Here is a 125,582-nt window from a genome sequence, read left to right as displayed (position 1 = left end):
TGTGTTTGGAAACTGACACTTAGGAGCTGATTGGCTGGTGGGTTATCACCTTCCACTTTATCACTTTAGCAGGCTTAATACATCTGGCCAATTGTGACTTAGCAGCACCTAACATACGACCAGAGATTGTTGCACAAAATACAGGGTCTTATTCACATCACTGTTATGACAAAACAGCGATGCACGAGAACCCTGAATTCAGACAATGGCATTCCATGTAGCTTTTTGTCTCTAATCTGGGTAGAATGTCAAAAGATGGCGGCTCATTCAGTGGGGCAGCATCCCTTGGTGGTGGAGCAATACACACCACTGCTCCGGACAGAGCCGGCCCCTAGGCATAGGCAAACTAGTGTAGCTTCTGCTGATTAAAATGATATGCAGCATGCCTATATTCTGTGTGAGTGAGGCTGTATCTGCATATGAAATAGTGTATTCATGGAAATCACTGTAACATAGCATTCCGTATGCAGGTACAGCCACAGTCGTACACAGAATATAGGCATGCCACATAATATTTTAATCATTGGAAACTCCTTGTGTGTCCTGGTCACATAACAATGCAAATAAGACCAATTTTCAGCAAAAAAGGGCAACCAACGTTAGCAGAACTGCCCAGGAGCTGCATGGCTTATTGAGGCAGAACGATGTATGAGAAAGATGTATGAGGAAACATCTGTATCCAAGCAGAGGCAGAGTTCACAGTGTTAGTGGCTGTGTGAGTGCTGTCTGTGGGTGGGTTGGTTGTGCATTAGTGTTCTGCATATGTGTAACAGGCATTATGTGTGTCATGTGTATAGGGGCATTAATAATGTGCAACATATGTGTAAGGGGCATTATGTGTGTCATTATATGTATGAAGGGCATTAATAAAGGTTGGCATAATGTGTAAGGGGCATTATGTTTATATGGACATATATTGTGTGTCATGTGTAAGGGGCATTACTGTGTGGTATTATCAGGGTTGCCGAGAGAAAGGGGTAGGGGGTACAAATTACTCAGGCCAAAGTCTGAAGGAAGGGCCCAGTGGGGGCCCCGGGCCCCCTCCCCTTAAGGGACAGCAGCAGCAGCAGCTCTTCTCCTCTGCCCAGCACACACTGGTTTGTGCTGGGTTGCAGTGGGGCCATGGAGGTGCTTAAAATACAATATTTTCTCAGGATTTTTTTCTAAGGGTATAATGTGAGGAGTAATGTATATAAGGTAAAGTGGTACCAAAATGATGACTGCTATGATGAGGGTTGATGGTGCTGGGAAAGGGGAGCAAGATCAGAGACGGAACTAGTGGCGGTGCTAGGGGGCACCAGCCAAAATCTTGCCTAGGGCATCATTTAGGCTAGGGCTGGCTCTGGCTCCACATTGCAATGAACAGGAGGTGCACAGAGAGCAGCCTAACATGTCAGAGAGTGCTGGGCATTCCCCCACAGTGACACAATCTAAGAAATTTGCAGGCTTGCACAGGGAATTAATGCTGCACAAATTTAGAATGAAACTCAGCAGAAGCCATCAGGATACCTGCTCCTTTTAGGATGTGTATATATATATATATATCTGGAATAGAAGATGGAAGGAAGCGATTCATAGTGCAAGTATTGTTTTTAATCAAAAAGGTATAAATCGCTTTAAAAGATTCAGTTAACCCCTTCCCGACATTTGACGTACATGTACGTCATGGTCGGGAAGTACTTCCCGACATTTGACGTACATGTACGTCATGGCTTCTAACTGTCACTGCGTCTATAGACGCGGTGACAGTTAGGAGATGTCTGCTGTCCCTGACAGCAGACATCCCCCCTCGCCGCCCAGGGGGGGCAGGGGTGCCCCCCCCGGTCGGCGATCGCTGTGATTGGCTGTTCAAATCTGAACAGCCATTCACAGCGTTTCCTGTGTTACCGGCGGCTAAGCCGCTCGGTAACACAGGGATCGGTGATGATCGGTGCTGTTAAGTACAGCACCGATCACCACGATGAGCAGCACCCCCCTCCCACCCACCCGGCACTCACCCGGCCCGGCAGCAGGCTCACCCGGCAGGCAGGAGCGCACGCACCCCCCTCCCCCCTCCCCCCCCCTGCCAGCCGCAGCAGCAGCATGAGCTGCATAAAAAGTAAAAAAAAACAATGATAATGAACTGAATTATATATATATATATATATATATATATATATATATATGTGTGTGTATATATATATATATATATATATATATGTGTGTATATATATATATATACACACATATATATATATATATATATATATATATATGTGTATATATATATATATATATATATATATACATACACACATATATATATATATATATATATATATATATATATACACACACACATACATACATACATATATATATATATATATATATATATATATCCTGCCTTGAGGAGGCACTCTCACTGTCAGCTAAAGCAATAGGATAGATAAGCACATAAAGCTGGTGCCTTCCGTATGTTAGCGTATTGGTATACGCCAGTCATGTAGTCTTCCTGACGGCGGCACTCAAAGAAATCAACACACCATAGGCGATATTGGTAAGAAACCGACGTTTCAAGGCCGTCTGGCCTTTTTATCAAGGTGCAAAGAGATACAGACAACAAACAAAGAACATACTTAAATACCTTACGAGATCAGTTCGTGTCTCCCGCCAGCTCCTCCCCGGGCGTCGAACATGACGTCACCACGTCGGAGCGTCAAAGGAGACGCGAAGTAAACCTGGAACATGTGATAAAATACACCAATAAGAAAAAAAGCATACAGTAACCATAGTGACAAAAAATAAACACCAATACATAGATAATAAACATATAGAAAGCGTCTTGCCGGCGAGCACAATTTATCATGTCTGCACAAGATAGTAATATAGCCCAATTAACTAAAGGCTTTATAATTTACTGCCCGTAGTTACTTTGCTTGTACGGGACAAATATGAAATAACAATATGCACATATTAAAATGAACAGTCGACATGCCAAGTATGTCGATATGATAATACGTCGTGGACAAATATAAGCTGTTTACATAAAGCACGATAAGCCAAGGTATTCGTTTAGACCCCTGGGAGCCAGGGTGTCCAAGCGATATATCCAATGGCTTTCAGCTCTAAGCAACTTTAGTGACCTATCACCCCCACGTTTGAGCGGAGGAATATGGTCTATGATACGATGCCTTAAGGATGACAGCGTGTGGCGAGCCTGGGCAAAATGCCGGGCTACCGGCTGTTCACTCGTACCAGAGAGGATCGCTGCCTTGATAGCCGACCTATGAGCTGCTGCCCTTTCCTTAAAGGCGCAGTCAGTCTTACCGACATAGTGTCGGCCACAAGGACAGCTGATAAGGTACACCACGAAGCGTGTTGAACATGTGACACGATGCTTAATAAAAAACTTTTTTCCGGAATACGGATGATGAAACGTGTCACCTACTGTCATGAAGCTACACGTGGTGCAACCACAGCACCTGTAACACCCAAGCTTAGGGGTACCCAAAAAGGTGGTCGACACGGGAGGGTACGACACGTCATTTTTAACCAAGTGATCACGTAGATTACGACCTCTAGAGTAAGCACACATTACTGATTTGGAACGCAAGGAAGGTAAAGCGGGGTCAGTGTTCACTATAGGCCAATGTTGTCTAACCTTTCTGTTGATGTCAGAACTTTTGTGATGAAATTGATTTACCCAGATAATTTTCTCCTGAGATTTATCATTCGAAGTTGACACACTGAAATCAGGACGGGGCAGAGCCAAGATTTTGTTTTTACATAATTCAAGGTCTTTACAGGGATAACCGCGTTCACTAAATTTTGAGCACATCAAATCCAGAGCCTCATCTAATTTTGCTACATCACTCGTGATCCTGTAAGCACGGAGCATTTGGGAGTACGGCAACCCCTTCTTTAATGCCACGGGATGGTTACTAGTGGCTAGCAGCATGTTGTTGCGATCAGTGGGTTTACTATAAAGGGAAGTTTGGAAACACCCCCCCACGATCTCAATTTGAACATCCAGATACTGTACCCTGTTGGGATGTATGACAAAAGTAAATTTAACCGGTGATGGGGTCATGTTGTGATTCTCTATCAGCTCTTGTAATTTCTCCGCTCCTCCTGACCAACCAATCAGGAGGTCATCTATATATCTTGTATATAGAAAAAGCGACCCAGTGGTGAGTGGATTGGCAAAAAATAATTCTTTTTCAATGGTAAACATGTAGGCGTTGGCCAGCGATGGGGCCACTGAGGACCCCATCGCACAGCCACGCAACTGGAGGTAATATCTACCATTAAACAAAAAGTAGTTGCGTTTCAAAGTGAGTAGTAGCAAACCTAGAAAAAAAGTCACCTCAGGACCTGTGTATAGCGGATTGCCTGAGATGAGCTTCTCAACAGCCCCAATACCTGCAACATGTGGGATGCAGGTATATAAGCTGGTAACGTCTACAGTACTCAAGACTGACTCATTGGGAATAGCTGAAATGGAAGACAACTTGGCGAGCAATGTATTAGTATCTTTCAAATAGGTGGCTTCAGCTTGCACACAAGGCTGCAGGAAATAGTCTAGATAAATAGATATGTTCTGGTATAACGACCCTCGAGCCGATATAATTGGCCGTCCTGGGGGAGGGCACCTACGACGCTGATCCCTAAGCTGCGGATCCTTCTTCCAGGAGATCTTTTAAACCTACATGTTGTTTTGTGCTAACACTGTCACTGGTTTACACGGTGGTGGTGCTTAGTATCAGTCTTGGCCAGTATCACTGCACAAGGATACAATTGCATATTATGCAGAGTGAATTATCGTCGGAGGGTGCACAGACATCCCAAACGAGAGTCGAGCTCACGCTAGGCTCTATTATCAGTTATTCTGATACTGACTATGAACGAGTCCTGTTCAAGGAAGATATTGCTGCAAACCTCACACCTGATAATCTCCAGCTATTCCACGAGTGGAGCAATCTAAAAAGGAAAGAAACCGACCTATATTATCATGGAGTCACCTTGTCTGACTACGTCAGAGAAAAGAAAATCCCTAGAGGTTTTAGGGTAAAAAATGTGCCGACCATAGGCCGTTTCAGCATTCCGTTCTGTAAGACCTGGACGTCGATATTGAATAAGTGCTCCTTTGACCTGATGATAGCTGTCATTGAGGAGGTCACAAGGGAGTTGGTCATTGTCCGCACTAAACTGAGCGAGTTTGAACAAAGGCATAAAACCCCTTTGGCAGCTGATACCTCCACCAACTGGCTTGAAAAACTGTCTATGCAAGTTGACAAATACAAAAAGGAGCTGGTTAATTACAAAAAGAATAAAAAAGATCGGGTGAATCTCGATTATGAGAAACATGCTGTATACCCATGGCTAACGGGGGGTGAACAACTCAATGCCCGTCCGTTTAGACGCCGCCCACGTACCCGGTATAATCGTTTTGGCCCTGAGTCTGAATCCTCAGGAGCGGACTTTTCTTCTGCCAGTGAGAGGGATGGAGAACCGGGTCCCTCAGGTTCTCTCCCTTTAGGGAACACTCCCCGTACCCAACAGGGAAATCGCCCAGGAAATATACGCGGAGAGGCCGTCAAAACCAGAGGTCGTGGGGTAAAGACTCGTTATCAACCATCTCGCCAGCAAAGGAAGTAATCTTCAACTTGTCGACCAGAACCTTGTCCAAATCGGAACTAAATATGTTGTCTAAGGGCCTTAATTTTGTGCCAACTAATAAACCTGACCCTTTCACCATTAAAGTTGAACAACTTAAGCTTATTCGCCAATTGAAGCTAAGGGAATTCTTCCAGGACAAACAAGTTGTACCAACGCCCACAGTGGTCCCTGCTTTTCCTAGTTGTTTAAAACCTAAATCAAAATTCGATCCGGTGTCCCTAAACCCTTCAATAAAGACTTTCGGTCGTCTTTTGGAACGTGACATTAACCTTATTGTGTCCCAACTAGCATCTGGACATTCTAACTTTTCCAGAGCTGATTGGAAAGCCCTCAAATCTCTGAGTGAGGACCTTAGTGTGGTCATACGGCCAGCTGATAAGGGAGGCGGCATAGTCATACAAAATACTGGTGACTATGTCGCTGAACTTGATCGGCAGCTAGGTGACCATGAGACATATGCATTGCTCTCTAAGGACCCTACGGGTCAATATAAGGGTGAATTGGATACTGTTCTTCAAAATGCTTGTACTAACGGTGTTATCAGTACTGCCACTAAGGAAGCATTGACTACAGCTTTCCCGATAACCCCATTGTTATACTCTCTCCCCAAGCTGCATAAGAACCCGGTTAGTCCCCCAGGACGGCCAATTATATCGGCTCGAGGGTCGTTATACCAGAACATATCTATTTATCTAGACTATTTCCTGCAGCCTTGTGTGCAAGCTGAAGCCACCTATTTGAAAGATACTAATACATTGCTCGCCAAGTTGTCTTCCATTTCAGCTATTCCCAATGAGTCAGTCTTGAGTACTGTAGACGTTACCAGCTTATATACCTGCATCCCACATGTTGCAGGTATTGGGGCTGTTGAGAAGCTCATCTCAGGCAATCCGCTATACACAGGTCCTGAGGTGACTTTTTTTCTAGGTTTGCTACTACTCACTTTGAAACGCAACTACTTTTTGTTTAATGGTAGATATTACCTCCAGTTGCGTGGCTGTGCGATGGGGTCCTCAGTGGCCCCATCGCTGGCCAACGCCTACATGTTTACCATTGAAAAAGAATTATTTTTTGCCAATCCACTCACCACTGGGTCGCTTTTTCTATATACAAGATATATAGATGACCTCCTGATTGGTTGGTCAGGAGGAGCGGAGAAATTACAAGAGCTGATAGAGAATCACAACATGACCCCATCACCGGTTAAATTTACTTTTGTCATACATCCCAACAGGGTACAGTATCTGGATGTTCAAATTGAGATCGTGGGGGGGTGTTTCCAAACTTCCCTTTATAGTAAACCCACTGATCGCAACAACATGCTGCTAGCCACTAGTAACCATCCCGTGGCATTAAAGAAGGGGTTGCCGTACTCCCAAATGCTCCGTGCTTACAGGATCACGAGTGATGTAGCAAAATTAGATGAGGCTCTGGATTTGATGTGCTCAAAATTTAGTGAACGCGGTTATCCCTGTAAAGACCTTGAATTATGTAAAAACAAAATCTTGGCTCTGCCCCGTCCTGATTTCAGTGTGTCAACTTCGAATGATAAATCTCAGGAGAAAATTATCTGGGTAAATCAATTTCATCACAAAAGTTCTGACATCAACAGAAAGGTTAGACAACATTGGCCTATAGTGAACACTGACCCCGCTTTACCTTCCTTGCGTTCCAAATCAGTAATGTGTGCTTACTCTAGAGGTCGTAATCTACGTGATCACTTGGTTAAAAATGACGTGTCGTACCCTCCCGTGTCGACCACCTTTTTGGGTACCCCTAAGCTTGGGTGTTACAGGTGCTGTGGTTGCACCACGTGTAGCTTCATGACAGTAGGTGACACGTTTCATCATCCGTATTCCGGAAAAAAGTTTTTTATTAAGCATCGTGTCACATGTTCAACACGCTTCGTGGTGTACCTTATCAGCTGTCCTTGTGGCCGACACTATGTCGGTAAGACTGACTGCGCCTTTAAGGAAAGGGCAGCAGCTCATAGGTCGGCTATCAAGGCAGCGATCCTCTCTGGTACGAGTGAACAGCCGGTAGCCCGGCATTTTGCCCAGGCTCGCCACACGCTGTCATCCTTAAGGCATCGTATCATAGACCATATTCCTCCGCTCAAACGTGGGGGTGATAGGTCACTAAAGTTGCTTAGAGCTGAAAGCCATTGGATATATCGCTTGGACACCCTGGCTCCCAGGGGTCTAAACGAATACCTTGGCTTATCGTGCTTTATGTAAACAGCTTATATTTGTCCACGACGTATTATCATATCGACATACTTGGCATGTCGACTGTTCATTTTAATATGTGCATATTGTTATTTCATATTTGTCCCGTACAAGCAAAGTAACTACGGGCAGTAAATTATAAAGCCTTTAGTTAATTGGGCTATATTACTATCTTGTGCAGACATGATAAATTGTGCTCGCCGGCAAGACGCTTTCTATATGTTTATTATCTATGTATTGGTGTTTATTTTTTGTCACTATGGTTACTGTATGCTTTTTTTCTTATTGGTGTATTTTATCACATGTTCCAGGTTTACTTCGCGTCTCCTTTGACGCTCCGACGTGGTGACGTCATGTTCGACGCCCGGGGAGGAGCTGGCGGGAGACACGAACTGATCTCGTAAGGTATTTAAGTATGTTCTTTGTTTGTTGTCTGTATCTCTTTGCACCTTGATAAAAAGGCCAGACGGCCTTGAAACGTCGGTTTCTTACCAATATCGCCTATGGTGTGTTGATTTCTTTGAGTGCCGCCGTCAGGAAGACTATATATATATATATATAAAGATATTCCCGACATATGACGTATATATACGTCATGGTCGGGAGGTACTTCCCGACCGAAGACGTATATATATGTCATGGTTTTAAACTGTCACCGCGTCTATAGACGCGGTGACAGTTTGGAGATGTCTGCTGTCCCTGACAGCAGACATCCCCCCTCGCGGCGATCGCTGCGATTGGCTGTTCAAATGTGAACAGCCAATTGCAGCGTTTTCTGTGTTACCGGCGGCTAAGCCGCTCGGTAACACAGTGATCGGTGGTGATCGGTGCTGGTAAGTACAGCACCGATCACCACCGATCGCCAGCCCCCCCCCTCCCACCCGGCAGCCCCCCTCCCTCCCACCCACCCGGCTGCCGCAGCGCCAGCACCCCTCCCACCCCCCCGCCAGCCGCAGCGCCAGCCCCCCTCCCAAAGCTGGTGACCAAAATGGGGTCACTTGTGGGGGGTTCCACTGTATTGGTGCTTCGGGGGTCTTGCTAATGCGACATAGCACCCACCATTCATTCCACCACCAAATATCACTCCTTCCCTTCTGAGTCCTGCCATGCACCCAACTGGTATTTTTTGGTCACATGTGAGGCATTGCCGTACTCGGGAGAAATTGGGGCACAGATTTTGGGGTGCTTTGTCTCCTTCATTCCTTGTGAAAATGAAAAATTTTGAGCCAGAACTGCATTTTTCTGTAAAAAATTACATTTTTTTACACAAAAATGCAGATCTGGCTCAAAATTTTTCATTTTCACAAGGAATGAAGGAGACAAAGCACTCCAAAATCTGTGCCCCAATTTCTCCCGAGTACGGCAATGCCTCACATGTGACCAAAAAATACCAGTTGGGTGCATGGCAGGACTCAGAAGGGAAGGAGTGATATTTGGATTTTGCAGCACAGATTCTGGTTGAATGACCCCCGAAACACCCATACAGTGGAACCCCCCCACAAGTGACCCCATTTTGCAAACTACACCCTTCAGGGAATTCATCAAGGGGTATAGTGTACATTTCAAACCCCCAGGGGTTTCACCAATTTTGATACAACTGAGCTGTGAAAATGAAAAATTTATTTTTTTCATTTTCACTGCCCAGTTGTACCACGATTGGTGAAACCCCTGGGGGTTTGAAATGTACACTATACCCCTTGATGAATTCCCTGAAGGGTGTAGTTTGCAAAATGGGGTCACTTGTGGGGGGGTTCCTAACTTTTAGCATCTTATGGTGCCTAGAAACCTACATGGTGCCTAAAAAATAATCTCATAAAAAGGAGGCTCCAAAATCAAGTAGGTGCTCCTTCTATTATGAAGCCTGTGGTTTGGTCAACGTGCACACTAGGGCCACATATAGGATATTTATGAAAACCAAAGAATTGGGGGAATCAATTTTTAGTCACATTTCTCTAGTAAAATGTACTGTGTTCCTTAGAAAAATGTATTAAAATTGAAAATCTGCAAAAAAAATGAAATTTTGAAATTTCACCTACACTTTGTTTTAATTCCTGTGAAACACCTAAAGGGTTAACAAACTTCCAAAATGCTGTTTTGAATACTGTGAGGGGTGCAGTTTTTGAAATGGCATCATTTATGGGGGTGTCTCACATACAAGTCCCTCAAAGTCACATCAGAACTGAACTGGTCCCTAAAAAAATCAGTGTTTGAAATTTTCTTGAAAATTTGAGAATTTGCTATTCATATTTTAAGCCTCCTAGTGTCCAAAAAAATGAAAATGAGGTTGAAATAATGATGGCATTATAAAGTATACATATGGTCTATGTTAGTTATTAACTATTTTGAGTGGTAAGATTATTTGTCTCACAAGCAGAAAATTTAACATTTTGCTAACATTTTGGTATTTTTCACAAAAAAACACAGACTGTATCGACCAAAATTTACCACTAACTTGAAGTACAATGTGTCACGAGAAAACAATCTCAAAATCACTGGGATAAGTAAAAGCAAAAAAAAGTTATCCCCACTTAAGTGAGACATGTCAGATTTGAAAAAAAGGGCTCTGTCAGGAACGCAAAAACTGGCTCTGTCAGGAAGGGGTTAAAATGTACAACTCGTACCCTGTTATACATCAGCGTGGGCTAAAACTACCACGTGGTTTTGTTAATATCAATTATCACGTCCACCGCCAGTCTCTCCTCAGTACGATCGGGTTATGGCTGCCGCATCCTGTGTCAGTCTGACACACTGGGATTGATGGCGCACTTTTCCCCTCTCCGCTCTCCTAGCTGGTGGCTGGCAAAACAATTGCATCTGATAGGACACGCCCAGATCAGCTTTTCTTCAGCAGCAATAGGTAAACTTATTTCCATTCAATTTGAATACAAAGTCTCTGCTCTTCCAGCTTCAGAACAGGTAGGCATAGATCATGGCACTCACCCTGTCTCTGTATGAGCAGGTCCCAGACCCTAGCAGCTCCAGCTCTCCCTCTCTGGCTTGCTTTCTTCCACACACACAGTCCCAACACTGCCCACAGGCAGCTTCCCCTATTAATCAACTCCAGAACTGCACCAGAACGCCCAGCTCAGGAGTTGATTTACCTGGTGTGTAGTATGGGAATGGCAAGTAGCAAACCAACACAAGCATATCAAAACCCCAGACCGTACCATCCATTTCAACCCTGTCTGGAATTTATAGCACTGACATCAGCAGTAATTCAATCGTTCACAGGAATTGGATGTCAAGATCAACATATGGATGCATGCATCCCAACGCATTTCATCACATTCGTGACTTCATCAGGGGCAATATAAACACCTTCTTAGTGGGAAATGTTGCTTATTCACAAATGTTCCCAAACTGGGGTTTATTGAAATTCAAAGAACTGTTGTACACCACTAATATAGGGTCCACTTTATAAGGGCACAGATATTCCTAAACTGGGAATTTTCAGAGAAAGAACTGTTGTGCACCTAAAAAAGGATCACTAATATAGGGTCCCCTTTATAAGGGCTGGATACGTTCAAATGTACTAAGAGTTAATCTTAGCCAGCAATCGGAGTTAATCCATAGCAAAGTTATGTGCACTGTGTGAAATCAACACGACTTCATCAGGGGCAATACAATGAGAGGTAGTAGAAACATAATCCCTGAAGTGAATCAGTATCCCATTAATTGAACAAATGGTATTACCGGATATTTGGAATAAGATGAACCACGCAAGTGGGTAATCACATAGAATTTGTAGTTCTTAGCCAAGGGGAGGTAACCCAGAATAGGGACATAATAGGGACAAGTAGTTATCACCACAGCTGTCTTTCAGCCAGCTGTGGTGATAACTACTTGTCCCAATTGTGGGTTACCTCCCCTTGGCTGGGAACTACAAATCCTAAGTGATTACCCACTTGCGTGGTTCATCTTATTCCCCATATCCGGTGATACCATTTGTTCAATTAAAGGGATACTGATCCACTTCAGGGATTATGTTTCTAGTACCACTCATTGTATTGCTCCTGATGAAGTCGTGTTGACGAAACGCGTTGGTCTCTTTTCAATAAAAGATTACTATTGTTGAAACATCGGAACTCCACTTCATATATTGAATGATTGTAATATCATGTTGATTGTATGTACGGGCTAGGTGGTACTACTAGAGCGCACTCCTGACAAACCCCCCTTCCATCCATATCACTTCGTCTCTTACGAACAGGAGAGACGTCTTGGCATTGCGGCTCGTTATTTCTATTTGATAAGCGCAATACCTAGACCATATTGCCTGTTATATATATATATAGTAATCATCCAGTCATTTTTAATATCTATCTTTGTATTTTATGCAGATATAGTATGCGCATTTATTTGTGTATATATATATTGATATATTTTTAATTATAAAAATTTTTTAATTGTATGTATTTTGTATATATATATGTATTTTTGTATATTTCTCTTTTTTCATATTGTATATGTATTATTAAATTATATTATTGTCTAATGAAATGTATGTAACTCCTACTGGGGCGTATATTTGTTTTTGCTGCCATTTTGGATACTGTTAATTTTATGTGCTTTCAATTCTGTCTCTCCTTTGTGCATGAAAGTTATGTGCAATTAGTATCAGCTGTTTGCTTTTTATTGATTGAGCCGGCGTAGATAAAAACCCCTACCATACGTACCTGAGACACGCCTCCTGACGAAGTCATCAGTGACGAAACGCGTTGGGGCGTGGTCACCCGACGTATCAGATCCTTACCTTGTGGTACCTGTCCGTCTTGAGTCCTTGTGCTGAGAACGCCGCCGCCGCCGCTGTGTCCATCTTGCCGGTCTTCTGGATGTCCTCCTGGGTCCGCGCTATCCGACGGTGTATTGACGGTGATTCCCGCATATGCTGACTATTGTTTTCTATTATGTATGTGAGCCTACACTTTTTCCCAGTAAACGCTGATTCAAATTCTGCTCACCTGTGCGCTCCTCTTTTCTCTTCTGTTGCATATATATATATATATATATATATATACACACACACTAACATACATGTTACCACTGCACTTGCCAATCCCTATGGGGTACAATCAGCATTCGCCATTCCCAAGCCATGACCAGTGGTGTAGCTAGGTGCCCGGAGCAAGGGCATGTTTTGCGTCCCCCCCACGATTTGTAGTAGGCGGGGCTCTTGCATGGCACCTTGCACATTTTAGCAAACTTTGTAATACCCATTACACATAGGCGAATCTAGGGGTGGTCCGGGGGTGCACCGGACCACCCATTTTGTAGCTGAGGGATGGGGCTTTCCAACGAGCCCAGCCACGTGTCTCTAGCCCCCTGGGAACCGGAGATACTGCCAGGCAAAGCTGGAACGTTTTCCCTATAGGATAACATGGGACCCGTTAATTTCGACCCCCACCCAGTTCAACGGCTGCCAGTTCCCCCTTCGGCATCACTGAAGCTCGAGGTTGATCTCAGTCGAACCCAAATCACTGGGCCTTCAATCTGATACCAGGCTGGATCCATATGGGTTAATTTTTTCATTTCTTAAATGTAATTTCATGACTGTTTATGTTCTTTGAGGGCAGATTTCTCTGGAACCAAACAGCCCAGTTTCACGGGACCAAAATCATTCAAAGCCAACTCAAAGGTTCTTCAATATGATACTGGTCTCATTTAAATGGGTCAGTTGGTTCCGAAGATATAGCTGGTTGGTTAAAGGGAGGTAGGGAGAGGGGAGTGGTTGTCTCTCCCCCTCACACCAGAAAATGCAGGGCCTAGGCTGGTGTGTAAGGGGTCAGCCTGGGAATGTCCCTGCATGATCCTGGGACCATATTCCCAGGTAAATCCCTGCATTTTCTGTTGTGAAAGGGGTATTATTTCAAACAGCCGTGACCTGCAGTGCTCTGAATACAGCCGGGCAGCCCCCTGCTCTCTGCCTAGCTGTCAATGACTGTCACCCCTGCAGCTTCCGCTCCAATTCTTCTCCCCGTTTTCACCTCAGCCCACCCCCCTTTAATCATGTGGTGCCGGTGCCCGGCGTGCTCCCCCGATGTCACGCACAACAACAGCGCGCACAATATTTCAAATGTCCACTCGGCAAGAGGGGACACCAGGAGGGGAGTGGGAGCGTGCTCTGCGCTCTGCTCCTCTCCCCATAGAAGCAGCTGCACGGCTCTCCATCTCTCCCTGCAGCAGCAGCGAAAGCTCATATAAAAATTTACAGTAAGTGGCACTTTTGGGGGCATTGCTTAAGGGACGCTACAAGTGGCGGTATGTGGGGGCATTACGCATAATGTGTGGCTTATTGTGTAAGGGGCATTACGGTGTGCAGCATCATGTGTAAGGGGCATTATGTGTGCAGCATCATGTGTAAGGGACATTATGTGTGCAGCATCATGTGTAATGGGTACTATGGTGCGCGGCATCATGTGTAATGGGTACTATGGTGTGCGGCATCATGTGTAATGGGTACTATGGTGTGCGGCATCATGTGTAATGGGTACTATGGTGTGCAGCATCATGTGTAATGGGTACTATGGTGCTATCAAGAAAGAACCCCCTAGCAATGAGCACGTAGGTAAGCAGCACTTATGTGTCAAATATGTAATGGGCATTATGGTTTGTTATATAGTATGTAATGGGCATCATGATGTGTGGCACAATGTGTAATGGGCATTATGGTGTGTGGCCTTATGTGTAATGGGCATTACGGCGTGTGGCTTTATGTGTAATGGGTATTACGGAGTTTGCTAAAATGTGTAATGGGCATTACTGTGTATGGTCTAAAGTGTAATACCACACCCCTTTTTGTGATACCACGCCTCCTTCCCATGAGGCCACGCCCCCTTTGACGCGCGGCCACGCCGCGCAAAAGTCCTTCTACTATTATTTCTAGATCTGGGACCACCCATTACCATAATTCTAGATTCGCCTATGCCATTACACATAAAGCCACATGCCATAATGCCAATTACACATAAAACGACACATGATGCCCATTACATACTATATAACAAACCGTATTGCCCATTACATACTATATAACAAACTGTAATGCCCATTAAACATCTGACACATAAGTGCCACTTACCTACTGTATATGCTCATTGCTAGGAACTTCATGATCAATGCCAAGGGGGACTGAAATTGCTCGTTGCCAAGGGGGACTAAAATAGCTTTTTGCCAAGGGGGACTAAAATAGCTCATTGCCAAGGGGGACTAAAATAGCTTGTTGCCAAGGGGGACTAAAATAGCTTGTTGCCAAGAGGGACTAAAATTGCTCGTTGTCAAGAGGGACTAAAATAGCTCATTGCCAAGGGAGACTAAATAGCTTGTTGCCAAGGGGGACTGCAGCCCGTACCCCCCCCCCCCCCCCGCCGCCTCCCTGCTCTGCCCGGCTGAGCTGCCCTGTCTGCCACTATTTTCAATTAAGTCTCCCGCTGGACTCCTAGTCAATAGGCGCTTGCGGTCCAGAAGCCATCGATGCTGCTTTTGATTGGCTGCTGGATTGTAAACCCCTATTGGCTAGCGGTTTTTTGTGGGAACCTGGCAACTGCTAACACATCATACTGTAGCTAAAGTGAACATGTGTTTTTTTTCCTGGGTTAAAGCTCAACTGCCAAGTACCTTATGACTTTTAAAGGTGAGACAATCACCAACACAACTCAAGAATTAGCACTAAGGGTGGTTTCACATGCTCCGGGTGAAGCCGGGAAGCCGTGCACAGGAGTTTACAATGGTCGGGATGGCCACAACCCGTCAGCCGCCCTTTCCAGTGGTGACATCTGGCTGCAACCAGGCGGCCTGGCCGTGACCGTCCCGTGTGAATGGACACAATCCTGTCCATTAATAAACAACTGTGTACGGCACGGCTCTTGGCCGTGCGGGATTTCGCTGTCTGTGTCAGCCGGAGTGTGTGAAACAGTCCTGAGGGGGAAGCTGTCAGGTTTCAAATAAATGAGCTTATCTGGGGTACATGAGAAAGCTATGATCACGGAATGGTTAATTACAAATGAACCCAAATATATACACACAGGTTACCACTGCACTCGCCATTCCTACAAATGGGTAACAAACTGCACTTGCCATTGGTACCTGGTGCATCGTACTCTAATTCATCTGCTACAGACTGGGAGGATTTATCTTCAATACCTTCAATTGGAGTGGTAACTATTACTGAGATTATTTACATCCATTCCCCCGATAAAAAAGACGGCAAATCTGAGGGCAATATAGGCCAGAGCCGGCCTTAGGCATAGGCCAACTAGGCAATTGCCTAGGGCATTTGGAATGCCTAGGGGCATCAGCAGCTTCTGCTGATTAAAATGATATGCAGCATGCCTATATTCTGTGTGTGAGTGAGGCTGTATCTGCATATGAAATAGTGTATTCATGGGAATCACTGTAACATAGCATTCCGTATGCAGGTACAGCCACAGTCGCTCACAGAATATAGGCATGCCGCATATTATTTTAATCATTGGAAACTCCTTGTGTGTGCTGGTCATAACAATGCAAATAAGACGAATTTTCAGCAAAAAAGGCACCCAACGTTAGCAGAACTTTGCCAGGAGCTGCATGGCCTACTGAGACAAGATGTATGAGGAAACATCTGTATCCAAGCAGAGGCAGAGGTCACAGTGTTAGCGGCTGTGCGAGTGCTGTCTGTGGGTGGGTTGGTTGTGCAATAGTGTTCGGCATATGTGTAAGGGGCATTATTTGTGTCAAGTATAAACGCATTATTAATGTGCGACATATGTGTAACAGGCATTATGTGTGTCATGTGTATAAGGGCATTAATAATGTGCAACATATGTGTAAGGGGCATTATGTGTGTCATTATGTGTATGAAGGGCATTAATAAAGGTTGGCATAATGTGTAAGGGGCATTATGGTTATAAGGACATTAATAATGTGTGTCATGTGTAAGCGGCATTACTGTGTGGTATTATCAGGGGTGCTGAGAGAAAGGGGTAGGGGGTACAAATTACCCAGGCCAAAGTCTGATGGAAGGGCCCAGTGGGGGCCCCGGGCCCCCTCCCCTTAAGTCAGCAGCAGCTGCAGCTCTTCTCCTCTGCCCAGCACACACTGCTTTGTGCTGGGTTGCAGTGTGGCCATGGAGGTGCTTAAAATACAATATTTTCTCAGGATTTTTTTCTAAGGGTATAATGTGAATAATATGAGGAAAAATGTATATAAGGTAAAGTGGTACTACTGTGTGATGTAACGTGAATAAGGGACACCATCGCATGATATAATGTGAATAAAGTTGCACTACTGTGTGACATAATGTGAATTGGGGGTACTATTGTGTGGCCATGCCCCTTCCCAGCAAAAACACACCCCTGTTTGGGCTGCGCACCAAATGTGTGCACTGTTTCTATTTAAAATATTGCGGGTAGGAGCACCAAAATGATGACTGCTATGATGACTGTTGATGGTACTGGGAAAGGGGAGCAGGGTCAGAGGCAGAACTAGTGGCGGTGGTAGGGGGCACCAACCAAAATCTTGCCTAGGGTGTCATTTAGGCTAGGGCCGGCTCTGAATATAGGAACAGACCCACGCTTATGCCATTCATGTGCAAGTACTTAAAAATGTCCTATTCATGCTTTTGTATGCGTTTCAATGTATATTGATAAGTCTTTTTTCATTTAATTAAAGTGTCTTTAATGTTGGGCTAAGTCCTGAAGAACAGTAAGGTAGCCTGCAAATATCAAATGTGGTAATAAAATGATTTCTTATAGGATATTAGCAATCCATAGTGTTTAGAGCTAATCTCCACTAGGTGGCAATGAAGTACTACTTGTTATAGGAAATCTACTTCTAAAAGTGAGGCGATGCACTGGAAAAAAAAGTACTACACGAATGCAGCTCTGAGGAATGGTAATACAAGTTAAAAAGTAAAAATATATTATAAATGATTGGATTATTTTTATATATATCATAAATGTTTAATTATACATATAAGTTTGCATAAATAAAGCATATGGATACAACACTGTAATGAATATTTGATAGCACTACTCAATGCTCTCTTTAAATTATGTTTTTATTTTTGTGTTTTTGAACATTCAGGAGTAAAGCCCCGTACACACGGGGGGGATATATCGCTGACCGATATATTGCTCGCGATGAGCGATATATCGCTCAGTGTCCCATTTGCATCAGCGACCAGAGACGGTCGCGGATGCAAAAGAAACTCCCGGGGGGAGCCTGGCAGTGGAAATCAGCTGGTCGCAGGAGCATGTTCCTGCGACCAGCGATCACTACGGGGGAGAAAACGGGAGCGCACACCCGGCGATCATAGGCGTGCGCAGCCCATTTTGTTAGGGGGTGCACAATTGGAGGGGCGTGTCCATCACCGCCTACTGGGCGTGTCCTTCACCACCTACTAGGCGTGTCCATCACCGCCTACAGGGCATCAATGTAAACTAAATAGAAGGTGACTTATTTATGTATATGCACTTCGGAATTAATCATTCCCCCCCTCCCCCCAACACATACTAGAAACAGGGACAGTGCCCGCCGAAGGCGAGCTGCAAAAATTGACACTGTAATGCCACACATTGTAATGCTCATTACACATAATGCCACGCACAGTAATGCCAATTACACATAATGCCACACACCATAATGTCCATCACAAATAAAGCCCATTCCACATAAAGCCACACACTGTAATACGCATTACACATTATGCCAAATTTACACCGTAATGCCTATTACACGTCACACACCCATTACATAGTATACCAAATGCCACATCTTAATGCCCATTACACGTTGCTCCTCACACCGTGATGCCCATAACACATTGCACCTCACAACGTAATGCCCATTACACCTCACACCGTGATGCGCATTACACATTATGCCACACACCGTGATGCCCATTACAGATTAAGTGACACACTGTGATGCCAATAACACAGTATGTCACACACCGTAATGACTATTACACATTACACCTGTCCCCATTTCTTTGTCAGACATGTCCCCCCTCCCTGTTTCAGCCCTGTCCCCCTCCCCCTGTGTCAGCCCTGTCCCCATCCCCCTGTGTCAGCCCTGTCCCCCTCCCCCTGTGTCAGCCCTGACCCCCTTCAGCTGTGTAGTGAGTGATATCTTTTTTGGACTGCCAGTGCCCACTGCTGTGCTGGCGGCTAGCCACTCGGCGACCAACTCAGTGACAGGAGGGGGGACAGGGAGAGAGAAGCTATCATTAAGAGAAAGAAGGAGAGACAGCGGCAGGTAGAGAAAGATGGGTGGATAGTGAGAGGGAAAGAGAGAAGGGGAAAGAGGTGGGGAGGAGAGAGAGAGATTCCCATTCAGCACAATTACCTTCAGTAGTGGCGCATCTCCTGCACATAGCTCCGTCTCTGCCACGGACACAGCGTCTCCATCAGGCGCAGGGCTGGGTCTCCACTGTCTCAGGGCCAGGTCTCCGGGTACACAATGCCGGAACTTTAAAGGTCACTGCGCCGGATCTCCCCTGGTCACAGCGCTGGCAGCAGGTAGATTTGTTTTTCGCGCCGGGGGCTGTCACTAGATTGTGACGTCAAGCCCCAGCAACGGCGCTATCAGGGGGAAGAGGGGAGGGGACTCAGTGACAGTATGGATTAGCTCCTCCCCCTTCACTGTGCTGCTGACGAGGGACATTATTTTAAACCATAAAACAAATGGTTTGGTTGCAGCTTGCAGGGGATTGTCTGCTGTTACGTCGGGTCCCCTCAAGCTGTATTTTACGCCACTGCTGCTGCCAGTAGTGGGAGCTGCAATCGTGCGGGGGGGTATTCCGGTCATTAGGAGGTGCCTGTGCACCCCCGGCACCCCCCGTGCGCACGCCTATGCCGGCAATATATCGCCGGTGCACACTCCCATCGCAGGCAATATGGTCGCTCAGTGACCATATTGCCCGCAATATTAGACAAAATTGTCCCCGTGTGTACACAGCCTGACTCTTAAATATTGCAGCTGCTTGGTAATAGCATCTCACGCCTAGCGCCCTCATCGGTCACCCGTCTGGATGTCCATCCACTGAATCTTTCTGGTCAGAGAGGAGCTGAAGCATACACATCAACCAATTCACTAACCCTTATTACAAGTAGCTCAAAGTGGGTTATTACTATTGTTAGAACAATTTATTTATAATGCTTCACAAGTGGTTGGCAGCATTGCACAAATGGCACACATTAGAACAATACAGGGTACACAGAACTTCTGTAACTGATAACCTAAAACAGAACAATTAGTAGCACAATACTGCTCAGATGTAGGAAGTCAAAGGAGATGTCCGTGTACTATTAGGAGTGGGCTGCCGTTGGTAGGAGTGCCAGATGATGGCCCGACAATCGGCATTCCGACGGTCAGTATACCGACATCAGATTCCCAAATTCTCAAATGCCCTACAGTCCCTTGTGGGGATTCTTTGCGCTGGACCACCTGTCTGAGTACCAGCGGTTAGGATTCTAATATTGGTATACTGACCGCTGGAATCCCGACTGTCGGGCCGTCATACCACACCCATTGGTAGAGATGAACAGTTATGAGTAAGAAGAGATGCGGGTAAAGGCGGTCGCTGAGTAGGAGAAAGTGGTCATTGAAGTGTGAGAGAAGAGAGCTGTGAGAACAGGAGGGAAGAGGGCCCTGCTCCAAGTAGCTTAAAATCTACAGGGAGAATGAGACAGAAGAGTGACAAGAGGTACAAGCAAGGTGGCCTGATGGCAGGAAGTGGGAAGGGCAGGGATTACCATAGCATGATGGAGGAGGCAGGGAGAGAGCTACCTCAGGACCAGGTTATGCGGAAGCTTAGGCTTTGTTCAACAGATGGGTTTTTAGTGGCTGTTTGAAACTTTTCAAGGTCAGGTAGAGTCTCATAAAGCAATGGAACTTGTTCAAGTGAAGGGGGTAGCACAGACAAAATATTGGATTCGTGAATGGGATACATTGACCAGGGTAGAACAGAGGCAACAGTCAACTGAATAGGGAAGGAGGGAGTATGTAGGGAAACAAGCTTAGAGGTCTAAGGAGCAGTGTAAATAGAGAGGACCTTGTATTAAGGAGGATAATAAGGGGGGGGGGGGGGGTTGTTGAATCAAAGAGGTTGGGGGGGGGACTAGATAAGGGAGAAGGCACTAGTGATTGGAGAAAGGATTGATTGGTGGTTTATGCAGATCTGCAGAATTGGAGTTATTTCATACACCCTAGAAAGGTACAGTTAAAGTATAAGTGTCTTCCCGCCATTCTGAATCCCCATCCGGTTACTCCAAACTGACTGGGTTCCCTCAAAAATTTTCATGCACTACGGAGCGCCTCTAGAGGAAATCTTATTTCCTCAATTTAAAGTTTATATCCTCTTACTACAGCTTGGCCCTAAAAGACCATTGGAGAACATCCCACTCCCACAAAATTCTGCGTTGCTGCCCCCTGGAGCGGTCCGTCGCCACCCTGTCACCGCTCCATGCTGGCTCTGAAACTGCAACAGCTTGTGATCACAGTTTTCAGGCTCACGCATGCAGACTCTGGCACAAGTGCATGCGTAGAAGTGTAGAATTCACCGAATAGCGATCTCCGCACTTCTGTCTGTGGACCGGTCTGAGGGCCAGATGCACTAAGTTTCAAAAGTGATAAAATGGAGAGTGATAAACAGTCAGCCAATTACAGTAGCTCCTACCTGTCATGTCACAGGATGAGTTTGAAAAATGTCAGGTAGGAGCTGATTGGCTGGCTGTTTATCACTCTCCATTTTATCACTTTTGAAGCTTAGTGCATCTAGACCTGAACCTGGCTCAAAGTGGGATAATTTTATATATATATATATATATATATACTCTGTCAATAATAGGCGTCACTCCGGGGCTTACGTGAAAAAAACTTAGTGGAAGTTTATTATTCCTTACGGTCTACGCCGTTTCGGGATAAACCCTTCGTCAGGACCAAAAGTATGGAACAAAGTTTGCACTTTTGTTCCATACTTTTGGTCCTGACGAAGGGTTTATCCCGAAACGGCGTAGACCGTAAGGAATAATAAACTTCCACTAAGTTTTTTTCACGTAAGCCCCGGAGTGACGCCTATTATTGACAGAGTGTATTGGTGGAGTGAGACATCGCCACAGGGGAAGGCACCCGGGCACAAGAAGCTCTAGTAAGCGGGGAGTGCCGGACACTACTACGTTCTATATATATATATATATATATATATATATATATAAAAGATACAATGAGGCCTACGTATTGCGCTAAAGGATCGATTATTAGCTGCTACTCCGATAATTTTTATCGGAGAGCGCTGGACTTAGTACCACCTAGTCAATTATTCACTGGTTACTAAATAAAACACCAATCACATTTCATTTGACAGTTCTTTGTCCCCTTCCAGAATGATACATGAGATTCGTTCAAGATTGAAGTTCTTTATTAAAAACCCAACGCGTTTCGTCAGAACGACTTCATCGGGGGTGTGACAAAAAGATTTAATTATTAGGCCTGCACGGCAATTAATATTTCATTCACGACAACGTAAAATCAGTAATGTGGTAGATTAGAGAGAAGCCAATCCGGCTTAAGATAATAAATAATTCCTGTGGGGATACGGTCCTTAAATGGTGGGCTCACAGGAACAATCCGGTGATAGATTGGGGGAACCCAGTCTGGTTCAGTTTGACCGACAATTACTGTAGTATTGAGGTCCTCAGATATCGGGCTCACAGGGCCAATAAAGAGATAGATTTTAGGGGAAGCCAATCCGGCCTATTTTGTCTGTAAGCGTGAAACCATTGGATATTAGGCTCGCTGGGCCGTATTCATACGGATGGACTTTTTAGATCCAATAGAAAAAAGGGGAGGGGTCCAGATGTGAATGACACCTCTCAAAATCACCATAGTGTAGTATAAGTCCCAAGCTCCTTCACAGCCAGTATCACTATTGACCCTACAGACTCGTATAAACTGCGAGTAGGGTAAACTGGCAGTTGTGGCCCGGGGATGGAAACTTTTGTATTGCAACATCATGTTGCGGTCAGTGGGCTTGGTGTAAAGCTGGGTACTGATCTTATTGCCACTTTTGATGATTCGGACATCAAGGAAGTCCAGTTGGGTGGGACTAATGGTGTAGGTCAGCTTGACCGGACTACTGGTACAATTGTGTTGCTCTAGCAACTCAACCAGGTCCTCTCGTGGCCCCGTCCAGAGCAGTATCAGGTCGTCTATATACCTGTAATAAAATATTGCATGTTGTACAAAAAGGTATTTTTGTAAGAACTTACCGTTCGAATCCCTTTCTCTGATATGGTCCTGGTGACACAGCTCAACATTGGGATGTAGGAGGGTCCGTAGGAGCCAGGCACCTATCCTAAAGCTTTTGGAGGGTAGGCTCCTCCCTTCTGCATCCCAGACTCAAATAACATTTTACAAAAGTATTACAAAAAAATGTGTAAACATGTGTACGCACATGTCGATTATACAGGGTTGCTAACATGAAAATGCATACATACTGTTAATACAGAATGGATTAATAAAGTTTATACCAAATAAGTGTTTTCAACCAATCAGAGAACAGCATAGTTATATATGGAGCTGCAATTATTAGCTGCACCATTGCCAATATGACTTCTGCGAGGGCAGAGCCATTTTCCCTGAGGGAGCTGGTGGCACTGGTCAGGGTCATGGACCAGCGTCTGGGGCCAATGGGCCCTTACATATCCAACATGGATAAGCGCCAGGCGTATAATGCTGCCCGGCGCAGAATACGCCAAAATACCGGAGTCCGGTGAACGGTCGGCCAGTTGGAGCAGAGGTGGTCGGACCTCCGGAGGAGACAGACAGAATTGCTGGCAAGAATCTGCCGTTATGTGAGCAGATGTAAGTATTGTGCTAATCTTTGGACATAAATTGAAGATGTATATGTGTATGTGTATAGGTGTATGTGTATAGGTGTATGTGTAGGTGTATAGGTGTATATGTGTACGTATAGGTGTATGTGCATAGGTGTATGTGTATAGGTGTATGTGTGTGGCTTATTATATGAATTTTTTTGTGATGCAAAATGGGCACTTCATAATAGCCTTGATTTAATAGTTCAGTCATCATTTAACAATTGTTTGTGGCATATTTTTATAATTGCATATAAATCTGGTATCAACATTCTTATTGCAGCACGCACAAGGGCACGGCAGAGAGCCCAAGAGGCTCAGGAGGCCGAGCAGGAGGAGGAAGAGGAGGATGAAGAGGCCGATCAGGAGGAGGAAGAGGAGGATGAAGAGGCCGAGCAGGAGGAGGAAGAGGAGGATGAAGAGGCCGAGCAGGAGGAGGAAGACGAGGATGAAGATGGCCAGCAGGAGGAGGCAGCAGCAGCTGCTTATGGCCACAACATTTCCCCCTCCACTACCAGCACTCCTTAAACCCTGTTCACTCCCCAGCCTCTGTCCACTCCCCAGCCTCTGTAGACTCCCCAACCTCTATCCACTCCCCAGCCTCCTCCCACTCCCCAGCCTCTGTCCACTCCTATACCTCCACCCACTCCCTAGCCTCCTCCCACTCCTCTGTGTACACCCTCTCCTCTACCTCCACCAACTTCCCTGCCTCCTCCCACTTCTCTGTGTACACCCTCTCCTCTACCACCACCCACTACCCTGCCTCCACCCACTCCTCGCCCAACACCCTGTTTTTGAAGAAAATAACTTGTTCACTTGCCACATTTGGACCCTAAGCTGGACTATTCACCATTGTGTACCATCTATTTCGGTATACCACCACCTGCACACTGAGGATCACAGGGATGCATTTTGCTGGGGATACCCACAATTCCATCAGGTTTGACATCTTTCCTCTAGTGTCACTAATCCGGCAAGGTTTATGGACCCAAAGTTGACCAGCTTTAGGACATATACAAGTAATACAATTGCAAGTGTCTCCAATAAGCACAACCCAACAGGAACCCGCACCCATAAGTATAAAACCCATATTCATTTATATATTTCCTATTCTTATTAATTCTAAACTTTTTGTATTTTGTTCTATTATGTATATTTGTAACTAAAATATTTTTGTGTATATGCTTTTTATACTATAGATCCACTACATATTGCGCAATAGCAAATAAAACGATATATTGTTTTTAAATCATATTGATCCAATATTCTAGCGCTCCACATTTTTTTTCTATATATTGTTCAGGGACTTGATGCCCCCTAGTAGGAGCTGCTTGACCAACCACCCTATTAGGCGCCTGTTCACTTCTAGCCGCTAGGCTATTAGTTTACCCTTTGCACACCCACTCCTCTGCCTCCATCCATTCCCCACCACCCCCACCCCCAACCACCATACTACTCCCCACCACCCACCTCCAACCCCTACCAATCCCCACCACACCCAACTACCTTGGCCTATACTCCCATCCCTGCATCATCCCTCATGACACCCCCATCCCCAACCCAGCAAGAGGAATTGGACCACACAGTGGCCCAGCTGACGTGGACAATTATATTTTTGGCCATACTACTTGGCCTAATACATGGAAAAATTAAAAAAAATATTTTTTGTTTATTTTTTAATTAAAATAAAAGCTTGTTAAAAGTTAGAAGTTTTATGTGGTTTTTATAGTTACATGTTAGAGTGTTTCATAGTGCAGGTGTGTCACACCAGGGGGCTTAGTCGACGAGACTGAGACCTCTGGTGGGGACCTGGACCGGTACCTGAACCGGGAAGGTTGGAGAGGACCCTTGCGCATGGAGTGCGCGACAGTGCACCCAGAGCCAATAAGCAGTCAGAGGTAAAATACAACCGGAGTTTATTTGCAGATGGTTGTAATATTAACAGACAGTAAAGTATGCAGGAGAAATGACAGTTTATGCAGATTGCAATACTTTACAGATGTGATGATATGTGGGATCGATGGTGGAACATCGGATGTGGAGACTGTGGGTCCGGAGTGACGGACGGAAGACTTGAGCTTGACTGTGGGTCCGGAATGACGGACGGAAGCTTGGCTTGGAGATCCGGAATATCGGACTATCGATGATGATGTGGGAACATCGGATTCAGGTATCGGATATGGAAGATGACTGTGGGTCCGGAATGACGGACGGGAGATGACTGTGGGTCCGGAATGACGGACGGAAGCAGGAGATCCGGAATATCGGACTAGCGATGAAACATCGATGGTGGATGATGCTGGAGCATCGGAAGGACCAGAGTCCCGGAGCTAGGCTTGGTCGCTGGGCTGAGAGGCAGGATCACAGGCGGTGGAATAACCTGGACTTCACAGGAGATGGAACAACCTGGAACACACTGCAGCATGGAAAACAACACCAGCAGAGAAATACACTTGCACGGAGACAAGGACAGCTGACCATACACTGGAGACAACTGAAGCACTAGCAATGGTTCTGAGAGCTCCCAGCATACTTATCCCCACTGGGTGGCCAGGATTGGCCGAGGAAGTATGACAGGGAGATCAGAACCAACAGGATTGGACAGCACAGACATGTGACTGGGAAGAACATGGCAGCCCCCATGTCTGCTATGGAGGGAAAGTGTGTTTGTGCACACCATGCTGGATACTGGGAGCAATGGCGGCGGACAGGTGGATTGCCGTGCACTGGGGACTGTCACTGGGAGACAGGACGCCGGCAGAGATGACGTCCGGACCGCAAGCTGAACCTGCGGAGGCACTTAGCCGGTAAGAAAGTCTGTCTGACAGCTCGGATCGTGACAAGGTGGACATAGGTACATGTAAGATATATGTGTAATTTAAAGTGAAGGGTAAGGAATGAATGTTGTGGGCATGTGTGGGTTGAAGGGGTAAATTGCACATGATTGTTATTTGTGGGTCCAGTAAAACATCACACATATCATTAGTGTAGCAAGACATGTAAATAAATAGCAACATATTAAGTATGCTCATTATTTATACAATGCAAAAAAAAACTAACATTTTACTAATACACATTGGGGTAAACATAGATGGTGTAAAAATGTATACATTAGTACACATTAAATAGACATGTAATGAGGCTTAAATTGTAGTAAAATTAAGGGAGACAAATGAGATAATCATAAGCAAATCAAACATGACACTTATTTGAATAATTGGAAAAGTGATAGAAGACAACTTCAAATCGATTTCCCATTGAAGTTGGCTTCTAGCAATTTTCTTATTAGCAGATCAATTGCTGGTCCATCTGTTCCCAAAGCTGCCATGTGACCATGGACTCCCGCTGGAGTCTGAAAACCGCGGACTCCCGCAGACTTCACATTGGCCGTTATTTGTGTGACCTAAGTTTTAAAGAGCCAATCTCATTGGTGCTATAGAAGAGCTGCATATTTCTTTTCATTTTTCATGTAGAACATTTTTCAACCACTGTGCCATGGTAAACCAGTGTGCCTTGAGCTGTACTTAAGTGTGCCCCCAGAGCTAGAGATGTCCACAGCAGTTTACAGCCACCACCAGTTCAAGTGTTCACTGGTCCCTTAATTTCATATGAGGGTCTCAGTATTTTATTGTTGCTACCTGTATGGACCAGTGTGATTGTTTTCTTTATATTGGAGCCAATGGTTTTTTTCCCATGGGAGGCCAATTGGTTTTTTTCTGTTGGGGTCTGATGGTGTGCATTGGCAATTTTAAAATCTTGTTTGGTATGCCGCATTAAAACAGTTATAAAATCACTGACGTTGACTGATATTACACTCTAGGCAGTGTAATTATTTCCACAGCATAGAGACAATAAGATATTATACAACACAAAAAACTATACAGTACATGATAGAGATATGAGTGGTTCATTTAGATGTACTCTATATATTGTCACTGATTAAACTCATACAGATGATCAGGATGCTGGCAGTCAGAAGACATCCTGATAGAGGTCCGGTATATATATACTTACCATCTTTCTTCCCCCAACAACCCTAATCCTCCATTCCTGCAGCCTAACCATAATCTACAAATCTATAGCCTAGGCCTAATGCCCCTTTCTTATTGCCTAACCATAAACCCACCCTCTTAGCAGCTTAACCTTAATGGTCCCCCCACGCCCTATTCATAACCCACCCTCTAGTGCCTAAACCTAACCTCCCCCCACGCAACCATGCCCAAAGCCTAACCTGGCCTGCCATACTTACAATCATGATACTGGCAGTCAGGATTCTGGTGGTGGCATCTCCGGTGATGTCAGTGGCGTAACTATATATTTTGCGCCCCCCCGCCAAACTTTTTCGGCGCCCCCCCTGTGCAGAGGCAGGAGAAAATGGTTCCAATAGCTTTCAGAACTTTATTATATGCAGTAAATAATCGCTCGAATGTGCGAACATCGGCACGGCGTGCTCCTCCCCTGTATCAAGAGTATGCAGTTACACACGTGTCACCATGGCGATGCCGCTGCCATTGTATGACCGGTCTCCTGGGGTCTTCGTAATGTTTTATATACGTTTGCCGTGACTTTACAATCTATCCATTACACTGCCCGGTCATAACAGCAAGATAGCCGTAGCCGCACCGCTGCGGTCACTGACACACCCCGCTACTGGCTCCCACCCCACACAGTCACACACGGTGCTGTATGACTAGCCCCCCCCCCCATACCTGTCAGAGCCGGGCACTGTCCCGTCCAGTCTCCCTCAGTCTCCGCTGCTCCAGTCTCCGCTGCGCTGCTGCCCGGCCGCATCTGCGGTCACTGTCCCGTCACTCGCTCCCGGCGCCGGCTCCTGCTGATAATGAAAAGTGACTCTTAGAAAATGGCTGCCAAAACTGTCTGCAATACGGGGGCAGCCATTTTCTAAGTGTCACTTTTCATTATCAGCAGAAGCCGGCGCCGGGAGCGAGTGACGGGACAGTGACCGAAGATGAGGCCGGGCAGCAGCGCAGCGGGTAACTATAGCACCGCAGCCCCCCCCCCGGTGCCCATAGTTACTCTGCGCCTCCCCGCCACGGCGGGGGCTGCGGAGGCTTAGTTACGCCACTGGGTGATGTTGGTATTCCGCCGCTGGTCTTCTGGCCGCAGCATCGGTATTTTGAATGATGGTATATACTGCAACATTTTTATTCACAATATAACTTCCCTCAGGACCTGATTCATATCTGCTCACTAGGCAACTTATATATGCTGCCACTTGAGCAGGTAAATGCCGCCCCCGCAGAGCGAATCCCCGCACTAGTATGCGAGTGGTAGTACACACTTACACATCCACTTACATGGGGTTGTAAGGAGGAGAATACATTCAATGGTTGCTCGCTATCCAATGATTTCTCTAGCCTTCACTCTAAAAAGTAAGCAGGCATCAACGTGCCTGAGTTTGCAGGGGTACACGCAGCATTTCTATGTGCGTGACTATAAAATGCTGGGCAGTCCCCTGCCCGTCCACCCTGGAATGAACTGGGCTTGCATATGACCCCAACAATCACTCGGGGTTAGCTAATTTGAGTGGGTCTGATTTGCTCCTTAACCCCTTCAGTGGCAATCCCTAGAATTTTTCCGGGCTGTGCCTCAGTGCCCAGTCTGGCAAAATTCTCGGGATTGCCACTGTGTAGAGCTGGGCAGTGCTGCGGAGTTCAATCGCTGATCTCAGGCAGGTTCAGTGCTGCCCGGCTCCCTTCCCTCTGCCGCGTCTCCTCCTCCCTCCCCTCCGGCTTTTGTATTGAAGTCTCCCGCGCCGGCTTATGACAAGCCGGCTGCCGGGGGCAGGGACGGGGCACCGGGGCCCAGGGCCGGGCAGTGGCTGATTGACAGTTCAGGGGTCCTGCCCGGACCCGAGGAGACAGTGGTGGTTTTTTTTTAGGGAGCGCTCCCCATAAAAAACTCGCCCAGTGGGGAGCGCTCCCTAAAAAAAACCCACGACTGAAGGGGTTAAGTTTAGCTTTTGCATAACACAAGATACACCTGTGGCACAAAAGGGAGCAAAGAACAAAGTAACCTTGTGGCACAGTAGGTAGCATATACAGGTTGAGTATCCCTTATCCGAAATGCTCGGGACCACAAGCATTTTGGATAAGGGATTTTTGCGGATTTTGAATATATATTTTTTCCATACCTACATGGTCCCCATGTTTCTGTTATTCCATTGGTGCTCTCACTGATGAAAAAAAGGTATTTATCACAGTTTGACCAAAATATATTTCAGTTATTATATGAGTGTTGCCACAATATAAGATGTGTGATAGCTTATCAGAGTATGGCCAAAGGTCATTGCTGATATTATATAACTGTTGTCACTGATTAATCTGCGTGATACACTGTCACAGAATATGACTGTTTCATGGGCCGCTTAAATTTGTATTCAAAATTCTACAATTTCTATTCCATATACACCCGGCAAGGTTAACGACCTGTTGTTTTCCCCACAATGTCAAAGTGTTCATTAAGTATAAAATGCAGTAGACCATAATGAATATGTGTATATCTGTATACAAGGCTGCCACTAGGAATTTTGGGGCAAATAACTGATTTCCAGACTTCTTCAATGCAGGACGCCTGCGGCCACTTAAAATGCAGAACCGGTTGGTCATTTTTGCCCACCGCAACCCATACCCCCCCCCCCACCCCCTACCCCACAGTGTAACCAATAACTGAAAATTTTTGGTTACACTGTGAAAAATGATTACACCGCTTAATCTATGTAATACTCTGTCTATTTGTGATGTCATAAGCTCTTATTCAGATCTGATCGCAGTACAAATTTGTTCTTAAAATGGGCAAGACCATGTCCACTGCAGGTGGGGCAGATGTACCATGTGCAGAGAGAGGTACATTTGGGTGGGGTGTGTTGAAACTGAAATCTAAATTGCAGGGTAAAAATAATGCAGCCAGTATTTACCCTGCATAGAAACTCACACAAATCTAACTCTCTCTATACATGTTACATCTGCCCCACTTGCAGTGCACATGGTTTTGCCCATTTTGAGAACAAATTTGTACTGCGATCAGATCTGAATAAGGGCCATTATCTAAATTCAGGTCTACCCATATAGTAAAGACTAAGAGTAAGATACATATTGGAGTTTCTTTTCCACTTTGACTGTTCTTTATAAATGTAAATATCTCCGGACAGGGAGGTGAGGTTCCTTCACTGCTCAGATGACTGCAAATATTCACACAAAAAATATTCAATACCCAAATGTATAATTCAGATGTAATTCATTTTATAAGAAACCATATTCTATATTGCCTGTAAGCAAAAATCAGCCATCATGTCCTGAAACACTGCAGATGATGCTAGTCTAGAGAAATAATTGCAGATCTTCCCAACAAATCAAGCTGATGTACCGTACCTTGGACAATGGTGGAAACCAGTACCTTAACTGAAAGTATTAAGATGCCACCATGGAGTCCATGAAGTTTTACCTGTGTATCCTTTAACCAGAAGGCCATAAGATATTAGTCGGGCAATCCCTATTGATCCACAATCAGTTTAAACACCTTCCAGTTGAGTTTCTATTCCCCAGGGTGGACAGTGTGGCAACTGATGAAGTCCACCTTACAGTTGTCCAACCTAGTAATGTAAACGGCCTAAATGCAGGAACACAATGTCCAACCCAAAGAAGACTGCAAAACATCTACATCTTTGCCTGATAGTTAGTGTGCCATCCTGCTTGTTGAGCAGCAGTGGCATTATCTGACTGTGTCTGAAGTGGTCTTCCCATAAAGACCTGCTAAGCTTGGATCAGAGCATGCTACTGATCAACCTCAACTCAAAGATGTTGATGGAGTGGGTTGAACCCAAGACCCTGACGATGTAGGCCTAGAGTAACAGCTTTCCATCCCACGAGGTTGGCATCGGTTGTGATCAGCACCAAGTCCCAAACAGAGAGCAGGGACCTCTTGGACAGAGTCAGGGTGTGGAGCCACCACAGAAGTGGCTGCCATGTCGGATGGGGCAATCTTAACAGTTGCCTGCTGTTCGGGCAGGCAGCATTAAGCCGCTCACTAAACAGCAAATTAATGCAGCTTAATGAACAGTCCTGAATCGCCCCCTTAGTACACTTGAAGGTTGGAACTTCTTCAATTTGAAATAGCAGCCTGCCCTCCTTTTCTGAATGGGTTTAACTAGTTTGGTCTCTAGTATTTATAGACTGCATACTGAAACTAAAGGCACAATACAGGTAAGACCTAAAATGTTGCCCATTGGTTGGTGCGGCTGGGTTACCCCCGAGGTGGCAGACCATACTATTTATTTATCACTGTTTACCATTATTACATTTTTTACTAATATTACACTTTCTAGCATTTTTTCACCTGTGGAACACCTTGTAACCCCTAGCTTTTGCTTATTGTTTTATTAAGTCACTAACACTCTAGTTTGTCACTAAAGTGCTGCCCTGGGGTGATGCTTTTGGTAGCTTTTTTAGGGTCCTGCACTCCAAATGTAGCATTAGGGACCCACCAGGCAGACAAGGTCACCTAGATGCTGGTTGGGGTACTAGTATTTCTTGGTGAAAGTATACAAGTATACAGGGAACCTCAATAGTGCTCATTATTAGATAGCAGTACTTACTATACTTTTTGTGGAGTGTGCATCAACCCTGTATCGTTCTTTCTTTAAAGCTGCAACCTGCAGAATATTTCGTTGTTTTTTTGATTATTAGCACAGAGTCTGTAATTTTCTTTTCATTTGTGGTCAATTTTACATACATATGGCCTATGACATTAATGATGTCAGCCCTGTCTGTCAAAGTCATCGATTCCAGATTTGCATGGTGTGGAGGCTTGCTCTCTGCACTCTCTCATTTCAGCCCGCTGTTGTTAGATGTACAGGATTTAACACATCCTGTATATGCTGGCAAGCGGTTGGCTGTTTACTTTGATGTACGTGAGCAGATTTTATTATGTAAACTTTACTTTATTTGTTATTTGTGCGCTTCATTTTTTTTTTTTTTTGCAAGTACTTGTTTGAATCGTAGTAGGATCTTTTGGAGGAAGCAGCATATAACCAAGAAGACTGAACCCTCTCAGGAGTCTTCCAGGTTGCCGTGGCCACTGGACATGTACCCAGATCAGTGAACAACATTACTGCATAAGGAAAAAAGAAAGAAGAGAAGAACTTGCTGATAATATGATCATAAAAGAAACCAAATTTAAAAGAAAAGGGCCAACTAGGGGAATGCAAAGGCAGGTGCCCATGCATAGGGCATGGCCAAGTGTGGTACCCGCAAGGATTTAGGTATTTTTATCCAGGGAATTAGATAGCAATAGTGGACACAGAATAGAAAAGGAGCAACTGCAATTAAATAGGTTAGTTTATTACTCGCCACTCAACACAGGCAAATACGACTACAGCTTCCCCAAGGACAGCCGTACGAATCACTGCAATAAAAAGTTAAACAATGTGATCTTACAACAATAAATGTATCAGCCTTGCAAATATTGAATCAAACTGACAAAGAACCTATACTGGGTTAATCAACATCATTCCTTTTAACGTACTAAAGCGAACGATTTACTCCTTCTAAGAACCCCTATATTTTCACTTATACTACTAACTAAGGTATACTATACCTAACCCTATATGGACTAATGGTACCGGTACCCAACTAATGTCCTGCACCCGTGTCTAGGGCTCAGCCTGTATACAGGAATTAATGTACATTTTCCCACCGGGGTGTCTCTACCGGAGACCGGCCTTCCTACGGATCATTAGCCGGAACAATACTCCTATCGGCCTTCCTACGGATCAATAGCCGGAACAATACTCCTATCGGCCTTCCTACGGATAAGTAACCGGCGCAGTATGAGATGGGACTCGATCTGGCTTGAGATTCCCCTTCAAGAGATTAGGGTGGTGCGTCCTGGCCTGCTTCTGAACTGATAGCATTTACTCCTGATTGTAGATTTGTATTGCAGAACATAAGGAGCACTTAAGGCACAGCAAGACACAGGGGTGCACATCCAATCAATATGATAATGTATTGGTACCCAGCTGCACTGTTCACAAACTGACTAGTGTGTATCCTGCGCAAGGAATATCCTCTCTTTTATCAGTTGCAGTCACTTTTCTGACTATGGAGCCTCACTGTCCCTGTGGCCCCTACAGCTCCTCTAAGACGCAGGGACTACTGTCTAAGTACCCTGCAGCTTCCCGGCTAAACCCCTCGCTCTCTTGCCACCAACTGTGGCTTTTCTCTGTTGGGGTATCAAACCCCCTGCTGCCGCAGTTATCTCCCTTCTGGTCACTAGGACCTAACTCACAGTTTTTGTGGGTGCTTCTGTAGTCGAGACCTCTCTCCTCCAAGCTGGGGCACGCGGGGTGTGCGGTACCGCCATCACAAGCCGCCGCCTGGTCTGTCAGACTGGCCAGGAAGGCGTCGGAGACACATGCTGGCTCCCAGGCTGTAGTGTGGGGCAGTCTTCTCCTCTCACACCCGGGACCCCTTTTCCGCCTGCCTTCACGTGCCGCCCGTCTCCACGCGCCGACCCCTGACCCCTCACACTCCTCTTCGTGGTCGGGTGCTGGGAGACTATTCCTCTGTGCCCTGGCACTCGGCAGCATGCCCTCAGGCTCCCGTGCTGGGTCTGCGCAGTCCAAAGCCGCAGACGCTGGAATCACCACCGGCTGCTCCTCTGACGCCCGGCAGCTCTGTCCCCGCGCTGCTCTAACTTCCGGCCTCACCTCTCTCCAATCCCCGCTGACCTGCTCACTGCTGGCGATGACCCGGGTGAGTCCCGCCTCCCGGCGCCGACGGGGTCAAATGTACGTGACTGCCTGAGTGGGACCCGTTTCAGGGTGCCACATTCACCCCCACTTTTCATGGCCGTGTCCTCACGCGACATCGTCAATCTTAAGATCTCCCGGTTCCTTGTTCTGCCTCTCCTACCAGAACGGCGTCGATAGAAGGATGGAGGTGGATGTTTGCAGAACAAACGTCGGTCTGGAGCAAACCGGCTTCCTGTAACTGGCACACCGCCGGGACCAGTCACGTTTGCTGCCTCCTCACTCTTCTGTCCTTTCACCACATCAAATTCCACCATCTTGCCATCTTCGACACCACGCAGGAACTTCCGGGAATTGTTTCTCTTTATGGCTGTCCAATGGACAAAGACATCACCTTCCGTGTCATTCCTGTTAATGAAACCATATCCACTTCGGACATTAAACCACTTGACGGTTCCTTGTACCTGTGTAGCTAGCACTTTCTTCCCCGCCTGGCTCCTCTGGATGCAGATGGCGTGTTGCCGGGCTCGTTTCTCAGTCTGATCTGTCAGTCGCCCGTCTGATTGCTTTGGGTGGTTCCATTGGCTTCCCGCTTCTCTACGCCATTCGGTTCTCCACCCCGACTCTCTATCATCGCCGGTCGGTGATCTGTTCTTCTGATACATCTCCCTTTTCATGTCTGCCATTCCTGCTGTCAGCTGTTCTATCTGTCTGCTCAGCATCTGGAGTTTGTCTTCTTGGAGATTCTGTCCGCCTTGTACAGCCGTGCCTTTGCATGTCCTGGCTCCTTCCTGGCTGGTGGGTCCATGCAGGTCCCGCTGTTCCTTTGAACCCAATAACTCGGGGTATTCCTCTTCTCGCTTGGCCTCGGTGCCAACTACTGCGATGGCGGCTTCTTTGAAGTCCCTGAACGATTTCCCAGGCATCTGTCGACGGAGTAATCTCAGTTGCGCACGCATACTTTCCTTCACCACCCCTTCCGTAAGTTGGATGGTCAGTGTCTCGTCCATGTTTTTAGCTTCTTCTGGGTCGATGGCTTGTATTGCCCTCAAAGCCTCCTGCAGGCTGAGGGCGTAGTCCCGTAGTGTTTCTCCAGGTTGCTGTTTCCTCCCATATTGTTTCACTTTCAGTTCCGGGAGATTCCTTGTTTTGAACATGGTAGATAATCTCTTTAGGATCTGTTCCACTGTCTGTTTATGTTCTGGGGGCCATGACATCACCTCTCGTAGGGCGGACCCAGTCAGCTGCCCTATCAATATTTCTATAGTCTGTTGCTCTTGAAGGATGTAGAGCCGGGACGTCGATCCTATTTTGTCTTTAAACTGTGCAAACGTCGCCCCTGACGATTTGTTTGCATCCCCGCTGTAGGTCGGCATCCACGGGGCCCCGAAGTGGTATGGGAGTGTGATGGATGTGACCCCCGGTGGTGCGGGCTGTTCTTGTTGGGGTTCCCCTCCTGGCATTGCATTTGCGCTCGGTGGCGCTGGTTCCACTGGTGCAGCTGGTTCTTCCATCCCTCTGTTTTTTTTTTTTGTACCCTGGATCCTGTTCGTATGACGCCGTGTGGTACCCGCAAGGATTTAGGTCTTTTTATCCAGGGAATTAGATGGCAATAGTGGACACAGAATAGAAAAGGAGCAACTGCAATTAAATAGGTTAGTTTATTACTCGCCACTCAACACAGGCAAATACGACTACAGCTTCCCCAAGGACAGCCGTACGAATCACTGCAATAAAAAGTTAAACAATGTGATCTTACAACAATAAATGTATCAGCCTTGCAAATATTGAATCAAACTGACAAAGAACCTATACTGGGTTAATCAACATCATTCCTTTTAACGTACTAAAGCGAACGATTTACTCCTTCTAAGAACCCCTATATTTTCACTTATACTACTAACTAAGGTATACTATACTGGTATCCGGACTATTGTTAGACAGCACTTACATCGACAGCCATTACATCGACACCATTAGTTCGACAGCTCAATAGGTCGACATGGTTTTAGGTCGACATACCATTAGGTCGACATGTCATTAGGTTGACAGCTCATTAGGTCGACAGCTCATTAGGTCGACATGTTTTAGGTCGACACTACCATTAGGTCGACAGTGTCTATGTCGACAGTCAAAAGGTCGACATGGGTTTTTTCACTGTTTTTTGAGCCGACATGTGCCGACAGGCGGTATTTCATGCCCTACTATCCACTAGGGCGTGGTGGGAGAATAAAATAGTGTGCCGAGCGCAGCAAGGCACCGTACCCGAAGCATCGCGAGCGAAGCGAGCGATGCGAGGGGCTGCGGTACACTTCAAACTGTGTCCATGTCGATTGTGTCGACATTTCGGCCAAAAAACAGTGAAAAAACCCATGTCGACCTTTTGACTGTCGACATAGACACTGTCGACCTAATGGTAGTGTCGACCTAAAAACATGTCGACCTAATGAGCTGTCGATCTAATGAGCTGTCGACCTAATGAGCTGTCGACCTAATGACATGTCGACCTAATGGTATGTCGACCTAAAACCATGTCGACCTATTGAGCTGTCAAACTAATGGTATCGATGTAATGGCTGTCGATGTAAGTGCTGTCTAATATCCGTCCCAGACCCAATACCTAACCCTATATGGACTGATGGTACCGGTACCCAACTAATGTCCTGCACCCGTGTCTAGTGCTCAGCCTGTATACAGGAATTAATGTACATTTTCTCACCGGGGTGTCTCTACCGGAGACCGGCCTTCCTACGGATCAATAGCCGGAACAATACTCCTATCGGCCTTCCTACGGATCAATAGCCGGAACAATACTCCTATCGGCCTTCCTACGGATAAGTAGCCGGCGCAGTATGAGATGGGACTCGATCTGGCTTGAGATTCCCCTTCAAGAGATTAGGGTGGTGCGTCCTGGCCTGCTTCTGAACTGATAGCATTTACTCCTGATTGTAGATTTGTATTGCAGAACATAAGGAGCACTTAAGGCACAGCAAGACACAGGGGTGCACATCCAATCAATATGATAATGTATTGGTACCCAGCTGCACTGTTCACAAACTGACTAGTGTGTATCCTGCGCAAGGAATATCCTTTCTTTTATCAGTTGCAGTCACATTTCTGACTATGGAGACTCACTGTCCCTGTGGCCCCTACAGCTCCTCTAATGGTGCCCATACACTAGTGTAATACCCTGCTCCTGTGATGTATTACTGTATGTCTGACAGGGTGCATTGTGCTACACACAGGTCTGTAATTTTACAGGCAGACAATTCCCAGCAGCCTCTGCAACTGTTTCAGAGGTCAGGAGTTGGTCACATGACCAGTGTCAGGAGATGACAGTTGAGAGTGAGGAACCATTGGGGAAGGCAGTCAGAGGTACTGATGAGAGAGGTGAGAAATGCTGTGGTGTTACAGCCAATGGAGGCTGTGTGGGGCCACATACCAAGGAGACAGTGATCTGAGACCCCAGTGCTGAGAGACATGCAGTGACAGCGAGGCAGTCTACAACCTCAGCATGCACCAGAGAGGGCCAGAGCAAAGGAGCGGCCTAAGTGACTGACAGTGGGCTGAATCTGCAGCATTGCAGCTGCGTTGGCACAGGTACCTTAGCGACAGGCCTTGAAATCAAATCCAGAGCTTCTATATACAATATAGGGAGGCAGACCAAACTGTATAAATATCCCAGCCGTGGTATGTGACAAGGAGGCGAGACACAGTAGAAATCCCGGAAGGATTTTAGTGACCAAGCTACTACCTTTTAAGTAATCTGTGTGAGGGGCTCCAATAGACTGGTGTTTAGCTACACTACTCACAAAATCAGACAATCTGCGGAGCACTGCAAAGAGTGGAGAAAGAACAGAGCGAGAGATTACACAGGATCTAATAGGAAACATGAAATGGAATACAGTTTGTTACTAAAAGTACCCTTCAGTAGCTATTAACAATTTACTTGTCAGCTGACTAGGAGACAAAATATATAAATAGCTATTTATATCTTCGGACAATTGGCTTTAGCGAAAAACATCAAAGGTTACAGTGACTATATTTATCAATTAAAGAAGTGTTACCTTGTTAACGTTCCGTGAAACAAAGTTATGGTTCAGTGGAGTGATCATACTCTCATTCTGCAGAAATAAATCTAAGAGCCTTTCCATAGAGACTTTCAACAGCAATTTAGAGAAGGAACTTGAACTTTGCGTATTGTTGTGTTAAGGTATATGATACTGTAAGGTATTTGTATAATTTCTTATGTCATGCGATGTCTTATTAAAATGTATACAATATTTGTGGTAAATTAACCATTATATATAGCTTGGAGAGTGAATAGCTTGGAAGTTGGGAGATGCATTAGGTGGCTGTAAAATAAATATTGTGTTGATATTTATTAATTGTAAATTATATTGTGTATAAATAAAGTTTTGTTAAACTTTTATCCAAGCTGGTACAAGATACTTTAAGGGTCATTACAACTTGGCGTCCACGAACAGGATCCAACCAGAAGACAGCAATTAAGGAAAGACAAAATGTCGGGAACAGAGCCCCAAACACCTGCCGTAACAAAAAGGAGAATCCTACCATCACCAGATGGAGTATCCACCAGAAGAAGGGGGAACACCATGGAAAACTCACTTATCACGATTCCTTATTACTTTGGGGCCCCGTGGTTACCCATATACTCAGGATGTAACCGTGTTGCAGGTGCAACCACGTTTAGAGACTTTAAGGACAGAATGCAGTCCATGTTTAAGCTGTGTCCCTTGAGCGATGCTCAACAAGTTGAAATCCTTATAGGACAGTTAAAAGGGCCTGCAAGGAGGGAGGTAAAATCATGGACAGAAGAACAGAGAGCGACAGTAGAAGGAATGCTTAAGAAATTAGCCGGAATTTTTGATGCACGGACAATAGCTGACCTAAAGGGACAACTTTATGCCAGGAAGCAGAAACCTCAAGAGTCTCTTTGGGATTATGCATTGGCACTGCAGGAGGCCATGCAGGCCATACGGGCAAGAGAACCTGGAGAGAGAACACAGGATGACAAGACCCTGGTGAATTTATTCATCGAAGGAGCAAAGGGGGAATCCACATGCGCACAGTTGCGAATGTGGAGAAAGCAGAATGTAAAGAGTACCTTTCCGGAGTTCAAAGAATCGATTTTTCAGATCTTAGGCTTAAACCAGAGTGATGAGAATGAAAACAACTTGGCTTTGGGGGCCGAAGAAGAGGATGATGCAGGGGAAGAAGAACAGGCAGCCCAGATTTTGACACATGCTGTAAGAGGAACTGGCACACAACAAGCCCAGACCGGTCGAGATACGTCCAGGGCTCTCACGGACAAACTTGACAAAATCATGCAGAGTCTTGCTGAAATGGGAAGGGAGTTAAAAGATCTACGTGAAGAACAAGCAGTACTCAAGCGCAGAGGGTGGTACCAGGAGCAGGATAGCCGAGGCCAGACCCAATGGGCGACCACAAGAGGCCAAGGACGAAGATCGTCAGATCGGTTTGATGAACAAGGCAAGCCAATATGCAGATTTTGTCAGAGAAGCGGGCATATTGAATGGAACTGTAGACAGCCCAGAGATGTGGATCTTAATGCTGTAGTCCAGAACCAAATTAGAACAGTTGTCACATTAGCTACAGACCCAGAGCCTGAAGGTAGCACAAGAAAAGTTATGGGGAGAGTTGTTTGGTTTAGTTTGAGATATGGCTATGGCTTTATAAAACGGAATGACACCAAGAAAGATGTTTTTGTACATTACACTGCCATTAAGACCAACCCTGAAGAGTGCTTCCGGAGTCTGGGAAGTGGAGAAGTAGTTGAGTTCAATTTGGCAAATGGAAAGAAGGGCATCAAAGCCATAAATGTAACTGGTCCAAACGGTGCTCTGGTGCAAGGGAACAGACCAATCACAGAACACAGCCAGTACTGGCGCTCTCCATGCTATAGAGATCCTCCTTGCAATTGTCAGCAGATTTACCAGAATAGCGGTAGAGAAGAACCAAGAAAAGTTCAATGCACTGAGGAAAGAGTTGAAAGCGTTACACCTAATAGATGGAATGCAGATCCTCCGCAGCCCGACCAGAAATATCAGGACCTGCCAAATGACCAGCTGAGACCAAGTAGACACGGACAACAAGAACACAATGTCATAAAGCAGAATGAAGCATTAGTTAAAGTGGACGAACCAGACATTGTGGAACAGAGTGAGATGACACAACAGATCCCACAGGATGTAGTCTGGTGGCGACTTCTTCCAGAAGCAGGAGGTGAGAACAAACTGAGAGTTAAAGACACCGATGCTAATTTGGCCAACTCTGGTCAGACAGATTCAAGTACCGATGATCGTGAAATAGACACAAAAAAGGTGATCCAAACATCCCAGGTTGAGAGATCAGGCCCAGTTAAGCCTCATAGTTCAGATTCAGTTTTGTCACAGTCTAAATCTAATGTCCTTGAAGAGATCCCTAGAGTGGCTAAGGAGGCCAAGACATGTTCTTATGAAGATAAGTTTGGCCGGAATAATGGTTACACTACAATAAGTGGAGAGAAGTTTGCCTTCATGATACAACAGGCTATATGGAGGTCTAAGCAAAATAATAAAGGTGCACCACATGTTCAGTGTAGACCTTTTCTGTAATATAGAGTGATCTGTTATATAATGTATGTATTTCTCTTTTTGATGTTAAAATGTTTAATTGTCATGTGAAATTATAGTAGGTGCTGCTCAACCTTCCATTGTAAATAATGCCTGTTGCATGAGGACATGCAAGATTCTAGTGGGGTAGTATGTAATACCCTGCTCCTGTGATGTATTACTGTATGTCTGACAGGGTGCATTGTGCTACACACAGGTCTGTAATTTTACAGGCAGACAATTCCCAGCAGCCTCTGCAACTGTTTCAGAGGTCAGGAGTTGGTCACATGACCAGTGTCAGGAGATGACAGTTGAGAGTGAGGAACCATTGGGGAAGGCAGTCAGAGGTACTGATGAGAGAGGTGAGAAATGCTGTGGTGTTACAGCCAATGGAGGCTGTGTGGGGCCACATACCAAGGAGACAGTGATCTGAGACCCCAGTGCTGAGAGACATGCAGTGACAGCGAGGCAGTCTACAACCTCAGCATGCACCAGAGAGGGCCAGAGCAAAGGAGCGGCCTAAGTGACTGACAGTGGGCTGAATCTGCAGCATTGCAGCTGCGTTGGCACAGGTACCTTAGCGACAGGCCTTGAAATCAAATCCAGAGCTTCTATATACAATATAGGGAGGCAGACCAAACTGTATAAATATCCCAGCCGTGGTATGTGACAAGGAGGCGAGACACAGTAGAAATCCCGGAAGGATTTTAGTGACCAAGCTACTACCTTTTAAGTAATCTGTGTGAGGGGCTCCAATAGACTGGTGTTTAGCTACACTACTCACAAAATCAGACAATCTGCGGAGCACTGCAAAGAGTGGAGAAAGAACAGAGCGAGAGATTACACAGGATCTAATAGGAAACATGAAATGGAATACAGTTTGTTACTAAAAGTACCCTTCAGTAGCTATTAACAATTTACTTGTCAGCTGACTAGGAGACAAAATATATAAATAGCTATTTATATCTTCGGACAATTGGCTTTAGCGAAAAACATCAAAGGTTACAGTGACTATATTTATCAATTAAAGAAGTGTTACCTTGTTAACGTTCCGTGAAACAAAGTTATGGTTCAGTGGAGTGATCATACTCTCATTCTGCAGAAATAAATCTAAGAGCCTTTCCATAGAGACTTTCAACAGCAATTTAGAGAAGGAACTTGAACTTTGCGTATTGTTGTGTTAAGGTATATGATACTGTAAGGTATTTGTATAATTTCTTATGTCATGCGATGTCTTATTAAAATGTATACAATATTTGTGGTAAATTAACCATTATATATAGCTTGGAGAGTGAATAGCTTGGAAGTTGGGAGATGCATTAGGTGGCTGTAAAATAAATATTGTGTTGATATTTATTAATTGTAAATTATATTGTGTATAAATAAAGTTTTGTTAAACTTTTATCCAAGCTGGTACAAGATACTTTAAGGGTCATTACACTAGTAAGATTTATCTTCAGATCTGGCTGGTTGGAACAAAAACATGGTTATGGATGAGTGACAGTTTTACAGCATTTCCAAGCAAATGGTCAACTGTCATTTGCTCTCATCCATAACCATGTTTTTGTTCCAACCAGCCAGATCTGAAGATAAATCTGCGTGTGTATGGCCACCTTAAGACGCAGGGACTACTGTCTAAGTACCCTGCAGCTTCCAGGCTAAACCCCTCGCTCTCTTGCCACCAACTGTGGCTTTTCTCTGTTGGGGTATCAAACCCCCTGCTGCCGCAGTTATCTCCCTTCTGGTCACTAGGACCTAACTCACAGTTTTTGTGGGTGCTTCTGTAGTCGAGACCTCTCTCCTCCAAGCTGGGGCACGCGGGGTGTGCGGTACCGCCATCACAAGCCTCCGCCTGGTCTGTCAGACTGGCCAGGAAGGCGTCGGAGACACATGCTGGCTCCCAGGCTGTAGTGTGGGGCAGTCTTCTCCTCTCACACCCGGGACCCCTTTTCCGCCTGCCTTCACGTGCCGCCCGTCTCCACGCGCCGACCCCTGACCCCTCACACTCCTCTTCGTGGTCGGGTGCTGGGAGACTATTCCTCTGTGCCCCGGCACTCGGCAGCATGCCCTCAGGCTCCCATGCTGGGTCTGCGCAGTCCAAAGCCGCAGACGCTGGGATCACCGCCGGCTGCTCCTCTGACGCCCGGCAGCTCTGTCCCCTCGCTGCTCTAACTTCTGGCCTCACCTCTCTCCAATCCCCACTGACCTGCTCACTGCTGGCGATGACCCGGGTGAGTCCCGCCTCCCGGCTCTTGGCGCCGACGGGATCAAATGTACGTGACTGCCTGAGTGGGACCCGTTTCAGGGTGCCACACAAGCTTATTATCATCATCATTATTTAAGGCCAACTGCCACCAAAATGTTTTCCTCTCGTATAATCTGAAACTGGAATCTTCTTGGGAAAAAAAAAACATTGCCTATTATACAGAGAGGTGTTCTTATTGTATAATGGTTAGCATTACTGCCTCACAGCACTGAGGTCATGGGTTCAATTCCCACAATGGCTCTAACTGTGCAGAGTTTGTATAATCTCCCCATACTTGCGTGGGTTTCCTCTGGGTACTCCTACAATCCAAAAATATACTGGTAGGGTAATTGGCTCCCAACAAATTAACCCGAGAATGTCTGTGTGTGTGTGTGTGTACATGTGGTAGGAAATATAGATTGCAAGCTCAACTGGGGCAGGAACTGATGTGAATGTTCAACTATACTCTGTACAGCGCTGCGGAATATGTGTGCGATATATAAGAAACTGTTAATAAATAAATAAATATTGTCTTTTATACATGAGATACCTAAACCTAGTTTTATACGGCCTACATGCGGAGTGATCTCACTAGATCGCTTAGAAAATACCCTTACATCGCTCCATGTGTAGGGCCATAGCTATGCTTGGCCCCGCGCATTGCTATCACCCGACGATTAACCCCTTCACGACATTTGACGTATATATACGTCATGGCCGGGAAGTACTTCCCGACCGTTGACGTATATATACGTCATGGCTTAAAACTGTCACTGCGTCTAGAGACGCAGTGACAGAGGGACGATGTCTGCTGTCCCTGACAGCAGACATGTCCGTGCATGCCCAGGGGGGGCGGCGATGCCGCCCCCCCGTCGGCGATCGCTGTGATTGGCTGTTCATTGTGAACAGCCATTCACAGCGTTTTCTGTGTCACCGGCGAATAACGTTCGCCGGTGACACGGGATCGGAGGTGATTGGTGCTGTAAAGTACAGCACCAATCACCGCGGGGTGTAAGGGTGACACTGGTGTCACCCCACCTCACCCCGCCCGCCCCCAAAGGCCGTGATTGGTTCGTCGGACCGACGGACCAATCACAGCCAAGGAGGGGGGTTTAAACTAACGGTGACTGCACTGCAGACGCCATTCCGGTCTGGAATAGCGTGCAGTGCGGTCACCGTGCCCAGCTGCCGCCTATACTGACCAGAACCCATCCAAAATACTTACCTGATCATTGATATTGCTTATGCTTGTGACATCTTGTGACATCCTGTGACATCTTGTGCTGCTGCGATTTATTAGATAGAGAGAGAGTTAGAGAGAGAGAGATAGAGAGAGATAGAGAGAGATAGAGAGGCCTAGTGCTATATTTTGTGCTGCTGCAGTGTGATAGAGCTATAGATAGAGAGATAGAGAGAGATAGAGAGAGATAGAGAGAGAGAGATAGAGAGAGAGATAGTGACAGATTGTGCTATATATTTTTTATATAACTGAAAGAGATAGAGAGAGATAGAGAGAGATAGAGAGGCCTAGTGCTATATTTTGTGCTGCTGCAGTGTGATAGAGCTATAGATAGATAGAGAGAGATAGAGAGAGAGAGATAGAGAGATAGTGACAGATTGTGCTATATATTTTTTATATAACTGACTGCTGCCCCCCCTTTTGTGCTGATCAGTATAAATTAACTGATCAGCAACTTTTTGGGGGCGCAGGTTTTTTTTTATATATAGATATACCTGTCAGTGCTGCTGCTGCAGTGTCATAGAGTGATAGATAGTGAGAGATAGAGAGATAGAGAGAGATAGTGACAGAGAGTGATAGAGAGTGCTAAATTTTGTGTCTGCTGCCCCCGCCTTTTGTGCTGATCACTATATCTGAGGTGATCAGCAACTTTTTGGGGGTACAGAGGTTTTTTTTTTTATATATACCTGTCAGTACCACCAAAGGTTGTGCACCTGCTGCCCCTCACTGGTAATCAGTGTCGCATCACTGATCACCTTTTTTTATTTTTTGTGAGTGCTGTGGGGTCTTTTTTACATTTTTTTTTTACACACACTGTGATTTTGTGTGTGTCCTGTGGCCACTGTGCGCTGATCAGTGACGTACATCACTGATCAGCTTTTTCGGCACAGGGTTAATCTATTTTTTTTTTTTTTTGGATCAAATTCCTGTTGCCTTTGAGCGCTGTTCAGTGACGGACGTTACTGACCAACATCTGTGCTCAATTTTTGGCGCAGGACCTTTTTTTTTTTTTAACCCCTTCCATTTTTTTTTTTTTTAACCCCTTCCATTTTTTTTTTTTAACCCCTTCCATTTTTTTTTTAACCCCTTCCATTTTTTTTTTTGAACCCTTCAATTTTTTTTTTTTTGTATTTTTTTTTTTCTGCACTACATACACACTACACACTACATACCCCCCGGGTTGAAATAAAGTTTGTACCCCCCCCTACACTATACACGTGTTGAAACATTTCACTACCAGTAACACAAAAATATAAATGGCATCCCAAATGTCATCCCAAATGTCGTCCCAGTCATCCAGGAGAATGTATTCGGTGGAGGAGGCATATGCCATGCTTGCCTCTGACTCTGACACAGCCAGTGAGGCAAGCGGGGAATTTGAAGGATTTGTCTTAAGCTCCTCTTCCTCCTCTGATGATGAGGGACCCCCTCAAAGACGCCCCCGTAGAGCAGCTGAGACCCCCCCCCCAATAATTGATCTCGTATGGACCCCACCACCAGACAATTTTGAGCCCCAGGTTCCTGAGTTTTTGGCCATCCCAGGAATCCAATTTGATTCAACAGGTCTCAGAGAAATTGACTTTTTCAAATTATTTTTCTCTGATGATTTTATAAATTTAATGGTGGACCAAACTAATTTATATGCCCAGCAGTTTATTGCTCAAAACCCCACGTCATCATTTGCTAGGTGGACCCCTGTAGATGCAGTAGAGATGATGACGTTTTGGGGTCTGGTGTTACATATGGGCATAGTAAAAAAGCCACAAATTAGGCAATATTGGAGTACAGATGTTCTGTACAGCACCCCATTTCACCGTATGGCCATGCCCCGGGCTCGTTTTGAGGCAATCCATAAATTTATACATTACACCGATAATGCACAGTGCCCACCCAGAGATGATCCCACCTTTGACAGGCTATTCAAAGTCAGGCCGGTCATTGATCATTTCAGTGCCAAATTTGCAGAGCTATACATCCCTGATAAATGTATTAGTATCGACGAGTCCCTTATACATTTTAAAGGAAGGGTTAAATTCCGCCAGTACCTTCCCAGTAAGAGGGCAAGGTATGGCCTAAAAATGTATAAGCTGTGTGAAAGCACCACAGGGTACACCCACAAGTTTAGGGTATATGAAGGGAAGGATTCAAGAATTGAACCACCAGAATGCCCCCCCTCCCTCGTAGGTGTTAGTGGAAAAATTGTCTGGGATTTAATGCACCCCTTCCTGGATAAGGGTTATCACCTCTATGTGGATAACTTTTACACCAGCATCCCCCTGTTTAAGGCCCTTGGTTCAAGAGGTACAGCAGCTTGCGGTACTGTGCGCAAGAACCAAAGAGGCCTCCCCAAAACGCACATTGCCCAAGTAATGAGAAGGGGTGAAAGCAGGGGAATATGCACCGAAAATATGTTGTTGGTCAAATATAAGGACAAGAGGGATGTCCTTATACTGACAACAATTCATGGAGACAGTACCACCTCCATCCCTGTACGAGGTACCAGTACCCACACCTCAAAACCAAATTGTATCCTAGATTACAATAAGTACATGGGCGGAGTGGATCTTTCAGATCAGGTACTGAAGCCGTACAGTGCCCTGCGGAAAACAAATATCTGGTACAAGAAGCTGGCCGTGTATATCATCCAGATGGCACTGTATAACGCTTACGTGCTATTCCGTTCTACCGGCCAGAGGGGGACATTTATGCACTTTCAAGAGGAAGTCATAAAGAGCCTAACATTTGGGAATCAGCAGGCAGAGGGCCCCAGTACTTCTAGTACTGGCCCCCGTATTGTACCAGGGCAGCATTTTCCCAACGAAATCCCCTCCACTGCAAGAAAGGGCAGGACACAAAAAAGGTGCAAAGTTTGCTATAAAAAGGGAATAAGAAAGGAAACTATTTTCCACTGTGAAACTTGCCCCGACAAACCCGGCCTATGTATAAAGGAGTGTTTCAAAATATACCACACATCTATGGATTATTAGGTTCATCATTTCACCGTGCTTCGGGGGTCTTGCTAATGCCACATAGCACCCACCATTCATTCCACCAGAATCTGAGCTGCAAAAACCAAAAATCACTCCTTCCCTTCTGAGTCCTGCCATGCACCCAACTGGTATTTTTTGGTCACATGTGAGGCATTGCCGTACTCTGGAGAAATTGGGGCACAGATTTTGGGGTGCTTTGTCTCCTTCATTCCTTGTGAAAATGAAAAATTTTGAGCCAGAAGTACATTTTTGTGTAAAAAAATGTATTTTTTTCATTTTCACTGCCCAGTTGTACCAAAATTGATGAAACCCCTGGGGGTTTGAAATGTACACTATACCCCTAGATGAATTCCCTGAGGGGTGTAGTTTGCAAAATGGGGTCACTTGTGGGGGGGTTCCACTGTATTGGTAATGCAACATAGCACCCACCATTCATTCCACCAAAATCTGTGCTGCAAAATCCAAAAATCACTCCTTCCCTTCTGAGTCCTGCCATGCATCCAACTGGTATTTTTTGGTCACATGTGAGGCATTGCCGTACTCTGGAGAAATGGGGGCACAGATTTTGGGGTGCTTTGTCTCCTTCATTCCTTGTGAAAATGAAAAATTTTGAGCCAGAAGTACATTTTTGTATAAAAAAATGTATTTTTTTCATTTTCACATCCCAGTTATACCAAAATTGGTGAAACCCCTGGGGGTTTGAAATGTACACTATACCCCTAGATGAATTCCCTGAGGGGTGTAGTTTGCAAAATGGGGTCACTTGTGGGGGGGTTCCACTGTATTGGTGCTTGGGGGGTCTTGCTAATGCGACATAGCACCCACCAAAATTCCACCAGAATCTGAGCTGCAAAATCCAAAAATCACTCCTTCCCTTCTAAGTCCTGCCATGCACCCAACTGGTATTTTTTGGTCACATGTGAGGCATTGCCGTACTCGGGAGAAATTGGGGCACAGATTTTGGGGTGCTTTGTCTCCTTCATTCCTTGTGAAAATGAAAAATTTTGAGCCAGAACTGCATGTTTGTGTAAAAAAATGTAATTTTCCATTTTCACATCCCAGTTATACCAAAATTGGTGAAACCCCTGGGGGTTTGAAATGTACACTATACCCCTAGATGAATTCCCTGAGGGGTGTAGTTTGCAAAATGGGGTCACTTGTGGGGGGTTCCACTGTATTGGTGCTTGGGGGGTCTTGCTAATGCGACATAGCACCCACCAAAATTCCACCAGAATCTGAGCTGCAAAATCCAAAAATCACTCCTTCCCTTCTAAGTCCTGCCATGCACCCAACTGGTATTTTTTGGTCACATGTGAGGCATTGCCGTACTCGGGAGAAATTGGGGCACAGATTTTGGGGTGCTTTGTCTCCTTCATTCCTTGTGAAAATGAAAAATTTTGAGCCAGAACTGCATGTTTGTGTAAAAAAATGTAATTTTCCATTTTCACATCCCAGTTATACCAAAATTGGTGAAACCCCTGGGGGTTTGAAATGTACACTATACCCCTAGATGAATTCCCTGAGGGGTGTAGTTTGCAAAATGGGGTCACTTGTGGGGGGGTTCCACTGTATTGGTGCTTGGGGGGTCTTGCTAATGCGACATAGCACCCACCAAAATTCCACCAGAATCTGAGCTGCAAAATCCAAAAATCACTCCTTCCCTTCTAAGTCCTGCCATGCACCCAACTGGTATTTTTTGGTCACATGTGAGGCATTGCCGTACTCGGGAGAAATTGGGGCACAGATTTTGGGGTGCTTTGTCTCCTTCATTCCTTGTGAAAATGAAAAATTTTGAGCCAGAACTGCATGTTTGTGTAAAAAAATGTAATTTTCCATTTTCACATCCCAGTTATACCAAAATTGGTGAAACCCCTGGGGGTTTGAAATGTACACTATACCCCTAGATGAATTCCCTGAGGGGTGTAGTTTGCAAAATGGGGTCACTTGTGGGGGGTTCCACTGTATTGGTGCTTGGGGGGTCTTGCTAATGCGACATAGCACCCACCAAAATTCCACCAGAATCTGAGCTGCAAAATCCAAAAATCACTCCTTCCCTTCTAAGTCCTGCCATGCACCCAACTGGTATTTTTTGGTCACATGTGAGGCATTGCCGTACTCGGGAGAAATTGGGGCACAGATTTTGGGGTGCTTTGTCTCCTTCATTCCTTGTGAAAATGAAAAATTTTGAGCCAGAACTGCATGTTTGTGTAAAAAAATGTAATTTTCCATTTTCACATCCCAGTTGTACCAAAATTGGTGAAACCCCTGGGGGTTTGAAATGTACACTATACCCCTAGATGAATTCCCTGAGGGGTGTACTTTGCAAAATGGGGTGACTTGTGGGGGGGTTCCACTGTATTGGTGCTTTGGGAGTCTTGCTAATGCAACATAGCACCCACCATTCATTCCACCAAAATCTTTGCTGCAAAATCCAAAAATCACTCCTTCCCTTCTGAGTCCTGCCATGCACCCAACTGGTATTTTTTGGTCACATGTGAGGCATTGCCGTACTCGGGAGAAATTGGGGCACAGATTTTGGGGTGCTTTGTCTCCTTCATTCCTTGTGAAAATGAAAAATTTTGAGCCAGAACTGCATGTTTGTGTAAAAAAATGTAATTTTCCATTTTCACATCCCAGTTGTACCAAAATTGGTGAAACCCCTGGGGGTTTGAAATGTACACTATACCCCTAGATGAATTCCCTGAGGGGTGTACTTTGCAAAATGGGGTGACTTGTGGGGGGGTTCCACTGTATTGGTGCTTTGGGAGTCTTGCTAATGCAACATAGCACCCACCATTCATTCCACCAAAATCTTTGCTGCAAAATCCAAAAATCACTCCTTCCCTTCTGAGTCCTGCCATGCACCCAACTGGTATTTTTTGGTCACATGTGAGGCATTGCCGTACTCGGGAGAAATTGGGGCACAGATTTTGGGGTGCTTTGTCTCCTTCATTCCTTGTGAAAATGAAAAATTTTGAGCCAGAACTGCATGTTTGTGTAAAAAAATGTAATTTTCCATTTTCACATCCCAGTTATACCAAAATTGGTGAAACCCCTGGGGGTTTGAAATGTACACTATACCCCTAGATGAATTCCCTGAGGGGTGTAGTTTGCAAAATGGGGTCACTTGTGGGGGGGTTCCACTGTATTGGTGCTTGGGGGGTCTTGCTAATGCGACATAGCACCCACCAAAATTCCACCAGAATCTGAGCTGCAAAATCCAAAAATCACTCCTTCCCTTCTAAGTCCTGCCATGCACCCAACTGGTATTTTTTGGTCACATGTGAGGCATTGCCGTACTCGGGAGAAATTGGGGCACAGATTTTGGGGTGCTTTGTCTCCTTCATTCCTTGTGAAAATGAAAAATTTTGAGCCAGAACTGCATGTTTGTGTAAAAAAATGTAATTTTCCATTTTCACATCCCAGTTGTACCAAAATTGGTGAAACCCCTGGGGGTTTGAAATGTACACTATACCCCTAGATGAATTCCCTGAGGGGTGTAGATTGCAAAATGGGGTGACTTGTGGGGGAGGTTCCTAACTTTTAGCACTTATGGTGCCTAGAAACCTACATGGTGCCTAAAAAAAAATCTCATAAAAAGGAGGCTCCAAAATCAAGTAGGTGCTCCTTCTATTATGAAGCCTGTGGTTTGGTCAACGTGCACACTAGGGCCACATATAGGATATTTTTGAAAACAAAAGAATTGGGGGAATCAATTTTTAGTCACATTTCTCTAGTAAAATCTACTGTATTCGTTAGAAAAATGTATTAAAATTGAAACTCTGCAAAAAAAAAAAGAAATTTTGAAATTTCACCTACACTTTGTTTTAATTCCTGTGAAACACCTAAAGGGTTAACAAACTTCCAAAATGCTGTTTTGAATACTGTGAGGGGTGCAGTTTTTGAAATGGCATCATTTATGGGGGTGTCTCACATACAAGTCCCTCAAAGTCACATCAGAACTGAACTGGTCCCTAAAAAAATCAGTGTTTGAAATTTTCATGAAAATTTGAGAATTTGCTATTCATATTGTAAGCCTCCTAGTGTCCAAAAAAATTAAAAGGAAGTTGAAATAATGATGGAAACATAAAGTAGACATATGGTCTATGTTAGTTATTAACTATTTTGAGTGGTATGATTATTTGTCTCACAAGCAGAAAATTTAACATTTTGCAAATTGCTAAATTTTCCATTTTTTCACGATATTTTGGTATTTTTCACAAAAAAACACAGACTGTATCGACGAAAATTTACCACTAACTTGAAGTACAATGTGTCACGAGAAAACAATCTCAAAATCACTGGGATAAGTAAAAGCAAAAAAAAGTTATCCCCACTTAAGTGAGACATGTCAGATTTAAAAAAGGGCTCTGTCATGAAGGCAAAAACTGGCTCTGTCATGAAGGGGTTAATATCCAGCATGCTGGATAAATCTACTAAATTGCCAGTCAGGGCCAGTGTTCTCACTGGAGAACGCTGGCTCTGACAGATCGCTCAGCACACAGCGCTGTGCAGTGCTGTGTGCTGAGCGATCTTCCTGAGTGATCAACCATCGCTCAGACCATTCAGCAAAATTTCCCTGCATGTAGGCCCCTTTAGTGCTCTTTTCCGTATAGATAGGTGCAAGTGAGCTTGTTACATCATTTATCTACTGTGGGACTAACAGCAAACCCCATGGTATCTGAAACATTATCTTATCTCAGCCAGTGTATTGGTTTTCCATACAGATAAACCTACACGGAATACTTACATAAGAAGGCGATGCTCATGAGAGTATTAACCACTATGCAAAGTACAAATTCCAGTGGCAATTATCTTTCCATAAAGATAAGAGATCTATGGCAGTAATAATAATGTGGCAGAGCCCTTAGATTACAGTTGCATCGCAGCAGTAGACATACAATATAGAGGTCCCTGGCATACTGGCCAATAATATAAAGGACAGCTAAAGTATATGATAGCGGTACTGAATGATGGCAATACCTTCACAGGTATCCGCGTCCCCTTGCGTGCTTCACAGGTATCCGCGTCCCCTCGCGGGGCTCGCTGCTCTTGCCACGCTGTTTTTCACATTTAAACTATTAAAGAGACTCAAAAAAAAATAGATCAGAAAATAATATTTTGCCTTTTGACACTTTATAGTTCAGGATTTATGTCAATCTTTACTCTAGTTTACTGCAATTATCACGACTTCTCCCCGAATAAACGTTGCCGATGCCAAGTAGGATTTTTTGCAAACTATGTTAATGCTTTTTTCTTTAGTCACTGTAGAGCAAAACAAATGTTTATACATAGGCCTCTGCTTGTGCCCTTGCACCATATGTACTGTCAGTGAAGTAACAAAAAACTGTCCTCCCTCCGCTGCCCAAAAATGTAGGTGCCCCCTTTTACCTGATCATTGCCTCCCACTCTGAGGAGGCCGCCGTCTGCTCTAGATTCCTCAATAACTGTCTGCTGTAAGGTGGTGGCCATTTTGTGAAGGGGATTTGAAACGGAAGCAGGAGCACTAGGACCACAGACAAGTTGAACTGCATGTCCCAGCAGCCCCACCCAGGTTTCATCCAGTGCCTCCAAGGCAACATGGGGTGTGCACGGGCTATTGCTCTGCCACTGTGTGGAAAAGATACTTATGTTTCAGGTCAGCTCTGTATAGCCTGCCATTCCAGTTACATCCTCTCTCTGACCTCTTATCCACTAGACAATTCAGACTCTAGTGTGTATATCTCCAGAAAAATGTTGCGACCATTTTCCTGGTGATTTCCACAGGGCTGATGTTGCTATTGCAGGAGTCTGGAGCAATAAGACAAACAAATGGGTGCAGCATGTGGGGTGTGGGCTCTCTGGACTCAGGGGCCTACATTATGTGCACCAAGCACAATGCACCCTCTATAAATACACCACTGGCTAGGTGGCAGCATGCAAATGGAGGTTAGCCCAATGTGAGGTGGCAGAACAGTGAAAATGTTAGGTCATAATAGGACCTCCAAAATACTGGGACCTTCAGGGACACATCCATTATACCAGATGGCAAAAGGGAGTCGATGCAACGGGAAACCCTGTAAGAGCAGGAGAGGTTTTCGAATCTGGCGAGGAAGCCTCTCCTGGTCCAAGGGACTTCTTCTAGTTCACTCTTTCTGACAAAATCCTTCTTAGATGGACAAAACCTCGTGCACTGCAGGGGGGCAGATGTAAAATGTGCAGAGAGAAATAGATTTGGGTGAGTTCTTTTGTTTCTGTGCAGGGTAAATACTGACTGTTTTTTTTTTACACTGCAATATACAGTAGATCTCACTTTGAAGTAAAACCCCACCCAAATCTAATTATCTCTGCACAAGTTACAGATTGGGCCGGGCTCCCTCTTGCTGGCGAATCGCCAGATTGTCTCCGCTGGCGATCTGCCTGGAGCGAGGCGCTCCATCTGGCTCCATCTGACTGAGATGCGCGTGCGTCTCACGAGGACCTGGGGGAAGTGCCGTCGGAAGGGGACGCGTGCGCATCTCGTGTGCACGCCTCCCCTTTCGCAGAGCAGATGGCGGCTGGCGGGGGATGGCGACTGGCGATTCTGACACCATCCGCTGCAAAGACAAGGCCAGCTCCATCTGCCCTACCTGCAGTGCACATGACTTTGTCCATCTAAGAAGGAATTTGTCAGAAAGAGTGAACTAGAATAACCCCCATAGTGCCCTCCGGCTGTAGTAGGTAACAGAGGAACCACAGAGAGCATGAATCAACAATTGCATCAGATCTACACTTGCTATTTTATGTAGCTTGCCGTTTGAAAACATTATTGCTATACAGGGAAAAAAAGGAGTGCACAAACACCAAATATAAAACCTGTATAAGCCACAAAAGGCAACCACTCACCTTCTGAACTGACTATTCTCTGACCCCTTGCCTGTTTACATCCTGCTATCTAGCCACCACCCACTTGCTTGCACCTCTTGTAATCTGTCTGTTTCCCCTTCCTACTAGATTGTAAGCTCCTCCGAGTAGGGCTCTCTTCCCTCCTGTTGTCAAAGCCCACTTCTCTTCACATGTCACTCACAGCTCTCCTATACTCCAACACTCGGTGACCAGCTTTGTCCGCATACTCATCTCCATCATTGGCCTAAAGCCTCTAGTTGTATGTTCATTGAGTCCTCACTACTTCTATTTAAGCTGTAATGTGTATTGATCTGTGGCGCTCTTTATTATGCTCTATTTTTATTATTTATTCAATGTTATGCCAAGTTTTGTCTCCCTGTATTGTTCCTTTGTACGGCGCTGCGAAACACTTGTGGCGCTTTATAAATAAAATTATAATAATAATTTGGGTGATGATACTGACCCCTCCTCCCCTGTTGGAGTGGTACAGCCTATTACAAGTCAACAAAGGGAGCGCACCTCAACAAAAACAAATACACCTGTACTGGTGATCCGCTGTTCTTTCCTGCCTTTAATAGCCAATGTCAAAAGCACAAACTTATTAAAAAGGAGTGCGGCTTGGAACCACCCCCTTAAATAAACAACTACATGCCTTACATTATCATAGGCTACTAAAAATGGTGTGATCACCACTCACACTAGCCCCCATCCTCAGGGCAGCCGAGAGAAATGCCAGGCCCCGGTAAAATGTTGGGGGCGTGACCTAAGTGTGGGAGGTGTGGGCACCTCCCTCACTTAGGCCACGCCCCCAAAATGTTTAGAGGAGGGTGAAAGAAAACTCTAAAAACTGTAATCTCAGCAGCAGCACACACCTACAGCATGTGCTGTGCTGAGAGCAGGCTCAGCATGACCTCTCATGCTGTCAGTGAGACACTCATGCTGAGCCTGCTGTCAGCACAGCACATGCTGTAGAAGTGTGTGCTGCTGTTGCTACCTGGGAGGGATGGAGGGTAAAGAAAGGGGTCGGACCAGGGCCCCTGCGGGGCCCCTCCAGCAAGCCTGGGCCCGGTAATTAGTACCCGCCCCCCCTCTCGGCTGCCCTGCCCATCCTAGAGGTTTTAACCACCTCTTTCCAATCTAATCATTTAGTTTCTCTTGTCTCTAAGGTCCTGATTCTGAGTCACACAGTAGCAGCTGCTTTATCATCCTTTGCGTCCATTGCCTCTGTGGCTTCCTGTTATTGTCACTACAAAACCTCTCCATGAGAAGGGGCATGCTATTTGTAATCATGTGCTTAAAGCACATTAATATATATTTAATTTTATTTTATTTATTTTTTTACATTTTTTATACACTTTGACCAGCAGGGGGCCGGGAGCCGAGAGCAGCTCATTAATATTCATTTATTCACTGCACTCTGGTCCCGATCATTACATATGCACGATCGGGACCAGGGAGTGCAGCGGTTGATGATCCCAGCCCCCTGCCAGCCCTGGGGGGGCTCTGCCAGTCTCCTGGCAGCCCTCCTCAGTGTCAGGCGCAGGCAGGGAGACTTCCATCTTCCTGCCTACCGCCTTCCCGCAGGGGTTAAAATTCACCGCCAGGGGCTCCCTGCCCCTGACGAGTTGAATAGGGTGACACAGAGGGCTGGCAGCGAATGCTCCAGCCCTCCGGAACCCTGCGAATGTGCAGCGAATCCTAAACAGGATTCGCTGCACATTTTGTAAATTGAATACTGCACAAAGGCCCTTATTCTGATCGGTGCGGATATTCCCGAATTCTTACGGTGCGGTCCGCCCGCCACGCTGTTCAGCGGCGTGCGGCCGTCGTCCGTAGAAACGCCCACGTGTCCTCCGCATTCGGACGGACTCACTCTTTAAGAACAGGGCGTGTGTACGGACGACATACAAACCGTGCGTGTGCGGTGGAAACGTACAGATTCTTGCACGGTCTTCCCGCACAAGCACGGTCTTACCGCGTCAGAACGTACGGGAAGCTGTCCGTACGCCCCGATGCGGAGTATTTACGCTCAATCCAACACTTTTGTACTGAGTACACACAGCGATCACATGACGCACTTAGGCAATTAGGCAACCTCCTGAAAAAGGGATTGTTATCAATTTCAATCAATTAAATGCTCATCTATACTGACCCACATTCCTACTACATTCATGACACACATTAACCCTTACAGCATGTGACCCTAACATACATCTATATACACTATGTACATTTTGCTTATTTTAAAGATTTTAAACAAGTTACACATATACTTTAGCATGTTAGAAAAAAACACTGACAACTTTGAACTTTAAATAACGATTTATTATAACAGAACTGTCCACAACCAAAAAAATCACATTTCCCCATCAATGATTTGGTCCATTAACTCCAACATTTGCCTCATCAGGCCTCTCAGTCTAAGGAGGGCCCCACGGCGACCCTCCTCTGCTTGGGCAGGCTCATCTGTGGAGGAAATTCAAAATGAAAAATGACTAATGATATTCATGCATACATTTAACATAGTCAAACCTACATTTTAAACATGCATTCTGAGAGGTGTGTGTGTATATATATATATATATATATATATATATATATATATATATATATATATATAAACAATAGTTTGGAGGTGCGGCACTCCCCGCAAATTAACAGGACATGAAGTGGTTTAAAGGCAACGTTTCAATGTCTTTATTGCGACATTTTCATCAGGCTAACATAATACATGACAGGAACATACCTTTATTCACCTCTGTGCAGTTAGGACAGCGTGACTCCCCTCCTCCCACACAGTGGGCGCTTAGGGATGACGTCATCCTGCTGGTGGATCGTGCTACCATCACCATGGGAACACTAGACAACAAAACAATTACAAACAAAACAATGATATGCAGGCTCATGCTGGGTACTTGCTCTAATCGCTATTATAAACCATGTCACTTGTGCATCGTTTCACATGATAAGCAAATAGGGAAAACAATTACTCTAATTTTTTGTAAGTAATAAAGCGCATGAACAATAGCAAAATTGGACCAGCAGCATTAATGAATAGTATAGCGCTAAGTATATTAACATTGTGCGCATTGGACAAATATGTCTTAAAGTAAAAAGGGAGGAATTTCTTAATGTTAAGAAAATCATTATTATAGCTTCCTGGCAAGACAGCTGATGCCCAGGTGCTCATTTAACCCCTTTGGGGCCAGAGTATCAAGGCGGTGGATCCACCTGGTTTCACATTTCAATAGTAACAAACCACGGTTTCCACCTCTCAGGTTCAAAGGAACATGATCAATCATTCGGTACCTTAAAGAAGGCAACGAATGTTTGAACGCCACAAAATGTTTAGGGACAGGTTGATCACATTTGCCTCCTGCGAGAGCTTGTCTAATAGTGGATCTATGAGTTGTTATGCGCTCTAACAACTCATAGATCCACTATTAGACAAGCTCTCGCAGGAGGCAAATGTGATCAACCTGTCCCTAAACATTTTGTGGCGTTCAAACATTCGTTGCCTTCTTTAAGGTACCGAATGATTGATCATGTTCCTTTGAACCTGAGAGGTGGAAACCGTGGTTTGTTACTATTGAAATGTGAAACCAGGTGGATCCACCGCCTTGATACTCTGGCCCCAAAGGGGTTAAATGAGCACCTGGGCATCAGCTGTCTTGCCAGGAAGCTATAATAATGATTTTCTTAACATTAAGAAATTCCTCCCTTTTTACTTTAAGACATATTTGTCCAATGCGCACAATGTTAATATACTTAGCGCTATACTATTCATTAATGCTGCTGGTCCAATTTTGCTATTGTTCATGCGCTTTATTACTTACAAAAAATTAGAGTAATTGTTTTCCCTATTTGCTTATCATGTGAAACGATGCACAAGTGACATGGTTTATAATAGCGATTAGAGCAAGTACCCAGCATGAGCCTGCATATCATTGTTTTGTTTGTAATTGTTTTGTTGTCTAGTGTTCCCATGGTGATGGTAGCACGATCCACCAGCAGGATGACGTCATCCCTAAGCGCCCACTGTGTGGGAGGAGGGGAGTCACGCTGTCCTAACTGCACAGAGGTGAATAAAGGTATGTTCCTGTCATGTATTATGTTAGCCTGATGAAAATGTCGCAATAAAGACATTGAAACGTTGCCTTTAAACCACTTCATGTCCTGTTAATTTGCGGGGAGTGCCGCACCTCCAAACTATTGTTTATTCCATGATTCCAGTGGGGGCACCCAGCAAAGCAGAAATCTTGCATCTGAGCCAGTGAGTGTGCCGGTCTGCTGCTCTTTCTATATATATATATATATATATATATATATATATATGCGAAGAAATAGGAGATGCGCACAATGAGCAATAAATTCAATTCCTTTATGTAATAAAACAATAGCTCACGTACAGATAGGTTTTTAGTGATCAGCTTGCCAGCATAGATAGTAGCATAGGTGCAGTCTCTCCCACGTTGAGTCAAAGCCGCAAGGCTCTTGATCCACCGTCGATCTCTATATATAACTATATATATATATATATATATATATATATACACACATATCTACCTATATATATGAGACATACACCTATACATACATGCATACATACTACATGGAAAGGCTGATTTTGGCCCTCTACCCTTTACTCTGTAGAACACCTCGCAGTCATAATGCTCCTTCTCATTCCAAACCCACCCATGACTAAGCTCTGAGAAGCATGCCACGCGCTGCACCAATCACAATTCTGCAAACAAAGTTCAGTGTCTGTTATATGATGGAGCCTGGCAGGGGAGTTACACAACTCTCAGGAATGCTCAGTACATTTGTGCAATCAAGCATGGCTTGCCTGCTGATGGTCTGCTCCAGAAATCATTGTCAGAATGCCAGTTAGGGGAAGCTGCAGCACTAACCCACTCCCATGCTCAAAAGCATTACTAAGACCAAATCAACACACAATTATGGTGAAAAACATACATGCAGACCGCAGGGGGTGGTTAGCTAGAGGAGGGCCCAGGGGCACTGACCACTTGTTACTCCAGTCTAAGCCACGCCTGGCCATACTCCATTTATGCCATACTGAATCTAGTTTACACAGATCAATCACCAGTAAACTCTACTCACCTATATGAGGCTACAGATTGTATGCAAGCAGCAGGGACATGTAACCCTTACATGAGCAAGTCATCACTTTCTTCCAGGATACAGATTAACTACACAGGTTCAGTGGCACTTAAAATCGACCTGACAGCCATCCGCACAACCTGTGTCATTAATATGTGTCCAGGATGAAAGGGATGGTTTGCCCACCCTATCTAACCCCAAAGTGTGTCTGTTGCTATCCAGTTTTTTTTATCACTTTATAGTATTGCAAAAAACAATTTAATCACCAGTGCTACAAAGCAAATCGAAGATGACTAAAGGAATAATTAAACTTTATGTATACATACCACTTTCCTCCACCTGCGCCACCTCACAGGCCTCCTCATCCTCCTCTTCAGCTGGTGCCACCTCTTTCACCACCAGCTCCTCCTCCTGCGCCACCATCTCTTCCTCCACAATCTCCACCTCCTCTGCCACCACCTCCTCCTCCACAATCTCCTCCTCCTCTGCCACCACCTCCTCCTCCACAATCTCCTCCTCCTCTGCCACCACCTCCTCCTCCACAATCTCCTCCTCCTCTGGCACCACCTCCTCGGCCATCTCGGCAGTGCCCTCCTCCTGGGCCTGGGACGCCTCTGCCTGCTCCCGTGCCTGTCTTGCTCGATCACGGGCTGTGTTTGGGAAAAGTAAAAAAAGTGGCAATTAGTGGTAATTTGTATTAAGCCTTATCAACCTATAAATGCAAAGGTTATAAGTACAGATAATTGTACAGGCAAACAGCTCCTCAGTGGCCTTTACAAAACACAGCCTGTAACATGGCAGGTATGCTGTGACATTTGGGCCATTGTAAGCATCACAAGCATTAATCCTCCCCAATAACATATTTTATGACCATTACAGGGTGTCAAACAGGAAGTAGCACTCATATATTGTATGCCATGTTTAACTCATGATCAGGCTGGTGACCTTAGTGGATTAAATAATGTAAGGTAAGCAATCATGTCCAAATCCACATTTACTGTTGAAATACTCACATCTAGCAATGCTGGCCCTTATTGATTGAAGCCTCTCTGGCTCCCTGCGCCGGAGGTCGGACCACCGCCGCTCCAGCTGTGCGATGGTCCGCCGCACCTGGGTGCGGGCGTATATCCGGCGGCGGGCCACCGCATAGGCAGAGCGTTTCTGCCTATTAGTTATAAAGGGGCCCGCACGCCCCAGCCTGGTCTCCATAACGGAGACCAGTGTCCTCAGCTCTGCTGGTGTAAAAGGTGCTGCTCTGCCATAAGCCGCCATCTTAGCAATGGCACAAATCAAACAATCATGTGCTGTCATTGGTTGATCAGAGTGATATTTGGTATTAACTTTATTATTCATTTTAAAACTAACAGCGTGTATGCGCCCGAACAGACGGCTAACCCTTTGCATCGCACACCCATCCTGAACAGTGTAAAATAAGATGGAAACACATTATATGTAATCTATAACATTCACCAAACATGGGTATAAGCAACAGGTGAAATAGTGTGCATCACTAGACACTTACACCTAACTCAACAAGGTAGTAAACAGCTAATTTATAATGAAAGCTATGCAGCAGAAACATAGCAAATAGTGGCAGACCTTTTCCCAAAATTAGGCCATACTGCCATGTGTACACTTACCTTCTACTGGCCCCTACTACAGAGGTGGAATGAAAAGTAGCTAGCATCTAACCTGAATTTGGAGTGCTTTCACATGTGATTTGGATGCTAGCACTGATTACTTGTGGCGGACTGGATTGACATATGGAATGGGTAGTGTCCGTTGTACTACATAGCAAACAAGTGCACAGTACAGAAGTACATTCAAATATACATTTCATGTCTGACCTCAGTTGTATTTGGTCATTGGTGTTGGAATCTGCATTTAGCTAATAAATCAGACTTACTAATTTTGCCAGGTTTTTTGGAAATATTTTTCAACACCAAGGGGCGGGCCGTATGCGCCGCACGGTTGACGCTGGCGTACGGGACGCGGCCGTACGGAACGCAGGTTGCAGCTGATAAACGCCAATTACAGAAATAGTATTTAAAGTTGATCTAGAAAGGCAAACACTTGTTGCAAACATGGCAGGCTCAAACTCAGAGGAAGACCAGGTGGTGCAGAATCTGTTGTCCCGCATGGAGGCCAACACCACCTATGTCCCCCTCAACCCAGAGCACCCAGATGGCCCATCAACATCAGGCCAATCAGCAGCTGGGCCATCCTCAGCATCAGCAGAATCATTGGGAACACAGCAGGTGGCTTCCCAACAGAGTAGCCAGCCCAGCACTTCAGGTACAGCAACCGGTGGCCGTGGCCGTGGCAGTGGCAGTGCCCGTGCCAGTGGCCGTGCCCGTGGCCGCAGTGGGGCAACAGAGGAACCAACCACAAGAAACATGGCATATGAACCGCGGGAGCTTGACATCCTGGTGACCCGGGCACGTGATTTAATTGAGTGCCCAGTGGTGAAGTTGACACACACAAGGAGATAGAGAGGGGTAGCCTAACTTCCCCCAATTGATTTCTATCGCTGGGGATTACCTTCATTTTTGCAGCCTACGACCACTCTGGTTCATATACCAGGGATGGGGATATGCAGTAAATGATACATGAAAGTGTGATTAAAATTCTTTTATTTGAAATATAATACTTAATCAGATAATATACAATCACACAACAAAACCAAAATAAAACAAAAATAAAATCGAAAAATTACTTTTTGCGCCAGATCATTTTTTAAGTTCCTAATAAAAGTTATATTTTAAAATAACTCCATAATTCACCAATCTTAAACATCATTTAACAAAAAGAGTGCGCCCACAAAGCGTTTACTGTCTTTTGTTTTGCACCTCTGCAAAAACAAAAAATCCCCAATTTACACACAAGGAGATGGAAGATCTGGGAGGAGATAACGGCGGAGATTAATGCAGTGGCTCCACAAGTTCGTCAGACGGAGCATGTTAAGAAGAGGCAAGTACATGTGTGTTACATTTGAGTAGTACAAGTCCAGTAATGTTAACATTTAATATTAGATGGAGTTGGTCAATGGGTGTTCACGTTGCTTGGAGGCACAGACATGTTGGCCATGACATTGAATTGATAGTTATTGGAGGGTGACTGTTTTTGTATCTTCTAAGGGTTGGTTTGAAAAATGAATATAATGTAAGTTTGTTGTCAGTAGGCACATGTTGTATTATGTTTCAGATTGCAATGGGTGCTACAGCAAACATGAGGAGTTACATGTATTAATATGTACACTTTGATTGCAGGTGGCACGACTTCAAAGGCAACTTTAAGAAGAAATTGACCCAGCGGTGGGAACACAGCCACACCTCTGGGGCTGGCCCCATGCCATCCAAGCTGGAGCTCACCCCCCTGGAAGAGATGGCCCAGTGCTGTATTGCAGTGGAGGAGATCCGGGGGGTGAGCACTATAGACAGCGAGTCCCCAGCGGAAGTGATGGCTTCTACGCTTGAAGGTAATTATTTGCCAGGCCATAAGTAGATGTTTAAAATTTGGTATGGAATGTGTGGTAATTGGTAATTTCTCGTTCAACAGCATCCCCACCGCTTGGTCAAGATTCTCTTGAGAAGGTTGTGGAGTCTGTGCCACCTGGCCCCAGTAGCAGGCCCGTGCAGCAGCAGCCGGGATTGTCCGCGGCTGAATTGTCCATGTGGGGCCGTGTGCTGGATAGTATTGTGCAGCAGGGAGAGTCGGCATTCGAGCGGGTGCGTAGGGCCGAGGAGGTGCTGCAGGTTTTGACCACCAGCCAGCAGAGTATTGCTGCGAGCCTGCAGGCTATGAGTGCCAGCCAGCAAGCTATTGCTGCTAGCCTGCAGGTGCTGGCTGATCAAGCCCTGCGGCAAAATGACCTCCTCCTCCGCCATAATGAACTTATGGTGGAGCTAGTTACCAGCAATAGGGCCCTAATGTCACCCGCTTCGGGTGCATTACCAACATCATCACTCCCTGCTGCCAGAGGGGGAAGATCATCCACCCCCTCACCAGCATGTGCTCCACATGAGCCACCATCTGACTCTGGCCGTGGACGAGGCCGAAGAGCTGCTGCACGTGGCAAGGAGCCTGCCAGGGGCAAACGTGCTCGCAAATGAACTTGTGTCCCCATTAATCTCCACCGTTATGTCTTCCCAAATCTTCCATTGAGCTGTGTGTGTCAGCATCCTGTGTCCAAATCCGTGCCCAGGGTCACCACTTTTGCCCGCGGTTCAAATGTCATGTTTGGTTCCCCTGTTGCCCTGTTTCGGCTACCATTACTGTGTGCTGTACTTGAAGTGTTGGTGCTGTACTTTTGTTGTGAAGCCACCTGATGTGTTCCTAATGATTCTGCTGTGGCTATTTATTCTGTATTATTTCTTTTTAGTCCTGTTATGGTACCTTTTTTTTTTTTGATGTTTTTGCAATTTGTAACAAAGTTTCTGTAATAAATGTTATTTTGGCCCCCCAAATGTCTGTATTAATTGATACATGCAGAAGTGCCATGTGTATTAGTATTATTAATATTAAGTTGTGTGCATTATTTGCAGTGTAAAAGTGTGTGACAAGTGCAGCATGTAATGTTCCCTTTAAGCTGCAATGCTTCCAATTGTAGCAGTGAGAAGCGTGTAATTAACAAGTAATGGGTAAAGTATGTGATTGTATTGGGTTCAGGTGACATTGGTTGAGGTGCGTCTGTCCTGATTAGGCGTTCCGATTGCCTAGCGCATGACCGAGTGGTGTCCGCAAAGCAAGAGTAACCTTTTGGACACCGCACATTTCTACCCTTTTTGTTCGCGTGCATTCGGCGTGCTGTCCGAATGCACGCCTACCCAAATATGTGTACTCCCCCGTGTCCGCCCATGTTTCCGCCCAGTTTAGCCCACTTTGAAACTACGCCCCTGTGTCATTCCGCATGACGCCCATAACACACCCATATTGCCCGAGTGATTGCGGTGCACATTTCTGTACGGTATTCATGAGAACAAGTACGGAGACCATGCGTGGCACATGCGCGTCGCGTTCTCCACGCATGCGCAGACGGCTAAAAAACGCCATCCGAAAGAATTCGGAAAAGTACGCACCGATCAGAATAAGGGCCAAAGAGACAAAAAGAAAGAGACAAAAAGAGAGATAAAAAGAGGAGAGAAGATAAAGAGAAATACAGTAAAAAGAAAGACAAAAAAGAGAGACAAGAGTAAAGGTGCAATTCTCACATGCATAAGAGAGAGAGAAAGAAAGAAAATAAAGGGGCAGATGTATTAAGCCTTAACAAGAGATAAATTCATGTGTGATAAGGAGAGATAAATGTCCAGCCAATCAGCTCCTTACTGACTTTTTTCAAACACAGCCTGTAACATGGCAGTTAGCAGGTGATTGGCTGGGCGTTTATCTCTCCTCATGGCACTTGCATTTATCTCTTATTAAGGCTTAATACATCTGCCCCAATATTAGGACTCCTGCTGAGTTTTTTTTCCAACAGTTATCTTTGAGTATCATCTCAGAGTCCAGCACCATCACTTGCTGCAGCGCAGGCTGTGTGTTACTAGGCAGGAGCCATCCTGTCTCCAGGGCCGCCGAGAGGGGGGCGGGTACTAATTAACCGGGCTTGCTGAAGGGGCCCAGCAGGGGCCCTGATCTGACCACCCTCTTCCCCCTCCGTCCCTCCCGGGCAGGAGCAGCACACACCTGCTGTGCTGACAGAAGGCTCAGCATGAGCGTCTCACTCATAGCATGAGAGCTCATGCTGAGCCTGCTCCTGTCAGCACAGCACATGCTGTAGGTGTCTGCCGCTGCTGTGTAGGGGCGGGGACAATAACACCCCCCCTCAACTTTAGAGTGTTTTTTTCATCCCCACTAAACATTTTGGGGGCACGGCCTAATCGTGGGAGGTGGCGACGCCTCCCGTGATTAGGCCATGCCCGCAAAAGTTTACCGGGGCCTGGCATACATCTCGGCAACAGGGCGGTTTGTGGTAGGTCGCACAAGACAACTAATAATACATTTGGAGGACCCCCTCAGTATTGGGATATGAACTGGAGTAGTCAGTAACACAGATGGGGGTGTGCTACCTCGGACACGAGAGTTGGACAAAAATAAAGAAGAAAAGTATATCCTATATCGGTGCACCAATAAAGATTTTTAAAATTTAACTTTTATTGTATTTATTTTAAGAACTGCGAGATAAAAAGTACATATAACAACAAAACAAGGGTGGGATAACACTCTTAAAAACTAAGGTGGCAGGCAGATGTTTGTGATGGAACCTGTTAGATGTGCTGATTCAACTTTGGAACAGTGTGCTCATGATTAAATGGGTTAAATTGGACCAAATACTCGGGTAAGTATGAGTAAGAGCGGGTATAACCTCTTTAGATTACTGCTCTATATACCGCAGCTTCACTTATGCCAGTCAAAGCATGATGTATATCGTTGATAGTGAAAATCAAAAAAGTGGATTGGCATACACTTAGTAGTAATCACAGCGTATGGGTGAAAATCACTCTATCTCCAACAGGAGAATCCTGATCTGAATCACTTAAGGATAAATTGGGGTACTGCACCACTAAATGAGAGAACTCCCATAGGCTGTATGATATGCCTTATATGGGAGCCTAATAGGTAATGCGGTGCTGCCTCCAAATTATTCACTATGCTAGTCCAGTGGAGTCGCCTCCAGGTGGACCGTAGCTGGCTGCAGTGAACGCCCTTAGAAGGGCTGTAGCGGCATAACACTGTTCAACAAATTCTAAAATACATTAGTAAGAAAAATAACAAACAGGTGCAAACATCTGCCCGCACACCGCTAGCCGGCACGCGCTTCGCAGATTTTAGCTTCCTCAGGGCCAACCTGTCTGAGCGCAAGCAGGGTTTATATACCTATAGTAATGTGTAATGCTCCAATTACAATGCGTGTGGTCAGACGTGCCCCCACAGACTTTGGCGGGAAAAATATTGTCCAATCAGGAGCTTCGTATGTGACGGACCCCTGTACGGTGTCCTGTAAGTGCTGGCTACTGTGTATAGTTGGCATGGTTACGCTGTTTCCCAGCGTGTGAATACAGGCGCGCTCGTGACGTGCCTCTGCCCTGGTGATGCGTCTTGCGTTGTTGCCATGGTAACCCAGTTGGTTGGCGCAGCTGTGACGCGCGTGTATTCTGGTCCAGTGGTGTGTAATCCATTTGACGTGACGTTGGATAGTGTATCGTTGGCAAGGTAACCTGGCGGAGGCATGTCACGTGTCCGTGCTGGTCCTATCACACTTGGTTCCTGAGCATCAGGTTGTCATGGTAATCGTTGGAGATCATTAGTACAAGATTATCACTGTGGTTTAGGAGACTGGTTCACATTTCACTGTTACCAGTATGCTGATTACATGCCCATGCTTTTATATCTGGTGAGAATCACAGAATTGAGTATCAGATTATTCGAAAATTTTATGTCTCAAGGTTTATGTGTATGTATATACATCGGGACATAGGTCTTGTCTGGTGTGTGTGGGTCAGAGATGCCTGTGCATTCATGGAGGTATCAGATGCATACATACATAGATAAAGGGTATTGCTCATATTTGTGATATCATGTAAGATGTGTCACCATGGATGAATGGTCCCCTGGTGAGACAAAGACATGTGATGGGTAACAAAAGGGGGGGTGATAAATATAGGTGCCAACCAAAGAAAATCAACACAAATGTGACAAAAGGTGCAGTGACATACAGTGTATGCTTAATACAATTATTGGGTAATAAAAATAAAATTATTAATATTAATAATAATAATAATAGTATTATTATTATATTTTCTGAGGATATATAGTAAATAAGTGTTAGATGATTTGGGAATTGTGTGAATTTTTGGATAAGTTGCCAATAAGTTGACATGCTGTAAAAGCTATGTCAGGTCATCAATATTGGCGACCCCGTGAAGAATGAGGGATGGTGATAAATATCATAGAGAAAAAGTTTAAACGTGCAATGCTGTGGGCATTGGTACAAGTGGTACATACGGGTGTCCCCGGGTATTTAAGTGTTAATAGGGAGTGGTGTCCCTATGTAAAAAGAGGAAAAGAAAGACATTTTAAGCTGAAAGAAGATCAGACCCTGAGTTGCACAGGTATTGGTGGTGTGTTAGTAACCATCATGTGGTTAGTATTTAACCCACATGTTTAGATGAAAGAAGATCTGACCCAGATTTGCACAGGTATTAGGAGTGTGGTTCATGTTTAACACACACGATGGATAGGTAACACATGATAAAGAGTGGTAGTTGTGGAAAGAGGGTTTTACAGAAATGCAGAGTAGCTGTTTTCCTCGTTGAGGCCTCTAGGTGACATGGTGCCCATCATAAAGATAAGTCTGGTTTATTGTCTCAACAATTCAGAGTCCAAGTCCCCTCTTCTAATCCCCATGTTGACTCTCAGCATGCCAAATACTTTCAACCCAGTTGTTTTGCTCTGGTGGTATTTTAGGAAGTGGCGTGCAACAGGGGTGAGCATTTTCATGGCCTGTCTGTCTCTCTCTGCGTTCTTGATACTGGAGATGTGCTCCAGTACTCTCTTTTTGAGGGGCCTGATGGTCTTCCCTATATATGTCTTTCCACAAGGACATTCTAAATTGTAAATGATCCCTGCTGTGTCACAGGTAATATATTCTTTGATCTTCCAGGTATGATTGTATTTATCAACAAACTGTTGTTTTTGAACCATGAACATACATGCTTTGCATGATCCGCACTTGTACGATCCCAATCTCTGGGGTGGACGTTTTTTAATTTTATCAAGATGACTGTGGACCAGGGTGTCCCGGAGGTTGCGACTCCTGCGCCAGCTCATTTGGACTTTGTCACCGAGTGTGTCGGCCAAATCATGGTCGGTTCTTAGCACATCAAGGTGACCATTAAGGATGTTCTGGATAGATTGCCACTCTTTACAGTAAGTTCCAATGAATCTCACAGGTTCATTGGAAGTAGTATTGTCTTTCTGTCGTGGTATGAGGTATACATCTCGGCAACCCTGCCTGTCTCTGTTGCACATGTTAGCAGGGATCCTGGTATAGAGCCAATTAACTCCATTACAAGATCAATGGTGAACCTAGCATCTTGCTATGAACCCCACCGGTGCTGCTTTACATGCAGGTGGCTCTTCAGAGCTTGGAGCCCGGAGGCGGGAGCTTCCATTGCCTCTGGGAGTTACGCCCCTGCCGTGATCAATGGCAAAAGTTCACATCCCAGTTGCCCGGAGGCAATATATATATATATATATATATATATATATTGGTGCCCCCCTCCACACACTCAATCAAAAATACTGTATATACAGTATTATGTCTCTGCAAACATATCCATTCCACAGTGAGGGCACCGGAGATCTGGTAGTGCTGGACCCATCATCGGTATACAGTATATATATTGCCTGATGAAAATACTGATTGATGTTTCAAGTGGATGGAGTTGCTGTGCTATCGCTTAGCTGTATGTATATATATATATATATATATATATATATATATATATATATATATATATATATATATATATATATATATATATATATATATATATATATATATATATATATATATATATATATAGCAAACGGAGATTCCCGGCACTCGCAGACCAAACTAACACTCAGGTGCCTTTCCGTCCCACAAGGGGATAGATATCTGTGCAATGTGTGGAGGCACTCAGGAGATTTCCATAGTACTGCACGGCGGCAGTCAAACGCGGTAACAAACTGTAGACAAGACGGTCTTAGTGCCAACGTTTCGGGTACAAACCCTTTATCAAGACATGTATATATATATACAGATGGAGCTGGTCCCAGCTTTTGCAGGGGATGGTGGAAGAATCGCCAGCCGCCATCCCCCGCCAGCTGCCATCTGATCTGCGAAAGGGGACATCTCGTGCACGCGCGTCCCCTTCCAACGGCGCTTCCCTCAGGTCCCCGCCGGCTTGCCGGCGGTCACCCGGGGTCCCCACTGCCTCCCCACTCTCCCACCTCTAACCCTGTCCGTCTCCCTGAAGCGGAGATGGACAGGGTTCCCGTTGCCCCGCCGCCCGGAAACTGAGACGCACGCGCGTCTCAGTCAGATGGAACGCCTCACCGCTGGCGGATCGCCAGCGGAGACAATCTGGCGATTCGCCAGCAAAAGGGAGGCTGGCTCCATCTGTATATCGATATATATATATATATATATATATATATATATATATATATATATATATATATACACACACACACACACACATACATTCACAAACAGACACACACACACTATAATGTATACAGTATATGAAGTGAAAGAAGTGTCTGTTACAAAACAAGTTGTCTATTTATGAACTGGTCATGAACTTTACTTTTAATGGCTTCAAAAAATGTGAATTATTAAACCATTAGTAAAGTAAATATTTAACTGAAATTAAAGAAGTGGCTGTTAAAAACAAGTCATCGGCCATGAACTTACAACAGTGTAAATACTGAGTCTGAAATAATGTAGCTAAGAATGAAATAGCTTCTTTCATATACAGTGAAGAAAAATCCATCACTGGCTGTGGCCACACGGGAGGGCTTGGGTGCATTCGTGGTTGGGTAGCGAATTCGCAGCGCTGCTTCAGAGGCTGAATCGGTTCCGTTGTTCGAATATGGTCGTATTTTTAAAGCAGTAATTAAGACAAAACCAGGCTGATTTTGGTATGTAGTATACCGTGGTGGAATTAAATTTGGTTTAACATGAGAAATGTTTTTGTTTCAACAATGTGGAGTGACACTAAAGCAACAAATATGATGATACATAGTCGTAGTATGTGATACACTACTGTGCTGTACAGGACAGAATATTGGTAACAATACAGTATTTGGCTTTGTATAGATCCAAGTCACAATAGAGATAGGATATAATCTATCCAATTGCAAACCTCATATGAATGATTCACTCTTACTGTATATATGCTTTTATATATGACTCAGTTCAAATGGGTATGTTATTTCCCTTCAATTATTCACACTTCAGTCTTAATATGTACTGGTGACTGGGCTGGCAATGTAATGGTTACAATAATATCGAGCAAGTGTTGAAGCGAATATCTATTGCGTTACTGTATGTTACAAGGGATGTGGTCATTTGGTCTACAGCATGATGGTAGACAGTCATTAGGTCGACACTAGTTGGTCGACATGAGAAAGGGCGACATGGGTCTAGGTCGACATAGGAAAAGGTCAACATGGTTCTAGGCCGACAAGTCGTTAGTTCGACAGGTCATTCGTTCGACAGTGTCTAGGTTGACAGTCAAAAGGTCGACATGGGGTTTTTCACTGTTTTTTTGAGCCGACATGTGCCGACAGGCAGTATTTCATGCCCTACCATCCACTATGACGTGGTGGGAGAATAAAATAGTGTGTCGACCGCAGCGAGGCACCATACCCGACGCAGCGAGCGATGCGAGGGGATGCGGTGCACTTTAAACTGTGTCCATGTCCATGTCGACTGTGTTGACATTCAGGTAAAAAAAACAGTGAAAAACCCCATGTCGACCTTTTCACTGTCGACCTAGACATTGTCGAACGAATGACCTGTCGAACTAATGACCTGTCGAACTAATGACCTTTCGACCTAGACCCATGTCGACCTTTTCCCATGTCGAACTAATGGTGTGGACCTAATGACTGTAGACCATCATGCTCTAGACCAAATGATCCCAACCCTGTTACAAAGCAACAACTAAATTGAGGAGAATAGTATATCACGTCTAATAGGAAATAATCGTCTCTTAATTATATATGACTTTGGTGTATCTTTAGCAGTAGCCCATACACATTAAAACACAGCGGCCCTGTGGATCCAGGGGTAAGGCAGCCAGCACATACAGTGTATTACAGACAACATTGCCTGTATGTATTATGTATGTATGATGTATGTATGTATTAGCAGTAAAATAAATGAATAGATAAGTTATCCCAGACAGCCGTGATAATTGTATTCCTAGAGAAAAAAAAGAACGTATCAGTTAAAGTGAAGATAAGATTAAATAAATGAAATAGTTAGTCTGCCAGTAATGCTGTGCGAGGGCCATGCTGCATTGTGCTCATCGGCATCGGATGTGGCTACACACAGTTTGATTTTGACTAACTTGCTATCAATTTTGTCTATACAGTCAAAATCGATATTCAAAATCGCACTGTGCATACACACCTTTAATTCTATTGTTTACTCCTCCTATAGATAAATATATCTATACAATTTCTTTTTTTTATGTTATAAGGTTGATCTAAAAATACATTAGGAGAATTATTGTAATACTTTGGTGATGTTCTAAAAGAACGGTAACACTTCTTGGAGATTCCTTATTTCTTGACGACTATCACAGTGACAAACAATAAAAGTATTTAAAACAAATCTCCCATATCACATACATCCTGTTGTGCTGTATTGTGTCCAATCAATGCCACACTGAAAAAAAAAAAAACAGTTAAAAAACTTAATCAGTGATTCATTAACTGTGCAGAGAGATTCTGTAGATAACGTGATATTTGGAAGTTATGTAACAAAATGTAACAAGATGAAGTACTGCAAGAAAGACAGCAGGATATATTTTTTCAGGATTCACTGAAGCTCAGCTATTAGGATAAATGTATATATATATATATATATATATATATATATATATATATATCAACTCAAACATTTAAAGATATATTTATCTATAGGCATAATTAATAATACAGTATTGCTAGTGGAATGCCTATTTATTTTCAGAACAACCTACTTCTAGTATTTGCAGGACTTGCTCTATCATTAGCTATACCTAAGCAGGGTGACGGGATCTGGGAGGGGGGGGGGGGGGGGCTATAACACACCCTCTAGTTCCTACCTATTTTATATTTTATTTTAAAAAATTATTATTGCTAGGGTTTTGAGAAACTTATATGTTTTATGTATTTATACATCAATTAAAAGTTATATTTTAATGAAGAAAGATGCTCAAAAAAACAAAGCTAGATATGTTTTCTGTACGAAATACATAGGGTGACATTCTATGGGATGAGATAAATGCGCATGTTTTTTTAGCGCACCACATCGCCGCAAATCGCACTTTTTCAAATCGCACTTTTCAGTCAAAATTCACATATTTAATGTGATGCGCATTGGAGCCTGAAAAGTGCGAAGTGGTGCGATTTGCAGCGAATTGGTGCGCTGTCTTTAGTCCTGAAAATGTGCGATTTTCATGTCTGAAAATCGCACGTTTGCAGGAAAGCGCAAAGTAAAAAAAAAAAAACGCGCGCAGGGTCCCCCGCCCGAGCATAACCAGCCCCGGGCTCATTGAGCCGGTGCTGGTGACATAAAATCAGGGTCCCCGACAAATCGGGGTCCCCTTGATTTCATGAAACCAGCACCAGGCTCAAGGTCCGGCGCTGGTTCCCAAAATACGGGGGACAAAATGACTAGGGGTCCCCCGTATTTTAAGAACCAGCACCGGACCCAACCAGCCAGCAGGGTAATGCCACAGCCGGGGGACACTTATTATATAAGGTCCCGCGGCCAAAGCATTAACCCCCTGGCTGGTCAGCATGGGCAGGGGTCCTGGGGAAGTGGGGACCCCCCTAATGAAGGGGTCCCCTCCCTCCAGGACTTACCAGCCCATGCTGATAGTCCGGGGCTGTCCCCGATGCCCCTGGGCGGTGGGCATCGGGCTGATGAATTGTGTAAAAAAAAGAAGTAAAACTATTGTTTTCTACTGGCGAACTATGAGTCCCAGCAAGCCTACCCCGCATGCTGGGACTTGGAGAACCACAAGTCCCAGCATGCGGGGCATTAAAGGGTCCGCTGGCACTTGTAGTTCTGCAGTACAAAAAATAGTTAAAGAAAACACACTGACACCCTGAAAAATAAAAGTTTAATACACACAGAACACACACACACTGATACTTACCTACCTTGAGCCCGTAGGTCGGTCCCTGGATCGACTTTCTCGGCTCCTGATTGGCCAGAAATCATTCTGACTGGAGACGCCGAGGAAGAAACATCTCTGCTCCAGTGAAGTCCTGTAAGCCGGGTACTAGATGGGAGCAGCGCTTCAGCCGGAGAGGATGCCCAGGTCGTCGCCGGGGACCAGGTGAGTAGGATTTATTCCTTAGGTACCCCTGGGGACTACCTCGGATCCCGGACCCCGGATTCTTCAGGACAGGAGCCCCGAAACCCCAGGACCAGCCCCGGGACCAGGACCAAGGCCCCGGAACCGGACTCTTCTGCCCTGGAGCCCCGAAGCCCGGACCCAGCGCCGGACCTTGAGCCTGGTGCTGGTTTCATGAAATCAAGGGGACCCAGATTTGTCGGGGACCCTGATTTTATGTCACCAGCACCGGCTCAATGAGCCCGGGGCTGGTTATGCTCGGGCGGGGGACCCCGTGCTCGTTTTTTTTTTATTTTAACCGTTTTTTTTTATTCTAACACCAGAACCCTGCACAGAACATTGCGATCTGTGCAGGGTTCTGGCTCATTCGCCAAACAGACCCTGGTCTGAAATAAGTGCGATAATTAGACACCTAAAAATTGCGATTTGCAAATGCGCATAGCATTAAATAAGCGAGTTGTATAGTTTTCTGTACGAAAACATCTGGATGCGATAAAAATGCGAATTAATGTCGCACTTTTGGTCAGCATGCCTTAACGCACATAATATGCGATTTCTGTCCATTAGCGCATCCCATTAAATTGGTGATTTGAAGGAAAAATGCGATATCGCCATTTTGTGGTCTAATTAACACCAAAAAAAACAAATCGCAGTCCATAGAATGTCACCCGTTATATCTCAAGGGTTATGTTGACTGCGTCAGCTACCCCCTTTTCTTTCTTAGCTTTTCTTGATTGCAAGCTTAGCTGACCAAAAGCACTGTGCTATGTCCGAATAAGTGGTACTCCAAAGAAGACATCTTTTCATCTTTTTCTGATTTATAATAAATTCTGAAGTTTTTATTAATTTAATTTAGATATTCCAAGAGGATGTTGTATTTATTTGAGAGCTAGCATATATTACTGTACTGTACTGTGGTTTTAGTGGCCTGTTAACTGTGCACCAAAAAAAGAAAAAAGTTCTTGTCCTTATGTGGATGACTCATAAATCGGTCAACATCTACATCTACATCTACATCTACAAATGCAAAGGCAAGATAAAGGCGTAAGAAGGGGTAATCCAAACCTATAGAATGGTTGACAATCTTTAGGAAATCATCACCACTAACATAAAGTTAAAAGTTATTGCTGAGAAATATAACCGCCAACATGCCATTCACCACATGCAGTGGCAGGCAAAGGCTATAACCATGGCCTTATGTGCAAGTTATGGTCATGCTACTGCTGTCATGCACTTGAATGCTTATTATGAAAGCCACAGCCAAACACACTTAGGCATCATCTGTTACCTCTAAAACAGGACAAAAGGTATTTTCGGTACTTGTTTCCTAGCACGGCCACACCGATCAGAATCGCGCTCATCGGAGGTAAAATCGGGGCCATCGCGGGCATCGCGGCCGCTAAAAAAATCGGGTGCGATGGCCAGACGCGATGCCCGCGATTTCCCCATAGAGAACAATGTTAAATGCCTCAATTTACCCGCGATGACCACGATTTCCCATAGGAAACAATGTGAAATGGCTCAATTTAGCCAAATTATCATAGGGAACAATGGTAAATGCCCCAAAAACACCCCTGAACATTGAAATGTCCCCCCAAAAGTTATTGACGCCACCCCGCCATCAACGTGAACCTGAAGCGTGGCGAGCACAGCGAGCCCGCGAGGGGCGGCGGTACGCGTCCTCCAACCTTTTCATGCCCTACTATCCACTAGGGCGTGGAGTGAGAACAGAATAGTGTGGCGAGCGCAGCGAGCCACCGAGCCACCGAGCCCGAAGCGTGGCGAGCGCAGCGAGCCCCGCGAGGGGACGCGGATACCTTCACAGTTATACGCGTCCCCTCGCGGGCTTCCCAGGTGTCCATGGCGACGCGGACACCTGGGAAGCCCGCGAAGGGACGCGTTTACCTGTGAAGGTATCCGCGTCCCCTCGCGGGGCTCGCTGTGCTCGCCACGCTTCGGGCTCGGTGGCTCGCTGCGCTCGCCACACTATTCTATTCTCACTCCACGCCCTAGTGGATAGTAGGGCATGAAAAGGTCGGAGGACGCGTACCGCCGCCCCTCGCGGGCTCGCTGCGCTCGCCACGCTTCGGGTTCACGTTGATGGCGGGGTGGCGTCAACTACTTTTGGGGGGACATTTCAATGTTCAGGGGTCTTTTTGGCCCATTTACTATTGTTCCTATGCTGATTTGGGTAAATTGAGCCATTTAACATTGTTTCCTATGGGAAATCGTGGTCATCGCGGGTAAATTGAGGCATTTAACATTGTTCCCTATGGGGAAATCGGGGGCATCGCGTCTGGACCATTTAAGCATTTTTAGGTGCACACGACGCGACCGACCCGATTTTTCACTGTTTTCAATGCATTTCAATGGAAAAATCGGGGGCATCGCGTCGGTTGCGTCGCAGGCCACTCAAATTACCCCCGATGGCCAAGATATGTGGCCGTGCTAGGAAACAAGTACCGTATTTTCAAATATAATTTATATAGCTATGTCACAACGATAGTCACAAATGACAGTAATGGGGGAGGGCGAGGGGGGACGGGATGGGATGGGATAGAAATAATCACGTTACGTAGTAGATAGCAGATACTGCTAGGGGTATTACGAGGTAATAATTAGAACGTTATCACACATGGTTAAACTGTTTGTTTGTCGTATTAAAAACACAGAATGGGAAGTATAAAGGCTATCACCATCTGTAGAGGCGACACATATTACATTTTTTTTTTTTTTACACTTTTCCTTGCCTCCTTTTTATCACTAGCGTAAACTCTACAAGTTCATTCAATACACATGCACCTATCCTCACTAAATTGTAGAAATTACTGGTTGGTAAGGTATTACTATCCGGTCGGAACTATTACACCCATTCTCAAGTATATTCAGACCACACATCCAGGGGTCATCACCCTGACCATAACCTGTGGATAATACTTATTCCCGAAAGATCCTGCAATAACCAGTAGTACTGGTGGGTTCTCTTGCCATCTAGCCCTCAACCAGGTCAACACTCAAAAACAACTACCCAGGTAGCAATAAACATATGAATCTGCCAAATCTTTCAAGAAGGGCCAGGGTTGCTTAAAGGTTAATTTAATGGAGGAGAGACTTGATATCGCTGGCCATACAGGACTAGCCTTCCTTAACATAAGTCAGGGTAGTAAGAAGAAGGCGCAATGAGTCAAAAAACTGTATTGTATCCTGTTCATATAACAAAAATGTACTGAATTGTAACTATACATGCGTGTTTGTATGTTGTAAGTCTTTTTTCTATTTGTCTTTATATGTATATAAGTAATAAAGATTTGAAGTAAAAAAAAAAAAAACAGGACAATAGGTGGACCAAAAGAACACTAAGGGGTGATTCAATTGTTTGTGGTGCGCTGCCACTGGGCATCTAAACTAATGTATAAGCAATTCAAATGTGGCTCCATTTGAGCAATTATTAATTGTGGGTAAAAAATTTGAACAACGACTGAGTTGCCCCTTTATACACACAGGGCCACCAAGAGGTATGCCGGGCCCCAGTTAAAATTAGGGTGTGGCCTAATCGCGGGAAGCATGGCCACCTCCCACGATTAGGGCATGCCCCCAAAATTATTAAGGGCAGAGTGAAAAAAACAGTTAAGTCGAGGGGGGAGGGTTATTATCCCTCCACCTCATCATCATCATCAGCAGCACACACCTACAGCATGTTCTGTGCTGACAGCAGCCTCAGCATGAGCTCTCACGTTGTCAATGAGACGCTCATGCTGAGCCTGCTGTCAGAACACCACATGCTAAATGTGTGTGCTGCTGCAGCTGCCCGGGAGAGATGGAGGGGGTCGGACCAGGGCCCCTCCAGCAAGCCTGGACCCGGGTAATTAGTACCCCCCCCCCATCTATATGGCCCTACATACACATACGTATTTATGTAGACTTCCAGCAAGGGACACACAAAACAATTGAATTACTCTAGAAGACTGAAGTATAAATTGTGTGTCCCAAACTTCACAGAGTCCTGAGGAGAATCTAATGGTGTCCAGGGGTAATGAGTCTGGCATTACTGATCCTGACACTTTAATCATATAGAAACTGGCTTCTACCATTTCTGAACCCTATGCAAATGTGAGGATGAGTACCAGTAATTGGAATGCTCATGAAGGTTTAGACATGGAAGATGGAAGATGAAGGGCATACAGTAATTGTGTATCTGATACACGAGAAGAGGGTGACAGGGGTATCAGTGGGCCAGTTAGTCCTCAGGGGCCCTAGTACACTGCACTTGCTGCACCAATGGTAGTTCTGCCTCTGGCTTTAGGGTTGATAGCAATCTAGACCCCGCCTCCCTATGATGTCACTTGCAGTGAATCCATATCAAGTTGTATAACATCTGCAAAATCAACTATAACAAGGAGTCCAGTATCAGCTACAACAGCATGCATAGATGCCAACACATGTTAGTGGTGGCTTACATCTTCAATACCAACAATAGTTTCACACAGCAAGTGTCTGTGAAGCGATCATTTAGGCAGCAGCCAAATATGACAGCTGCCATCCTGTTGCACAGCAAATCATTGCAATCATGATGGCTATATTAGTATTATAGCTGCATCCTATATCTGCCACCAATGCATCTGGCTTTAGTTGAGGTCATATGTCCCCACTACTAAATTCCATCTAGTTTCATCAAGAAATTAGTATTAGGTAAGAAAATGCCATTGTAACAACTATCCACTTATTGTATCTACAGAGTGATACAGGTCAAACTAAAGATTACATGACTGTGACAGCCCAGTGGGTGGGTGTATTGCCTTCAGAACCTGCTGTATCTACACACACTACTAGCTCATTCACCTGCAGGCTACACTCATTAAGAAGCATACCAGTGCGCAGTGGCGTAAGTTTGTCCCAGTTGCCCGGAGGCAAGATAAATATTGCCACCCCCCTAGTTCAATCAGTAAGGTGTCTGTCCCTATAAAACTGGTCATGGGTTCTAATACAGGGTGTGACACTTGCCAAAATTATGTTAGGAGGGGGAGTCAGCCACAGAAGTGATATTACCGGCTTTCAATTACCTGATTCAAACTCGCAGGGGAGGAGAGGTGCCCCCTTGGGATCAGGAGCCCGGGGGCAGATGACTCCATTGCCTCCCAGAGTTACGCCTCTGCCAGTGCGAATCTGTTGGAAAAACTCATGGAAAATGCCTATTTTGTAGATCAAGTCTTTTGTTTTCTGCTTTGCATCAGCTTGTAATTAGATCACTACATGTTGGCAACCATGCTTGATCCTAGGTTTAAGTTATATGTAATGTCTTCCTTTCCAACCTTTTGACTGTTGACCTTCCCAATGTCAACCTTTTCACCCTGTGGAACCTTAGCTATGTCGACCTTTTTTATGTGTTGACCTAACGCCGCTGGACCTTCACCGCTCGACTCAATGTATGCCAACCTAAATTTGGTTGACACAATGACCCATAAGCCTTTGGCCAATATCGATGAAAACAATATTGTGAACAGCGAGTGGGTTAACATTGACTGTAAATGCCTAAAAATGAATTATATTGATATAAATAATACTGTAAGAAGAAGGTCCGACCTTACTTACTATAGGGGAATTAGCATGCATTGTGTAGAGGCATAGGGATTAGTTATTCAATGAGCCTGATTCGCCAGGTTTTTATGGCGAATTTGTGCTGTTTGGCGAATTTCTGACTAAAACGGTGAATCACCCTATTCAATGACCACATGGCGAATACATTTCAAGGTTTTTTTCACCATGATTCACCGAGTAGCAATCGCTATCTTTTTATGGTGAAGTGGAATGTGAACTTTTAAAATAAAGTGTTTTGTTTTTTACATTTGGTGTCAAAAAATCAGGAATTTTATTCTGAGGAGGGGCATGCTATTTTTATTCATGTGCTGTAAGCACATGAATATATATTTAATTTAAAAAAATATATATATATTTTTTTTTACACAGCATCCAGCAGGGGGCGCCGGAGCCGAGCCGCTCATTACATATTCATATATTCACTGCACCCGATCGTTACGATTGTGTGTAGTGAATATACGCTCCCCTGCTGGCACCCCCGGGGGGCAGCCTGTGCTGCCTGGCACCCGGGGAGCCCACCTACCCCCCACAAAGTTCTGGGGCAGGCAGAGAGACTACCATCTCTCTGCCTGGCACCGTCCTCAGGCTCCCTGCGGCAATCGCCGCAGGAGCTCATATTCGCCAGTCAGGGGCAGCGAGCCCCTGACACGTTGAATACCGGAGCCCGCCGGCTCCGGAACGTGGCGAATGTGCAGCGAATCCTAAAAAGGATTCGCTGCACCTCGCAGGTATTCTCATTGAATACCGCCCTCTGATAGCACATAGTGTAACTGAATGCCCCACGCTTGGCCTGGGGATGAATTCAACACTGGTATATGACTGCATTATATAAGCCTAAAGGATATAGAGAGAGGGGGCGTTGTTTAGTGACATATTTCTGCATACGGCAATTTGCATAGGACAGAGTACAACATATAATGTTATATGGGCGGACTGTGTACTTAACATGGGGAAAAAAACCATGAAAGTAGCCTCATAGCGACTGTGTGTGGGCCAGCAGAAGAGCAAGCAGGGTGCAGAATACATTATACCTCACCAAGGGTAAGTGAGCAGCTTTCTAACCATACTGGCCTGAGATGTTGTACTAGCTTACAGTGTGTGCAGTGCTTTGAGCCTGAACTGTGTAGTGACATATGACTGCATATTATTGTGGAGTGGGTCTGCATTCTAGAGACATAGGGCCTCATTCAGAGGTGCAAGCAAATTCTGTCGCAGCTGCAATTTGTACAGAGGGAATCTGGGAATGTCGCAGACATTTACATACAAAGCATATCAGACTCAGGAGTAGATGTATGAAATAGGGATAAGGGAGGAGGAGGAGAAGTGGCCCATGGCAACCAATCGGCACAGCAGTAACATCTATAATTGCATAATATAAAATTATACAGAGCAGCTGATTGGTTGCCATGGGCCACTTCTCCTCTGGCTCATCTTCTCCCTTATCACTGCTTCATACATCTGCCCCTAATTGAACAACATTGAATTTGAACATTGAAGAGTTGATGAAAATGGCTGCCTGAACTGGAGCATGTACTAATTGCATACAGAGATGCAGGGGAAGGCTTAGAGATGCATGAAAAAGTAAAACCAGAGAAACTCATGCTGACCATTTCACTGTAGACCTCCTTGTTGTCGAACTAATGATTGTGTTGACCTGCCGACCCGGTCCACCTTAGCCATGTCGACCTATTTTATGTGTCAACCTAAACTCTGTTGACCTCTAGTGGTCAACCTAATGTATCTCAGATCTTCATAGTGTGACCCATACCCCTCCCAAAAATTGCTCCCTGTCTATCAATCATGCTACATCCTCCCTGGGACTGAAGTCGTTAATCAAAGTGATGAACCTCTCACGCATGTGCTGTCCCCCAAACGCTGTTGTGCGTACAGATCGGCATTGTGTGCACTGCTAAATCATTTATAAGTGACTGTACTTCATAGTGTTGCAGTACTGTATTGTTCAATTCAGCAATGGCATACAAATATATTACATGCTGGTAAAGGACATGGGCCAGATGTACGAAACCGTAAAAGGCGATAAATTGGAGAGATTGATAAAGTACCAGCCAATCAGCCCCTAACTGTCATGTTACAGACCGGGCTTTGCAAAATAGAAGTTGGAGGGGCAGTTGTTTGGTAGGTGATCATTCTCCAATCTATCACTTTAATGCATGTGACCCTGGGGGAGAAGAAGGGTTGTTTAGTGATACATATGTTCATGCATAGTGTATTTTTATAGTATGGACATCAGAGGTCCAGAAATCTGCATCATACGACGGAGATTCTTGGCATCTTACCTCCCATTAAATGGCGGTGACATGCCTCCCCACCCCCCAAATGGCATTACACTATTAATCAATGACAGACTTATGCTGACGTTAGACATCCCAGAATGGGTTGCAGCTTCTATCACTTATGAATAACCCCCACAGTACCTGCCAATCTTCCAAGTTTCAGCGGGATAGTCCTGCTTATCAGGGACTGTCCTGCTGTCCCATTGCAGGAGTGGCCTCGACAATAAAAATAATGGATTAAAACCATTTAAAGGTCTATGGGTGGTGAGATGTACTAATCCTTAATAAAGAGTACCTCAGATATATTGTACTGCACAAGCTTTCCTTGGCTGGGTTATTAACATTTAATTGCTATATAAAATGAGTATATTAAACTGGCAACAATCCTCTCACAACCTATGGTTCAATTACTAATGATCGGTAGAAAGGCAACACAATAAAATATGATTAATAATGTTTCAATATCTTTATCTTTTTACATTTGAAGACAAAAAAAGTTACTCTTTAGACTCAAAATGTTTCATACTTTTGAGTGGAATATAATCGTTCTAGCAAGACCATAACGTGGTGATTATAGACCTGCATGTTATAATCCATCAAGTACTTGTCCAACCGTTTATTAAATGTATTTATTTTTTATGCCATCACCACCTCCTCCGGCAATGAGTTCCACATCTTTACTGCCCTTACTGTAAAGAACCCTTTCCTTATGGTCCTCTTATTACGGAACCTCCTCTCCTCTCCTCCTCTCCTCCAGTGGATGCCTTTGTGTCCTGGCCACTGACCTTAAGGTAAAAAGGGTGCTTGATAGTTCTTTATATTGCTCCCTGACCCTGATATATTTGTACATGTGAACTATGTCACCTCTTAAATGTAATTTTTCAAGTGTAAGCATTCCTAGTTTGGCTACTCGGTACTTGTTTCCTAGCATGGCGCCCACGATATACGTCGCCAGCATGCGATTCGATTTTAAATTGTATAAGCACCCTATACAATTTTTAATTGTATAAGCACCCTAACTACAATGTTAAATGCTCCCCCACGCCACCCCCACTATCAACGCCAACCCGAAGCGTGACGAGCGTAGCGAGGGGCGGCGGTACGCGTCCTCCGACCTTTTCATATCCCCACTATCCACGTCGGCGTGGAGTTGATGTTATATAGTGTGGCGAGCGCAGCGAGCCACCGAGCCCGAAGCGTGGCGAGCGCAGCGTGCCCCGCAAGGGGACGCGTATTACTTTACATGTATTCTGCGTCCGCTTGCCACGCTTCGGGCTAAGTGGCTCGCTGCGCTCGCCACACTATATAAAATCAACTTCACGCCGACGTGGATAGTGGGGGTATGAGAAGGTCGTAGGACGCGTACCACCGCCCCTCGCGGGCTCGCTGCGCTCGCCACACTTCGGGTTGGCGTTGATAGTATGGGTGGCGTGGGGGTGCTTTTTACATTGTAAGCACCCATTACGGTGCTTATACAATTATTTATCTTATAGGGGGCACATTTAACATTGAAAACACTTATTAGGGTGCTTATACAATTTTAAATCGTATCTCATATAATGGCATACAATGCGATGGTATACAATTTAAAATTGTATAACATCGGCTGCCATCGTGTAACATCGCATCACATACCATCGTATGCCTTATGGTATGCGATGCAATGGGCACCGTGCTAGGAAACAAGTACCAGCTAGTCTCTCTACTTAACACATGTACTCCATCCCTTTAATCAGCTTAGCTGTCCTTCGCTGAATATTTTCCAATTCTATAATGTCTTGTTACATAATATTACCCCCACCATTCACGTCAGTCATTCTGCAAATAAGTCCTCACTGCGAGTGCGATCACAAAGGTCATTTAGCTCATGTGTATTGAGATTGAGGCACAAAAACAGTCTGCTGATAAGTCTGCATCTCTCATCCACACTCATTACTCACTCCCATTCCCGACTGCAGGACTTTCTTCGGGCTGCAAACACTCTGTGGAATGCTCTCCTAAGCACAGTAAGACTCTCCTCCAGTGTCCAAACCTATAAGCGTTCCCTAAAAACGTATCTCTTCAGGCAAGCTTATCAAATTCCAAAACCAGTCATAGAACCTTGCATTCTGGTGGAATCGATGCAATAAGGAATACAGTATACAGTATATCCTTATGTATCAATGCCTATTTCCCTATAGATTGTAAGCTTGCGAGCAGGGCCCTCTTACCTTTTGACTGTCTGTAAATACCCTGTTTGTTGTATCACTGTAAAGCGCAACGGAATATGCTGCGCTATATAAGAACTGTTAATAACTAATAAATAATAAATAAGTTGTTGTGTTGCTTTAATAATATTGGCGACTGTATCCAAACATAAATTGATTTCATAGACTGTAACAAAGTTGCATTAGTTCTACACGGTGTCATAAGCCACAGACCTATTCCATCAGCCGGACACACTTTAAGAATTGTCTCTGTTCTCAGAACACTGTAATGGTCTCATGTGTATACTGTATGAATGTGCGTTTTCTGTGGCAGGTGGAAACATGGAGTGGAACAGCACCCTGGTCCTCTTATTTGTCTTCTGTCTGTCCTATGTCATCCTGAGCTTTCTGAAGTTATATAAGGAGAAAGCATCACTTCCCCCTGGACCTATGCCTCTACCATTCATCGGGAACCTTCTACATATCGACACAAATGACATTGTCAGCTCACTTATGCAGGTGAGTCAGACTCAAGAGTAAAGTAATGAAGTCAGTCTGCCTATGTGATAGGTGCACAGTAGGTAATATAATTACACACACATTATCATGAAACTAATTAAAAGACTGTCAAAATGCCGGCTTCTGCAATGTACTTTCACTTTGAGCTGTGACAGTTTTTAGCCCACAAACTCTCCACCCCCAGTCCTTGGGGGAGGTGCTCTAAAGTAAAAATTCAGTAAAAACCCTGTTATCAGGGTTTTTGCCACAGTTTTGCATGCTCTAATGTCCGCACGCCGGGTCAGCACTATGGAGAATATCACCAGGTTTTGCTGGCGATAAGACCGGGAACAGAATCTCCCAGCAGACCACAAATATGTTTATGCACTTTGATGCTTATCAATAAGAAGTGGATTCTGATTGGTTGCCCATAGCAACATCAGATCTGAAATAGAACTCCATTCTTAGGGCCTTATTCTAGTTCACTCTTTCTGACCAAATCATTCTTAGATGGACAAAACCATGTGCTCTGCAGGGGGGCAGATGTAAAATGTGCAGAGAGAATTAGATATGGGTGAGTTATTTAGTTTCTGTGCAGGGTAAATACTCTCTGCTTTATTTTTACACTGCAATTTACATATCACTTTGAAGTACAACCCCACCCAAATCTAATTCTCTCTTCACAAGTTACATCTGCCCCACCTGCAGTGCACATGGTTTTGTCCATCTAAGAAGGATTTTGTCAGAAAAAGTGAACTAGAATAAGGCCCTTAGTTAATTTACCCCAGAGAGAGAGTGTATATACTGTAGACCAGTCTAGACGTCTAGCTCAAGTTTTCCTCCCTTGGATACAGACACAGAATAAATTGCCAGCAGTAATCAATCCTTATCAGGTAAAGTTTACTTTATCACATAGCATATATCAGGAAACAGTCCAGTTCCAGTTTGTCTGTAACCAGGCTTGCAGGTTTATTGAAGAAAAGCAGTAACAGATATAACAGCTTTTCCAGTGGCGGGATTCGGTCATTAGGTCGACACAATAAAGGTTGACATTCATTGGGTCGACCACTGACGGTCGACATGGCTTAGATTGACACCTGAAATATGTTGACATTTCTGAGGTCAACATGGAAGGAAGGCAGACAGAAAAATTAGGTCGACAGTCAAAATGTACACATGGGTTTTTCCCATTTTTTTGAACCGACATGTGCCAACAGGCGGTATTTCATGCCCTGCCATCCACCAGGGCATGGAGGGAGAATAGGCATGGCAAGAGCCGTGCGAGGGGATGCGGTACATGTGAGGGTACATGCAAGGAGATGCGGTACACTTAGACAATGTCCATCTCGACTGTGTCGACATTCGGGACAAAAAAAGTGAAAAACTCATGTCAACCTTTTGACTGTAGACCTAGCCATTGTTGACCTAATGATTGTGTTGACCTTCCATCCATGTCGACCTTAGGCATATCGATCTAATGTATTTCAGGTGTTGACCTAACCCATGTTGACCTTCAGTGGTCGACCCAATGCATGTTGACCTTCAGTGGTCGACCCAATGCATGTTGACCTTAAGTTGGTCCACACGATGACTCCTGGTAGGCATGTTAATGAAAATGACCCACAAAAAATGGCCGCCCCCTTACAGCAGACAGCTTTTGAGGATGCTAGAGGAGGCATCAGCCTCCTCTAGCATCCTCAAAAATGGTCTGCTGTTAGGGGGCGGCCATTTTTTGCCTACCAGGAGGAGAGCAAGTAGATCTGCGGGTCCAGGCGACGAGCAGAGGGTAAGTAGCGGGGATGGAGGTGGGCTTTATTTTAAGGGGAGGGGGGTCCGAAATTTCCAGTGGGGGGCGCACCCAAATAATAGTTACGCCACTGGAGTGACAGTGGTACTAGCTCCCTGCAGGAACACGTGCTGCCCATCTATGCTCTCTGTCTAAGATGGTGAAGGGGTGCGGAGTCGGATGCGATCCAACAGGTCTCTTCTGCAGCTGGTGCGTATCACAGGCTCTGGCGCGATGCTACACTGGACTTCGCATCGCATCAAACCTGCTGTGCATCACATGCGATTTGGACAATTTTCATGCGACCGATTACCAAGATTTTACTGTACTTTAAGGTGTGCAGTGTGGATGTGTGTAGGTGCTGTCAGTAAATATGGGCCAAGGACTTTGGGCTGAGGCCATAACTGTTCTGACAGCAATATTACCAATGCTTTAGAATTCCATGGAGAAATGTTGGGCTTTGTACTGTAAATTACTAGACCTGACAACAATTGTTTACGTCTATCAAATATATGTAATAATTCTACTCATTTCTTCACAGCTAAAAGATAAATATGGACCAGTATACACCCTGTATTTTGGACCTAAACCAGGACTGGTCATATGTGGATACAGCGCCGTGAAGGAGGCTTTGATTGACCAAAATGATGTATTTGGCGAGAGAGGGGACTATCCCGTTTTCTTGAACTACATTGGCGAACATGGTAAGGTTATGATAGACCTAAATTCACAACTGTTCTACTGGATTATCTTTTTGGTTGAGCTTGAATACGGATAAGGGGAAAATGTTTGTAAAATTGTAGAAGCAGAAAAGCGGTGTGAGGCGTAGGACGTGGAACTGAATGGTTGATGGGAAGAAATGTATAATAAAGTTTGATGAAATGTAGAATTTTCGATCAATTGCTATTATGTTTTATTCCATTTGCTAAATCCATTGTAAGGAAGATAATTTTCATGTACTTTGAAATATATGGCCATAAAGTTATGCCACTATGCCCTACCTCAAACATGGCCGAACTATGGCCCTCCAACTGTTGTGAATCTACAAGTCCCATCATGCCTTGCCACAGTTTTACTATTAGGGAATGCTAAAATGATGGCAAGGCATGCTGGGATGTGTACTTGGAGGGAAATAGTTTGGCCATGTCTGCCCTATCTGCTTTTGGTTTCAGTAAATCAATGAGCAATTGATCTACAAATGATTTGTTTTAAGCCCAAGAGCATAGATCCGATCTGATGTGGCCACTCATATAATTCCCAAGGTTAAATGATAATATAATCCCGTTTCTTCCCAGTCAGATCAAGCAGCAGTTTTAGGGCCAGATGCACTAAGATATAAAAGAGATAAAATGGAGAGTGATAAACAGCCAGCCAATCAGCTCCTACCTGCCATGCCACAGTCTGTGTTTGAAAAATAGACTATACAAGAGAAACTCAGAATTTAGGCGCTCTTCTTCAGGGCATAGATAAATGAAAATGTTACAAGAGTGGTACTTCTCTTATAAGTAAGGATGTTGTTCCTTGTACTGGTGACTTATTTTTCAAGCATTTCTTCTCCTCCCATACGTTTTGATGAATATGTGAATAAAGAATATATATATATATATATATATATATATATATATATATATATATATATATATATATATAGCTTCAATTTGGAGGTGCGGCACTCGAGGCATTGATAAAGAAGATGCAGTACAACGGATGTACTGCATCCGTTGTACTGCATCTTCTTTATCAATGCCTCGAGTGCCGCACCTCCAAATTGAAGCTATTCACTACCATAGTGAGGGCACCGGGTGAAGTACTATCTTGTGAAGCGTTACGGCGCTGTTGTGTGTGCCGGACTCCTGCTCCATATATATATATATATCGAATGGCAAACCACAGATATACCATTCGACAGGCATTGGACACTGGGAAAACTGACAAACCAGTGGCACAACACTGCCTTGAACAAGGCCATCAAGTATCAGCTATTAAATGCATGCTTGTAGACCATATACCTGAATATACGCGAGGGGGTGATCGAACCAAGGCTTTAAGACAACGTGAAGCACAATGGATTTACACCATGGACACTGTGGCCCCCCGTGGCCTAAATGAAAATAATCCATTAAATTGTTTTCTATGAACCAATAGGGATTTACAGGCTATTTTTTGCCTGGTGTCCCATGTATATAATATCTTCTTCATTTTTTCCTTCTTTGTTGGTACGATATTGTGATCAGACGGTGGCATAAGGGGCATGTGGACCTATAAGGTCCTTCCCTTTTTTATACCATCATCTCCATTAATTAATGCATGAAAATTGTATATACAGAAAATAAAAAAGAATACAAAATATTTAAAAAACAACAGAAAATACTGAAAAATACATAAAAATACTTTTTTGTAAATATGTATATATTTGTATGTTTGTCCTATATGTTTGTATGTATTTTATTGTATAATTGCCAAATATGATTTCAGCAGCCTCTCTACTATTGAAGCTGCTTTACAATACTTAAAACATGTAAACATATATATTGCCAACATGTAGACTTGATTTTTAAGATCCAGGCTCAGGGTTCCCTTATTAATAAGCACAGCAGTATCCCCAGCAGCTATTAACGATAGCTGGAACGCACAAAAGCCGCAGTGGAACGCACGGCCATTTTAAACAGCTCTCATATAGAGCGACAGAGATTCCGTTTCACACGCTCGTTTAGCGCTGTAACTCTCTGGCACAATGTGGCCATATGTTTGATCCATAACAGAGTTAGTTTACTGCTCTTGAAGACTATACAGATTATAGAAATCGCGGCAGACGGTGCTGGAACGCACCGGGACCGCTGTGGAACGCACGGCCATATTGGATTGATAGTATTTTCGGCCGGCGGACCAATCAGCTGGTGGCATTTGACACATGTGATCAGGGACGCATGAGCCTTGCAGGCACCAGTAGGTACTGCACCAGGCTGTTGATAATTACCACATTAATCTGCTATATAAGGGAGCCCTAGAGAACAGGATCATTGTACTTGAAATGCTTGTGCTGTACGGATGTGCCAGGTGAACTGTCTTGACAAAGGCCCTATAGTGGCCGAAACGTCGACCTCATTACAAAAGTAAGATGTTTTGTATCTTTAACAAGTACCATTAAATTACTATTGGTCTTATTGGTGAGTGCTCCTTGTGGATCTATTTCTGGCTCTACACCTGTGTATATCAAGGTTTCTTTCTACTGGGTGATGCACCCGTACTCACGATGTTTTGTGTTGTATGACGCATATAAAGGTTTCTTTCTCCTTTTCTTTGTAAGAAATGCTTTTATTTTAATATACAAGAAATTAAAAATATCCCAAGAAATTTTGCTTATTAGGATAACAGTAAGAATACAGATGGTTCAATTACCACAAATCGCGGGTCCGTGGATATGGGGGAGGGCTAAAATGACATGGTAGTGGCATTTCGTGTCAGTTAAGCCCCGCCACCTCTCTGCAGCCCGCAAGCCAAGTGATATCAGCTTTGTCCCCGCCCCCCCTGATGTTTTGCCTCTCTGGGCTTTTCCCGGAGAGGTGAAAATTAAAGTAGGCAAGTATGCAGTAGTTATTTATTGTGGTATTGATTAGTTCACAAAAAAAATACAATAGATTCTTTTTATCTGCAAATGAGTTTGCATAAAGCTGTACCCAAATAGTGCCTAAACGCCACTTGAATCTATGTCTTTACCGGGATACGGTCATTGGGTCTACAGCAAGTTGGTCGACAAGCATCTGGTCGACACCGTTAGGTCGACATAGGGATAGGTCAACATGGGTCAAGGTCAACATGTGTCTAGGTCGACACAAGCATTAGGTCGACAGTGTCTAGGTTGACAGTCAAAAGGTCAACACAGGGTTTTTCACAGTTTTTTGAGCCGACGTGCTGAAAGGTGGTATTTCATGCCCTATCATCCACTAGGGAGTGGTTTTGAGAATAAAATAGTGTGCCAAAACTGTGCCCATGTTGACTGTGTCGACATTCGGGTAAAAAAAACCTGTCGACCTTTTGACTGTCGACCTAGACACTATCGACCTAATGCTTGATTCGACCTACTGACCGATCGACCTAAACCCATGTCGACCTAGACCAGTGGCGTAGCTACGTTTTGGGCGCCCCCCCGCCGTTAGGGGGGGGGCGCCCATACCCACCCCCCGCCGCCGCCCCGTTGAGCACCCCCCCCCGTCGCCCCGTCACCCATGCTAACCCCCTCCCCCGCAGTCTTACCTATCGTGCTGGTCCCGGCGGCTCCGTCCGTTCATCTGCTGAGGACCACCACAAAATGGCCGCCCCCGTACAGCAGACAGTTTCAGAGAACTGTTTGCTATATGGGGGCGGCCATTTTGTTGTGGTCCTCATCAGAAGAACGGAGCCGCCGGGACCAGCAAGATACGTAAGTCTGCGGGGGATTGGGGGGTAGGTAACTATAGCACGGTGCTATAGTTACGCCCCTGACCTAGACCCATGTTGACATTGCCCCATGCCGACCTAGAACCATGTCAACATTTCCCCATGTGGACTTAATGGTGTCGACCTAATGCTTGACGACCAACTTGCTGTAGACCAAACGATCCCAACCTGTCTCTACATAACCAAATTTGGCATATTAATATTGTGAGGGAACGATTGCTTCAGAACACCAGGGGCCTGATTCATGTTCAATGAAAGGGTGTGGCAGGCAGGGGGCATCTGGAGGGGACCGTTCACGTCACTGCCCACCCCCTTTTACTGCCCAATTTATACTGCACATGACTATGTTGCATTGCTGTCATTATTCTGGTACATAACATGCATGTATTAGCCGTATTTACTGTATTTTACTGTACTATTTACTCTGTAATATTATGGTTGACCAAAGTCTGTTGCAGATGACCACACCCCCCACCCATGTACAAAAGTCTCCTACCATCATGAGTGCTTACCCGACCACTGCGACCAGCAGAAGTTATTATACTGTATTCCCCAGGCACACACCTGCAGTGTTTCTCTCCCTGCCTCATCTGACTAGCTAAGGCTCAGACACGTATGAGAGAACCTGCCCTCTACAGGCTGCTCACTGCACAGCAGCCTCTCAGCAACATTAAAGGGACGCAGCTGCCGTAGCTCTGCCGGGTTGTCACTGCGGGCGTGCGGACGGACGGCCTGCTCCTCTGCTCTCACTTGCACAGATTGATTGGTGGGCAGGGTACTCAAACCCCCCCATCCCTACTTTAACTACAGGGGAATTCTGTATAAGTGAACTAGCCACAAGATTTTGGTCATTTACCCAATTTAATCTTTTGCACGTTTGATACTTCTGATTAAATACCCACATTTTTCACTTTGCAGATATGGCTTTCACCAATGGTCCTATGTGGCAGAAACGCAGACGCTTCATTTTGCTCACACTGAGGAACTTCGGTATGGGGAAGAGGAGCGTTGAAGAACGAATACTGGAGGAGGCACATTTCCTCCTCAAAGAGTTTGAGAATACGAAGGGTAATCACTCTTCATATAATTTTTGACCGGATCTTCACTTTATTTATACCCCTTTTACACCAGAGGTTGGACCCGGGATATTGCCTCTCCAGTCAGGGGCAGGGCATGGTGTAAATGGGCTGAAAAAAAATAACACGGGTACTGTTCCCCGGGAATCTGACCCGGCAAATGTTCAGGGTCGGACACGGGGCTTATCCGGGGCTCAGGGTGGTGTAAATGGTCATTATCCGGGTTATTTGACAGGAAGAAGGGCGCAAAGAGCTGATTGGTGCTTCTGCGGCTCTTGCAGATAGTGTCATCTGCCGGAGACCCGCACATGGAGCAGCAGCAGCAGCAGAAGCAGCGTTACCACGCTGTGTGCAGACTGTGCCCTACACTACAGCAACAGTCTGTGCTGGAAGCACTCTCCCCAGTTAGTTTACAGCCTCAGCTGCAGCAACACATGCTGGCTGTCACACAGTGTGTCCCAGAGTGTTACAAGTTTGTATTCATACGCATCTTCATCTTTCTTTATGAGAATGCATTACATCTATAAAGATTCCAATGTATGATGATTTTATGCATATTTTCAGCTTAATAAAGCAAAAAAACTTGAGGAGTGTCATGTTCCATTTGTTGTGACCTCATCAACAAGCCAAAAATCCATTTCTTAATGACAGCAGCAAGGAAAGACAGGGCTGATCCGTTTTCAGTGTGAAAGGGCCTTACCCGGGAATAACCTGGATTGAAGTGCAGTGTAAATGGGGTCTGAGGCAGGGCATGCCCTGGCAATATCCCGTGTTCGATTTCCCGGGTCCTATCCGGTATTCTGGTGTAAAAGTGGTATTATACAGATGTGCCCCCCCCCCCCCCCATCATTAGGTATCCGGTCCCCGGGTCAACAAGTTCGACCACTATTGGTTGACAATGACTAGGTCGACACCTAATAATGGTCGACATACCTTAGTTTGACAATGACAGAAGGCCGACACCAGGGCCGGTGCTAGGGTGTCTGGCGCCCTCCTGCAAACCATACTTTTTGCGCCCGTTCACATTGCGATTGCAACAAGCTGCAGCCCGATTGTGGGAGCGTATACAACATGCGATCCTATGGAGGATCTCGGGTGCATATACATACACATCTCAGTGCTGTATCCGCAAAATGTTGCAAAAATGAATCGCATACGTTATGGGCTAGATCGCATCGCACGGCATGCTTGCAATGTGTGTGCAATGCGATCGGAAAGCAGTACAAAAAGTATGTGCAGCACATACTTTTTGTACTGTGCGATGCCCGCAGGAGTGCACATTGCATCGCACGCTGCTATTGCAGCATGTATGGCCACCTTTAGGCACATAACCCAGCCCATTATTTAAAAAGTGTCTAAATTAATATCTCACTGATCTGTGCATGGTTCTGTGGTTCTGTGGTTCTGTCAAATTTCCCAGACTGGACCTGGTGTATTTATTTTGCGATTTTTTTGGGGTCATGTTTAGGGAGCGAGTTGAAAATGTGCACCCTATTACATTTTGAACAATCACATTTTTAATTTTTTTTGCTAGGTGCCTCGGATCTATAAACAAGAAATAGAATGAATATACTGAACCAGCACAGACTAGATCACAGAATATATTAAAACCATTAAAGTCAATTTAAAAATAACCATAAAATAGCATATACAGTTAAACATTCAATATAATATGATTTCATGAGCAAATCCCTTTTGCAGTAGTTAACATTTCCTGTGAAATATTATTTAATGGGTATATTAAAATAATATGTTTGTATACAGACACTAATGATGTACCAAGGTAATGTATCTCAATATTCCTGTGTAAATATAGATAACCGTGCTCTGATTTGGAATTGGTATTTGTTGGACCAGTAATGTTCTCCCTATCCTGGGCTGCAAAAGGATATTAAACCACAAAGGGGGAAATTTACTAAGATAACAGTTGCATTTCAAATGGGATGTTGCTTTGGGCAACCAATCCGATACTCTCCATTATCTTCTATAAGGTACTAAATAAATAAGAAGTAGATTCTGGTTGGTTGCCCATAGCAACATCCCATGTGAAATACAGATGGAGCCACTGCCATCTATCTCTATAATAGGATTAAGTGAGTAATTGGATTACTCTGCTAATCCCCTACTCTATTGTTCTATGTATTGTATTGCAGCTGAGAACAATAGTATAGCCATGGCTAGCCATCCTGAGCCATGGCCTAAGAAAGTTAGATGAGATTGGCTCCTACTGTACAACGCCCATTTTAGTAAATTTCCCCCAAAGTCTCTCACTAGAGAAGAATGTAATGCCGCCCTTGTTCAGCCGCTGTTCGGAATGCCGGCGGAACGTTTTTTTAAAGGGGCAATCACTTACAACGCAAAACCATGCCTTGTAAGTGATTGCCCTTTTGTAAAAAGTGATTGTTGGATACTCTATACAGTTACTGTTTGGATACTGTATACAGTTAATGTTTAGAAATGTATATATGTAACATTGGTTGATGAACTAAATTTTAATTACACGGCTTACTCTTCCGTAGGGTCTCCAGTGAACCCCGGCAGATTCTTTGCACGATCAGTTGCCAATGTTATCTGCTCCATTATCTTCGGAAGTCGCTTTGATTATAATGACAAGAGGCTCAAGGCAATAACTGAGAGCATCAATAATAACTTCCACGTAATGAGCAGCACATGGGGGACGGTGGGTATATACAGATTTGATTATTTAAATATCCCAAAATGCAGTATATTTAGTGTTCATTATAGCACCTTACCCCTTTCAAAGCCTGTGCAGTTTCCATTCCCTACCTGGGGTGCCATTCTCTGCTGTGGTGCACTGTGCTAAAGAAAACATGGGAGACAAAGGGCCTTATTCTAGTTCACTCTTTCTGACAAAATCCTTCTTAGATAGACAAAACCATGTGCACTGCAGGGGGGCAGATGTAAAATGTGCAGAGAAAATTAGATTTGGGTGAGTTATTTTGTTTCTGTGCAGGGAAAATTCTGGCTGCTTTATTTTTACACTGCAATATAGATCTCACTTTGAAGTAAAACTCCACCCAAATCTAATTCTCTCTGCACAAGTTACATCTGCCCCCTGCAGTGCACATGGTTTTGTCCATCTAAGAAGGATTTTGTCAGAAGGAGTAAACTAGAATAAGGCCCAAAAGCTGTTGTTTACATGGTGCACCGTGCACTTCAGGATATTAAAATGTAACTTTTATTGAGTCAAAAAACGGGCAAATTTGCATGTATTTCCAAGATTGCCAACTTAATAGGATGCGAATTGTGGTAAAAATCTATCTTTGTGCCGTGGAAACAAAGTTCCCCTATGATTTTTGACCCCTGAATTTCTAAAACCAGGTTCTTTGAGCACGAGGCTGGTTATGCTCAGGAAGGGGGACCCCACGCTGTTCTTTTTTTTTTTCATTTTTATTTACAAAAAACACACATTAACATGTCTAAGGGCAGTATTCAATGTAAAAAATTTGCCGTGTTTTATGGCGAGTTTGTGCTTTTCTCGCCATAAAGCAACCCTATTCAATGTGCACTTCTCGCCGTCTTTCTAAGTGATTTTCGCCGTGTCTCTCCATGTAGCAATTCTCCATCTTTTTATGGAGAAGTGGAATGTGAACTATTAAAATAAAAGGGTTTTTGTTTTAATTTTGGTGTAAAAAAATCAGGAATTTTATTCTGAGAAGGGGCATGCTATTTTTATTCATGAATATATATTTTAATTTAAAAAAAATATATTTTTTTTTTACACAGAGCAGCCAGCAGGAGGCCGGGAGCTGAGCCGCTCATTAGATATTAATATATTCACTGCACCCGATCATTACATATGCATGATCGGGAGCAGTGAATATACCCGGTCCCCTGCTGGCTCTGGGGGGGGGGGGCAGCTTGTGCTGCCTGGCTCCCGGGGAGCCCACCTCCCCCCCACATACGTTCTGTGGCAGGCAGGGAGACTTCAATCTCCCTGCCTGCCACCGTTCCACGGCTCCCTGCCGCAGGGGTTAAGGTTCGCCGCGAGGGGCAACTCGCCCCTCCGACATTGAATACGGAGAGAGCGAGTGGCAGCCAGCCCTTCGGAACGCAGCGAGTGTGCAGCGAATCCTAAACAGGATTCGCTGCACACTGCGAAATTTCACATTGAATACTGCCCTAAGAAATCGCACATTTGAACTAATTCGGACATTTTCATGACTGAAATTGACACCTTTTCACCCATTAAAAAATCGATTTTTAAAAAAACTTCCCGATTTAAAAAAATGCAATTTTGTGCGATTTCAGAACCTTACTAAAAATCACATCCTAACAAATGTGAGTGACGCTGGTATTTTATCCGATATTTCTCTCACAGAGATGTTGCCGGTTAATGAAGGTTAAAAAACCTCTGGCGTCTTATTCTATTCAGATACATCCAATTGCTTCTAAATATATCCCTTTCACTGCTGGCACATTATAGCATAGTAATGAGATATAGTCAGCATTCTGCTATATACCACATGAATGACGATGATGTAATTATTTCTGTGGATGGAGAATCCTTTAAAGTCAATGAACAATAATAATAATAATAATAATAATATTGTATTTTATTTCTATTCAGTTATACAACATGTTTCCAGGCATAATGAAACATGTTCCAGGTCCACACAGGACAATTAGGAAAAACTTTGACGATATTTATGAAATCGCAGATGACATGATCAAGAGCCATGAGAAAACACTGGACCCGAACAATCCTCGTGATTATATTGATTGCTTCCTCATCAAGATGAAGCAGGTAATAATAGTCTCATGCTAGAATTACTGTATGAATGGTCTCACACCTGCTTAGATATAAGGGTCTAGATTTAAAGTATGGCACTGTGCACATTACATTTATTTATCATAAATCAACAGTAAAAATATAACAATAAAAATAATATATATATATATATATATATATATATTATTAGTTCCACACAGGTCCATATAGACCGGGCCGGCACTCCAGAGACTGACACCAAGCAATAAGGAGACTACACCATGTCGGCTTAATATATATTAAGCTGGTATAGTTATAACTAGCAACATAGATGATACGGTGAAAAACTCGACCTAAAAAATAGGGTAACCCGTAGTATGGATCTACAGTATATCCCTCAAATGGCACACTCCCTCTAGTTCCAATGGAGTTCTACAGTATACTGTACTATTGTAGCTTGATGAGGTGTACCATCTTTAAATTGTGCCCAGCTACATGTTGGACCTTATTCAGGTTCAGTCGCACGGTCATGTGCGTTCGCACACGGCCAATGTTTTATCTTTTCACATTTCTGCACATGTGCATGCGCTTGTTGCGTGCGGCCACGGCAAACAGAATGTTCAGCAGGTGCACACACCCAACCTTGCGGCCACAGGGCTGGGGGTGGATAGGCAGTGGTGTGGTCCATTGGCATATGGGAATGCCCAGCGTTTCATGGGCATTCCCATGAACCCACATTGTAATGACTATAGATATGTCCTAAAACATCTAGCCTCAATACACCGTGCAGCGAGAGATGTCTGGTGGCAGTGAGCTAGCAGGTCTTGTGCAACTCTGCTTGTATCGGATGACTTTTTTTTGCCAAAAATGCATCTCAGTCGCAATGCAACAAGCACTTGTATATCTGTGTGCATCTAAGTCTTCATACAAAGCACAATGGCACAGATATACCAATGTTGCTTAACAAATTAATCCACACAGTCTCGTGGTGCATCCCAGTCATGTCACATTGGTGGTACTTCCACCAAAAGAGATTACTGAAGCTAGTACAGACTTGAGGGTTCTGGTGTGCAAAGACAGGCTATTTGGTGTGACTGCAGCTAAGACGTATGAAGATATGTAATCTAGTGCTTCTCCAGCACAGTCCTCACCCCTGAGAGTTCAAGTTTTCCAAAGAGCCTATCTTAGCAGATGTGTATTACCAACTGACAGAATGTAAAGGTTTACAGGTGATCTGGAAAACTCTTTAGGATCTGGGGAACCACTGCCCTATGTGACAAGTCCGAGTGATATTGTTTGAAGATATATCTTATTTAATATCCATATCTACAGAGAAAACTAATTTCTACTCCACTAATAGTGCACTTGAATTATTTCTGCTTTCGTGACACCTACTTGTAAGATTGCATCTGTTCCTATAATGATATAATGCTGTCATGTGTTCAGGAAGTTGATGACCCAGATTCTGCATTTTACCTCGAAAGTCTGAGGAGAACCATTCAAAATATTGCCTTCGGGGGTACAGAGACAACCAGCACAACTCTCAGATATGGCACCTTGGTCCTTATGAAGCACCCGGAGGTGGCAGGTAATCTCACATGTACAAAATGCTGGGTATATTATTAGCATTTTTAGTTCCACCAATTGGTAACAAACCAATCATCCTCAAGGGTGGCTGGCTTATTACTCTGACTGGGCTTATTTCCCAGGGACCATGCTGACAAACAGTCCGCAGGGCAGGATTTAGACCTGATGCGACCTGACTAGCAAAATAATGGTCTGGGCCCCCTTTTTTAAATATACTATAGGATTTTTTTTCGTGGTAGGTAGGAGTGGGCAGGCTACCTTATATTACAACAAACTATAAAACATATTGGCCTTAACAGAGAAAAGAATAAAAGACATTGGCTCCAGATAGGAAAGAAAATGTATTGGCCACTGACAGGTACACATTGCCCCTCACAGGAAAAAAATAAAATATGTGATACCCCTACTGAAAAAACCCTCACATTAGCCCCCAATAAGGAAAAAAAAGCAACACTGGCCTCAGACAAGGAAATAAAAACCATAATATATTATATATCAGGCCAACTGCTGTGATTAACTCTTTGAGTGCCAACATTTCTATGAGAGATGTTACAGATGTCCGCTAAAAATGCCAACGTCGCTCACATTTGTTATATAAATTCAAATAAAAATTGTTGTGTAAATAAGATTATATTTCCTATAGAAAGGTAAACATTACAGGTTATATATTGAATAAAAATGTTTGCTTGGCAATTTTTACACCTTTTTGTCAAATTCACTTGGCACTCAAAGTTAAATAGCAGTTAAGGTGCCAATCACATTAGACTGCCCGGGGAGAACATCACAATACACCACTTGCAATATAGCAGCAATGATGGCCATTATCTTACACCAACATGGATCCTAATAAGGACATTCATCATGCTATTTCATATAGATTTGTGGATCACACTATACCAACAGAGATAACCCGCACATTACAGTATATTGGTAGAGATCCCAGTAATATGAGAAACATATTTTGATAGCTCCTGGGGTAGTGTCGGAAAGCAGACACTCTGGGCCAGATGTACTAAGCCTTGAAAAGTGATAAAATGGAGAGTGATAAGCGACCAACCATCAGATGCTAACTGTCACTTTTCAAACACAGCCTTTGGCATGGCCGTTAGGGGCAGATTGGCTGGCAATTTATCACTTTTCAAGCTTAGTACGGTACATCTGGCCCACAGGGAGAGTGTGTAACTGCTCATGCTCATTCTGGGTTAGCCAGAGACTGTGCTATTTACTTGCCTACTTTTGAAAACTAGTTTCAGGGAGATTATAGTTGGTAAAAGAATTTTGCAAAGCGCCCCATTGAAGTGGCATGCCATGCTCCTCCCAAAGGGCATATCTAGTTTTATATATGGAGAGATTGGGGAAAGAGATTGTGAACGTGGCACCTAGAAGCGTGGGTGTGTACTGCTACATCTGAGAGGAATCTTTTTAAATGACTTATATCCAACTGTAGATGAGCCCCAAAGCAGTTAGTAAGAGATACTATACTTGGTAAAGTGCTGGGAAATGGCGCTGATGATTCATTGTAAATGTATCTATCTCTCATTCCTTTTCCCCCAAAAATGTAACAGTGTAATGTGGGCTAGGTGAAATGAGGGAGATTACTAGACTAATGAGGGAGAGAGGGAGATTGCTGTTATTTCAGGGAGTCTCCTGCAGAATGCAGGAGGGGAGGTAACTATGATATAACAGTGTAATGTGGGCTAGGTGAAATGAGGGAGATTGCTAGACTAATGAGGGAGAAAGGGAGATTGCTGCTATGTCAGGGAGTCTCCGGCAGAATGCAGGAGCGTAGGCAGCTATTCTGTGCTCACAGGCACCATAATAGAGCTCTGGGCCAGTATTAGTGGTATTAATACTGGTCTGAGCCTTGTTACTGAGCCTCTGTAAGTCATTAAACTAGGGGCCATCCTTTGTGATGGATCAAGGGACAGGACGGATGTTGCAGGGCCCAGCCCAACTTCAAATAATTGGCAATCAAGATGCACAAAACGTGAACATACTGTATGTTGGCCAAGCCGCAAGTGTACACACACACACACCCACACTCACACTGGCAAGAACACATGCAAACCTGAAAATATACAGCACAGATCACAATACACCTTGGTAACAAAGATGCCCTTTAGCTTCCAATAAAAATAGAGGAATTCATGATGAAAACTTGCAGGGTGCATATCTCAGTGCATAGTTCCACAGTAATTCAATGTTGGACACTATTTCCGACAGGGGAAATAGTGGCCGCCGCCTATTCAATACTGCCGCATATTGTAGAATTTACGGCCATTTTTCGGCATTCCGTGTCCATTTTCGCCGACAGCCGGAACATTGAATTTTGGATGTTGAGTTACAGTCGAGCTGGACGAAAACGTCCTGGGATTCTTACTGTCGGGACATCCAGAGTCCCATACTGAATACCCCTTCATCTAGCTTTAGGCAATACATTGTGTATTAGAAGTTATTAGATGCGTACTAGAACTCTTGTCATTTTATTGGTCGTCAGTTCTTGTTTTTTGATTTTCAGTTGATTTTGGATGATTTCTTGGGGTAAATGTACTAAATGGGAGTTCTATTGAAGAAAGGATGTTGCCCATATAAACTAGATTCTATCTATAATCTTTTAGAACAGTGGTGTCAAACTCATAGCCCTCCAGCTGTTGTGAAACTACACGTCCCAGCATGCCCTGCCACAGTTTTAGCAATCCATTATATAAAATCTGTGGCAGGGCATGCTGGGATGTGTAGTTCCACAACAGCTGGAGGGCCGTGAGCTTGACACCACTGTTTTAGAAGGTGCTAAATTAATAAGAAGTAGAATCTCATTGGTTGCTATGGGCAACATTCCATCTTCAATAGAACTCACATCTTAATGTATCCCTTAGCGTTCGGTTTTGATTGCAAGTCAATATTTCAGTCAAACCTTTTATTTTTATAAATGTTTAGTTTATTTCAGCAAAATTAGTGAAACATAAAAGTTAGCACATGCGCTTTGCAGTAGATGTCAGATTTTATTCATTCATGTCTCATTGAAATCTCTTCTCCTTGCTACAGCGAGAATGCAGGAGGAAATTGATCGAGTTGTGGGAAGACATCGAACCCCTTCCATAGTGGACAGGACTAAGATGCCATATACTGAAGCCGCTATCCATGAGATCATGAGGTTTTGTGATGTGATACCTGTTGGTCTTCCTCATCAAACAGCAAAGGATACAGTTTTCAGAGGATACTCCATTCCAAAGGTCAGTAGGCCCTATCTGTGCAACTTAAATATATATTTGGAAAGGGTGGCGGGGGTCTGTCAGTGGTGACGGCAGAAGTGTTTAAAACACTGGGCAGCCCTCTGATTGGCTGAGCTATCTCAGCCAATCAGAGGGCTGCCCAGTGTTTAAACAATTCTGCCGCCACCACTGTCTGACCCCCACCGCAGCGCTAGTGCTTCTTGCTCTACATAACGCAGCCCTCTGCCCGCCCTCTTCCAGCACCCGGTGTGCCATCTCAAGATGGCATGCGACATTGGGTGCTGCAAAGGGGGCACTTTAGCACCACAAGATGCGGCGGGTTCGATAGACATTGCACTGCGATGTTGCATCGAATCCGATCGCACATATGTATGGGCAGCATAAGGGGTAAATTTACTGAGATAGGAGTTCTACTGAAGATTGGATGTTGCCCATAGAAGCAATCAGACTGTTTTTCTTATCTTCTAGAAGATAATAGAATCTGATTGGGTGACCATAGCGACAATCCTATCTTCAGTAGAACTTCCATCTGAATAAATTTACCCCTTAGTGCACTACTCAATGGTATTAACAATTGAAATGCCCCCTTTGGTCTTTATCCATTATTTCATACTAGTTAAAAGCTCATCAAAATTACAGAAACCAGGGCCAGATTATAGGGGGTTTACTATTCACACAGAAGCCAGAATCATATCAGCATGGGATGCAATGGGGCAGCTTGGCACCCTCTCAAACATGACAGAGGCAGTGGAAGCACTTGCCTCTGGTTACCCAGGCAGTATCACCTTTACAAGCAGTCTACTGCCATAGGGTTCTGTTCTAACTTCTGTCCTAGCCAGCTCTGTCTCTTCTCACAGTGGTATTTCTGGGAGGTGATTACATGGTCAGTCTTAGGTAGGGGGTATTGAATTATGGATTCCAACTGTCAGTATGTTCTGACAGCCGGAATCCTGCCCTGTTTTCGCCTGGTTTGACCCTTTATCCACAATCGTAATTCAATGTTCCACCTGCCAACTGGCTAAAAGGGGGCGAGTCGGCAAAAATGGTCGTGGATTGTCAAGATCCGGCTGTGAATTCAATAATCTATGGCCGTTTTTGACTTAATAGATCTGACTAATTTTAAAGTAAGATCTGTTTTTGTCCAGTTCCTCCTTCAATGCTGTCGAAAACTACAGCATTTAATTGGAGCAAATGGTTGATTGTTATTGGCTGCCAGACATCAGATTTCCTCGACTTCATCTTCAGTCTCCTCGACAATTTTGACACCTACTTCTGAACTGATGCTGATTTTAGTTCTACCAGCTATACCCCTATTCATACTGTATTTTTCAACACACCCTGTACGTTACCTTGTAATTTGTTTTTTGTTTGCTATGTACGGCGCTGCGGACACTTTGCGGCGCCTTATAAATAAACGTACTACTACTACTACTACTTTTCGTTTCAACCATCCATTTTGAACAGATATACCTATAACTGAGGCTCCCAAACGTGGTCAACAGTCCAGGTTTATAGTATATCCATGCTTGGTCACAAGTGGCTTAATTAGCACCTAAAGCAGTGTACACATGGTACAATGTACTTTCTATTCAATCTGGATTCGATCCCGATAATGCATGGCGCCGTGTACACATTCGATTTAGACTACATAGTAAAGATCTGTACTATAGTCTTGCCTGCACAGCCTATAATTATATTCAAATTCGATGCCCGTGGGGCCGCTCATCAGGTTCGAATCGACATCAAATGCGTTTGATTTTGATTTGATTTTGCTTATATAAGCAAAATCGAATTGAAAAATAAACTATATCAAACCGTGTATATGACCTATTATTCAATTTTATGCATATACTTAAAACTAGAGATGTGCAGGGTAAAACCGACCCGCTTATCTCTACTACAACCTAAGCCATTAGGGTGCAGCAGATCAAAACACTAATTCACCTTCCTACTGCTGGCCCATTGGCTGCACATACAATAACAAATAATAAAATGAAAAGTATGTTTCTGGTGATTCTTGTTATTGTATAATGTTCTAACATGCAATAAAACAATGTTCTATCTCCTCTAGGGCACTCTCGTCACCCCGATGCTGCACTCTGTTCATTATGATCCCAATAATTATGCGGATCCAAACAAGTTTGACCCAAACAATTTCCTGGATGACAAAGGTCGTTTTAAGAAGAATGACGCCCACATGCCCTTTGCTGCAGGTGAGATGGATATGGATCAGGGTCGAAATTTTAATGTGTCCTGTGAAATGAATGCTTTTAAAATGCAATGGTCTCCTACAGATGTGTCCTCATACAACATTCCTTTTGTTCTATAGGAATAGCGTTACCTTTTTCATTACTTTTTTTTTTTTTTTTTCAATTGTAATTCTTAGTTGAAATATGGTGCGATCCACAGGGGCTGGATCCAGAATTGTTCGCTAAGCTTGTTTGTAGCCTAGCAAACAGGTAAATGCCGCCCCTCCGCCGCCCAACCGGATGGCTGCCCCCCCATTGCGGGAATCCCACATTTGCATGTGAGCGCTTACACATCCCCTCGCATGTGCCTGAACGGAGGAGAAAACATTTGATGGTTGCCTACTTTTCAGATGGCCGCAGATTGCTGAATTGTGGGCGGGCGCTGACAAAATATGACATCCGCTGCTGCCCCACACAGGCAGTGTTGCAAGTAAGGGGGTACAGCGTGGTACGGAGTACCTGTAAGAAATATGTTGCAGGTACGCAGTACCACTTACCCCCTGACCCACTGTCAATTCTAGTTTTATTTTAAGTCTAAATATAATGCATCCGCAGCCTGCCCACCCAGCGTTATGATCGGTGCTGTATGCAGCTACCGGCTACTGCTGATTTAGCCTGTCCCACTGACAGGCATCAGCAGCGCCGACAGCATGAAGAGCAGGCTCCACTATTGTAAGCATAAGCTGCCCGGCTCTCCCCCAAGCAAGAGCCAACCCACCCCCAGTCATTCCCTGTTTCTCATTCCCTGTCTCCTGATTCCATGCTACTATTGTCATTTAGTCTCTCCTCTAGCTTTGTGTGACCACGGCCCCTCATGACACATGGCCACACCCATTTTTTTGGTGGAGGCTATCAGTACCACAGAGAAAAAAATTCTACTTGCACCACTGCACACAGGCATAGAAACGCCCACAGCCAAATGTAATGGGGTGTGAGAATCAGAAAGTGAGAGATTTTGGGAGAGTTTTCGGGGATGCGGTCATTTGGTCTACTGCATTATGGTCGACAGTCATTAGGTCGAATCCATTAGGTCGACATGCTAAAAGGTCGACATGACTCTAGGTCGACATGGGAAAAGGTCGACATGATTCTAGTTCGAAAGGTCATTAGTTCGACAGGTCATTAGTTCGACAAGGTCATTAGTTCGACATTGTCTATGTCGACATTCACAAGGTCGACATGGAGTTTTTCACTGTTTTTTGAGCCAACATGTGCCGACAGGCGGTATTTCATGCCCTACCATCCACTAGGGCGTGGTGGGAGAATAAAATAGTGTGCCGAGCGTAGCGAGGCACCGTGCCCGACGCATAGCGAGCGCAGCGAGCGATGCGAGGGGATGCAGTGCACTTTAAACTGTGTCCATGTCGACTGTGTTGACATTCAGGTAAAAAAACAGTGAAAAACCCCATGTCGACCTTGTGAATGTCGACATAGACAATGTCGAACTAATGACCTTGTCGAACTAATGACCTGTCGAACTAATGACCTTTCGACCTAGAATCATGTCGACCTTTTCCCATGTCGACCTAGAGTCATGTCGACCTTTTAGCATGTCGACCTAATGGATTCGACCTAATGACTTTCGACCATAATGCAATAGACCAAATGATCCCAACCCGAGTTTTCGGTACTTATGTAGTAACTGGGCTGCCGATTTTGAAATCGGGTCCATCGCATCGCATCGCACCCGACCATATCGCATGCGATGCGATGCGATGGACCCGATTTTTCCATAGGATTCAATGTTAAAATGGACTGAGTCCATTTTAACATGGAATTCAATGGGAAAAGGGGTCCTTTTCATACCCCTACTATCCAAGTGGGCATGGAGTTGGATATAAACCTGTGGCGAGCGTAGCGAGCCACCGAGCCCGAAGCGTGGCGAGCGTAGCGAGCCCCGCGAGGGGACACAGAATACCGTCCCCTCGCGGGGCTCGCTTCGCTCGCCACGCTTCGGGCTCGGTGGCTCGCTACGCTCGCCACAGGTTTATATCCAACTCCATGCCCACTTGGATAGTAGGGGTATGAAAAGGACCCCTTTTTACCATTGAATTCCATGTTAAAATGGACTCAGTCCATTTTAACATTGAATCCTATGGAAAAATCGGGTCATCGCATCGCATCGCATCGTATGCGATGCGATATCGTATCGCATCGCATCTGATTGTATGCCTTAACTTAAGGCATACAATCAAAAAATCGGCAGCCCAGATACTACATAAGTACCGAGTTTTCCTATCTATTTAAAGCAACAATCATTTACACTGCAAAACGAGTTTGATTTGGCCATGTAATTGATTGCCGCTTTAAAAAAATGGGAACACTCTCCCAAAAACTCTCACTTTCTGATTCTCACACTCTATTACATTTATCCCCAGTGTTTTTATGGGGATGCCTATAAAACACTAGGTGTTCCCCTGCCCGCCCCTTCTGGCTAGTATGAAGCCCTTCACTCCTGGGGTTTGCACATTCACATAACCGTGCATGCGCAAACCCCAAACACCAGGGAAAGGGCCGAATTCGTCCCACTACTAGTGAGTCTAAATTGGCCCCTAGATACTTTGTGATAGTTTTTTAGTTACAAAGGAATCAATATAAATTTGCAGATACAGCGTAATGATACACATTGCCGGCCACTCGTAGCAGACCTGTCTGTCGTCTTCTTGCACAATATTCCTATTATTTCGTATTCAGCTTTTCATTTTACAATACGGTACTTTGCTTTTTGCATATTACATTACATTACACATTAATTGACTGTAGACCTCCGAGACAGGATTGTCCCGAGGCACAAATCTGGGGAAGGGTACAGAAAAATATCTGTTGCTTTGAAGATCCCAATGGGCATAGTGACCTTCATCATTCATAAATGGAAGAAGTTTGGAACCACAAGGACTGTTCCTAGAGCTGGCTGGCTGTCTAAAGTGAGCTATCAAAGAGAAGGGCCCTAGTCAGGAAGGTGACCTAGAACCAGATAGTCACACTGTCCGAGCTACAGCATTCCTCTGTATAGAGGTGAGAACCTTCCAGAACGATATCCATCTCTGCAGCAATCCACCCAACAGGCCTGTATGGAAAAGCACATAGCAGCGCGCCTGACATTTTCCAAAATGCACCTGAAGGACTCTCAGACCATGAGAAACCAAATTCTCTGGTCTGAAGAGACAAAAATTGAACTCTTAGTCTAGAATGTCAGGCGTAATATTTGGAAGAAACCAGGCACCGCTCATCACCAGGCCAATACCATCCCTACAGTGAAGCACTGTGATGTCAGCACCATGGTGTGGGCATGTTTTTTAGCGGCAACAACTGGGAGACTAGTCAGGATAGAGGGAAAGATGAATGCAGCAATGTACAGAGACACCCTGGATGAAAACCTGCTCTAGAGCACTCTTGACCTCAGGCTTGGGCGACGGTTCATCTTTCAGCAGGACAACGTCCCTACAGTATGCACAAAAGCCAAGATATCAAAGGAGTGGCTTCAGGAGAACTCTGTGAATATCCTTGAGTGGCCCAGTCAGAGCCCAGCCTTAAATCCGATTGAACATCTCTGGAGAGATCTAAAAAAGGCTGTGCACCATGATTCCCATCCAACCTGATGGAGCTTGAGAGGTGCTGCAAAGAGGTATGGGTGAAACTACCCAAAGAAAGGTCTGCCAAGCTTGTAGGATTATATTCAAAAAAGACTTGAGGCAGTAATTGCTGCCAAAAGTCCATCAACAAAGCATTGAGCAAAGGCTGTGAATACCTACGTACATGTGATTTCTTCATTTTTTATTTTGAATAAATTAGCAAAAAATCGCCCAAAAACTTTTTTCACATTGTCATTATGGGGTATTGTGTGTAGAATTTTGAGGGAAAAAAATAATTTATTACATTTTGGAATAAGGCTGTATAACAAAATGTGGAAAAAGTGAAGCAAAAGTGAACACTTTCTGGATGCACTGTATACATATATAAATAGAAATTGTTGAAAATTTACATTTAGTAGATATACAGTATCCCCAGATGTCCTAAAGCAAGTTTCACTATACACATGTCTAATTATTTCTCTCTGAGCAGGGAAGCGGATATGTATAGGGGAGAGCCTCGCCCGGATGGAGCTGTTCCTTTTCTTCACATCTCTGCTTCAAAATTTCAACTTTAAACCAGTGGTTGACAAGGACCAGATAAATGTGAAACCAACGGGAAGTGGACTGGGGAGTCTTCCTGCTAAGTACAAGTGTTGTGTTTTCCCTCGCTAGTCTACTGGTCTGGCTAAATTCCAGTCTGACAATATGATTTCATCTAATTCAAAATCCTTTTTGAGAATAAGCATTATGTAATCAAATAAAACTGTCATAGAAAAGAAATATCAAGAAAAGTAATACAGGATTATGACAGAAATGTACTTAGCTAGTTCAGTTTTGCCTAGAGATCGGGGGAGGGGGTACTAATTACCCAGGCTCAGGACTGACCGAGGTGCCCAACGTGGCTCCCATTACCTGCCAGCTGAAGCAACTCTTCTCAACTCGGCGCATGATGTTGTGCTCTGGGTGTAGTGTGGCCAAGAAAGTGCTAAATTACTATTTTTTCTGTATTTCATTCTAATTGCCAGGGCCGGCGCCACCACTAGGCAAATCTAGGCATTTGCCTAGGGCGCCGGCCACTGGAGGGCGGCATTTTGCCCCCCGTGCCGCGGGGGTACCTGTCCTGCGGCGCTGTGTATTTAAAGCTGGTGGCGGAGGCAGCGAGGGGTCCCTGCACTGCAGTCAATAAGAAATAACGTGCGCTATCCGCCGGGCTATGCGGAGGCGCTTCTGTTGGGAAAACACTGTCCGCACGCTGATTGGCTGAGATTCAGCCAATCAGCGTGCGCCGTGCGGCCAGTGTTTTCACAACAGAAGCGCTTCCGCATAGCCCGGCGGATAGCGCTCGTTGACTGCAGGGACCCCTCTCTGCCACCGCCGCCAGCTTTAAATACACAGCGCAGCAGGACAGGTACCCCCCCCGCCCCCGGCACTGGGGCGCCCCCACCCCGACTCGCCTGGGGCGCACCGGTGCCTTGCACCGGCCCTGCTAATTGCACATGGTCACGCCACATACCATTATTAGACCATGGCCCCTAAAAGGTACCTGGGGCCCAGCAAGACTGCCCTGGGTTAGTTGAAGCTCCACTTGCTGGAGATAACCACTTTTAGGACTGACAACCCTCCAAACAAGGCTCACAGTTTTGTTCTCACTATTTATATGTCCATACAGAAATGAAGATATAAATAATAATACAAAGGAAATATACAAAGTAAATATTGATAGCAAATACGTTGTTGAAAAAAAATATGATTATTTGGTTAAGGCAGTTATAAATCAAGACTGGGTAAGAGTACCCCGGAACAGACTGTTTAGTCTTTGAAATAGAACACATGTAAATTTTGTGTGAACTGTGTAGAAGGGAGGTAATTGGGAAGAACATTTCAGTGAGGTTCCATGGGTGGTTTAAGTATATGTTAATCTTGTCTAAAGAGTTAAGATTTGGGTGCAGCCCCCAAAAAGTTCAATCACCATGAGCGAGAGAAGATAATTGAGGGGAGATGACATACTCTGGGCCAGATGTATGAAGCAGTAATAAGGGAGGAGAAGTGATAAAGTGCCTGGTACTTTATCACCAGCCAATTAACTCCTGACTGTTAAGTTACAGGTTGGGTTTGAAAAGGGACAATCAGGAGCTGATTGGCCGGTCATAAAGTACCAGGCGCTTTATCACTTCTCCTCCCTTATCACTGCTTCATACATTTACCCCACTGGGTCCTATCAATCTTGTACTTCATAAAGAAAGGCAGGATATTGGGCATTGATGATAGTTAGTTTGGTGTGGGAGGGATCAAAATATATTTGAATGTAGTGTAATATTATTAGAGTACAGACAGGTAAAAGATACAATTACAGAACCCAAACACGGTACACGTACTGTATCTTAAATAATATAGTGACATGAGGGTGTGTTTTGTCTTTAATATTTATGCTTATTTATGTCCAGTCAGTTCATTGTCTCATAAAGGGGCAGATTTATTAAGCTCGGTGAAGTGATAAACGGGCTGGCACTTTATTACCGGCAAATCAGCCCCCAACTGTCAAGTTACAGGCTGGGTTTTAAAAAATGGCAATTGGGAGCTGACTGGCCGGTGATAAAGTACCAGACACATCTCTTCAATGGGCTTACTAAATCTGCCCCCAAATGCTTTATAAGCACTATATTAGCCATTTACTTAATTTTCAATGTGTTTAACAATACATAGTTGCCATTGGGCATCAAATTTGTGTGTTTCCTCAAAAAACTAGTTGTGCAAATGTAGGCATGTGATGCCACATTGTGCTGTGATTTTCAACCCTTTACAACATTTATTTGAAAATAAACTGTACGTCTGAAAAGCCATTTGCAATGTTTATAACAAGCCAGTGAAAAATGTAATTAATTACATAGTCAATTCATAAAACAAATAATTAAATATGTACACTATAGCGAGGGTTCTCAGCTCCAGTCCTCTAGTACTAGTCATGTTTTGTGGATTTCTTTAATCATGCACAGGTGATTCTATTGCACCGGGTCAGTAATGATCCCACCTGCTCCCAAAGACAGAAATCCTAAAAACATGGGGTGAGATTTAATAGGATGAGAGTTTCAGAAAGTGAGAGATTTGGTGAGAAATCTCCAGTTTTTTTAAAGCGGCAATCATTTACACTGCAAAATAAAACTGGTTTAGCAGTGTAAATGATTGCCGCTTTAAAAAAACTGGAGATTTCTTACCAAATCTCTCACTTTCGGAATCTCTCATCCTATTAAATCTCACCCATGATCTCTTGTAACTTCAGAGTTGAAGCTGAAAACCGCTGCACTATAGCATTGCTCTATGGAACAAGGTAATCAGAATGAGTTGCTGAACGACTGCATTGTGATCCAAGATAATATATTGCTTGAATAGGATCATTTGTGTCTATTTACAAAGCAACATTCTTCAATAAAAGGCTATTAATCATTCTTCTGTCTCCATTCATTGCCTGTGATAAGTGTTTTTGTTTTAATAACGTACGCTGATATAATGTGTATAATGCAGTACAGTACATTACTGTTTTACAGTATGCATTTTACATGTATTGTATTTATCCTTTTTATTACAATGTAAAGATGGCCATACATCTACAGATCGATTGTCAGATTGGGCTGGTTGGAGAAAAATCCTGGTAATGGATGAGAGCAAATGACAGTTGACCATTTGCTTTGAAATGCTGAAAAACTGCCAAAAGCTGTCATTCAGATAATTCCAGGTTTTTGTTCCAATCAGCCCAATCTGACAATTGATCTGTAGATGTATGGCCATCTTTGGGCCCCATAAGGCCATAGAAACAAGTAACATATCTTTCTGTAATATAATTCCCCTTTTACACCAGCCTAAATGACCTGAGTTTTTGCACAGGGTTTGCAGGTGGTGTAAACGCTCTGATTTTAAATGAACTCGGTTGCAAGACCCGGAATTTCAACCCGAGAATCGATCACGGTAGAACACGGGTTCAACCCTGCTTGCTGTGCAATGTAAACGAGTAACGACCTAGGATCCGATCACTGCAATGCAACAGCGGGTGCTTGGAGATGCTCTCATCTTGAACTCTTTTATATATATATATATATATATATATATATATATATATATATATGGGCGGAGCTGGAGGACGGAGGTCGTGACGCGGCAACGCAGTGACGCGGCTGGTCCGGGATCCAGGCTGAGAGTGCAGCGCGAAATTGTTTGAGAGTAATATATGTGTTATATATCTTATAACACCTGTACTTGTGTGAGTTTTTAATCGCTTCAGTAAAGTTTCTACTTTTAAACTTTAAATACTACACTATGGTGCGCCTCCTTTTTTCTTTCTATGCATTTTACAGATTGGGCTGAGTTGGAAGGGCCCTAATAGGAGTGCAGCACGGCCTGATTTTATATATATCCTGGACATTCTCCTGCAGACATCAGCGCTTAAAGGATAAACTGGTTTTTGGATATATATATATATATATATATATATATAATGCAAGAAGGTGCGGAACTCGCACGGCGAAAACAGCAAACAAATAATCACTCGGTAAACAAGTTTGCTGGTCAACGTTTTAAATGTATTCCATTTGTCATCAGGAATACATTTGAAACGTTGACCAGCAAACTTGTTTACCGAGTGATTATTTGATTGCTGTTTTCGCCGTGCGAGTGCCGCACCTTCTTGCATTATATTACTTCCTTGTGAAGGCACCGTACGCAAGTTACTTGAAGTCACTGGGAGTGCCAAGCCCCTGTACAGTATATATATATATATATATATATATATATACTTTTAGATATATATTTGATAACTCTTCAACTATAAACAACAACAAGGGGGTGTCTCACATACAGCGCTCAGTGTATAACCTTAAACAAAAAGATACCACCATTAATTTATTTCCTTTAAATGGAGATCTCAGATCTGCAGGCTTTTTGGTGAACCTGAAATTATACACACCCAAACTCACAGATTGTGTGAGAGGGTGAGATAGGAGAAAATATAGTGCAGATTATCCTTGATTTTTAAAAGGGTTTAATATACAATCCGCACTTACAACATAAAAACTTTTTAACAGCATGTAGTACAATCCACCAGGCAAAAACAGCTCACAGTCAGATGGAATAGGGTCTTACAACCAGGGGTCCAACGTCCAGTCCGGAACCAGAAAGAGGGATCCACCGATCAGCGCCTTTATACGACCTGTGTTTCGCCTTGGATGGGGATTTGCACCGTCAAACACTCAACGCGTTTCGAAGTAATCTTCTTCAGGAGTGTAATTTTTTCTCTGTCTGGCAGGCATATTTATACCTCCAGACTGAATTGTGCCAGCTGAAACGAATGCGCTCCGTCTGTCAATACCGGATGTCCGGGTAGGAACAACCGGAACTGACGGATTTTGCGTGTCATATGCGTTGAAAGAAGATGGCCATGCGTTTCAAAGGTCCGGTTTTTCGGACACATATATTTAAGAACAACACTATATCAATATAAGCTTGTCTCTATGGGCGCACAGCAATAGTAATGCTGGAACCATTTCATAGCCCAAATAAATGGAATATAAATGGATGGATGGAATAATAGCGATGGGCAATGGCCGTGCGTTCCAAACAGATAAACTTTGGAACGCAATGCGGAAGTAATCGCATATTATACTATTTATTACAGGCCATCTTCCAAGAACACAAAATCCATTACATAAACATAAAATCCCATTATATCACAGATTTGGCTAGTATAAACCAGATAAATACAATTTAATGAGTTTACATATAAAAATTGTAAAAAATATAAAAAAAAAAATATATATATATATTTTATTAGTATATACAAATATATAAAAAATCTGGTACAGTGACTAACCTTCCTCCTGATATGTACATTAAAATATAAAAAACAATTTAATACATAAATAAAAAAATATATTTGATTGGCACATAGAACAAAATAGGTCACTTTTTCCAGGATGATCTATAATAAATAAAAAGATAGGTAAACATCTTGAATATTCACTGAGAACAATAAATAGCCCAAAACAGGGATAGAAGTGGGTGTGCAGAAAGATTTAAGTGAGGAAAGGTTTCAACTCGAATTCACCATTAAGTCCTTGTGGAACCAAGGTTCTATTCGGTGAATCCACCTCATTTCTGTCTGCGAAAGCTTCAACTCCACTCCTCCAGAACGCCAGTTATTTGTAACCTGTTCTATTCCCCAGAAATTTTTTATCCTACATGGGTTAGATTCATGATGTTCTTTAAAATGGGCAGATACAGTATGTACCAGTAGGCCTTTTTTAATGTTGTATGTATGTTCCGCGAGGCGGACCTTCAGTTGTCTTGAGGTTTTCCCGACATAAGAAAGGCCGCACTCGCATTGTAGAACATAAATTACATTTTTAGAGTGGCAAGTAATGAATTGCTTAATTTGGTAGTTCTTTCCTTTATTCTCAAATTCAGTAAATTTCCTAACAGATGATTTTACAGTTTTACACATAGTGCACATGCCACATCGGTGAAAACCAATTGTTCTTACACTCTTCCGAGTTGACAATTCGGAGGAGCTCCTCACCAGATGATTACGTAAGATGGTGCACGCCTATAAATGAATCTAGGCTCTGCAGGTAATAAATTGCCTAGAATTGGGTCTTGTGTTAGGAGTTTCCAATTAAGCCTAAAGACGTTCTCTATATCTTTATGCTTTGAATTATATTGGCTAATAAACGCCCATTTCCAGCCATCATCTGTTGTTTTTTCAGCTGTATTAATTTTTAAAAGATCAGCTCTTTCCACCTCATTGATTCTCTTCCTTGATTTTTCTAAAGAGTCCTTGGAATAACCTTTAACCTCTAAGCGATCGGTTAGCTCATCAAGTTGAATGTTACATACTTCCACATCTGTACAGTTTCGTTTTATACGCGAAAACTGACCAAATGGGATGGCACTCAGCCAATTACGGTGATGTTCACTGGATACATCAATGAAGCTGTTCGAGTCTGTTTTTTTACGGTAAGTTTTGGTCTTTAGCATATCATTGTGAACATATATTATAAGATCCAAAAAAGAGATGGACATTTGACTTAAACAAAAAGTGAGTTTTATAGAATATAAATTAATATTCAAATCAATTGTGAATAAATTTAAATCTGACTCAGTCCCATACCAAATAAAGAAAATGTCGTCAATGAATCTATGCCAGGACACCAGGCCCGCCACCAGCCGCCCCTCATTCCAGATCTTGTGTTCCTCCCAATACGCCATGAAGAGGTTGGCATAGCTGGGGGCGAACCTGGTGCCCATTGCAGTTCCGACACACTGTAAATAATAATCCCCCTCGTGAAAAAAGAAATTATTTGTAAGAATAAATGAAATACTAATAAGAATAAACTGTTTTACCTGTTCACTCAGATCACTCTTATTTAAAAAATAGGACACAGCTTGAAGGCCATTTTCTTTAGTAATCACTGTGTACAAAGTACTGACATCTGCGGTACATAAAAAGCTATTTTTTTGCCATGTAATTTCAGAAATTTTTCTTAAAATGTCTCCCGTGTCTTTTAAATAAGCCCTAGTTTGACGAACTAAGGGCTGCAAGAAATAGTCTACCATTGCTGATAAATTACTCGTAATACTATTGCAGCCCGAAATAATCGGGCGTCCCGGGGGGTTAAGTGGATCCTTGTGGATCTTGGGTAAAACATAAATACAAGGTGTAGAATTTGAGAATAAAGGAAAGAACTACCAAATCAAGCAATTCATTACTTGCCACTCTAAAAATGTAATTTATGTTCTACAATGCGAGTGCGGCCTTTCTTATGTCGGGAAAACCTCAAGACAACTGAAGGTCCGCCTCGCGGAACATACATACAACATTAAAAAAGGCCTACTGGTACATACTGTATCTGCCCATTTTAAAGAACATCATGAATCTAACCCATGTAGGATAAAAAATTTCTGGGGAATAGAACAGGTTACAAATAACTGGCGTTCTGGAGGAGTGGAGTTGAAGCTTTCGCAGACAGAAATGAGGTGGATTCACCGATTGAGAACCTTGGTTCCACAAGGACTCAATGGTGAATTCGAGTTGAAACCTTTCCTCACTTAAATCTTTCTGCACACCCACTTCTATCCCTGTTTTGGGCTATTTATTGTTCTCAGTGAATATTCAAGATGTTTACCTATCTTTTTATTTATTATAGATCATCCTGGAAAAAGTGACCTATTTTGTTCTATGTGCCAATCAAATATATTTTTTTAATTATGTATTAAATTGTTTTTTATATTTTAATGTACATATCAGGAGGAAGGTTAGTCACTGTACCAGATTTTTTATATATTTGTATATACTAATAAAATATATATATATATTTTTTTTTTATATTTTTTACAATTTTTATATGTAAACTCATTAAATTGTATTTATCTGGTTTATACTAGCCAAATCTGTGATATAATGGGATTTTATGTTTATGTAATGGATTTTGTGTTCTTGGAAGATGGCCTGTAATAAATAGTATAATATGCGATTACTTCCGCATTGCGTTCCAAAGTTTATCTGTTTGGAACGCACGGCCATTGCCCATCGCTATTATTCCATCCATCCATTTATATTCCATTTATTTGGGCTATGAAATGGTTCCAGCATTACTATTGCTGTGCGCCCATAGAGACAAGCTTATATTGATATAGTGTTGTTCTTAAATATATGTGTCCGAAAAACCGGACCTTTGAAACGCACGGCCATCTTCTTTCAACGCATATGACACGCAAAATCCGTCAGTTCCGGTTGTTCCTACCCGGACATCCGGTATTGACAGACGGAGCGCATTCGTTTCAGCTGGCACAATTCAGTCTGGAGGTATAAATATGCCTGCCAGACAGAGAAAAAATTACACTCCTGAAGAAGATTACTTCGAAACGCGTTGAGTGTTTGACGGTGCATATCCCCATCCAAGGCGGAACACAGGTCGTATAAAGGCGCTGATCGGTGGATCCCTCTTTCTGGTTCCGGACTGGACGTTGGACCCCTGGTTGTAAGACCCTATTCCATCTGACTGTGAGCTGTTTTTGCCTGGTGGATTGTACTACATGCTGTTAAAAAGTTTTTATGTTGTAAGTGCGGATTGTATATTAAACCCTTTTAAAAATCAAGGATAATCTGCACTATATTTTCTCCTATCTCACCCTCTCACACAATCTGTGAGTTTGGGTGTGTATCATTTCAGGTTCACCAAAAAGCCTGCAGATCTGAGATCTCCATTTAAAGGAAATAAATTAATGGTGGTATCTTTTTGTTTAAGGTTATACACTGAGCGCTGTATGTGAGACACCCCCTTGTTGTTGTTTCTAGATATCTTTTTAAGTAGGTTCTGGATGTCCTACTTTAAGGTGTAATTCACATCTGCTGCACTGAGTTTTAATTGCGCACTATATGTTGGCACATTTGTCTGTTTCCATATTCGATTGTCACATCCTTGTTCCAATTTGGTGCTGCAACCATGTTTTCATATAGAGAAGGCCGAGACCAGGTTATAAAAAATGCATTCTCACCTACAGGTGAGGTGGTTGAAATCCTAGATGATGATTTGGGTACGGCCTTCTTTAAATTAGAAAATCTGATGTTAAAGGAAAATAAAATCTGTTGGGAAATTGCTACCTTGGAGCACTATTTAAATACCAAGATAGTTCCCAAGGGTTTACAAATTACAAAATTCCCGTCCTTTGATTCAGCAGATCTTGAGTTTAAAAAAGAGTGGAGTTCTATTCTAAATGATTGCTCAAATTCACTGATGGTTCTAATCATTAAAAGTCGCACACAATCTCTGAAAAAATTGAATGACGAGATTGCTACTTTACAAACTATGTTGCGACCTTTTCAGCCATCAGAGGATTTTGGCCCTTTAGAGAAAAATTTATTGCAGAAAATATCAAAAAGTAATAGAGAATTGAAGGAAAAGAAATGCAAAAAATATCAACGAGACGTTAAATCATTAAAAACATTAACGTCCCAACCTTCATCAAATGAGAATCCTGAAAAAATCCCTGTTATCAAAGAATTTGCGGGGAGGGGAAATTTTGGGAAAAGAAATCAACATACACTTAGAAATAGGAGTCACCAACCAAATTTGGTCAGGAATAACCAACAATTCTCAAAAAGAAATTTTAATAGAGAGAATAGGTTACCCAATAATTATAGATCACAGGATGAAAGCTATTCTTTTAGACCAAAATGGACGAAGATCCATAAACGGACTAATGAAGGATATCAAAGAAATACACCAAATAGTTATACTGATCCTTCATTGATTGCTCTATCAAATAGATATACCAACTTAGATAGTCCGAACCTTGAGGTATCTACACCCCGAGAGAATTCTTCTTTTTTATCCCGTGCCCAAAGAAAAACTCGGTGGGACCGCAAGTAAAAACTAGAAGAGGCACAAGAGGTGGAAAAACTACTAAAAAAACAAAAAAGAAAATAAAAAATAGACCGCCTTTAGAAACCCCCAACCCTGAGAAAACAAATGCAAGTAAAGTCTTTAATCTGACAGATAGAGACCTTACACCAGATGAATTAAGCATCTTAACAAAAGGTTTGAAATTTGCTCCATCGTTTCAATCCAATTCTTTCGACCTTTTCCTTGATGTACAAAAATACATTCGTAAGTTAGCTTTAAAACGCTTCTTTGCTAAAAATAGTGAAGAAAATCCATCCAATGAAACATTAGATAAAGATAGGACAAAATTTAAACCTCCGTCCACGTTTAACCCCACTTATTGTAGGGGCCCATTTTTAGATGTTTTCAACAAAATAGTATGCGAGGAAATTGATAAGATCTTGGAAAAAAGTAAAACACATAAGAGATATAATACAAAATTAAATTTGACTAAAAAAGAATTTCTTGCTCTTAAAACATTAAAAGAGGATAATTCATTGGTAGTAAAACCTGCTGATAAAGGGGGGGGGGGGTCGTATTAATGACTAGAGACGCATATTTAGGTGAAATAAATAAGCAACTCCCCAGTGGCAATACATACAAGAAATTAAAAACGGACCCCTCTGTGAAAATAAAAAAAGCATTGTTGGATCTTACAAATGAAGCTTTAAACAATAAAGTGATTACTGAAAAGGAACATAAATTCTTAAACATTGAAAATCCTTCTACACCTTGTATTTATGTTTTACCCAAGATCCACAAGGATCCACTTAACCCCCCGGGACGCCCGATTATTTCGGGCTGCAATAGTATTACGAGTAATTTATCAGCAATGGTAGACTATTTCTTGCAGCCCTTAGTTCGTCAAACTAGGGCTTATTTAAAAGACACGGGAGACATTTTAAGAAAAATTTCTGAAATTACATGGCAAAAAAAATAGCTTTTTATGTACAGCAGATGTCAGTACTTTGTACACAGTGATTACTAAAGAAAATGGCCTTCAAGCTGTGTCCTATTTTTTAAATAAGAGTGATCTGAGTGAACAGGTAAAACAGTTTATTCTTATTAGTATTTCATTTATTCTTACAAATAATTTCTTTTTTCACGAGGGGGATTATTATTTACAGTGTGTCGGAACTGCAATGGGCACCAGGTTCGCCCCCAGCTATGCCAACCTCTTCATGGCGTATTGGGAGGAACACAAGATCTGGAATGAGGGGCGGCTGGTGGCGGGCCTGGTGTCCTGGCATAGATTCATTGACGACATTTTCTTTATTTGGGATGGGACTGAGTCAGATTTAAATTTATTCACAATTGATTTGAATATTAATTTATATTCTATAAAACTCACTTTTTGTTTAAGTCAAATGTCCATCTCTTTTTTGGATCTTATAATATATGTTCACAATGATATGCTAAAGACCAAAACTTACCGTAAAAAAACAGACTCGAACAGCTTCATTGATGTATCCAGTGAACATCACCGTAATTGGCTGAGTGCCATCCCATTTGGTCAGTTTTCGCGTATAAAACGAAACTGTACAGATGTGGAAGTATGTAACATTCAACTTGATGAGCTAACCGATCGCTTAGAGGTTAAAGGTTATTCCAAGGACTCTTTAGAAAAATCAAGGAAGAGAATCAATGAGGTGGAAAGAGCTGATCTTTTAAAAATTAATACAGCTGAAAAAACAACAGATGATGGCTTGAAATGGGCGTTTATTAGCCAATATAATTCAAAGCATAAAGATATAGAGAACGTCTTTAGGCTTAAATGGAAACTCCTAACACATGACCCAATTCTAGGCAATTTATTACCTGCAGAGCCTAGATTCATTTATAGGCGTGCACCATCATTACGTAATCATCTGGTGAGGAGCTCCTCCGAATTGTCAACTCGGAAGAGTGTAAGAACAATTGGTTTTCACCGATGTGGCATGTGCACTATGTGTAAAACTGTAAAATCATCTGTTAGGAAATTTACTGAATTTGAGAATAAAGGAAAGAACTACCAAATTAAGCAATTCATTACTTGCCACTCTAAAAATGTAATTTATGTTCTACAATGCGAGTGCGGCCTTTCTTATGTCGGGAAAACCTCAAGACAACTGAAGGTCCGCCTCGCGGAACATACATACAACATTAAAAAAGGCCTACTGGTACATACTGTATCTGCCCATTTTAAAGAACATCATGAATCTAACCCATGTAGGATAAAAAATTTCTGGGGAATAGAACAGATTACAAATAACTGGCGTTCTGGAGGAGTGGAGTTGAAGCTTTCGCAGACAGAAATGAGGTGGATTCACCGATTGAGAACCTTGGTTCCACAAGGACTCAATGGTGAATTCGAGTTGAAACCTTTCCTCACTTAAATCTTTCTGCACACCCACTTCTATCCCTGTTTTGGGCTATTTATTGTTCTCAGTGAATATTCAAGATGTTTACCTATCTTTTTATTTATTATAGATCATCCTGGAAAAAGTGACCTATTTTGTTCTATGTGCCAATCAAATATATTTTTTTATTTATGTATTAAATTGTTTTTTATATTTTAATGTACATATCAGGAGGAAGGTTAGTCACTGTACCAGATTTTTTATATATTTGTATATACTAATAAAATTAAAAAAAAATTTTTTTTATATTTTTTACAATTTTTATATGTAAACTCATTAAATTGTATTTATCTGGTTTATACTAGCCAAATCTGTGATATAATGGGATTTTATGTTTATGTAATGGATTTTGTGTTCTTGGAAGATGGCCTGTAATAAATAGTATAATATGCGATTACTTCCGCATTGCGTTCCAAAGTTTATCTGTTTGGAACGCACGGCCATTGCCCATCGCTATTATTCCATCCATCCATTTATATTCCATTTATTTGGGCTATGAAATGGTTCCAGCATTACTATTGCTGTGCGCCCATAGAGACAAGCTTATATTGATATAGTGTTGTTCTTAAATATATGTGTCCGAAAAACCGGACCTTTGAAACGCACGGCCATCTTCTTTCAACGCATATGACACGCAAAATCCGTCAGTTCCGGTTGTTCCTACCCGGACATCCGGTATTGACAGACGGAGCGCATTCGTTTCAGCTGGCACAATTCAGTCTGGAGGTATAAATATGCCTGCCAGACAGAGAAAAAATTACACTCCTGAAGAAGATTACTTCGAAACGCGTTGAGTGTTTGACGGTGCATATCCCCATCCAAGGCGGAACACAGGTCGTATAAAGGCGCTGATCGGTGGATCCCTCTTTCTGGTTCCGGACTGGACGTTGGACCCCTGGTTGTAAGACCCTATTCCATCTGACTGTGAGCTGTTTTTGCCTGGTGGATTGTACTACATGCTGTTAAAAAGTTTTTATGTTGTAAGTGCGGATTGTATATTAAACCCTTTTAAAAATCAAGGATAATCTGCACTATATTTTCTCCTATCTCACCCTCTCACACAATCTGTGAGTTTGGGTGTGTATAATTTCAGGTTCACCAAAAAGCCTGCAGATCTGAGATCTCCATTTAAAGGAAATAAATTAATGGTGGTATCTTTTTGTTTAAGGTTATACACTGAGCGCTGTATGTGAGACACCCCCTTGTTGTTGTTTCTAGATATCTTTTTAAGTAGGTTCTGGATGTCCTACTTTAAGGTGTAATTCACATCTGCTGCACTGAGTTTTAATTGCGCACTATATGTTGGCACATTTGTCTGTTTCCAACTCTTCAACTATGTAATGAGGAGATATACACCTCATTACATACACCTGCACACCCCCGATCTGAGTGCAGACAGAACACTGTTCGGGGATTTCCGCCAGACTCGGAGCTCAGGATGCGCCAGAACATCGGATCTCGCGAGTTCCGGACTCTATATAAATGCCACAATGGCGCCGCCATCTTCACTCCGGGATTGGAGAGGGTAGTGGGTGGACGTGCTCTGGGCTGTGGTGATCTGTGGTGGTCTGTGGTGATCTGTGGTGGTCTGTGGATAAGTGGTATAGGACAAACTAAGGACTATATGACTGTTACAAGCCACTGGGTAGATGCATCGCCTTCCGCAGTAACAGCAGCAACTCTGAAATGCCAGCTCCTTCCAAGGCAGGCTATGCTGTGTATCACCGTTTTCATTAAGAGGCACCGACAACCTCTTAAAGAAACTGAAGGAAATCATTGCGCAATGGCTTACCCCACTTAGACTCTCCAGGGGATTTGTGGTATTGGACAATGCCAGTAACATTGTGCAGGCTCCTCCTTCATTTTCTCCCACACCTGTGGCTGTGAAGAAACAACTAAGATTTCCTACCCAACCCGCTGACAGTAATGCAGGGCAGGCAGGAGTGAGTTTGAACATCTGGTCCAGACTGCAGGACCTGACAACAATTGCTGACCGTATGAAAACCCGGCCGCCGCAATGCCGACTAGGGGGGGCCATGGATCCCCCTTGCAGGCTCGCTGAGCTCGCCACGCATGAGGCCCAGTGCCTCTCTACGCTCGCCCCACTATTTTATTCTCCCTCTATGGGTGTCGTGGATACCCATAAAGTGACAAAGTGCCGGTATTGCAGCGGTTGGGATTCTGGCGTCGGAATTTCGACCGTCGGGATTCCGACCGCTGGGATTTTGACCGCATCCCGAAATGTCTACTATTGCTCCATACATTGCTGTAACCATTGAAAATATGGTGGAGAATTACTTTGGTGACAGCATCCAAGTAGGCTTGTCAGACAGTCCGTACCTGTACTGGCAGGAAAAAGAGGCAATTTGAAAGCCCCTGTACAAACTGATTTTATTTTTCCTGAGTTGTCCCCCCTCCAGTGTATACTCACAAAGAGTTTTTGTACAGCTAGGAAAAATGTAGAGAAGATAATATTTATCAAAATTAATTATCAACTCTTCAATGAAGACCAGCAATTGCCTCCTGAGAGTCCAGCTGGGACAAATTGATAATCTGTAAGAAAGAGGAAGGGGGTGAGGAATCGGAGGATGAGGAAGACATCTTGCCTCTGTAGAGCCGGTTTGTACAGAGAGAGATTAATTTCTTCTTTTTTTTCGGGGGCCCAAGCAAACCAATCATTTCAGCTACAGTAATGTGGCAGACCCTGTCGCTGAAATTATTGCTTTGTTAAAGACAGTGTACATGTCCTATTAGCACAACATAAGGGTGTGTGGGAGGGCCCAAGGACAATTCCATCTTGCACCTCTTTTTTTGGGCATTATGTGCTCTTTGGGGCCTAGTTTTTCAAACTGCCATCCTGCCTGCCGCTGCAGTGCCACACCTAGATGGGCCACGTGTTTGTGCCATCCACTTGTGTTGCTTAGCATAGTCATCCAGCTACCTTGGTGCAACCTTTGGCCTAAAAACAACAGTGAGGTGTTCAGAATAGACTGAAAATGAGTGGAAATGAATGCTATTGAGGTTAATAATAGCATAGGAGCAACCCCCCTCCCACCCCCAAATTCTGCGTTTTTAGCAGGGTTTATATATATAGATCCAAAACACAAAACATGAAACACGGAAGGGGGTTGTTTTGGAACAGATCCAGACCCAAAACACGGTCGGAGATACATACCCAAAACACGAAAAGTGCCTCGGTGCACAGTATCACCCCTAATGCTAAGTAGTCACTGACCCACTCTGTGATTCTACATCTTCTTCTGGTCCGTAACTGAGTTGCTTTTGTGACATATCCAGGGGCACAAACCTTCACAAGAGTATATGGGGAAATATGGGAGATTCAGAATGTCTCCCAAGGTTGGTATGTCCTGCTACTGTAGGTCTCAGTAAAAGGGGAATTATACAAAACAGTTTGGGCCTCAGTACAATCTACCAGGTAGTGTAAGTATGCGGTGTGCCTTGGTCAAGTAAAGGGTACACAAAGAATTTTCTGAGGTCCGCTTATTTTGTACTCAAGCAAGGTATAATGGGCAGAGGATTATCTGCTAATTTATAATGCAAATGACAGAAATGAGGAGGAACTTTCTGCGCTTCACCCCTAAATAAATGATGGACTGAGATGGGTATTGGCTTTGATTAAATCCTTTATTGAGTGCACATACAATAACTGATATGTGTCAGAGAAAATTATCCTAGCAAGAAATGTAATGGAGGGTAAGTGCTCCAAGTCTTGGTCACTATGTTGTGACTGTTGATGGTCTGCTACTAGTGGTCAGGGGTGGCCGTTTCCAGCTAACTGCTGAAGTCCTCCCACTAAGGCTCTCTAACTTCGTCAATTAGGGTGGTATACTTTCTGGACGGTCATTAGTCTGCTTCACTGTTGGATTCAGTCAGTAGGTGGGTACGGTCAGGACCGTTAGTAGCAGTGAGAGGTGGTGTTTCCCAACTCCAGTTCCTAGTGTAGGTTGCTGGGTTTGGGTAAGTCTGTACGGGGGGGGCAAGAGGGGGCAAGACTGGCGGGGGCAGATGACAGTACGTTGGTGGGTGGTGAGCGTCAGTGCTGGCAAATGCAGGCTGATCACCTGCATTTTCGTAGCAGCTAACCCAGCACAAACGCACTTGGTGCGCAGATTCACAACAAACCCTTATCTTAAAATGACAGAAATGGCCCATATGACTATGAATTTTATGCAGTATTATGGAACATATCACAAAAGAAATATTCTGATACTGACATTTAGTAGTACCATTGGGTTGCAGAAAGGTCCAAGGGGACCAACACAAATATAGATATTCGGCATTTCACAAATAGGAAAGCACTGTATCAGGAAGATGGTATAGGGTACATGCTTAACAGCAAAATTGTATGCTTTATAATGTTACTATGACCCTTGATGTGCAATGCAATACAATGCAGAAAGTACTGTAGCACTTGTATTCGGTACTTATTGTACAGGTTAAGTATCCCGTATCCGAGTATCCGTTATCCGAATTATTCCGAAAACCATACATTCCAGAAAGTGGAAAAAAAATATTTTTTTTGCTAAAAACTCACTGGGGACATTTGTAACAGCACTACTGGTGACATGATATGTAACTGGCACTATATAGGTGCAAGAAAATGATTGCTTGGCATTCAAATTCAATATCTGAGATAGTACACAAATTTTGTTTCATGTTTTGAAACCTTGTTTTTTGAACAAATAAAATATATTTGTGTGTATTTTATGTGGTAATAAAATATATTTGTGTGTATTTTATGTGTTTATACAGCAAACATGCAAGATACTTCAAAATACATAATTGAAATATTAAAATATTCCGAAATACGGAATAATCCGTTATCCAAAATTCTCCTGGTCCCGAGCATTTTGGATACGGGATACTCAACCTGTATATAACAGAATAAAGTTTTAAAGACCCAGAGAACTCAACATAGAATCGTGCATGCAAATATCCAATCTATCAAAAAATGATAATAAACATTAGAGGTCTAGGTTGATACATAGGTACCAGGGGTATTAGAAGGTGCCAGTCTGTGCACGCACTGGGCGCTGACGGGACGTACGTTTTACACAGAGTAAGCTTGTTCACTGGGTACCTCCTCTACTTGGCATAAAGTTTTGGGTATATTTAACCTAAACCTTACCCTCACCGTACAAATAATGTACTGTTGACATTTTAGTGTAAACATATTAAATGTCGACATTATGAACATGTTGATCTTTCAACTATGAATCACCATCTTCCGACACAGTAAAACAGGATCCAGTTGTACACATTGTTGCCTACACTTGGCAAGGAGGCTCACGAAAAATGGCTGACACTCCATGGCCGGAAGGGCAGGAAAATCTTCCTGAGCCAGTGTCAATGCCTCCCTCCTTACTATTTCCCACAACCCCCCAGACCTCCTTGCAGCCATCCATGAAAGTGGCAGGTCCAGAAAGGCCGATGACATGATTTGAGCTTAATCGCGTCATACTAAGCATTCACTCTTCTACACCACCCACCCATGTTAAGGCCACACACCCTCCCACATGGGGCAGCCAGAGTTTGGTAAGCTACAACGTCCAGTGTGATGGCAGCCATGGGTTTGCTGATGCTTATCCTACCCTAAACTTAAAGAAATAAAAAGTGCTAGTAGACCTTCTTATTAAAAATATATTTTTTTAAATTGTGAACCATTTTATTATCCTACATGCAGTGCATCATGGCCGTGGGGTGCTTAAGCATGGGGCGGTATTTTTGCCGACCTGATTCCCCTATGGATTTTGACTGCTTG

The 125,582-nt window shown here is 43.9% G+C and overlaps 1 protein-coding gene across 3 annotated transcripts; it reads left to right on the top strand.

Annotated features, from left to right (window-relative positions):
• The first annotated feature begins 26,426 nt into the window (after positions 1–26,426).
• LOC146035959 (cytochrome P450 2F3-like) lies at positions 26,427–108,220 on the top strand. Of its 3 annotated transcripts, none has more exons than XM_083159688.1 (10): positions 26,427–26,550; positions 84,139–84,323; positions 86,630–86,792; positions 91,444–91,593; positions 94,121–94,281; positions 96,193–96,369; positions 97,780–97,921; positions 100,966–101,153; positions 103,225–103,366; positions 107,465–108,220. In XM_083159688.1, exons 2-10 carry the CDS (start codon positions 84,147–84,149, stop codon positions 107,644–107,646), a joined length of 1,482 nt encoding a protein of 493 aa, XP_083015814.1. In that variant the 5' UTR covers positions 26,427–26,550; positions 84,139–84,146; the 3' UTR covers positions 107,647–108,220. The 3 variants fall into 3 exon arrangements, with proteins under 3 accessions (XP_083015814.1, XP_083015813.1, XP_083015812.1); XM_083159687.1 differs by lacking the exon at positions 26,427–26,550 and adding an exon at positions 70,117–70,292; XM_083159686.1 differs by lacking the exon at positions 26,427–26,550 and adding an exon at positions 83,524–83,624.
• The last annotated feature ends 17,362 nt before the right edge of the window (positions 108,221–125,582 follow it).

This window comes from Crinia signifera, chromosome 9 (assembly GCF_055691185.1).
Source record: "Crinia signifera chromosome 9, ASM5569118v1, whole genome shotgun sequence".
In the NCBI taxonomy this organism is placed as follows: Eukaryota; Metazoa; Chordata; class Amphibia; order Anura; family Myobatrachidae; genus Crinia; species Crinia signifera.
Note: the sequence above shows the minus strand (reverse complement) of the source record. Positions and strands in the feature narration are given on the sequence as shown.

Bases quoted from the DNA above. Each gene is read 5' to 3' on its own strand.
- LOC146035959 (XM_083159688.1), top strand. From the start codon at position 84,147: ATGGAGTGGAACAGCACCCTGGTCCTCTTATTTGTCTTCTGTCTGTCC. The intron at 91,594-94,120 runs GTAATCACTCTT...ACTCTTCCGTAG, and splicing joins AGAGTTTGAGAATACGAAGG to GGTCTCCAGTGAACCCCGGC. The intron at 96,370-97,779 runs GTAATAATAGTC...TCATGTGTTCAG, and splicing joins TCCTCATCAAGATGAAGCAG to GAAGTTGATGACCCAGATTC.